Raw genomic sequence first — 144,179 nt, forward strand, 5'->3', positions numbered from 1 at the left:
TTCTTGTGAAACTATAAAACACTTATTATACACGTTTCTCGTAATGTCCTTTTGCTTCCCAATATAGAGTGCTTTCCATCCATTTTCGCGTTTTTTGTAGGTAACAATTTGAAAAACACTCAAAATATACCTTTTTGGTAATATTATTTTATTAATTCATACAGGTTGGTTTGCATCTGATTTAGCGTTTTTCTACGTAAAACACCGAAAAGACACGATTTAGTAATTTTGTTTTGGATTCCCATATAGATTGATTTCCATGTTATTTATCGTGTTGGTTCCTAAGATGCTGAAAAACACTCATAAGACCGTTTTCTGGCAAAGACGTCTAATTTCCCCATATAGGTGGCTTTGCATGCACTTTAGGGGTTTGGTACATAAGTCCGAAAAAAAAGCTAAATTTAACTTTTTTGATAATGTTCTTATTTTACATAATTGCCTGAATTTTGCCCGAATTTTGGCATCTCGGTACCTGTGAAGATGAATAAGAAAGAAAAAAAATATCGTATTTTTCTTTATCTATTTATTGTTTCTCAATAAAGAGTGTTATTTGTGGCTTTTAGCTTTTTGGTAATTAATGAACTTAAAAACACTCATAATACACGTTTCTCGTAATCCCCTTTTCTTTCCCAAAAATAGTGTTCTTTCCATGTATTTAAGCATTTTCATTGGTAACATGATCAAAAACACTCTAAATACATGTTTTCGGTAATATTATTCTGCTTCACCATAAAGACTGTTTTGCATGTGTTTTAGTGTTTTGGTATATAAGGAGCTAAAATACACACTTAAAGGCAAGTTCTTGGTAAAAATTCCTTTTCCTTAAATGTAATGTGATTGCCCTCCTTTTTATTGCTTTATTGCCTATCAACCTCAAAAACACTCAGATTCTGGTAAAGTCATTTTTTTTTTCCCCACAAATCTATTTTCGCATGATATATGGGGTTTTGGTAACTAAGAATGTGAAAAGCACTCAAAATACACGCATTTATTAAGGTTGTTCTGTTTCTCAATTAGGAGTTTTCCATATGTTTTAGCATTTTTATATCTAGGAAACCTCTCCATATACACGAAATTTTGCGTTTTTTGCCTTGTGGTTCTCTTGAACTATAAAACACTCATTATACACTTTTCTTGCAATGTTCTTTTGTTTCACAATATAGAGTGCTTTGCATCAATTTTCGCGTTTTTTGTAAGTAATAAGCTCAAAAACACTCAAAATATACCTTTTTAGTAACGTTTTTCTATTTCTTGATATTGGTTGCTTTGCATCCGTTTTAGCGTTTTTCTACGTAAAACACTGAGAGGACACGTTTTCAGTAAATGTTTTGGATTCCCATATAGGGTTCCTTATTATTTATTGTTTTTGTGCCTAACATGCTAAAAAAAAACATTCTGGTAAGGTCGTTTAATATTCTTATATAGGAGGCTTTGCATGCAATTAAGGGTTTGGTACATAACATTTCGAAAAAAAAGCTGAAATTAACTTTTTTGATAATATTCTTTTGTCATACGATTCCCCTGATTTTCCCAGAATTTTGACATCTCGGTACTATGAAGGTGAATAAAAAAAAATTCTATATTTTTATTTATTTATTTATTTTTTTTATTTTCTAGATAAAGAGTATTATTTGTATGTTTTAGCTTTTTGGTACTTAAGGAACTTAAAAAAAAAACACTCATAATACACGTTTCTCGTAATGTCCTTTTGTTTCCCAAACATAATGTTCTTTGCATGTATTTAAGATAAACATGATCAAAAACACTCAAAATATATGTTTTTGTTAATGTTATTCTGTTTCTCCATAAAGTTTGTTTTGCATGCGTTTTAGCTGTTTGTTATATAAGGAGCTCAAAAACACTTAAAGGCAAGTTTTTGGTATAAATTGGTGTTATTCCAGTGTAATATGATTGCCCTGCTTTTAAGCGCTTTATTGCCTATCATGCTCAAAAACACTTAAAAGACACTTTTCTGGTAATGTCATTTTTTTCTCACATAAAGGTGGTTTCGCATGCAATTTGGGGTTTTGGTAACTAAGGATGTGAAAAGCACTCAAAATACACGCATTTAGTAAGGTTAATCTGTTCCTAAATTAAGAGTATTATTCATGAGTTTCATCATTTTGGTATCTAGGAACCTTCTCCATATTCACAAGTTTTTTGTGTTTTTTGCCTTTTGGTTCGTTTGAACTATAAAAAAAAAAAAACTCATTATACACTTTTCTTGCAAATTCCTTTTGTTTTCTAATATAGAGTGTTTTGCATCAATTTTTTCCGTGTTTTGTCGTAACAAGCTCAAAAACACTATAATATACCTTTTTGGTAATGTTTTTCTATTTCTTGATATTCGTTGGTTTGAATCCGTTTTAGCGTTTTTCTACGTAAAACACTGAAAAGACACGTTTTCAGCAATTTTGTTTTAGATTCTCATATAGAGTGAGTTCCTTATTATTTATCGTTTCTGGCGCCTAACATGCTGAAAAACACTCAAAAAAACAGATTTCTGGTAAGGTCATTTAATTTCCTCATATAGGAGTGTTTGGATGCACTTTAGGGTTTGGTATATAACAGTCCGAAAAAAAGCTAATATTAACTTTTTTCATAATTTTCTTTTATCATATAATAGCCCTGAATTTTCCCAGAATCTTGGCATCTCGGTACCTATGAAGATGAATAACAAAAAAAAATCCTATTTTTTTTATTTTCTTACTTTTTTTCTAAATAAAGAGTGTTATTTGTTGGTTTTAACTTTTTGGTACTTAAGGAACTTAAAAACACTTATAATACACATTTTCGTAATGTCCTTTCGTTTCGCAAACATAAGGTTCTTTGTATGTATTTAAGCGTTTTTATAGATAACATGATCAAAACCCTCAAAATATATGTTTTTTGGTAATTTTATTCTGTTTCTCCATAAAAGGTGTTTTGCATGCGTTTTTGCGTTTTGGTATGTAATGAGCTCAAAAACACTTAAAGGCAAGTTCTTGGTAAAAGTTGTTTTTATTCCCATGTAATGTGATTACCCTGCTTTTTAGTGCTTTATTGCCTAACACGCTCAAAAAATCTCAAAAGACACTTTTCTTGTAATATCACTTTTTTTCCCACATAAAGCTAGTTTTGCATGGAATTTGGTGTTTTGGTAACTAAGAATGTGAAAAAAAAACTCAAAACACAGGCACTTAGTAAGGTTGTTCTATTTCTTAATTAAAAGTGTTATTCATGAGTTCCAGCATTTTGGTATGTAAGAAACTTTTCTAATACACACATTTGGTAAGGTATTTCTGTTTTAAAATTAAAAGTGTTATTCATGAGTTTCAGCTTTTTGGTATGTAAGAAAATTCTTTATGTACACGAGTTTTTGAGTTTTTTACCTTGTGGTTCTTGTCAAACTATAAAACACTCATACACGTTTCTCGTCATGTCCTTTTCTTTGCAATTATAAAGTGCTTTCCATCCATTTTTGCATTTTTTGTAGGTAACAAGCTCAAAAACACATCAAAATATATATTTTTGGTAATGTTATTCTATTTCTTCATATTGGTTGGTTTACATCCGTTTTCACTGAAAACACACGTTTTCAGTAATATCGTTGAAATTGCTGAAAAAACACTGAAAAGACAGGTTTTTGGTGAAGTCGTGTAATATTCCCATATAGGTGGATTTGCATGCACTTCAGGGTTTGTACATAACTCCGGAAAAAGCTAAAATTAATTTTTTTATAGTTTTTTTTACAAAATTTCCATGAATTTTGCCAGAATTTTGGCATCTCGGTACCTATGTAGTTAAATAACAAAAAAAAAAATTTCTCTCTATAAAGTATTATTTTTTTGATTTAGCTTTTTGGTACTTAAGTAACTTAAAAACACTCATAATACACGATTTTTGTAATGTCCTTTTGTTATACAAACATAGGGTTCTTTGAATGTATTTAAGCGTTTTTATAGGTAACATGATCAAAAACACTCAAAATATATGTTTTTGGTAATGTTATTCTGTTTCTCCATAAAGGGTATTTTGCATGCGTTTTAGAGATTTCGTATATAAAGAGTTAAAAAACACTTAAAGGCAAGTTATTCGAAAAAGTTGGTTTTATTCCCATGTAATGTGATTGTTCTGTTTTTTAGTGCTTTGTTGCATATAATGCATGAAAACACTAAAAACAAACTTTTTTGGTAATGTCATTTTTTTTCCCACATGAAGGTAGTTTCGCATATAATTTGGCATTTTCGTAACTAAGAATGTGAAAAAACACTCAAAATACACAATTTGGTAAGGTAGTTCTATTTATCGATTAAAAGTGTTATTCATGCATTTCATCATTTCATTATGTAAGAAATTTCTCTATATACACGAGTTTTTGCGTTTATTGCCTTGTGGTTCTTTTAAAACTAAAAAACACTCATTATACACGTTTCTCGTAATGTCCTTTTGTTTCCTAATATAGAGTACTTTACATCCATTTTTGCATTTTTTTGTTGGTAACAAGCTCAAAAACACTCTAAATATATCTTTTTGGTAATGTTATTCTATTTCATTATATTGGTTGGTTTGCATCCGCTTTAGCGTTTTTCTACGTAAAACACTGAAAAGACACGTTTTCAGTAATTTTGTTTTGGATTCACATATTGACTGACTTCCATATTATTTATCGTTTTGGTGGCTAACATGCTGAAAGACACTGAAAAGACAGGTTTCTGTTAAAATCGTTTAATTTCCCTATATAGGTGTCTTTGCATGCACTTTAGGGTTTGGTACATAACAATCCGAAAAAAAAGCTATAATTAACTTTTTGGTAATTTTCTTTTTTCCACGTAAATTCCCTGAATTTTGGCAGAATTTTGGCATCTCGGTACCTATAAGGATGAATAACAAAAAAAAAATCAAATTTTTTTTATTTTTTTGTTTATTATTATTATTATTATTTTTTTAATAAAGAGTGTTCTTTGTGGGTTTTAGCTTTAAGGTACTGAAGGAACTCAAAAAAAACACACATAATACACGTTTCTCGTAATATCCTTTCGTTTCCCAATTATAAGGTTCTTTTCATGTATTTAAGCGTTTTTATATAGATAATATGATCAAAAACACTCAAAATACATGTATTTGGTAATATTATTCTGTTTCTCCATGAAATGTATTTTGCATACGTTTTAGCGTTTCGGTATGTAAGGAGCTCAAAAACACTTAAAAGCAAGTTCTTGGTAAAATTTGGTTTTATTCCAATGTAATGTGATTGCCCTTTTTTTTTAGTGCTTTATTGCGTAACACGCTCAAAAACACTCAAAAGACATGCAAGGCCTCGCATATGAGGAAATTAGAGACCTTACCAGAAATCTGTTTTTTGAGTGTTTTTCAGCATGTTATACACCAAAACGATAAATAATAAGGAAGTCACTCTCTGTGGGAATCCAAAAGAAAATTACTGAAAACGTGTCTTCTCAGTTTTTTACGTAGAAAAACGCTAAAACTGATGCAAACCAACCAATATCAAGAAGCAGAAAAACATTACCAAAATTGTATATTTTGAGTGTTTTTTAGCTTGTTACCTACAAAAAACGCAAAAATTGATACAAAGCACTCTCTATTGGGAAACAAAGGGACATTGCGAGAAAAGTGTATAATGAATGTTTTATAGTTCAAAAAAATCACAAGGCAAAAAACGCAAAAAACTCGTTTATATGGAGAAGCTTCCTAGATACTAAAATGCTGAAACTCATTAATAACACTCTTAATTAAGAAACAGAAGAACCTTACTAAATGCGTGTCAAAAACACTAAAAGGCAAGTTCTTCGTAAAAGTTGGATTTATTCACATGTAATGTGATTGCTCTGCTTTTCAGTGCTTTATTGCCTAACACGCTCAAAAACAGTCAAAGATACTTTTCTGGTAATGTCATTTTTTTCCGACATAAAGTTAGTTTTGCATGGAATTTGGGGTTTTGGTAACTAAGAATGTAAAAAAAAAACACTCAAAATACACTCATTTAGTAAGGTTGTTCTGTTACTTGATTAAGAGTGTGTTATTCATGAGTTTCAGCATTTTGGTATCTTAGAAACTTCTCCACACAAACGAGTTATTCCGTTGTTTGCCTTGTGATTCTGGTGAAACTATAAAACACTCATTATACACGTTTCTCGTTATGTCTTTTTTTTTTCTTTCCTAATACCCAGTGCTTTGCATCCATTTTTTGCGTTTTTTTTATGTAACAAGCTCAAAAACACACAAAATATACTTTTCTGGTAATAATATTCTATTTTTTCATATTGGTTGGTTTGCATCCGTTTTAGCGTTTTTTCTACGTAAATCTTTTAAAAGGCACGTTTTCAGTAATTTTGTTTTGGATTTCCATATAGAGTGACTTTAATATTATTTATCGTTTTGGTGCCTAACATGCGAAAAAACACTCAAAAGACAGGTTTCTTGTAAAGATGTTAAATTTTCCCAAATATGTGGCTTTGCATACACTTTATGGTTTGGTACATAACTCTAAAAAAGAAAAGGTAAAATTAATTTGTTCGATAATGTTCTTTTTTCCACATAATTTCCCTGAATTTTTGCAGAATTTTGGCATCTTGGTACCTATGAACATGAATAACAAAAAAATAAAAATGCTATTTTTTTATTCATTTATTTATTTTTTCTCTTTAAAGAGTGTTATTTGTAGGTTTTAACGTTTCAGTACTAAAGCAACTTAAAAAACATTCATAATATACATTTCTCGTAATGTCCTTTCGTTTCCCAAATATAGGGATCTTTGCATGTATTTAAGCGTTTATATACGTATCATGATAAAAAAAAAACACTCAAAAACACTTGTTTTTGGTAATGTTATTCTGCTTCTCCATAAAAGAGTGTTTTGCATGCGTTTTAGTGATTTGGTATGTAAGGAGCTGAAAAACACTTCCAAGCAAGTTCTTGGTAAAAGTTGGTTTTATTCCAATGTAATATGATTGTCCTGCTTTTTAAGGCTTTATTGCCTAACACGCTCAAAAACACTCAAAAGACACTTCTGGTAATGTCATTTTTTTCACACATCAAGCTAGTTTCGCATGCTATTTGAGGTTTTCCTAAGAATGTGAAGAAAAACTCAAAATACACGCATTTGGTAATGTTGTTCTATATCTTAATTAAGATTGTTATTCATAAGTTTCAGCATTTTAGTATCTAAGAAACTTCTTTATATACACGACTTTATGCGCTTTTTGCCTTGTGGTTCTTGTGAACCACAAGTTTTTTTTTTCCCGAAAATAATAAGACACTCATTATAGACGTTTCTCGTAATGTCCTTTTCTTCCCCAATAGCGAGTGCTTTGCATTCATTTTCGCGTTTTTTCTAGGTAACAAGGTCAAAAACACTCAAAATATACCTTTTCGGTAATGTTATTCTATTTCTTCATATTGGTTAGTTTGCATCCATTTTAGCGTTTTTCTACGTAAAACACCGAAAAAACACGTTTTCGGTAATTTTGTTTTCGATTCCCAAAAAATATTGCCAGAATTTTGGCATCTTAGTACCTACGAAGATGAATAACAAAAAAAAAAAATATTTTATTTATTTTTTTTCTCTTTAAAGAGTTTTATTTGTGGGTTTTAGCTTTTTTGGTACTTAAAGAACTTAAAAACACTCAGAATACACGTTTCTCGTAATGTCCTTTCGATTCCCAAACATAAGGTTCTTTGCATTTATTTAAGCGTTTTTATAAATAACATGATCAAAAACACTCAAAATACATGTTTTTGGTAATGTTACTCTGTTTCTCCATAAAAGGGTGTTTTTGCATGCGTTTTAGCGTTTTGGTATGTAAGGAGTTAAAAAAAAACCCCTTAAAGGCAAGTTCTTCGTAAAAGTTGGTTTTATTCCAATGTACGAGTAATGTGATTGTTCTGCTTTTTAGTGCTTTGTTGCATATCACGCTCAAAAACACTGAAAAGACACTTTTCTGGTAATATATTTTTTTTCCACATAAAGCTAGTTTTTTGCGTTTTTTGCCTTGTGGTTCGTGTGAAACTATAAAACAATCATTGTACACGTTTCTCGTAATGTTCTTTTGTTTCCCAATATTAAGGGATTTCCATCAATTTTCGCATTTTTTCTAGGTAACAAGCTGAAAAACACTCAAAATATATCTTTTTGATAATGTTATTCTATTTCTTAATTTTGGTTGGTTTGCATCCGTTTTAGCGTTTTTCTTCGTAAAACACTGAAAAGACACGTTTTTAGTAATATTGTTGAAATTGCTGAAAACACACAAAAGACAGATATCTGGTAAAGTCGTGTAATTTCCCCATATAGGTGGCTTTGCATGCACTTCTGGGTTTGGTACATAATTCCGGAAAAAAGCTAAAAAAATTTTTTTACATGTCCTTTCGTTTCACAGACATAGGGTTCTTTGCATGTATTTAAGCGATTTTATAGGTAACATGATCAAAAACTATCAAAATACATGTTTTTGGTAATGTTATTCTGTTTCTCCATAAAGGTTGTTTTGTATGCGTTTAGCGTTTTGGTGTGTAAGGAGTTAAAAAACACTTAAAGGCAAGTTCTTCGTAAAATTTGGTTTTATTCTAATGTAAAGTGATTGTTCTGCTTTTTAGTGTTTTGTTGCATATAACGCTCCAAAACACTCAAAAGACACTTTTCTGGTAATCCCATTTTCTTTCCCACATAAAGCTAGTTTCGCATGTAATTTGGGATTTTCGTAACTAAGAATGTGAAAAAAGTTTTAGCGTTTTGGTATGTAAGAAACTTCTCTATATACACGAGTTTTTGCGTCTTTTGCCTTGTGGTTCTTGCGAAACTATAAAACACTCATTATACACGTTTCTCGTAATGTCCTTTTGCTTCCCAATATAGAGTGCTTTCCATCCATTTGCCTGTTTTTTGTAGGTAAAAAGCTCAAAAACACTTTTTGGTAATGTTATTCTATTTCTTCATATTTGTTGGTTTGCATCCGTTTAAGCGTTTTTCTTCGTAAAACACTGAAAAAAAACGTTTTCAATAATTTTGATTTGGATTCACATATTGACTGACTTCCATATTATTTATCGCTTTGGTGCCTAACATGCTGAAAAACACTGAAAAGACAGGTTTCTGGTAAAGTCATTTAACTTCCTTATATAGGTGGCATGCACTTTAGAGTTTTGTACATAAAAATCGAAAAAGTGCTATAATTAACTTTTTTTATAATATTCTTTTTTCCGCATAAATTCCCTGAATTTTGGCAGAATTTTGGCATCTTGGTATCTATGAAAACCAATATAAAAAAAATGCAATTTTTTTTATTTATTTATATTTTTCTCTATAAATTGTGTTATTTGTGGGATTTAACGTTTTGTTTCTTAAAGAACTTGAAAACGCTCCTAATGCACGTTTCTCGTGATATCCTTTCGTTTCCTAAACAGAGGGTTCTTTGCATGTATTTAAGCGTTTTTATAGGTAACATGATCAAAAGCACTTAAAACACATGTTTTTAGTAATGTTATTCTGCTTCTCCATAAAGGAGTTTTTTGCATGCGTTTTAGCATTTTATTTTGTAAGGAGGTCAAAAACACTTCAAGGCAAGTTCTTGGTAAAAGTTGGTTTTATTCCCATGTAATGTGATTGCCCTGTTTTTTTTGTGATTTATTGTCTAAAACGTTTAAAAACACTCAAAACACACTTCTGGTAATGTCATTTTTTTCCAACATAGTTTCGGTTGTTATTTGGGGTTTTTCTAACTAAGAATGTGAAAAATACTCAAAATACACGCATTTGGTAAGGTTGTTCAGTTTCTCAATTAATATTGTTATTCATGAGTTTCAGCATTTTGGTATCTAAGAAACTTCTTTATATACACGACTTTTTGCGCTTTTTGCCTTGTAGTTCTTGTGAACCACAAGTTCTTTTGCTCAAAAATAATGAGACACTCATTATACACGTTTCTCGTAATGTCCTTTTGTTTCCCAATAGGGAGTGCTTTGCATCCATTTTCGCGTTTGTAGGTAACAAGCTCAAAAACACTCAAAATGTACCTTTTTGGTAATGTTATTTTATTTCTTCTTATTGGTTGGTTTGCATCCGTTTAAGTGTTTTTCTACGTAAAACACCGAAAAGACACGTTTTCGGTAATTTTGTTTTAGATTCCCATATAGAGTGACTTGCATGTTCTTTACCGTTATGGTGCCTAACAAGCTGAAAAACACTCATAAGACAGTTTTTTGGCAAAGACGTTTAATTTTCCCATATAGGTGGCTTTGCATGGACTTTAGGATTTGGTACATAACAGTACGAAAAAAAAAGCTAAAATTAACTTTTTTGATAATTGACTCATAATTTCCTGAATTTTACCCAAATTTTGCGAAAAACATGCAAAATGTATGTTTTTGGTAATGTTATTCTTTTTCTCCATAAAGTGTGTTTGAATGCGTTTTAGAGTTTTGGTATATAAGGAGCTCAAAACACTTAAAGGCAAGTTCTTCGTAAAAATTAATTTTATTGCCATGTAAAGTAATTCCCCTGCTTTTTAATGCTCTATTCTCTATCACGCTCAAAAACACTCAATAGACACTTTTCTGTTAATGTCATTTTTTTCCCACATAAAGCTGGTTTTGCATGCAATTTGAGATTTTGGTAACTAAGAATGTGAAAAGCACTCAAAATACACGCATTTAGTAAAGTTGTTCTATGAGTTTCAGCATTTTGGTATCTAGGAAACTTCTTCATATACACGAGTTTTTGCGTTTTTTTGCCTTGTGGTTCTTTTGAACTATAAAACATTCATTATACACTTTTCAAGCAATGTCCTTTTGTTTCCCAATATAAAGTGCTTTTTTATCAATTTTCGCGTTTTTTTATAGGTAACAAGCTCAAAAACACTCAAAATATACCTTTTTGGTAATGTTTTTCTACTTTTTGATATTGGTTGGTTTGCATCCGTTTTAGCGTTTTTCTACGTAAAACACTGGGAAGACACGTTTTCAGTAATTTTGTTTAGGTTTGCCATATAGAGTGAGTTCCTTATTATTGATCGTTTTGGTGCCTAACATGCTGAAAAACACTCAAAACACAGATTTCTGGTAGGGTCGTTTAATTTCCTCATATTGGAGGCTTTGCATGCACTTTAGTGTTTGGTACATAACAGTCCAAAAAAAAGCTAATATCAACTTTTTTTTTATAATATTCTTATCATATAATTCTTATCATATAATTGCCCTAATTTTTCTCGGAATTTTGGCATCTCGGTACCTATGAAGGTGAAGAACAAAAAAAAAAAAAAAGTCCTTTTATTTATTTATTTTATTTTTTCTAAATAACGAGTGTTATTTGTGGGTTTTAGCTTTTTGGTAGTTAAAGAAATTAAAAACACTCATAATACACGTTTCTCGTAATGTCCTTACGTTTCCCAAACATAAGGTTCTATGCATGTATTTAAGCGTTTTTATAGATAACATTATCAAAAACACTCAAAATACATGTTTTTGGTAATATTATTCTGTTTCTCTATAAAGATTGTTTTCCATGCGATTTAGCGGTTTGGTATGTGAAGAGCTCAAAAACACATATTGGCAAGTTCTTGGTAAAAGTTGGTTTTATTCCTATGTAATGTGATTGCCCTGCTTTTTAGTACTTCATTTTCTAACACGCTCAAAAACAATTAAAAGACACTTCTGGTAATGTCATTTTTTTTTTCCCTCATAAAACTAGTTTCGCATGCTATTTTGGGTATTGCTAACTAGGAATATGAAAAACACTCAAAATACAGGCATTTGCTAAGGTTGTTCTGTTTCTCAATTAAGATTGTTATTCATGAGTTTCAGCATTTTGGTACCTAAGAAACTTCTTTATATACACGAGATTTTTGCGTTTTTCTACGTAAAACACTGAGAAGATACATTTTCAGTAGTTTTGTTTTGGATGACCATATAGAGTGAGTTCCTTATTATTTATCGCTTTGGTGCCTGACATGCTGAAAAACACTCAAAAGACAGATTTCTGGTAAGGTCGTTTAATTTCCTCATATAGGAGGTTTTGCATGCACTTTAGGGTTTGGTACATAACAATCCGAAAAAAAAGTTAAAATTAACTTTTTTGATAATATTCTTTTGTTCATAAAATTTTCCCGAATTTTCCCAGAATTTTGGCACCTCGATACCTATGAAGATGAAAATAAAAAATTCCTATTTTTTTTTTTATAAAGTATTATTTGTGGGTTTTAGCTTTTTGGTACTTAAGGAACTTATAAAAAAAACACTCATAATACACGTTTCTCGTAATGTCCTTTTGTTTCCCAAACATAATGTTCTTTGCATGGATTTAAGCTTTTTTTATAGATAACATGATAAAAAACACCCAAATTACAGTGTTTTTGGTAATGTTATTCTATTTCTCCATCAAGTTTGTTTTGCATGCGTTTTAGCGGTTTTGTATATAAGGAGCTCAAAAACATTTAAAGGGAAGTTCTTGGTAAAAATTAGTTTTATTCCAATGAAAAGTGATTACCCTGCTTTTTAGTGCTTTATTGCCTATCACGCTGAAAAACACTGAAAAGACATTTTTCTAGATATGTCATGTTTTCCCATATAAATCTGGTTTCGCATGAAATTTGCATTTTTGGTAACTAAGAATATGAAAAACACTAAAAAAAACACGAATTTGGTAAGGTTGTTCTGTTTCTATATTAAGTGTATTATTCATGAGTTTCATCATTTTGGTATCTAGGAAACTTCTCCATATACACATGTTTTTGTGTTTTTTGCCTTGTTATTCTCTTGAACTATATTACACTCATTATACACTTTTCTCGCAATGTCCCTCTGTTTCCCAATATAGAGTGCTTTGTATTAATTTTAGATTTTTTTTTGTAGGTAACAAGCTCAAAAACACTCAAAATATACCTTTTGGGTAATGTTTTTTCTATTTCTTGATATTGGTTGGTTTGCATCCATTTTAGCGTTTTTCTACATAAAACACTGGGAAGACACGTTTTCAGTAATTTTGTTTTGGATTCCCATATAAAGTGAGTTCCTTATTTATTTAACTTTTTGGTGCCTAACATTCTGAAAAACACTCAAAAGACAGATTTCTTTTAAGGTCGTTTAATTTCCTCATATAGGAGGCTTTGCATGCACTTTTAGTGTTTGGTACATAACAGTCCGAAAAAAAAGCTAAAATTAAATTTGATAATAACTTTAATAACTTTTGATAATATTCTTTTATCATATAATTGCCCTGAATTTTTACCAGAATTTTGGCATCTCGGTACCTATGAAGGTAAATAAAAAAGAAAAATCCTATTTTTTAAATTTTTTATTTATTTATTGATTTTTTCTCAATGAAGAGTGTTATTTGTGGGATTTACCTTTTTGGTACTTAAAGAACTTAAAAACAATCATAATACACGTTTCTTGTAAAGTCCTTTCGTTTCCCAAACAAAAGGTTCTTTGCATGTTTTTAAGCGTTTTTATAGATAACATGATCAAAAACACTCAAATTGCAAGGTTTTGGTATTGTTATTCTGTTTCTCTATAAAGTGTGTTTTGCATGCGTTTTAGCAGTTTTGTATGTAAGGAGCTCAAAAACACTTATGGCAAGCTCTTGGTAAAAAATGATTTTATTCCAATGTAATGTGATTGTTCTGCTTTTGAGTGGTTTATTACCTATCACGCTGAGAAACACTCAAAAGACACTTTTCTGGTAAATTCATTTTTTTTTTTTTACCCACAAAGCTATTTTCGCATGTAATTTGGGGTTTTTGGTAACTAAGAATGTGAAAAATCCACGCATTTGTTAAGGTTGTTCTGTTTCTCAATTAAGAGCATTATTTATGAGTTTCAGCATTTTGGTATCTAGGAAATATCTCCATATACACGAGTTTTTGCGTTGTTTGCTTTGTAGTTCTTTTGAACTATAAAACACTCATTATACATTTTTCTTGCAATGTTCTCTTGTTTCCCAATATAGTGTACTTTGCATCAATTTTCGCGTTTTTGTAGGTAAAAAGCTCAAAAACACTCAAAATATACCTTTTTGGTAACATTTTTCTATTTCTTGATTTTGGTTGGATTGCATCCGTTTTAACGTTTTACTACGTAAAACACTGAGAAGACACGTTTTCAGTAACTTTGTTTTGGATTCCCATATAGAGTGAGTTCCTTATTATTTATCTTCTCGGTGCCTAACATGCTAAAAAACACACAAAACACAGATATCTGGTAAGGTCGTTTAATTTCCTCATAATGGAGGCTTTGCAAGCACTTTAGGATTTGATACATAAGTCCGAACAAAAAAAGCTGAAATTAACTTTTTTGATAATATTCTTTTATCACATAATTGCCCTGAATTTTCCCAGAAATTTGGCATCACGGTACCTATGAAAATGAATAACAAAAAAAAAAAAAAATCATATTTATTTTATTTTATTTATTTATTTTTTTATTCTCTAAATAAAGAGTGTTATTTGTGGGTTTTAGCTTTTTGGTACTTAAGGAACTTATAAAAACACATAATACACGTTTCTCGTAATGTCCTTTTGTTTCCCAAACATAATGTTCTTTGCATGTACTTAAGCGTTTTTATAGATAACATGATTAAAAACACTCAAAATACATGTTATTGGTAATGTTATTCTGTTTCTCCATAAAGTTTGTTTTGCATGCGTTTTAGCGGTTTGGTATATAAGCGGTTAAAAAACACTTAAAGGCAAATTCTTAGTAAAAGTTGGTTTTATTCCCATGTAATGTGATTGTTCTACTTTTTAGTAATTTGTTGCATATCACGCTCAAAAACACTCAAAAGACACTTTCTGGTAATGTCATATTTTTTCATACGTGAAGCTAGTTTAGCATGTAATTTAGGATTTTCGTAAGTAAGAATGTGAAAAACACTGAAAATACACTCAAAAACGCTCAAAATACACAATTTGATAAGGTGGTTCTGTTTATCGATTAAAAGTGTTATTCATGCATTTCATAATTTTGGTATGTAAAAATTTCTCTATAAACACGAGTTTTTGCGTTTATTGCCTTGTGGTTCTTTTAAAACTATAAAACACTCATTATACACGTTTCTCGTAATGTCCTTTTGTTTCCTAATATATAGTGCTTTACATCCATTTTTGCATTTTTTGTAGGTAACAAGCTCAAAAACACTCAAAATATATCTTTTTGGTAATGTTATTCTATTTCTTCATATAGAATGGTTTCCATCCGCTTTGCGTTTTTCTACGTAAAACACTGAAAAAAACACGTTTTCAGTAATTTTGTTTTGGATTCGCATATTTACTGATTTTCATATTTATCGTATTGGTGCCTAACAAGCTGAAAAACACTGAAAAGATAGGTTTCTCGTAAAGTCGTTTAACTTTCCTATATAGGTGCCTTTGCATGCACTTTAGGTTTTGGTTCATAACAATCAAAAAAAAAAAAAAGCTATAATTGACTTTCATGATAATGTTCTTTTTTCCACATAAATTCCGTGAATTTTGGCAGAATTTTGTTAATTCGGTACCTTTGAAGATGAAAAAAAAAAAATTCCCATATTTTTATTTTTTTATTCATTATTTTTTTTTTTCTAAAAAAGTGTTATTTGTGGGTTTTAGCTTTTTGGTTCTGAAGGAACTTAAAAAAACACTCATAATGCATGTTTCTCGTAATGTCCTTTCGTTTCCTAAATATAAGGTTCTTTGCATGTATTTAAGCGTTTTTATAAATAATATGATCAAAAACACTCAAAATACATATATTTGGTAATGTTTTTCTGTTTCTCCATAAAATGTATTTTGCATGCGTTTTAGCGTTTTGGTATATAAGGAATTTAAAAACACTAAAAGGCAAGTTCTTGGTAAAATTTGGTTTTATTCCCATTTAATGGTTTTTAGTGCTTTATTGCATAACACGCTCAAAAAACACTGAATAGACATGCAAAGCCTCCAATATGAGAAAATTATAGACCTTACCAAAAATCTGTTTTTTTAAGTGTTTTTCAGCTTGCTAGGCACCAAAACGATAAATAATAAGGAACTCACTCTATGTGGGAATCCAAAAGAAAATTACCGAAAATGTGTCTTCTCAGTATTTTACGTAGAAAAACGCTAAAACTGATGCAAAGCAACTAATATCAAGAAGCAGAAAAACATTACCAAAAATGTATATTTTTGGTGGTTTTGAGCTTGTTACCTACAAAAAAAAAACGCAAAAAAATTGATACAAAGCACTCTATATTGGGAAACAAAAAGACATTGCGAGAAAAGAGTCTAATGAATGTTTTATAGTTCAAAAAAACACAAGGCAAAAAACGCAAAAACTCGTGTATATGGAGAAGATTCCTAGATATCAAAATGCTGAAACTCATGAATAACACTAAAAATTGAGAAACAGAACAACCTCACTAAATGCGTGTCAAAAACACTAAAAGGCAAGTTCTTCGTAAAAGTTGGTTTTATTCCCATGTAATATGATTGCCCTGCTTTTTAGTGTTTTATTGCCTAACAAGCTCAAAAACACTCAAAGACACTTTTCTGGTAATTTCATTTTTTTTTCCCACATAAAGCTAGTTTCGCATGGAATTTGGGATTCTGGTAATTAAGAATGTAAAAAAAAAAAAACTCAAAATACACGCATTCAGTAAGGTTGCTTTGTTTTTTATTAAGAAAGTTATTCATGAGTTTCAGCATTTTGGTATCTTGAAAACTTCTCCACACATACGAGTTTTTGCGTTTTTTTTCCTTTTGATTCTGGTGGAACTATAAAACACTCATTATACACGTTTCTCGTTATGTCATTTTTTTTTTTTCCTAATATACATTGCTTTGCATCCATTTTTGCGTTTTTTTTTATGTAACAAGTTCAAAAACACGCAAAATATACTTTTCTGTTAATATTATTCTATTTTTTTCATATTGGTTGGTTTCCATCCGTTTTAGCGTTTTTCTACGTAAATCTTTTAAAAGACACGTTTTCAGTAATTTTGTTTTGAATTTCCATATAGAGTGACTTTCATATTATCTATCGTTTTGGTGCCTAACATGCGAAAAAACACTCAAAAACAGGTTTCTTGTAAAGTCGTTAAATTTTCCCAAATAGGTGGCTTTTCATACACTTTATGGTACATAACTCCGAAAAAAGGTAAAGTCATTTTTTTCGATAATGTTCTTTTTTCCACATAATTTCCTTGAATTTTTGCAGAATTTTGGCATCTTGGTACCTATGAACATCAATAACAAAAAAACAAAAAAGCTATTTTTTATTTATTTATTTTTTCTCTATAAAAAGTGTTATTTGTAGGTTTTAACTTTTGGTACTGAAGGAAATTAAAAACATTCATAATACACATTTCTCGTAATGTCCTTTCCTTTCCCAAATATAGGGATCTTTGCATGTGTTTAAGTGTTTTTATAGGTAACGATAAAAAACACTCAAAAACACTTGTTTTTGGTAATGTTATTCTGCTTCTCCATAAACGAGTGCTTTGCATGCGTTTCAGTGATTTGTTATGTAAGGAGCTGAAAAACACTTCAAGGCAAGTTCTTGGTAAAAGTTGGTTTTATTCCAATGTAATATGATTGCCCTGCTTTTTAGTGCTTTATTGCCTTACACGCTCAATAACACTGAAAATATACTTCGGGTAATGTCATTTTTTTCGCTCATAAAGCTAATTTCGCATGCTATTTGGGGTTTTGCTCAGTTTTTTGTGAGTTTTGTCAGGTTTTGTCACTTTTTTTTCACACATAAAGCTAGTTTCGCATACTACTTTTGGTTTTGCTAAGAATGTGAAAAAACACTCAAAATACACGTATTTTAATGTTGTTTTGTTTCTCAATTAAGATTGTTATTCATGTGTTTCAGCATTTTGTTATCTAAGAAACTTCTTTATATACACGAGTTTTTGCGTTTTTTGCCTTGTGGTTCTTGTGAACCACAAGTTCTTTTGCCGGAAAATAATAAGACACTCATTATACACATTTCTCGTAATCTCCTTTTCTTTCCCAATAGGGAGTGCTCTGCATCCTTTTTCGCGTTTTTTGTAGGTAACAAGGTCAAAAACACTTAAAATATGGCTTTTTGGTAATGTTATTCTATTTCTTCATATTATTTGGTTTGCATCTGTTTTAGCGTTTTTCTACGTAAAACAACGAAAAGACACGTTTTCAGTATTTTTCATCTTTTCATAGTATTTTCATCTTCATACCTATGTACATGAATAACAAATAAAAAAAAATCTATTTTTTTAGTTATTTATTTTTTCTCTATTTGTGGGATTTAGTTTTTTGGTACTTAAGGAACTTAAAAACAATCATAATACACGATTTTCGTAATGTCCTTTCGTTTCACAGACATAGGGTTCTTTGCATGTATTTAAGCGTTTTTATAGGTAACATGATCAAAAACACTCAAAATATATGTTTTGGTTATGTTATTCTGTTTCTTCATAAAGGGTGTTTTGCATGCGTTTTAGCGTTTTGGTACGTAAGGAGTTAAAAACACTTAAAGGCAAGTTCTTCGTAAAACTTGGTTTTATTACTATATAATGTGATTATTCTGCTTTTTAGTGCCTTGTTCCATATCACGCTCAAAAACGCTCAAAATACGCTCAAAAACGCTCAAAAAAAAAAAACACTCAAAATACACTTTTCAGATAATGTCATTTTTTTTCCCACATAAAGCTAGTTTCACAAGTAATTTGGGATTTTCGTAACTAAGAATGTGAAAAACACTCAAAATACACATATTTGGTAAGGTAGTTCTGTTTCTCAATTAAAAGTGTTATTCATGAGCTTTAGCATTTTGGTATGTAAGAAACTTCTCTATATACACGAGTTTTTGCGTTTTTTGAGTTGTGGTTCTTGTGAAACTATAAAACAATCATTATACACGTTTCTCTAAATATCCTTTTGCTTCCCAATATAGAGTACTTTCCATCCATTTGCGCGTTTTTTGTAGGTAAAAAGGTAAAAAACACTTTTTGGTAATGTTATTATATTTCTTCATATTTGTTGGTTTGCATCCGTTTTAGCTTTTATCTACGTAAAACACTGAAAAGACACGTTTTCAGTAATTTTGTTTTGGATTCACATATTGACTGACTTCCATATTATTCATCGTTTTGGTGCCTAACGTGCTGAAAAACACTGAAAAGACAGGTTTCTGGTAAAGTCGTTTAACTTCCTTATATAGGTGGCATGCAGTTTAGAGGTTGGTACATAAAAATCCGAAAAAGAGCTATAATTAACTTTTTTTCATAATGTTCTTTTTTCCACATAAATTCCCTGAATTTTGGCAGAATATTGGCATTTTGGTACCTATGAAAATCAATATAAAAAAAAACTATTTTTATTTATTTATTTTTTTATTTTTTCTTTATAAAGAGTGTTATTCGTAGGTTTTAAGGTTTTGGTACTTAAGCAACTTAAAAACGGTCCTAACACACGTTTCTCGTAATGTCTTTTCGTTTCCCAAACATAGGGCTCTTTGCATGTATTTAAGTGTTTTTCTAGGTAACATGATCAAAAACACTTAAAACACATGTTTTTAGTAATGTTATTCTGCATCTCCATAAAGGAGTTTTTTGCTTGCGTTTTAGTGTTTTCGTTTGTAAGGAGGTCAAAAACACTTCAAGCCAAGTTCTTGGTAAAAGTTGGTTTTATTCCCAGGTAATGTGATATCCCTGTTTTTTTTTTTTTTTATTTATTGTCTAACACGCTCAAAAACACTCAAAAGACACTTCTGGTAATGTCATTTTTTTTCCAACATAGTTTCGCGTGCTCTTTGGGGTTTTGCTAACTATGAATGTTAAAAAAAAAACTCAAAATACACGCATTTGGTAAGGTAGTTCTGTTTCTCAATTAATACTGTTATTCAAGAGTTTCAGCATTTTGCTATCTAAGAAACTTCTTTATATACACGTGTTTTTGCCGTTTTTGCCTTGTGGTTCTTGTGAACCACAAGTTCTTTTGCTCAAAAATAATAAGACACTCATTATACACGTTTCTCGTAATGTCTACTGCTTCCAAGGAGGAGGCAGTAGACACCTGCCGAAACGATAATTACTCCCAGTGAGGTCTAAAGCACTGTTCAGGGGGTGCTGTGAACTTATCATTAAACCCAGCTGTGACCTCACTGAACGTTTCCCTTTGTGTCTCACAACACAAGGGGGTAGTCACAGCCTGCCCTCTAAAGACAACTCTCTTCCTCCACACAAAACTACAAGCACCTAATAACACACACACCCTTCACTCAAAAAATTTTAAAATCATGGCGACTCCTACACCAGCCTCGGAGTCCCCATCTGGGGAGGGGACCATAAATGTCCCCAGGTCAGACTGCCTTTCCGTCGACGACCGTAAGTGTCTTGACACCCCCCTCAACTTTTTCTTCATTAACTTCTGCAACATTCGCGGTCTAAGATCTAATTTTCAATCTGTAGAACACCACCTCTCCTCTTCTAAACCTCATCTTCTTTTCCTCACTGAAACTCAGGTGTCTGAGGCAACTGACAGTAGCCCCTTTTCTGTTCCCTCCTACTTTCTCTATCCTCATTTTCGATCCAAAGCTGGATGCTGCGTTTATGTGCGCAATGACTTAACCTGCTCTCGTGCCCACGCTCTTGAATCTTCCGAGTTTTCCACCATCTGGCTTCGACTACAGAGTCATTCTCATACTAAATTTATCTGTGCTGTATACCTCTCTCCTAACTCCTCTGACTATAAGAAATTCTTTGACTACTTAACTTCCAAAGTGGAGCACATTCTGACCCTCTTCCCTTTTGCAGAGATCTCCATTCTTGGAGACTTCAATGTTCACCACCAGCTTTGGCTTTCCTCTCCCTTCACTGACCATCCTGGTGAACTAGCCTACAACTTTGCTATCCTCCATGACCTAGAGCAATTGGTGCAACACCCTACTCGTATTCCTGACCGTCTTGGAGATACGCCCAACATTCTTGACCTTTTCCTGACCTCTAATCCTTCTGCTTATGCTGTCACCCTTTCTTCTCCGTTGGGCTCCTCCGATCACAATCTCATATCTTTATCTTGTCCTATCACTCCAATCCCTCCTCAGGATCCCCCTAAGCGAAGGTGCCTCTGGCGTTTTGCCTCTGCTAGTTGGGGGGACCTGAGGCGGTATTTTGCTGATTTTCCTTGGAATGACTACTGCTTCCGTGTCAGAGACCCGTCTTTGTGTGCTGAGCGCATAACAGAGGTGATAGTGTCTGGCATGGAGGCGTACATTCCTCACTCTTTTTCTCGTCCTAAACCTTCTAAACCTTGGTTTAACACAGCTTGTTCTCGTGCTATACATGATAGAGAGGTGGCCCACAAAAGGTACTTAAGCCTTCCTTCACCAGAATCTCATGCACTTTATATTTCTGCCCGGAACCATGCCAAGTCTGTTCTCCAACTAGCCAAAAACTCCTTCATTAACAGAAAATGTCAAAACCTTTCAAGATCTAACTCCCCTCGTGATTTCTGGCATCTAGCCAAAAATATCTCCAATAACTTTGCTTCTTCTTCTTTCCCTCCTCTACTTCAACCAGATGGCACCACTGCTATCACATCTATTTCTAAAGCTGAACTCTTTGCTCAAACCTTTGCTAAAAACTCTACCTTGGACGATTCTGGGCTTGTTCCTCCCTCTCCTCCACCCTCTGACTACTTCATGCCTCGTATTAAAATTCTTCGTAATGATGTTTTCCATGCCCTCGCTGGCCTAAACCCTCAGAAGGCTTATGGACCTGATGGGGTCCCTCCTATTGTTCTCCGAAACTGTGCCTCCGTGCTTGCACCTTGCCTAGTCAAACTCTTTCAGCTCTGTCTGTCAACATCTACCTTTCCTTCTTGCTGGAAGTTTGCCTACATTCAACCTGTTCCTAAAAAGGGTGACCGCTCTAATCCCTCAAACTACCGTCCTATTGCTTTAATTTCCTGCTTATCTAAAGTTTTTGAATCTATCCTCAACAGGAAGATTCTTAAACATCTATCACTTCACAACCTTCTATCTGATCGCCAGTATGGGTTCCGTCAAGGACGCTCTACTGGTGATCTTCTGGCTTTCCTTACTGAGTCTTGGTCATCCTCTTTTAGAGACTTTGGTGAAACTTTTGCTGTTGCCTTGGACATATCAAAAGCCTTTGATAGAGTCTGGCACAAAGCTTTGATTTCCAAACTACCCTCCTACGGTTTCTATCCTTCTCTCTGTAACTTCATCTCAAGTTTCCTTTCTGACCGTTCTATTGCTGCTGTGGTAGACGGTCACTGTTCTTCTCCTAAATCTATTAACTGTGGTGTTCCTCAGGGTTCTGTCCTGTCACCCACTCTCTTCTTATTATTCATTAATGATCTTCTAAACCAAACTTCTTGTCCTATCCACTCCTATGCTGATGATACCACCCTGCACTTTTCCACGTCTTTTCATAGACGTCCAACCCTTCAGGAGGTAAACATATCACGCAGGGAAGCCACAGAACGCCTGACTTCTGATCTTTCTAAAATTTCTGATTGGGGCAGAGCAAACATGGTATTGTTCAATGCCTCAAAAACTCAATTCCTCCATCTATCAACTCGACACAATCTTCCAGACAACTATCCCCTCTTCTTCAATGACACTCAACTGTCCCCCTCTTCTACACTGAACATCCTCGGTCTGTCCTTTACTTATAATCTGAACTGGAAACTTCACATCTCATCTCTAGCTAAAACGGCTTCTATGAAGTTAGGTGTTCTGAGACGTCTCCGCCAGTTTTTCTCACCCCCCCAGCTGCTAACTCTGTACAAGGGCCTTATCCGTCCATGTATGGAGTATGCTTCACATATCTGGGGGGGTTCCACTCATACTGCTGTTCTAGACAGGGTGGAATCAAAAGCTTTTCGTCTCATCAACTCCTCTCCTCTAACTGACTGTCTTCAGCCTCTCTCTCACCGCCGCAATGTTGCATCTCTTGCTGTCTTCTACCGCTATTTTCATGCTAACTGCTCTTCTGATCTTGCTAACTGCATGCCTCCCCTCCTTCCGCGGCCTCGCTGCACAAGACTTTCTTCTTTCTCTCACTCCTATTCTGTCCACCTCTCTAACGCAAGAGTTAACCAGTATTCTCAATCATTCATCCCTTTCTCTGGTAAACTCTGGAACTCCTTGCCTGCTTCTGTATTTCCACCTTCCTATGACTTGAATTCCTTCAAGAGGGATGTTTCAAGACACTTATCCACCAATTTTTGACCACTGCTTTGACCCTTTTAGGGACTGGCATTTCAGTGGGCATTTTTTTTATTAGATTTTTGTTGCCCTTGGCCAGTATCCTTCCTACATAAAAAAAAAAAAAAAAAAAAAAAAAAAATGTCCTTTTTTTTCTCAAAAGGGAGTGCTTTGCATCCATTTTCGCGTTTTTTGTAGGTAACAAGCTCAAAAACACTCAAAATGTACCTTTTTTGGTAATGTTATTTTATTTCATCTTATTGGTTGGTTTGCATCCGTTTTAGCGTTTTTCTAGGTAAAACACCAAAAGACACGTTTTCAGTAATTTTGTTTTAGATTCCCATGTAGAGTGACTTGTATGTTATTTACCGTTATGGTGCCTAACAAGTTGAAAAACACTCATAAGATAGTTTTCTGACAAAGACGTTTAATTTCTCCATATAAGTGGCTTTGCATGCACTTTAGGGTTTGGTACATAACAGTATGAAAAAAAAAAGCTAAAATTAAATTTTTTGATAATTGACTCATATTTTCCTGAATTTTGCCCAAATTTTGGCATCTCGGTATCTCTGAAGATGAAAAACAAAAAAAAAAATATCGTATTTTTTTATTTATTTAATTATTTTTTTCTCAATAAAGAGTGTTATTTGTGGCTTTTATCTTTTTGGGAAAGAATGATCTTAAAAACACTCGTAATACACGTTTCTCGCAATGTCCTTTCATTTTCCAAAAAAATAAGGTTCTTTGCATATATTTAAGCGTTTTTATTGGTAACATGATCAAAAACACTCAAAATATATGTTTCTGGTACATAAGAGACCGAAAAAAAAAGCTGAAATTAACTTTTTTGATAATATTCTTTTATCCTACGATTGCCCTGAATTTCCCCAGAATTTTGGCATCTCGGTACTATGAAGATGAATAACAAAAAAAAAAATTATTTTATTTTTATTTTATTTTTTTTTTCTAAATAAAGAGGATTTTAGCTTTTTGGTACTTAAGGAACTTAAAAAAAACACTCATAATACGCGTTTCTCGTAATGTCCTTTTGTTTCCCAAACATAATGTTCTTTGTATGTATTTAAGCGTTTTTATAGAGAATATGATCAAAAACACTCAAAATACATGTTTTTGGTAATGTTATTCTGTTTCTCCATAAAGTTTGTTTTGCATGCGTTTTTGAGCGGTTTGTTATATAAGGAGCTCAAAAACACTTAAAGGCAAGGTTTTGGTATAAATTGGTGTTATTCCAATGTAATATGATTTGCCTGCTTTTTAGAGCTTTATTCCCTATCACGCTCAAAAACACTTAAAAGACACTTTACTGGTAATGTCATTTTTTTCTCACATAAAGGTGGTTTTGCATGCAATTTTGGGTTTTGGTAACTAAGAATGTGAAAAGCACTCAAAATACACGCATTAAGTAACGTTGTTCTGTTTCTCAATTAAGAGTGTTATTCATGAGTTTCAGCATTTTGGTACCTAGGAACCTTCTCCATATACACGAGTTTTTGTGTTTTTTGCCTTTTGGTTCGTTTGAAATATAAAAAAACTCATTATACACTTTTCTTGCAGTCCTTTTCTTTTCTAATATAGAGTGCTTTGCATCAATTTTCCCGTTTTTTGTAGGTAACAAGCTCAAAAACACCTTTTTATATTTATTTTAAAAATATACTTTTTTGGTAATGTTTTTCTCTTTCTTGATATTGGTTGGTTTGCATCCGTTTTAGAGTTTTTCTACGTAAAACACTTAAAAAATACGTTTTCAGCAATTTTGTTTTGGATTCTCATATAGAGTGAGTTCCTTATTATTTATCGTTTTGGTGCCTAACATGCTGATAAACACTCAAAAAACAGATTTCTGGTAATGTCGTTTAATTTCTTTATATAAGAGTCTTTGGATGCTTTTTAGTGTTTTGTATATGAGTCCGAAAAAAAGCTAAAATTAACTTTTTTGATAATTTTCTTTTATCTTATAATAGCCCTGAATTTTCCCAGAATTTTTGAATCTTGGTACCTATGAATATGAATAACAACAAAAAAAAATCCTATTTTTTTTTATTTTCTTACTTTTTTTTTCTAAATAAAGAGTGTTATTTGTGGGTTTTAACTTTTTGGTACTTAAGGAACTTAAAAACACTTATAATACACATCTCTCGTAATGTCCTTTCGTTTCGCAAATATAAAGCTCTTTGTATACTCGTATATTTAAGCGTTTTTATAGATAACAAGATCAAAACCCTCAAAATATATGTTTTTGGTAATTTTATTCTGTTTCTCCATAAAAGGTGTTTTGCATGCGTTTTGGCGTTTTTGTATGTAATGAGCTCAAAAACACTTAAAGGCAAGTTCTTGGTAAAAGTTGTTTTTATTCCCATGTAATGTGATTAACCTGTTTTTTAGTGCTTTTATTGCCAAACACGCTCAAAAACACTGAAAAGACACTTTTCTGATAATATCATTTTTTTCCCACATAAAGCTAGTTTTGCATGGAATTTAGGATTTTGGTAACTAAGAATGTGAAAAAAAAATTCAAAACACAGGCATTTAGTAAGGTTGTTCTATTTCTTAATTAAAAGTGTTATTCATGAGTTCCAGCATTTTGGTATGTAAGAAACTTTTCTAATACACACATTTGGTAAGGTATTTTTGTTTCAAAATTAAAAGTGTTATTTATGAGTTTCAGCTTTTTGGTATGTAAGAAACTTTTTTATGTACACGCGTTTTTGAGTTTTTTACCGCTTTTTACCTTGTGGTTCTTATCAAACTATAAAACACTCATACACGTTTCTCGTAATGTCCTTTTCTTTGCCAATATAAAGTGCTTTCCATCCATTTTTGCATTTTTTGTAGGTAACAAGCTCAAAAACACATCAAAATATATCTTATTGGTAATGTTATTATATTTCTTCATATTGGTTGGTTTACATCCGTTTTAGCGTTTTTCTACGTAAATCACTGAAAAGACGCGTTTTCAGTAATATTTTTGAAATTTCTGAAAAGCACTCAAAAGAGAGGTTTCTGGTGAAGTCGTGTAATTTCCCCATATAGGTGGAATTTAGGGTTTACGTAACTAAGAATGTAAAAAAACACTCAAAATACACGTATTTTCTTCTGGTTGTTCTGTTTCTTAAGAGTGTTATTCATGAGTTTCAGTATTTTGGTATCTTAGAAACTTCTTCATACAGTCGAGTTTTTGCGTTTTTTGTCTTGTGATTCTGGTGAAACTATAAAACACTCATTATACACGTTTCTCGTTATGTCCTTTTTTTCCTTATATAGAGTGCTTTGGATCCATTTTCGCGTTTTTTTTTTTTTTTATGTAACATGATCAAAAACACACAAAATATACTTTTTTGGTAATGTTATTATATTTCTTCACATTTGTTGGTTTGCATCCGTTTTAACGTTTTTCTACGTAAATCTTTTAAAAGACACGTTTCCAGTAATTTTGTTTTGGATTTCCATTTAGAGTGACTTTCATATCGTTTTGGTGCTAACATGCTTTTTGATGCCTTTTGCTTCCCAATATAGAGTGCTTTCCATCCATTTTTGCGTTTTTTGTAGGTAACAATTTCAAAAACACTCAAAATATACCGTTTTGGTAATGTTATTCTATTTCTTCATTTTGGTTGGTTTTCATCCGTTTTAGCGTTTTCTACGTAAAACACCGAAAAGACACGTTTTTAGTAATTTTGTTTTGGATTCCCATATAGATTGACTTCCTTTCGTTTTATCGTGTTGGTTCCTAAAATGCTGAAAAAACACTCATAAAACAGTTTTCTGGCAAAGACGTTTAATTTTCCCATATAGGTGCCTTTGCATGCAATTTAGGGGTTTGGTACATAACAGTCCGAAAAAAAAAGCTAAATTTAACTTTTTTGATAATGTTCTTATTTCATATAATTTCCTGAACTTTGCCCGAATTTTGGCACCTCGTTACCTGTGAAGATAAATAAGAATGAAAAAAAATATATCGTATTTTTTTCTTTCTTTCTTTTTTTTTCGTCAATAAAGAGTGTAATTTGTGGCTTTTAGCTTTTTCGTACTTAATGAACTTAAAAACACTCATAATACACGTTTCTCGTAATGTCCTTTCGTTTCCCAAAAATAGGGTTCTTTGCATGTATTTAAGCGTTTTTATTGGTAACATGATCAAAAACACTCAAAATATATGTTTTTCTTTAATGTTATTCTCTTTCACCATGAAGTGTATTTTGCATGCATTTTAGTGTTTTGGTATATAAGGAGCTCAAAAACATTTAAAGGCAAGTTCTTGTTAAAAATTGGTTTCATTCCAATGTAATGTGATTGCCCTGCTTTTTAGTGCTTTATTGCCTAACACGCTTTGGAAGTTTTTAAATTTATAATGTACCAAAACGATAAAACATGCAAAACTTTTTTCCTGCAGAAATATAAAAACATTACTAAAAACGAGCATTTTGGGTGATTTTTCAGCTTGTCATGTACAAAAGCCTCAAAATGCATATAAAGTACCCTATATAAGAAAACGAAAAGACATTAAGAGAAACCAGTATTATGAGTTTTTTTTCTTTTTTAGCTGATTAGGTACCGAAACGATAAAACGCACGATTTGCCTCCTGTATGGAGAAAACGTGCATTTTTTGTGTATTTAGCTTTGTTAGGTATCAAAACGCCAAAATGCATGCAAAGCACCCGATATGGGGAAAATAAACGACATTTCCAGAGACATTTCTTTTGAGAGTTTATGAGTGTGTTAGGCACAAAAAGCTCTTAAAAAGCATGGAAAGTGTCGTAAATGGGAAAACATTGTTTTGAGGTACTTACATACGAAACCGATAAAAACGGTTGCAAAACACTCTTTATGGAGAAACTCAACAGCTTTACCAAAAACATGCATTTTGAGAGATTTTGCGCCTGTTCCGTACAAACACGATAAAATACATACAAATAACCCTAAAAGGGGAAAAGAAAACATTAAAAGAAACGTATATTTTGAGTGCTATTGAGCTTCATAGGTACCAGAACACTAAAACGTATGAATAATACTCTATAGGGAGAAACGGAACAAGATTAACCAACCCTTGTGTTTTAAGGCTTTTTTTCACGTTATTAGGTACCGCAACGCGAAAATGCATGCAAAACATACTATATGGGGAAAGGAAACATTTCCAGAAACATGTCCTTTCACTGTTTATGAGCATGTTAGGTGCCAAGAAGCTAAAAACCAAGGAAAGCAACATATAGGAGAAAACAAAAGATTACAAAAACTTTTAATTTTAGTGCTTATGAGCTACTTACATACAAAAACACTTAATCGCATTCAAAACGCCTTGGAAAAACTGAATAACATTACCAAAAAAGCTTGTATTTTCAATGTTTTGAGCTTGTTACGCAAAAAAAAAGTAACCAACGACATTATGAGAAACTTATATAAAGAGCGTTTTTGAGCTTCTTAGGTACCAAAACGCGAAAATGCATAAATAATACTCTCTTTAGAGAAACACAACAATATAAGATACCAAAACGCTAAAAACCAACGAAAGCTCCCTATTTGGAAAAGCAAAACATTACCAAAAGCGTGTCTTTTGAGAGTTTTTACAGCTACTTACGTACCAAAACGCTAAAATGCATGCAAAGCACATTTTATGGAGAAACAGAATAACATTTCCAGAAATGTGCATTTTGGGTTTTTTTTTTACCTTACGTATAAAAAAAAGCAAAAATGCATAAAAAGTATCCTAAATGGCGATAAGAAAAGAAATAAAAAGACACTTCATTTATCAGTGTTTTTGAGATTCTTAGGTAGCAAAATGCACAAACGCATGTATATCATTATATATGAAGAAACAGAATATTACCGAAAACGTATATTTTGAGTGTTTTTTCACATTGTTACGTAACAGAAACGCCAAAATGCATGGAAATCACCCAATATGGATAAAATAAAGGACATTACGAGAAAGATGCCATTAGTGTTTTTGAGCGTCTTAGGTACCAAACTCGAAAACTATTTAGTACCACTGTATATGGAGAAACAGAACATTACCAAAAACGTTTTTGTGTTTTTCACAATTTTATGTATCAAAACGTCAAAATGACTCCAGAGCACCATCTATGGGGAGATGAAACGATATTTCCAGAACATGTCTTTTGAGTGTCGATTGTTTTTGTTAGGTACCAAAGCATAGGAAGCTACCTATATGAAAGAACAAGTCAACCAGAAATTTATCTTTTGGGTATTTTCAGCTACTTACGTACCATAACGCTGAGCTATATGTAAAACACCCTTTATTACCATAAACAATTTTTTTTCTTTTTACATATAAAAAGAAACATAAATGCATGCAAAATACTTTGCATGAGGAAACGAAAAGACATTAGAAGAAACTTTTATAATAAGTGTTTATTTTTTTTATTTCTTAGGTACCAAGACCTATTTGACGCATTGAAGAACAGTCTATATGGATAAAAGAACAAGATTACCAAAAATGTGCTTTTTGAGTGTTTTTCACATTGGTAGGTACGAAAACACTCTATAAAGAGTGTTATTTGTGGGTTTTAGCTTTCTCATACTTAACAAACTTAAAAAAAAAACTCATAATACACGTTTCTGGTAACGTCCTTTCATTTTCCAAACATAGGGTTCTTTCCATGTATTTTAGCTTTTTTATAGGTAACATGATGAAAAACACTCAAAATACATGTTTTTTGGTAATATTATTCTGTTTCTTCATAAAGGGTGTTCTGCATGCGTTTTAGCGTTTGGTGTTTTTACCAGGTTTCTGGTAAAAACACTTAAAGGCAAGTTCTTGGTAAAAGTTCGTTTTATTCCCATGTAATGTGATTCCCGTGCTTTTTACTGCTTTATTGCCTATCACGCTCAAAAACTTTTTGGTAATGTGTTTTTTTTTCCCACATAAAGCTAGTTTCGGATGCAATTTGGGGTTTTGGTAACTAAGAATGTGAAAAGCACTCAAAATACACGCATTTGGTAAAGTTGTTCTGTATTCTTAATTAAGAGTGTTATTCCTGAGTTTCAGCATTTTGGTATCTAAGAAAATTCTTTATATACGCAAAAACTCGTACACGAGTTTTTGCGTTTTTTGCCTTATGGTTCTTGTGAAACTATAAAACACTCATTATACACATTTCTCGTAATGTCTTTTTGTATCCAAATATAGAGTGCTTTCCATCCATTTTCGCATTTTTTGAAGGTAAGAAGCTCAAAAACATTAAAAATATACTTTTTGATAATATTATTCTATTTCTTCATATCCGTTGATTTGCATCCTGTTTAGCGTTTTTCTACGTAAAACACTTAAAAGACACTTTTTTTTCAGTAATTTTGTGATGGATTCCCATTTTGAGTGACTTCTATATTATTTATCGTTTTGGTGCCTAACATACTAAAAAACACTCAAAACACAGGTTTCTGGTAAAATCGTTTAATTTCCCAATATAAGAGGCTTTGGATGCACTTTAGGGTTTGGTACATAACAGTCCGAAAAAAAAGATAAAATTAACTTTTTTTCATAATGTTCTTTTTTCACATAATCTCCCTGAATTTTTCCAGAATTTTGGCATCTCGGTATGTATGAAGATGAATAACAAAAAAAAAATCCTATTTTTTTATTTATTTTTTTTTTCTCTATAAAGAGTGTTATTTGTGTGTTTTAGCTTTTTGGTACTTAAGGAACTTAAAAACACTCATTATACACGTTTCTCAAAATGTTCTTTCATTTCTGAAACATAAGGTTCTTTGCATGTACTTAAGCGCTTTTATAGGTAACATGATCAAAAACACTCAAAATACATGTTTTTGGTAATGTTATAATGTTTCTCCATTTAGGGTGTTTTGCATGCTTTTTTTTTTTGCGTTTTGGTATATAAGGAACTCAAAGACACTTGAAGGTAAGTTCTTGCTAAAAGTTAGTTTTATTCCTATGTACGATGTGATTGCCCCTCTTTTTATTGCTTTATTGCTTATCATGCTAAAAAAAAAAAAAACACTTAAAAGACACTTTTCTGGTAATGTCATTTTTTTTCCGACATAAAGCGACTTTCACATGCAATTTGGGATTTTGGTAACTAAGAATGTGAAAATAATTCAAAATACACGCATTTGGTAAGGTTGTTCTGTTATTCAATTAAGAGTGTTATTCAGGAGTTTCAGCATTTTGGTGTCTAAGAAACGAGTTTTTTGCGTTTTTTGCATTGTGGTTCTTCAGAATATAAAAACACTCATTATACACAATTCTCGTAATGTCCTTTTCTTAAACAATATAGAGAGATTTGCATCCATTTTCGCGTTTTTTGTAAGTAAAGAGCTCAAAAACTTTCAAAATGTACCTTTTTGGTAATGTTATTCTATTTCTTCATATATGTTGGTTTGCATCCGTTTTATCGTTTTTCTACGTAAAACACGGAAAAGACACGTTTTTAGTAATTTTGTTTTGGATTCCCACATAGAATGACTTACATATTATTTATTGTTTTGGTGACTAACATGCTGAAAAACACTCACAACACAGGTATCTCGTAAAGTCGTTTAATTTCCTCAGTTATTTAGCTTTGCATGTACTTTAGGGTTTGGTACATAACAGTCCGAAAAAAGCTGAAATTAACTTTTTTGATAATGTTCTTTTTTTCAAATAATTTCCCTGAATTTTTCCAGAATTTTAGCATCTCGGTACCTATGAAGAAGAATAACAAAAAAAAAACCTATTTTTTTATTTATCTATTTTTTTTTCTCTCTCTCTATAAAGAGGTTTTAGCACGAGTTTTTTTTTGCGTTTTTTGCCTTGTGGTTCTTTTGAACTATAAAACATTCATTATACACTTTTCTCGCAATGTTCCTTTCTCTCCCAATATAGAGTGCTTAGCATCAATTTTCGCGTTTTTTTTTTTTGTAGGTAAGAAGCTCAAAAACACCCAAAATATACCTTTTTAGTAATGTTTTGCATTCGTTTTAGCGTTTTTCTACGTAAAACACTGAGAAGACACGTTTTCAGTAATTTTGTTTTGGTTTGCCATATAGAGTGAGCTCCTTATTATTTATCGTTTTGGTGCCTAACATGCTGAAAACACAAAAAACACAGATTTCTGGTAAGGTCGTTTAATTTCCTCATATGGGAGGCTTTGTATGCACTTTAGTGTTTGGTATATAACAGTCCGAAAAAAATCTAATATCAGCCTTTTTGATAATATTCTCTTTTCATATAATTGCCCTAATTTTTCCCAGAATTTTGGCATCTCGGTACCTATGAAGGAGAATAAAAAAAAATAAATAAAAAAATCCTTTTATTTATTTATTTTTTCTAAATAACGAGTGTTATTTGTGGGTTTTAGCTTTTTGGTAGTTAAGGAACTTAAAAACACTCATAATACACGTTTCTCGTATTGTCCTTACGTTTCCTTAAAATAAGGTTCTTTGCATGTATTTAAGCGTTTTTATAGATAACATGATCAAAAACACTCAATATACATGTTTTTGGTTATGTTATTCTGTTTTTCCATGAAGTTTGTTTTCCATGCGTTTTTGGGGTTTGGTATGTAAGGAGCTCAAAAACACATATTGGTAAGTTCTTGGTAAAAATTGGTTTTATTCCCATGTAATGTGATTGCCCTGCTTTTTAGTACTTCATTGCCTAACACGCTCAAAAACAATTATAAGATACTTCTGATAATGTCATTTTTTTTCCCTCATAAAGCTAGTTTCGCATGCTATTTTGGGTATTGCTAACTAGGAATATGAAAAACACTCAAAATAGAGGCATTTGCTAAAGTTGTTCTGTTTCTCAATTAAGATTGTTATTCATGCGTTTCAGCATTTTGGTATCTAAGAAACTTCTTTATATACACGAATTTTTGCGTTTTTCTACGTAAAACACTGAGAAGATACATTTTCAGTAATTTTGTTTTTGATTCCCATATAGAGTGAGTTTCTTGTTATTTATCGTTTTGGTGCCTAACATGCTGAAAACACACAAAAGACAGATTTCTGGTAAGGTCGTTTAATTTCCTCATATAGGAGGCCTTGCTTGCACTTTAGGGTTTGGTACAAAACAGTCCGAAAAATAACTAAAAACAACTTTTTTGATAATACTCTCTTATCATATAATTGCCTTGAATTTTCCCAGAATATTGGCATTTCGGTACCTTTGAGGATGAATAACAAAAAAAAAAAATCCTATTTTTTTATTTTTTTTATTTATTTATTTATTTTTTTCTAAATAAAGAGTGGGTTTTAGGTTTTTGGTAGTTAACAAACTTAAAAACACTCATAATATACGTTTCCCGTAATGTCCTTTTGTTTCCCAAACATAAAATTATTTTCATGTATTTAAGCGTATTTATAGATAACATGATGAAAAACACTCAAAATACACGTTTTTCATAATTTTATTCTGTTTTTCCATAAAGTTTGTTTTACATGCGTTTTAGCGGTTTAGTATATAAGGAACTCAAAAACACTTAAAGGCAAGTTCTTGATAAAAATTGGGTTTATTCAAATGTAATGTGATTGCCCTGCTTTTTAGTGCTTTATTGCCTATCAGGCTCAAAAACACTCAAAAGACATTTTTCTGGTAATGTCATTTTTTTCTCACATAAAGCTGGTTTTGCATGCAATTTGGGGTTTTGGTAACCAAGAATATGAAAAGCTCTCAAAATACACGCATTTAGTAAGGTTGTTCTGTTTCTAAATCAGGAATGTTATTCATGAGTTTCAGCATTTTGGTATCTAGGAAACTTCTCCATATCCACAAGTTTTTGCGTTTTTTGCCTTTTGGTTCTTTTGAAGTATAAAACACTCATTATACACTTTTCTTGTAATGTCCTTTTATTTCCTAATATAGAGTGCTTTGCATCAATTTTCGCGTTTTTATAGGTAACAAGCTCAAAAACACTCAAAATATACCTTTTTGGTAATGTTTTTCTATTTTTTTTTATATTGGTTGGTTTGCATCCGTTTTTGTGTTTTTTTCTACGTAAAACACTGAGAAGACACGTTTTCAGTAGTTTTCCTTTGTATTCCCATATAGAGTGAGTTCCTTATTTATTTATCGTTTTGGTGCCTAACATTCTGAAAAACATTCAAAAGACAGATTTCTTTTAAGGTCGTGTAATTTCCTCATAGACGCTTTGCATGCACTTTAGGGTTTAGTATATAACAGTCCGAAAAAAAAGCTAATATTAACTTTTTTCATAATTTTCTTTTATCATATAATAGCCCGGAATTTTTCCAGAATTTTGGCATCTTGGTACCTATAAAGATGAATAACAAAAAATAAATAAATCGTATTTTTTATTTTCTAATTATTTATTTTTCTAAATAAAGAGTGTTATTTGTGGGTTTTAGCTTTTTGGTACTTAAGGAACTAAAAAACACTTAAAATACATATTTCTCGTAATGTCCTTTTGTTTCCCAAACATAAGGTTCATTGCATGTATTTAAGCGTCTTTATAGATAATATGATCAAAAACACTCAAAATACATGTTTTTGGTAATGTTATTCTGTTTGTCCATAAAAAGTGTTTTGCCTGCGTTTTAGCATTTTGGTATGTAATGAGCTCAAAAACACCTAAAGGAAAGTTCTTGGTAAAAGTTGGTTTTATTCAAATGTAACGTGATTGCCCTGCTTTTTAGTGGTTTATTGCCTAACACGCTCTAAAACACTCGAAAGACATTTTCTGGTAATATTTTTTTTTCCCATATAAAGCTAGTTTCGCATGGAATTTGGGGTTTTGGTATCTAAGAATGTGAAAAACACTCAAAACACAGGCATTTAGTAAGGTTGTTCTGTTTCTTAATTAAAAGTGTGATTCATGAGTTTTAGCATTTTGGTATGTAAGAAACTTCTTTATGTACATGAGCTTTTGAGTTTTTTGCCTTGTGGTTCTTGTAATGTTCTTTTTCTTGTAATGTCCTTTTCTTTCCTAATATAGAGTGCGTTTCATCCATTTTCGCGTTTTTTTGTAGGTAACAAGCTCAAAATCACATCAAAATATATCTTTTTGGTAATGTTATTCCATTTCTTCATATTGGTTAATTTGCATCCGTTTTAGCGTTTTTCTATGTATATCACTGAAAAGACACGTTTTCATTAATATTCTTGAATTTGCCAAAAAACACACTCAAAAGACAGGTTTCTGGTAAAATCGAGTACTTTCTCCATATAGGTGGTTTTGCATGCACTTCAGGGTTTGGTACATAACTCCGGAAAAAGCTAAAATTATTTTTTTATAATGAGTTTTTTTTTTTTTATTTTCCTGAATTTTTCAAGAATATTGGTATCTCGGTACCTATGAAGATGAATAACATTTTTTTTTCTCTATAAGTGTTATTTGTGAGTTTTAGCTTTTTGGTACTTAAGGAACTTAAAAACACTCATAATACACGATTTTCGTAATGTCCTTTTCTTATAGAAACATAGGGTTCTTTACATGTTTTTATAGGTAACATGATCAAAAACACTCAAAATACATATTTTTGGTAATGTTATTGTTTCTCCATAAAGGGTGTTTTACATGCGTTTTAGCGTATTGGTATGTAAGGAGTTAAAAAACACTTAAAGGCAAGTTCTTCGTAAAAGTTGGTTTTATTCGCAAGTAATGTGATTGTTCTGCTTTTTAGTGCTTTGTTTCATATCACGCTCAAAAACACCTAAAAGACATTTTTCTGGTAATGTCAATTTTTTCCCACATAAAGCTAGTTTCGCATGTAATTTGGCAATTTCGTAACTATGAATGAACTCTCATAATACACAATTTTCGTAATATCCTTTCATTTTACAAACATAGGGTTCTTTACATGTATTTAAGCCTTTTTATAGGTAACATGATCAAAAACACTTAAAATTCATGTTTTTCGTGATATTATTTTGTTTCTCCATAAAGGGTGTTTTGTATGCGTTTTACCGTTTTGTTATGTAAGGAGTTAAAAACACTTAAAGGCATGTTTTTGGTAAAAGTTGGTTTTATTCTTATGTGATGTGATTGTTCTGCTTTTTAGTGCTTTGTTGCATATCATGCTCTAAAACACTCAAAAGACACTTTTCTGGTAATGTCATTTTTTCCCACATAAAACTAGTTTTGCTTGTAATTTCGGATTTTCGTAACTAAGAATGTGAAAAACACTCAAAATACTCACATTTGGTAAGATAGTTCTGTTTCTTAATTAAAAGTCTTATTCATGAGTTCATGTAAGAAACTTCTTTATATACACGACTTTTTGCGTTTTTTGCCTTGTTGTTCTTGGGAAACTATAAAACACTCATTATACACGTTTCTCGTAATATCCTTTTGCTTCCCAATATAGAGTGCTTTCCATTCATTTTCGCGTTTATTGTAGGTAACAATTTCAAAAACACTCAAAATATACCTTTTTGGTAATGTTATTCTATTTCTTCATTTTGGTTGGTTTGCATCTGTTTTAGCGTTTTTGTAAGTAAAACACCGAAAAGACACGTTTTCAGTAATTGTGTTTTGGATTCCCATATAGATTGACTTCCTTGGGTTTTATCGTGTTGGTTCCTTACATGCTGAAAAACACTCATAAGCCAGTTTTCTGGCATAGAGGTTTAATTTCCCCATATAGGTGATTTGCATGCACTTTAGGGGTTTCGTACATAACAGTCAGAAAAAAAAGCTAAATTTAAGATTCTTGATAATGTTCTTATTTCATATAATTTTCTGAACTTTGCCCTAATTTTGGCACCTCGTTACCTGTGAAGATAAATAAGAATAAAAAAAATATCGTATTTTTTTTATTTATTTATTTATTTTTTCTCAATAAAGAGTGTAATTTGTGGCTTTTAGCTTTTTCGTACTTAATGAACTTAAAAACACTCATAATACACGTTTCTCGTAATGTCCTTTCGTTTCCCAAAAATAGGGTTCTTTGTATGTATTTAAGCGGTTTTATTGGTAACATGATCAAAAACACTCAATATACATGTTTTTGGTAATGTTCTTCTGTTTCACCATAAAGTGTATTTTGCATGCATTTTAGTGTTTTGGTATATAAGGAGCTCAAAAACATTTAAAGGCAAGTTCTTGTTAAAAATTGGTTTTATTCCAATGTAAAGTGTTTGCCCTGCTTTTTAGTGCTTTACTGCCTAACACGCTCAAAAACACTCAAAAGACATTTTTCTGGTAATGTCATTTTTTCCCACATAAAGCTGGTTTTGCATGCAATTTGGTGTTTTGGTAACTAAGAATGTGAAAAACACTCAAAATACACGCATTTAGTAGGATTGTTCTGTTTCTCAATTAAGAGTGTTGTTTCAGAGTTTCAGCATTTTAGAATGTAAGAAACTTCTCTATATACACGAGTTTTTGTGTTTTTTGGCTTGTAGTTCTTGTGAATCTATAAAACACTCTTTATACACGTTTCTTGTAATGTCCTTTTGCTTCCCAATATAGAGTGCTTTCCATCCATTTTCGCGTTTTTTGTAGGTAACAATTTCAAAAACACTCAAAATATACCTTATTGGTAATGTGATTTTATTTCTTCATATTGATTGGTTTGCATCCGTTTTAGCGTTTTTCTACGTAAAACACCGAAAAGACACGTTTTTTGTAATTTTGTTTTGTATTCCCATATAGATTGACTTATATGTTATTTATCGTGTTGGTTCCTAAGATGCTGAAAAACACTCATAAGACCGTTTTCTGGAAAAGACGTTTAATTTCCCCTTATAGGTGGCTTTGCATGCACTTTAGGGGTTTGGTACATAACAGTCCGAAAAAAAAAGCTAAATTTAATTTTTTTGATAATATTCTTATTTCACATAATTTCTTGAATTTTGCCCGAATTTTGGCATATCGGTATCTGTGAAGATGAATAAGAAAGAAAAAAAATATCGTATTTTTTTATCTATTTATTGTTTCTCAATAAAGAGTGTTATTTGTGGCTTTTATCTTTTTGGTAATTAATGAAGTTAAAAACACTCCTAATAAACGTTTCTCGTAATCTCCTTTCGTTTTCCAAAAATAGTGTCCTTTGCATGTATTTAAGCGTTTTTATTGAAAACATGATCAAAAACATTAAAAATACATGTTTTTGGTAATGTTATTCTGTTTCACCATAAAGTGTGTTTTGCATGCGTTTTAGTGTTTTGGTATATAAGGAGTTCAAAAGCACTTAAAGGCAAGTTATTGGTAAAAATTCGTTTTACTCCAATGTAATGTGATAACAGAAGAGATAACTCCAAGGTAATGTAATAACACTCTTTATAGAGAAAAAAAAAAAACGAATAAAAAAATAATAATTGTTTTTGTTTTTTGTTATTCATCTTCATAGGTATCAAGATGCCAAAAATCTGACAAAATTCAGGGAAATTATGTGGAAAAAAGAAAATTATCAAAAAAATGTTAATTTTAGATTTTTTTCGGACTGTTATGTACCAAACCCTGAAGTGCATGCAAAGCCACCTATATATGGAAATTAAACGACTTTACAAGAAACCTGTCTTTTAAATGTTTTTTTTAGCATGTTAGGTACCAAAACGATAAATACCATTGAAGTCACTCAATATGGGAATCCAAAACAAAATTACTGAAAACATATCTTTTGTGTTTTACGTCTCAGTGTTTTACGTAGAAAAACGCTTAAAACGGATGCAAACCAACCAATACGAAGAAATAGAAAAAAATCATCAAAAAGTTATATTATGAGTGTTTTTGAACTTGTTACTTATAAAAAACGCGAAAATGCATGCCAATCACTCTATATTGGGAAACAAAAGGACATTACCAGAAGTTTCTTAGATGCCAAAATGCTGAAAATTATGAATAACACTCTTAATTGAAAAACAGAACAACCTTACTAAATGCATGTATTTTGAGTGTTTTTTTTCACATTCTTAGTTAAAAAAAAATGAAATTTTATGCGAATATAGCTTTATGTGGGAAAAAAATGACATTACCAGAAAAGTGTCTTTTGAGTGTTTTTGAGAGTGTTAGGCAATAAAGCACTAAAAAACAGGCAATCACATTACATGGAATAAAACCAACGTTTGCCAAGAACTTGCCTTTAAGTGTTTTTCACCTCCTTATATGCGCTAAAACGAATGCAAAACACACTTTATATAGGAACAAAATAACATAACCAACAACAGGTATTTTGAGTGTTTTTTAATCATGTTATCTATAAAAACACTTAAATACATGCAAAGAACCTTATGTTTGGGAAAGGAAAGGATATTAGAGAAACGTTTATTATGAGTGTTTTTAAATTTCTTAAGAACCAAAAAGCTAAAACCCACAAGTAACACTCTTTATTTAGAAAAAAAAAAAATAGGAATTTTTTTTTTATTGATCTTCATAGGTCCCGAAATGCCAAAATTCTGGCAATATTGAGGGCAATTATGTGATAAAAGATTATTATTAAAAAAGTTACTTTAAGTTTTTTTTTTCGGACTGTTATTTACCAAACACTAAAGTGCATACAAAGCCACCTATATGATTAAATTAAACGACTTTACCAGATACCTGTCTTTTGAGTTATTTTCAGCTTATTAGGCATCAAAACGATAAATAATATGGAAGTCACTTTATATGAGAATCCAAAACAAAATACTGAGAACGTGTCTTTTCTGTGTTTTAGGTAGAAAAATGCTAAAACGGATGCAAAGCAACAAATATGAAGAAATAAAATATAACCAAAAAGGTATATTTTGAGTGTTTTTAATCTTGTTACCTACAAAAAACGCGAAAAAGGATGAAAAGCACTCTATATTGGGAAACAAAAGGACATTACGAGAAACGTGAATAATGAGTGTTTTATAGTTTCACAAGAACCACAAGGCAAAAAACGCAAAAACTCGTATATATGGAGAAGTTCTTAGTTACCTAAACGCTGGTACTCATGAATAACACTCTTGAATGAGAAACATAACAACCTTAGGAAATGCGTGTATTTTGAGTGTTTTTTTCACATTCTTATTTACCAAAACCCCAAATTGCATACAAAACTAGCTTTATGTTTGTAAGAAATGACATTACCAGAAAAGTGACTTTGGGTGTTTTTCAGCGTGTTAGGCAATAAAGCACTAAACAGCAGGGCAATAACATTACATGGGAATGAAACTAACTTTTACCAAGAACTTGCCTTTAAGTTTTTTTGAGCTCTTTACATACCAAAACGCTAAAACGAATGCAAAACACCATTTATGGAGAATTAGAAAAACATTACCAAAAACATGTATTTTGAGTATTTTTGATCATGCTGCCTATAAAAACGCGAAAATATATGCAAAGAACCCTATGTTTGGGAAACGAAAGGACATTACGAGAAACGTGTATTATGAGTGTTTTTAAGTTCCTTAAGAACCAAAAAACTAAAACCCACAAATAACACTCTTCATAAAGAAAAAAAAAAAAAATAAATATATATAAAAAAAGGGCAGTTTTTTTTTTTTTTGTTATTCATCTTCATAGGTACCGAGATGCCAAAATTCTTGGAAAATTCTGGGCAATTATGTGATAAAAGAATATTATCAAAAAAGTTAATTTTAGCTTTTTTTTCGGAATATTATGTACCAAACTCTAAAGTGAATGCAAAGCCACCTACATGAGAAAATTATACGACTTTACGAGAAACCTTACTTTTGAGTGTTTTTCAGTATGTTAGGCACCAAAACGATAAAAACAGGGAAGTCACTCAATATGGGAATCCAAAACAAAATTACTGAAAACGTGTCTTTTCAGTGTTTTACGTAGAAAAACGCTAAAAAGTATGCAAATCAACCAATATGAAATAGAATAACATTTCCAAAAATGTATATTTTGAATGTTTTTGAGCTTGTAACCTAAAAAAAAATGCAAAAATGGATGCAAAGTATTGCAAAACAAAAGGACATTATGAGAAACGTGTATAATGAGTGTTTTATAGTTCCACAAGAACCAAAAAGCAAAAAACGCAAAAACTCGTGTACCTAGAGAAGTTTCTTAGATACGAAAATGATGAAACTCATGAATAACACTTTTAATTCAGAAACAGAATTACCTTACAAAATGTGTGTATTTTGAGTGTTTTTCACATTCTTAGTTACGAAAATCCCAAATTACATGCGAAACTAGCTTTATGTGGGAAATAAATGACATTATCAGAAAAGTATCTTTTAAGTGTTTTTTAACGTTATATGCAACAAAGCACTAAAAAGCAGAACAATTACATTACATTTGAATAAACCCAAATTTTACGAAGAATAAAAAAAAGAACTAGCTTACCAAATGACTGTATTTTGGGTGTTTTCACATTATTACTTACCAAAACTCCAAATTGCATGCGAAAAATTATGGGAAAAAAATTACATTAACATAAAAAAGTTTTTTGAGAGTTTTTGAGCGTGTTAGGAAATAAAGCACTTAAAAGCAGGGCAATCACATCACATAGGGATAAAACCAATTTCTACCAGGAACTTCCCTTTAAGATTTTTTGAGCTCCTTACATACAAAAACGCTAAAACGCATGCAAAACACCTTTTATGGAGAAACGGAATAACATAACCAAAAACAAGTATTTTAAGTGTTTTGATTGTTACCTATAAAAACACTTAAATACATGTTTGGGAAAAGAAAAAAACATTACGAGAAACGTGTATTATCAGTGTTTTTAAGTTTATTAAGTACCAAAAAGCTAAAAGCCACAAATAACACTCTTTATAGAGAAAAAATGAAATCAATAAAAAAATAAAAAAATATTTTTTTTTTCCTTTTGTTATTCATATTCATAGGTACTGAGATGCCGAAAGTCTGGCAAAATTCAAGGAAATTATGTGGAAAAAAGAATATCATCAAAAAAGTTAATTTTAGCTTTTTTTTCGGACTGATATGTACCAAACCCTAATGTGCATCCACAGCCACCTATATAGGGGAATTACACGACTTTATCAGAAACCTCTCTTTTGAGTGTTTTCTTTTTTAGCAAGTTAGGCATCAAAAGGATAAATAATATGGAAGTCACTCAATATGGAAATTCAAAACAAAATTACTGAAAACGTGTCTTTTCCGTGTTTTATGTAGAAAAACGCTAAAACGGAAGCAAACCAACCAATATGAAGAAATAGAATAACATTACCAAAAAGGTATATTTTTAGTGTTTTTGAGCCTGTTAACCACAAAAAACGCGAAAAAGGATGCAAAGCACTCTATATTGGGAAACAAAAGGACTTTACGAGAAACGTGTAAAATGAGTGTTTTATGGTTTCACAAGAACCACAAGGCAAAAAACGCAAAAACTCGTATATTTGGATGAGTTTCTTAGATACCAAAATGCTGAAACTCATGAATAACACTCTTAATATAGAAACAGAACAACCTTACTAAATGCGAGTATTTTGAGAGATTTCACATTCTTAGTTACCAAAACCCCAAATTGCATGCGAAACCAGATTAATGTGGGAAAAAATGACATTATCAAAAAAAGTGTTTTTTGAGTGTTTTTGAGCGTGATAGGATATAAAGCACTAAAAAGCAGGGGAATCACATTAAAATTCAAATAAAATCAATTTTTACCAAGAACTTGCCTTTAAGTGTTTTTGAGCTCCTTATATACCAAAAACACTAAAACGCCTGCAAAACGAACTTTATGGAGAAACAGAATAACATTACCAAAAACATGTACTCGTATTTTGAGTGTTTTTGATCATGTTATCTATAAAAAACGCTTAAATTCATAGAAAGAACCTTATGTTTGGGAATCGAAAGGACATTACGAGAAACGTGTATTATGAGTGTTTTTAAGTTCCTTAAGTACCACAAACTAAAACCCACAAATAACACTCTTTATTTAGAAAAATAAATAAATCAATCAAAAAAATAAAAAATTGAATTTTTTTATTTTTATTTATTTATTTATTTATTTTTGTCATTCATTTTCATAGGAACCGAGATGACAAAATTCTGGGAAAATTCAGGGTAATTATATGATAAAAGAATATTATCAAAAAAGTTGATTTTAGCTGTTTTTTTCGGACTGTTATGTACCAAACCCTAAAGAGCATGCAAAGTCTCCTATATGAGAAAATTGAATGATTTTACCAGAAATCTGTCTTTTGAGTGTTTTTCAGCATGTTAGGCACCAAAACGATAAATAATAATGAACTCACTCAATATGGGAATCCAAAACAAAATTACTTAAAACGTGTCTTAGTATTTTACGTAGAAAAACGCTAAAACGGATGCAAACCAACCAGTATCAAGAAATAGAGAAATATTACGAAAAAAGGTACATTTTGAGTGTTTTTGAGCTTGTTACCTACAAAAAAACACGAAAATTGATGCAAAGCACTCTAAATTGGGAAAGAAAGGTACATTGCGAGAAAAGTGTATAATGTCTGTTTTATAGTTGAAAAGAACCACAAGGCAAAAAACGCAAAAACTCGTGTATATAGAGAAGTTTCCTAGATACCAAAATGCTGAAACTCATGAATAACACTCTTAATTGAGAAACAGAACAACCTTACTAAATGCGTGTATTTTGATTGCTTTTCACATTCTTAGTTACCCAAAATCCAAATTGATTGCGAAACCAGGTTTATGTGGTAAAAAAAAATGACATTTTCAGAAAAGTGTCTATTGATTGTTTTTGAGCGTGATAGGCAGTAAAGCACTAAAAAGAAGGGGAATCACATTACATGGGAATAATACCAATGTTTACCAAGAACTTGCCTTTAAGTGTTTTTAACCTCCTTATTTACTAAAACGCATGCAAAACACACTTTATGGAGAAACAGAATAACATTACCAAAAACATGTATTTTGAGCGTTTTTCACATCCTTAGTTACCAAAACCCCAAATTGCATGCGAAACCAGTTTTATGTGGGAAAAAAAATTACATTCAGAGAAAAATGTCTTTTGAGTGTTTTTGAGCGTGTTAAGTAATAAAGCTCTAAAAAGCAGAGCAATCACATTACACTGGAATAAAACCAATTTTTAACAAGAACTTGCCTTTCAGTGTATTTGAGCTCCTTATATACCAAAACAAAAAAATGCATGCAAAATACATTTTATGGTGAAACAGAAAAACATTTCCAAAAACATGTATTTTGAGTGTTTTTGATCATTTTACCAATAAAAACGCTTAAATACATGCAAAGAACCCTATTTTTGGGAAACGAAAGGAGACAAGTGTATTATGAGTGTTTTTAAGTTCATTAAGTACTAAAAAAGCTAAAAGCCAAAAATTACACTCTTTATTGAGATTTATTCTCACTCTTCACAGGTAACGAGGTGACAAAATTCGGGCAAAGTTCAGGAAATTATATGAAATAAGAATATTATCAAAAAAGTTATCAAAAAGATTATCAAAAAATTATCAAAAAGAGTGTTATGTACTAAACCCTTAAAGTGCATGCAAAGCCACCTTTAATTTGGAAATTAAACGTCTTTGCCAAAAAAACTGTTTCATGAGTGTTTTTCAGCATGTTAGTAACCAGCACGATAAAACCCAAGGAAGTCAATCTATTTGGGAATCCAAAACAAAATTACTGAAAACGTGTCTTTTCGGTGTTTTACGTAGAAAACACTAAAACGGATGCAAACCAACCTAAATGAAGAAATAGAATAACATTACCAAAAAGGTATATTTTGAGTGTTTTTGAAATTATTACCTATAAAAAACACGAAAATGGATGGAAAGCACTCTATATTTAGAAGCAAAAGGCATCGAAAAGCATGTTAGGCACCAAAACGATAAATTATATGAAAGTCACTCTATATGGAAATCCAAAACAAAATTACTGGAAACGTGTCTTTTAAAAGATTTACGTAGAAAAACGCTAAAACGGATGCAGACCAACCAATATGAAGAAATAGAATAACATTACCAAAAAAGTATATTATGTGTGTTTTTGAGCTTGTTACATAAAAAAAAAAAAATCGCGAAAATGGATGGAAAGCACTCTATATAAGGAAAAACAAGGACAATACGAGAAACGTGTATAATGAGTGTTTTATAGTTTCACCAGAATCACAAGGCAAAAAACGCAAAAACTCGACTGTATGGAGAAGTTTCTAAGATGCCAAAATACTGAAACTTATGAATAACACTGTTAATCAAGAAACAGAACAACCTCACTAAATGCGTGTATTTTGAGTGTTTTTTTACATTCTTAGTTACCAAAACCCCAAGTTCCATGCGAAACTAGCTTTATGTGGAAAAAAAATGACATTACCAGAAAAGTGTCTTTCAGTGTTTTTGAGCGTGTTAGGCAATAAAGCACTAAAAAGCAGGGCAATCACATTACATGGGAATATAATTAACTTTTACGAAGAACTTGCCTTTTAGTGTTTTTGACACGCATTTATTAAGGTTGCTCTGTTTCTAAATTAAGAGTGTTATTCTTGAGTTTCAGCATATACACGAGTTTTTGCGTCTTTTGCCTTGTGGTTTTTTTTAACTATAAAAAAAACATTATATACTTTTCTCGCAATGTCCCTTTGTATCCCAATATAGAGTGCTTTGTATCCATTTTCGAGTTTTTTTGTAGGTAACAAGCTGAAAAACACTCAAAATATACATTTTTGGTAATGTTTTTCTGCTTCTTGATATTGGTTGGTTTGTATAAGTTTTAGCATTTTTCTACGTAAAACACTGAGAAGACACGTTTTCAGTAATTTTCTTTTGGATTCCTACATAGAGTGAATTCCTTATTATTTATCGTTTTGGTGCCTAACATGCTGAAAAACACTCAAAAGAAAGATTTCTGTTAAGGTCTTTAATTTCCTCATATTGGAGGCTTTGCATGTCTTTTCAGTGTTTTTGAGCGTGTTACGCAACAAAGCCAGGGCAATCACATTACATGAGAATAAAACTAAATTTTACCAAGAACTTCCCTTTAAGTGTTTTTGAGCTCCTTACATACCAAAACGCTAAAACGCATGCAAAATACATTTTATGGAGAAACCGAATAACATTACCAAATACATGTGTTTTGAGTGTTTTTGATCATGTTATCTATAAAAACGCTTAAATACATGCAAAGAACCTTATGTTTGGGAAACGAAAGAACTTTACGAGAAACGTGTATTATGAGTGATTTTTAAGTTCCTTCAGTACCAAAAAGCTAAAACTCAAAAAATAACACTTCATAAAAAAAATAATAAATAAAAAATTTAAAAAATGGGATTTTTTTTTTGTTATTCATCTTCATAGGTACCGAGATGCCAAAATTCTACCAAAATTCAGGGAATTTATGTGGAAAAAAGAACATTATCATAAAAGTTAATTAGAGCTTTTTTTTCGGATTGTTATGTACTAAACCCTAAAGTGCATGCAAAGCCACCTATATAGGGAAGTTAAATGACTTTACCAGAAACCTGTCTTTTCAGTGTTTTTCAGCATGTTAGGCACCAAAACGATAAATAAAAAAATGGAAGTCACTCAATATGTGAATCCAAAAGAAAATTACTGAAAATGTGTCTTTTCAGTGTTTTACGTAGAAAAACGCTGAAGCGGATACAAACCATCCTATATGAAGAAATAAAATAACATTACCAAAAAGATATATTTTGAGTGTTTTTGAGCTTGTTACCTACAAAAAATGCAAAAATGGATGTAAAGCACTCTATATTAGGAAAGAAAATGACATTACGAGAAACGTATATAATGAGTGCTTTATAGTTTTAAAAGAACCTCAAGGCAATAAACGCAAAAAATCGTGTATATTGAGAAATTTTTACATACCAAAATGATGAAATGCATGAATAACACTTTTAATCGATAAACAGAACTACCTTATCTAATTGTGTATTTTGAGTGTTTTTTACATTCTTAGTTACAAAAATGCCAAATTACATGCAAAACTAGCTTTATATCGGGAAAAAAAGACATTACCAGAAAAGTGTCTTTTGGGTGTTTTTGAGCATGATATGCAATAAAGCACTAGAAAGCAGATCAATCACATTACATGGGAATAAAACCAACTTTTACGAAGAATTTGCCTTTAAGTGTTTTTTAACCCCTTATATACCAAACCGCTAAAACGCATGCAAAACAAACTTTATGGAAAAACAGAAAAACATTACCAAAAACATGTATTTTGAGTATTTTTTATCATATTATCTATAAAAACGCTTAAGTACATGCAAAGAACATTATGTTTAGGAAACAAAAGGACATTACGAGAAACGTATACTATGAGTGTTTTTATAAGTACCAAAAAGCTAAAACCCACAAATAACACTCTTTATTTAGAAAATAAAAAATAAAAAATAAAATAAATAGGATTTTTTGTTTTTGTTTTTCATCTTCTTAGGTACCGATATGCCAAAATTCTGGGAAAATTCAGGGCAATAATGTGATAAAAGAATACTATCATAAAAGTTAATTTCAGCTTTTTTTTCCGACTGTTATGTAGCAAACCCTAAAGTGCATGCAAAACCTCCAATATGAGGAAATTAAACGACCTTACCAGAAATCTGTGTTTTGTGTGTGTTTTTTTTAGCATGTTAGGCACTAAAACGATAAATAATAAGGATTTCACTCTATATGGGAATCCAAAACTGAAAACGTGTCTTCTCAGTGTTTTACGTAGAAAAACGTTAAAAGGGATGGAAACCAACCAATAGCAAGAAATAGAAAAACATTACCAAAAAGGTATATTTTGAGTGTTTTTTGAGCTTGTTACCTATAAACAACACGAAAATTGATGCAAAGCACTTTATAATGGGAAAGAAAAGGACATTGCAAGAAAAGTGTATAATGAGTGTTTTATAGTTCAAAAGAACCAAAAAAAGGAAAAAAAATGCAAAAACTATTGTATATGAAGAAGTTTCGTAGATTCCAAAATGCTGAAACTAATGAACAACACTCTTAATTGAGAAACAGAAAAATCTTACTAAATGTGTGTATTTTGAGAGCTTTTCACATTCTTAGTTACCAAAACTCCCAAATTGCATGCGAAACCAGCTTTATGTGGGAAAAAAATAATATTACCAGAAAAATGTCTTTTTAGTGTTTTTGAGCGTGTTAGGCAATACAGCACTGAAGAGCAGGGCAATCACATTACATTGGAATAAAACCAATTTTTAATAAGAACTTGCCTTTAAGTGTTTTTGAGCTCCTTATATACCAAAACACTAAAACGCATGCAAAATACACTTTATGGTGAAACAGAATAACATTACCAAAAACATGTATTTTGAGTGTTTTTGATCATGTTATCTATAAAAACGCTTAAATACATGCAAAGAACCTTATGTTTGGGAAACGAAAGGACATTACGAGTGTTTTATAGTTCCTTAAGTACCAAAAAGCTAAAACCCACAAATAAAACGATAACTAAACTAAACAAAAACTTGTGTTAGAGTGTTTTTGAGCTTGTTAGATAACTAATCGCCAAAATGCATGCAAAGTTTCAGATATGGGGAAAAGAAAAGATATTAACGCTTTTTTTCAGCTTCTTATGTAACGAAACGCTAAAACACGTAAATAGCATTCTATATGAAGAAACAGAACATCATTACGAAAAACGTGTATTATGGGTGATTTTCCCCATGTTAGGGACCAAAACGCCAAAATACATATAAAGCACCCTATGTGAAGAAACAGAACGACATGATCACAAACATGTATTATGAATGTTTTTGAGTTTGTTAGTTATCAAAACGCCAAAAGTACCTGCAAAGCACCCTATAGAAGAAGAAAAATAAATATTACCAAAAAACATATCTTTTGGGTGTTTTTCAGCTTCGTACGTACCGAAACTATAAAAGGGATTGAAAACGCACTTTACTGAGAAATAGAACATTAAAAAAAAAACGTGTGTTTTAAGTGTTTTTAAGTTACGTACCGAAACGACAGAATGCATGTAGAATACCTTGTCTAGAGTAACTAAAAGATAGTACCTGCAACGTGCCATTTGGAAATTTTCGAGCAAATTAGGCAAATGTCCTTTCGTTTCCCAAGCATAAGGTTCTTTCTATGTATTTAAGCGTTTTTATAGATAACATGATCAAAAACACTCAAAATACATGTTTTTGGTAATGTTATTCTGTTTCTCCATAAAGTTCGTTTTGCAGGCGTTCTAGCGTTTTTGGTATATAAGGAGCTCAAAAACACTTAAAGGCAAGTTCTTGGTAAAAATTGATTTTATTCGAATTTAATGTGATTCCCCTGCTTTTTAGTGCTTTATATCCTATCACGCTCAAAAACACTCAAAAAACACTTTTTTTGATAATGTCATTTTTTCCCACATTAATCTGGTTTCGCATGCAATTTGGGGTTTTGGTAACTAAGAATGTGAAATCTCTCAAAATACTCGCATTTAGTAAGGTTGTTCTGTTTCTATATTAAGAGTGTTATTCATGATTTTCAGCATTTTGGTATCTAAGAAACTCATCCAAATATACGAGTTTTTGCGTTTTTTGCCTTGTGGTTCTTGTGAAACCATAAAACACTCATTTTACACGTTTCTCGTAAAGTCCTTTTGTTTCCCAATATAGAGTGCTTTGCATCCATTTTAGCGTTTTTTGTGGTTAACAGGCTCAAAAACACTCAAAATATACCTTTTTGGTAATGTTATTCTATTTCTTCATATTGGTTGGTTTGCTTCCATTTTAGCGTTTTTCTACGTAAAACACGGAAAAGACACGTTTTCAGTAATTTTGTTTTGAATTTCCATATTGAGTGACTTCCATATTATTTATCCTTTTGATGCCTAACCTGGTAAAAAAGAAAACACTCAAAAGAGAGGTTTCTGATAAAGTCGTGTAATTTCCCTATATAGGTGGCTGTGGATGCACATTAGGGTTTGGTACATATCAGTCCCAAAATAAAGCTAAAATTAACTTTTTTGATGATATTCTTTTTTCCACATAATTTTTCTGAATTTTGCCAGACTTTCGGCATCTCAGTACCTATGAATATGAATAACAAAAGGAAAAAAAATTTATATTTTTTTATTTATTTATTGATTTCATTTTTTCTCTATAAAGAGTGTTATTTGTGGCTTTTAGCTTTTTGGTACTTAAGAAACTTAAAAACACTGATAATACACGTTTCTCGTAATGTTTTTTTTTTCTTTTCCCAAACATGTATTTAAGTGTTTTTATAGGTAACAATCAAAACACTTAAAATACTTGTTTTTGGTTATGTTATTCTGTTTCTCCATAAAAGGTGTTTTGCATGCGTTTTAGCGTTTTTGTATGTAAGGAGCTCAAAAAATCTTAAAGTTCCTGGTAGAAATTGGTTTTATCCCTATGTAATGTGATTGCCCTGCTTTTAAGTGCTTTATTTCCTAACACGCTCAAAAACTCTCAAAAAACTTTTTTTATGTTAATGTAATTTTTTTCCAATAATTTATCGCATGCAATTTGGAGTTTTGGTAAGTAATAATGTGAAAACACCCAAAATACAGTCATTTGGTAAGCTAGTTCTTTTTTTTTATTCTTCGTAAAATTTGGGTTTATTCAAATGTAGTGTAATTGTTCTGCTTTTTAGTGCTTTGTTGCATATAACGTTAAAAAATACTTAAAAGATACTTTTCTGATAATGTCATTTATTTCCCACATAAAGCTAGTTTCGCATGTAATTTGGGATTTTCGCAACTAAGAATGTGAAAAACACTCAAAATACACACATTTTGTAAGGTAATTCTGTTTCTGAATTAAAAGTGTTATTCATGAGTTTCATCATTTTCGTATCTAAGAAACTTCTCTAGATACACGAGTTTTTGCGTTTTTTGCTTTTTGGTTCTTGTGGAACTATAAAACACTCATTATACACGTTTCTCATAATGTCCTTTTGTTTTGCAATAATTTGCATCCATTTTTGCATTTTTTTTAGGTTACAAGCTCAAAAACATTCAAAATATACATTTTTGGTAATGTTATTCTATTTCATATTGGTTGATTTGCATACTTTTTAGCGTTTTTCTACGTAAAACACTGAAAAGACACGTTTTCAGTAATTTTGTTTTGGATTCCCATATTGAGTGACTTCCCTGTTTTTATCGTTTTGGTGCCTAACATACTGAAAAACACCCAAAAGTAAGGTTTCTCGTAAAGTCGATCAATTTCCTCATGTAGGTGGCTTTGCATTCACTTTAGAGTTTGGTACATAATATTCCGAAAAAAAAGCTAAAATTAACTTTTTTGATAATATTCTTTTATCACATAATTGCCCAGAATTTTCCCAGAATTTTGGCATCTCGGTACCTATGAAGATAAATAACAAACAAAAAAAAAAAAAAACATTGCCCTTTTTTTATATATTTATTTATTTTTTCTTTATGAAGAGTGTTATTTCTGGGTTTTAGTTTTTTGGTTCTTAAGGAACTTAAAAACACTCATAATACACGTTTCTCGTAATGTCCTTTCGTTTCCCAAACATAGGGTTCTTTGCATGTATTTTCGCGTTTTTATAGGCAGCATGATCAAAAACACTCAAAATACATGTTTTTGGTAGTGTTTTTCTAATTCTCCATAAATGGTGTTTTGCATTCGTTTTAGCGTTTTGGTATGTAACTTAAAGGCAAGTTCTTGGTAAAAGTTAGTTTCATTCCCATGTAATGTTATTGCCCTGCTGTTTAGTGCTTTATTGCCTAACACGCTGAAAAACACCCAAAGTCACTTTTCTGGTAATGTCATTTCTTACAAACATAAAGCTAGTTTTGTATGCAATTTGGGGTTTTGGTAAATAAGAATGTGAGAAACACTCAAAATACACGCATTTCCTAAGGATGTTATGTTTCTCATTCAAGAGTGTTATTCATGAGTACCAGCGTTTTGGTAACTAAGAACTTCTCCATATACACGAGTTTTTGCGTTTTTTGCCTTGTGGTTCTTGTGAAACTATAAAACACTCATTATTCACGTTTCTCGTAATGTCTTTTTGTTTCCCAATATAGAGTGCTTTTCATCCTTTTTCGCGTTTTTTTGTAGGTAACAAGATTAAAAACACTCAAAATATACCTTTTTTGGTAATATTCTATTTCTTCATATTTGTTGGTTTGCATCCGTTTTAGCATTTTTCTACCTAAAACACAAAAAAGACACGTTCTCAGTATTTTGTTTTGGATTCTCATATAGAGTGACTTCCATATTTTTTATCGTTTTGATGCCTAACAAGCTGAAAATCACTGAAAAGACAGGTATCTGGTAAAGTCGTTTTATTTCTTCATATAGGTGGCTTTGTATGCACTTTAGGGTTTGGTAAATAACAGTCCGAAAAAAAAAAAAACTTAAATTAACTTTTTTAATAATAATCTTTTATCACATAATTGTCCTTAATATTGCCAGAATTTTGGCATTTCGGGACCTATGAAGATCAATAAAAAAAAAATTCCTATTTTTCTTTTATTTTTCTAAATAAAGAGTGTTACTTGTGGGTTTTAGCTTTTTGGTTCTTAAGGAACTTAAAAACACTCATAATAAACGTTTCTCTAATATCCTTTCCTTTTCCAAACATAAGGTTCTTTGCATGTATTTAAGCGTTTTTATAGATAACATGATTAAGAAACACTCAAAATACCTGTTGTTGGTTATGTTATTTTGTTCCTATATAAAGTGTGTTTTGCATTCGTTTTAGCGCATATAAGGAGGTGAAAAACTCTTAAAGGCAAGTTCTTGGTAAACGTTGGTTTTATTCCATGTAATGTGATTGCCCTGTTTTTTAGTCCTTTATTGCCTAACACTCTCAAAAACACTCAAAAGACACTTTTCTGGTAATGTCATTTTTTTCCCACATAAAGCTATATTCGCATAAAATTTCATTTTTTTTAACTAAGAATGTGAAAAAAACACTCAAAATACACGCATTTAGTAAGATTGTTCTGTTTTTCAATTAAGAGTGTTATTCATAATTTTCAGCATTTTGGCATCTAAGAAACTTCTGGTAATGTCCTTTTGTTTCCCAATATAGAGTGATTGGCATGCATTTTCGCGTTTTTTATAGGTAACAAGTTCAAAAACACTCAAAATATAACTTTTTGGTGATTTTTTTTTCTATTTCTTCGTATTGGTTGGTTTGCATCCGTTTTAGCGTTTTTCTACGTAAAACACTGAGAAGACATGTTTTCAGTAATTTTGTTTTGGATTCCCATATTGAGTGACTTCAATGGTATTTATCGTTTTGGTGCCTAACATGCTAAAAAAACATTTAAAAGACAGGTTTCTTGTAAAGTCGTTTAATTTCCATATATAGGTGGCTTTGCATGCACTTCAGGGTTTGGTACATAACAGTCCGAAAAAAATCTAAAATTAACATTTTTTTGATAATTTTCTTTTTTTCACATAATTTCCCTGAATTTTGCCAGATTTTTAGCATCTTGGTACCTATGAAGATGAATAACAAAAAACAAAAACAATTATTATTTTTTTATTCGTTTTTTTTTCTCTATAAAGAGTGTTATTACATTACATTGGAGTTATTTCTTCTGTTATCACATTACATTGGAGTAAAACGAATTTTTACCAATAACTTGCCTTTAAGTGCTTTTGAACTCCTTATATACCAAAACACTAAAACGCATGCAAAACACACTTTATGGTGAAACAGAATAACATTACCAAAAACATGTATTTTTAATGTTTTTGATCATGTTTTCAATAAAAACGCTTAAATACATGCAAAGAACACTATTTTTGGAAAACGAAAGTAGATTACGAGAAACGTGTATTAGGAGTGTTTTTAACCAAAAAGATAAAAGCCACAAATAACACTCTTTATTGAGAAACAATAAATAGATAAAAAAAAATACGATATTTTTTTTCTTTCTTATTCATCTTCATAGATACCGATATGCCAAAATTCGGGCAAAATTCAAGAAATTATGTGAAATAAGAATATTATCAAAAAAAATTAAATTTAGCTTTTTTTTCGGACTGTTATGTACCAAACCCCTAAAGTGCATGCAAAGCCACCTATAAGGGGAAATTAAACGTCTTTTCCAGAAAACGGTCTTATGAGTGTTTTTCTGCACCTTAGGAACCAACATGATAAATAACATGGAAGTCAATTTATATGGGAAAACAAAACAAAATTACTAAAAACGTGTCTTTTCGGTGTTTTACGTAGAAAAACGCTAAAACGGATTCAAACCAATCAATATGAAAAAATAAAATCACATTACCAATAAGGTATATTTTGAGTGTTTTTGAAATTGTTACCTACAAAAAACGCGAAAATGGATGGAAAGCACTCTATATTGGGAAGCAAAAGGACATTACAAGAAACGTGTATAAAGAGTGTTTTATAGTTTCACAAGAACTACATGCCAAAAAACACAAAAACTCGTGTATATAGAGAAGTTTCTTACATTTTAAAATGCTGAAACTCTGGAACAACACTCTTAATTGAGAAACAGAACAATCCTACTAAATGCGTGTATTTTGAGTGTTTTTCACATTCTTAGTTACCAAAACACCAAATTGCATGCAAAACCAGCTTTATGTGGGGAAAAATGACATTACCAGAAAAATGTCTTTTGAGTGTTTTTGAGCGTGTTAGGCAGTAAAGCACTAAAAAGCAGGGCAAACACTTTACATTGGAATAAAACCAATTTTTAACAAGAACTTGCCTTTAAGTGTTTTTGAGCTCCTTATATACCAAAACACTAAAATGCATGCAAAATACACTTTATGGTAAAACAGAAGAACATTACCAAAAACATGTATATTGAGTGTTTTGGATCATGTTACTAATAAAACCGCTTAAATACATGCAAAGAACCCTATTTTTAGGAAACGAAAGGACATTACGAGAAACGTGTATTATGAGTGTTTTTAAGTTCATTAAGTACGAAAAAGCTAAAAGCCACAAATTACACTCTTTATTGAGAAAAAAATAAAAAATAAATACGATATTTTTTTTCATTCTTATTTATCTTCACAGGTAACGAGGTGCCAAAATTAGGGCAAAGTTCAGAAAATTATATGAAATAAGAACATTATCAAAAATCTTAAATTTAGCTTTTTTTTCGGACTGTTATGTACGAAACCCCTAAAGTGCATGCAAATCACCTATATGGGGAAATTAAACCTCTTTGCCAGAAAACTTGCTTATGAGTGTTTATCAGCATGTAAGGAACCAACACGATAAAACCCAAGGAAGTCAATCTATATGGGAATCCAAAACACAATTACTGAAAACGTGTCTTTTCGGTGTTTTACTTACAAAAACGCTAAAACAGATGCAAACCAACCAAAATGAAGAAATAGAATAACTACCAAAAAGGTATATTTTGGGTGTTTTTGAAATTGTTACCTACAAAAAACGCGAAAATGAATGGAAAGCACTCTATATTGGGAAGCAAAAGGATATTACGAGAAACGTGTATAATGATTGTTTTATAGTTTCCCAAGAACCACAAGGCAAAAAACGCAAAAAGTCGTGTATATAAAGAAGTTTCTTACATGAACTCATGAATAAGACTTTTAATTAAGAAACAGAACTATCTTACCAAATGTGAGTATTTTGAGTGTTTTTCACATTCTTAGTTACGAAAATCCGAAATTACAAGCAAAACTAGTTTTATGTGGGAAAAAATGACATTACCAGAAAAATGTCTTTTAAGTGTTTTTGAGCGTGATATGCAACAAAGCACTAAAAAGCAGAACAATCACATTACTTGCGAATAAAACCAACTTTTACGAAGAACTTGCCTTTAAGTGTTTTTTAACTCATTACATACCAATACGCTAAAACGCATGTAAAACACCCTTTATGGAGAAACAATAACATTACAAAAAATATGTATTTTGAGTGTTTTTGATCATGTTACCTATAAAAACATGTAAAGAACCCTATGTTTCTATAAGAAAAGGACATTACGAAAATTCATTGCCTAACACGGTCAAAAACAATTATAAGATACTTCTGATAATGTCATTTTTTTCCCTCATAAAGCTAGTTTCGCATGCTATTTTGGGTATTGCTAACTAGGAATATGAAAAACACTCAAAATAGAGGCATTTGCTAAAGTTGTTCTGTTTCTCAATTAAGATTGTTATTCATGCGTTTCAGCATTTTGGTATCTAAGAAACTTCTTTATATACACGAATTTTTGCGTTTTTCTACGTAAAACACTGAGAAGATACATTTTCAGTAATTTTGTTTTTGATTCCCATATAGAGTGAGTTTCTTGTTATTTATCGTTTTGGTGCCTAACATGCTGAAAACACACAAAAGACAGATTTCTGGTAAGGTCGTTTAATTTCCTCATAAAGGAGGCCTTGCTTGCACTTTAGGGTTTGGTACAAAACAGTCCGAAAAAAACTAAAAACAACTTTTTTGATAATACTCTCTTATCATATAATTGCCTTGAATTTTCCCAGAATATTGGCATTTCGGTACCTATGAGGATGAATAACAAAAAAAAAATTATCCTATTTTTTTTATTTTTTTTATTTATTTATTTATTTTTTTCTAAATAAAGAGTGGGTTTTAGGTTTTTGGTAGTTAACAAACTTAAAAACACTCATAATATACGTTTCTCGTAATGTCCTTTTGTTTCCCAAACATAAAATTATTTTCATGTATTTAAGCGTTTTTATAGATAAACATGATCAGAAACACTCAAAATACATGTTTTTCATAATTTTATTCTGTTTTTCCATAAAGTTTGTTTTACATGCGTTTTAGCGGTTTAGTATATAAGGAGCTCAAAAACACTTAAAGGCAAGTTCTTGATAAAAATTGGGTTTATTCAAATGTAATGTGATTGCCCTGCTTTTTAGTGCTTTATTGCCTATCAGGCTCAAAAACACTCAAAAGACATTTTTCTGGTAATGTCATTTTTTTCTCACATAAAGCTGGTTTCGCATGCAATTTGGGGTTTTGGTAACCAAGAATATGAAAAGCTCTCAAAATACACGCATTTAGTAAGGTTGTTCTGTTTCTAAATCAGGAATATTATTCATGAGTTTCAGCATTTTGGTATCTAGGAAACTTCTCCATATCCACAAGTTTTTGCGTTTTTTGCCTTTTGGTTCTTTTGAACTATAAAACACTCATTATACACTTTTCTTGTAATGTCCTTTTATTTCCTAATATAGAGTGCTTTGCATCAATTTTCGCGTTTTTATAGGTAACAAGCTCAAAAACACTCAAAATATACCTTTTTGGTAATGTTTTTCTATTTTTTTTTATATTGGTTGGTTTGCATCCGTTTTTGTGTTTTTTCTACGTAAAACACTGAGAAGACACGTTTTCAGTAGTTTTCCTTTGTATTCCCATATAGAGTGAGTTCCTTATTTATTTATCGTTTTGGTGCCTAACATTCTGAAAAACATTCAAAAGACAGATTTCTTTTAAGGTCGTGTAATTTCCTCATATAAGACGCTTTGCATGCACTTTAGGGTTTAGTATATAACAGTCCGAAAAAAAAGCTAATATTAACTTTTTTCATAATTTTCTTTTATCATATAATAGCCCGGAATTTTTCCAGAATTTTGGCATCTTGGTACCTATAAAGATGAATAACAAAAAATAAATAAATCGTATTTTTTATTTTCTAATTATTTATTTTTCTAAATAAAGAGTGTTATTTGTGGGTTTTAGCTTTTTGGTACTTAAGGAACTAAAAAACACTTAAAATACATATTTCTCGTAATGTCCTTTCGTTTCCCAAACAAACGTGTATTTTGAGTGTTTTTTTTACATTCTTAGTTACCAAAACCACAAATTCCATGCGAAACTAGCTTTATGTGGGAAAAAATGACATTACCAGAAAAGTGTCTTTGAGTGTTTTTGAGCGTCTTAGGCAATAAAGCACTAAAAAGCAGGGCAATCATATTAAATGGGAATAAAACCAACTTTTACAAAAACTTGCCTTTTAGTGTTTTTGACACGCCTTTAAGTGTTTTTGTTGCTCTGTTTCTCAATTAAGAGTGTTATTCATGAGTTTCAGCATATACACGAGCTTTTGCGTTTTTTGCCTTGTTTTTTTTTTTTTAAGTATAAAACATTCATTTTACTTTTTTCTCGCAATGTACCTTTGTTTTTCCAATATAGAGTGCTTTATATCCATTTTCGCGTAATTTTGTAGGTAACAAGCTCAAAAACACTCAAAATATACATTTTTGGTAATATTTTTCTGCTTCTTGATACTGGTTGGTTTGTATCAGTTTTAGCCTTTTTTTACGTAAAACACTGAGAAGTCACGTTTTCAGTAATTTTATTTTGGATTCCCACATAGAGTGAGTTCCTTATTATTTATCGTTTTGGTGCCTAACATGCTGAAAAACACTCAAAAGACAGATTTCTGGTAAGGTCTTTAATTTCCTCACATGGGACGCTTTGCATGTCTTTTCAGTGTTTTTCAGCGTGTTACGCTGAAGTGCATGCAAAAGCGACCTATATGGGGAAATTAAACGTTTTTGCCAGAAAACGGTCTTATGGGTGTTTTCAGCATTTTAGGAACCAACACGATAAATAACATGAAAGTCACTCTATATGGGAATCCAAAACAAATTTACTAAAAACGTGTGATTTCGGTGTTTTACGTAGAAAAACGCTAAAACGTATGCAAACCAACCAATATGAAGAAATAAAATAACATTACCAAACAGGAATTTTCAGTGTTATTGAAATTGTTACCTACAAAAAACGCGAAAATGGATGGAAAGCACTCTATATTGGGAAGCAAAAGGACATTACGAGAAACGTGTATAATGAGTGTTTTATAGTTTCACAAGAACTACAAGGCAAAAAACGCAAAAACTTCTGTATATAGAGAAGTTTTATTACATTCCAAAATGCTGAAACTCTGGAACAACACTCTTACTTGAGAAACAGAACAATCTTACTAAATGCGTGTATTTTGAGTGCTTTTCATATCTTTAGTTACCAAAACCCCATATTGCAAGCGAAACCAGCTTTATGTGGGAAAAAAATGACATTACCAGAAAAATGTCTTTTATGTGTTTTTGAGCGTGTTAGGCAATAAAGCACTAAAAAGCAGGGCAATCACATTACATTGGAATAAAACCAATTTTTAACAAGAACTTGCCTTTAAGTGTATTTGAGCTCCTTATATACCAAAACACTAAAATGCATGCAAAAAACACTTTATGGTGAAACAGAATAACATTACCAAAAACATGTATTTTGAGTGTTTTTGATCATGTTACCAATAAAAACGCTTAAATACATGCAAATAACTCTATTTTTTGGAAACAAAAGGACATTACGAGAAACGTGTATTGTGAGTGTTTTTAAGTTCCTTATGTACCAAAAAAGCTAAGACACACAAACCCACTCTTTATAGAGAGAAAAAAAAATAAATAAAGTATATATATTTTTTTTTTATTTTTGTTATTCATCTTCATAGGTACTAAGATGCCATATTTCTGGCAATATTCTTTGGGAATGGAAAACAAAATTACTGAAAACGTGTCTTTTCTGTGTTTTACGTAGAAGAACGGTAAAACAGATGAAAACCAACCAATTTGAAGAAATAGAATAACATTACCAAAGACGTATATTTTGATTGTTTTTGAGCTTGTTACCTACAAAAAAACGCGAAAATGGATGCAAAGCACTCCTTATTGGGAAAGAAAAGGACATTACGAGAAACATGTATAATGAGTGTCTTGTTATTTTCTGGAAAAAGAACTTGTGGTTCAAAAGAATTACAAGGCAAAAAACGCAAAAAACTCGTGTATATAAAGAAGTTTCTTAGATACCAAAATGCTGAAACTCATGAATAACAATATTAATTGAGAAACAGAACAACATTACCAAATGCATGTATTTTGAGTGTTTTTTTTTTCACATGCTTTGCAAAACCCTAAATAGCATACGAAACTAGCTTCATGTGGGACAAAAATGACATTACCAGAAGTATCTTTTCAGTGTTTATGAGCGTGTTAGGCAATAAAGCACTAAAAAGCATGGCAATCATATAACATTGGAATATAACCAACTTTTACCAAGAACTTGCCTTGAAGTATTTTTCAGCTCCTTACATACTAAATCGCTAAAACGCATGCAAAAAACTCCTTTTTGGAGAAGCAGAATAACATTACCAAAAACAATTGTTTTTTTATCATGTTACTTATAAAAACTCTTAAATACATGCAAAGATCCCTTATATTTGGGAAACGAAAGGACATTACGAGAAATGTGTATTATGAATGTTTTTAAGTTCCTTAAGTACCAAAACATTAAAACCTACAAATAGCACTCTTTATAGAGAAAAAATAAAAAAAAAATAAAAAAATAGCATTTTCATTTTTTTTGTTATTCATGTTCATAGATACCAAGATGCCAAAATTCTGCCAAATTTCAAGGAAATTATGTGGAAAAAACATTATCAAAAAAGTTAATTTTACTTTTTTTTCGGAGTTATGTTTCAAACCATAGAGTGTATGCAAAGCCACCTATCTTATAAAATTTAACGACTTTACAAGGAACCTGTCGTTTGAGTGTTTTTTTCTGCATGTTAGGCACCAAAAAAATAAATAATGTGAAAGTCACTCTATATGGAAATCCAAAACAAAATTACTGAAAACGTGTCTTTAAAAAGATTTACGTACAAAAACGCTAAAACGGATGCAAACAAACCAATATGAAGAAATAGAATAACATTACCAAAAAAGTATATTTTGTGTGTTTTTGAGCTTGTTATATAAAAAAAACACGCGAAAATGGATGCAAAGCACTCTATATAAGGAAAAAAAGGACATAACAAGAAACGTGTATAATGAGTGTTTTATAGCTTCACCAGAATCACAAGGCAAAAAACGTAAAAACACGACTGTATGGAGAAGTTTCTAAAATAGCAAAATACCGAAACTCATGAATAACACTCTTAATCAATAAAGAGAACAACCTTACTAAACGCGTGTATTTTGAGTGTTTTTTTAGTTACCAAAACCCCAAATTCCATGCGAAACTAGCTTTATGAGGGAAAAAATGACATTACCAGAAAAGTGTCTTTGAGTGTTTTTGAGCGTGTTAGGCAATAAAGCACTAAAAAGCAGGGCAATCACATTACATGGGGAATGAAACCAACTTTTACGAAGAACTTGCGTTTTAGTGTTTTTGACACGCATTTAGTAAGGTTGCTCTGTTTCTCAATTATGAGTGTTATTCATGAGTTTCAGCATTTTGGTATATAGGAAACTTCTCCATATACAAGAGTTTTTGTGTTTTTTGCCTTGTGGTTTTTTTTGAACTGTAAAACATTCATTATACACTTTTCTCGCAATGTCCCTTTATTTCCCAATATAGAGACCTTTGTATCCATTTTCGCGTTTTTTTTTTTTTTTTGTAGGTAACAAGCTCAAAAACACTTAAAATATACATTTTTGGTAATGTTTTTCTGCTTCTTGATATTGGTTGGTTTGTATCAGTTTTAGCGTTTTTCTACGTAAAACACTGAGAAGACACGTTTTCAGTAATTTTCTTTTGGATTCCCACATAGAGTCAGTTCCTTATTATTTATCGTTTTGGTGCATAACATGCTGAAAAACACTCAAAAGACAGATTTCTGGTAAGGTCTTTAATTTCCTCATACGGGAGTCTTTGCTTGTCTTTTCAGTGTTTTTGAGAGTGTTACGCAATAAAGCACTAAAAGCCAGAGAAATCACATTACATGGGAATAAAACCAAATTTTACCAAGAACTTGCCTTTAAGTGTTTTTGAGCTCCTTACATACCAAAACGCTAAAACGCATGCAAAATACATTTTATGGAGAAACAGAACAACATTACCAAATACATGTATTTTGAGTGTTTTTGATCATGTTATCTATAAAAACGCTTAAATACATGCAGAGAACCTTATGTTTGGGAAACAAAAGAACATTACGAGAAACGTATTATGAGTGATTTTTAAGTTCCTTCAGTACCAAAAGGCTAAAACCCACAAATAATGCTCTTTAGAAAACTTGCCTTTAAGTGTTTTTTAGCTCCTTATATACAAAAAGCTAAAACCCACAAATAATACTGTTTAGAAAACTTCCCTTTAAGTGTTTTTGAGCTCCTTATATACAAATCTGCTAAAACGCATGGAAAATACACTTTATGGAGAAACAGATTAACATTACCAAAAACATGTATTTTCAGTGTTTTTGATCATGTTATCTATAAAAACGCTTAAATACTTGCAAAGAACATTTTGTTTGAGAAACAAAAGGACATTATGAGAAAGGTGTATTTTGAGTGTTTTTTCAAGTTCATTAAGTACCAAAAAGCTAAAACCCACAAATAACTCTTTATTTAGAAAAAAAAGATTAGGATTTTTTTTCTTTTTTTTTTTTTTGTTATTCATCCTCATAGGTACCGACATGCCAAAATTCTCTTAAAAATTCAGGACAATCATCTGATAAAACAATATCATCAAAAAAGTTAATTTCAGCTTTTTTTTTTCGGACTGTTATGTACCAAACCTTAAAGTGCATGCAAAGCCTCCTATATGAGGAAATTAAATGACCTTACCAGAAATCTGTGTTTTGAGTATTTTTTTTTTTAGCAAGTTAGGCACAAAAACGATAAATAATAATGAAATCACTCTATATGTAAATAAAAAAACAAAAGTTACTGAAAACGTGTCTTCTCAGTGTTTTACGTAGAAAAACGCTAAAACGGATGGAAAGCAACCAATATCAAGAAATAGAAAAATGTTACTAAAAAGGTATATTTTGAGTTTTTTTGAGCTTGGTACTTATAAAAAACGCAAAAAATTGATGCAAAGCACTCTATATTGGGAAACAAAAGAACATTGCAAAAAAAATGTATAATGAGTGTTTCATAGTTCAAAAGAACCACAAGGCAAAAAACGCAAAATCTTGTGTATATGGAGAGGTTTTCTAGATACCAAAATACTAAAACTCATGTATAACACTATTAATTGAGAAACAGAACAACCTTTCTAAATTTTCAGAAAAGTGTCTATTGAGTGTTTTTAAGCGTGATAGGCAGTAAAGCACTAAAAAGAAGGGCAATCACATTAAATGGGAATAAAACCAATGTTTACCAAGAACTTGCCTTTAAGTGTTTTTGAGCTCCTTATATACCAAAACACTAAAACGCATGCAAAACACACTTTATGGAGAAAAAGAATAACATTACCAAAAAAACATGTATTTTTAGTGTTTTTGATCATTTTACCAATAAAACGCTTAAATACATGCTAAGAACCCTATTTGTGGGAAACAAAAAACATTACGAGAAACGTGTATCATGAGTGTTTTTAAATTCATTAAGAACCAAAAAGCTAAAACCCAAAAATAACTCTCTATTGAGAAAAAAATAAATAAATAAAAAAATACGATATTTTTTTTCTTTCTTATTGATATTCACAGATACCGAGATGCCAAAATTCGGGCAAAATTCATGAAATTTTGTGAAATAAGAACATTATCAAAAAAATTAATTTTAGCTTTTTTTTTTCGACTATAGGGTAGCAAACCCTATAGTGCATGCAAAACCACCTATATTAGGAAATCAAACGTCCTTGCCAGAAAACTGTCCTATGTGTGTTTTTCAGCATGGTAGGCACCAAAACGATAAATAACATGGAAGTCACTTTATATGGGAATCTAAAACAAAATTACTGAAAACGTGTCTTTTCGGTGTTTTACGTAGAAAAACGCTAGATCGGATGCAAACCAACCAATATGAAAAAAAAATAGAATAACATTATAAAAAAGGTATATTTTGAGTGTTTTTGAGCTTGTTACCTACAAAAAAGGTGAAAATGGATGCAAACCACTCCCTATTGGGAAACAAAAGCACATTACGAGAAACGTCTATAATGAGTGTCTTATAATTTTTGAGCAAAAGAACTTGTGGTTCACAAGAACCACAAGGCAAAAAACGCAAAAACTAGTGTATATAAAGAAGTTTTTTAGATACCAAAATCCTGAAACTCATGAATAACAATCTTTATTGAAAAAAAGAAAAACCTTACTAAAAGCGTGTATTTTTTGTTTTTTTTTTTTCACATTCTTAGCAAAATCCCAAATAGCATGCGAAACTAGCTTGATGTGGGAAAAAAATAACATTACCAGAAGTGTCTTTTGAGTGTTTTTGAGCGTGTTAGGCAATAAAACACTAAAAAGCAGGGGAATCACATTACATGGGAATAAAACCAACTTTGACCATGAACTTGACATTATGTGTTTTTGAGCTCCTTACATACCAAAACGCTAAAACGCATGCAAAACACTCATTTATGTAGAAGCAGAAAAATATTACAAAAAAACATGTGTTTTAAGTGTTTTTGATCATCTTACCTATAAAAACGCTTAAATACATGCAAAGAAAGTAATGCAATACATGTAAAGAAAGTAATGTCCTTTCGTTTTCTTTTGAAAACGAAAGGACATTACGAGAAACGTGTATTATGACTGTTTTTAAGTTTCTTAAGTACCAAAACGTTAAAACACAGAAATAACACTCTTTAAAGAGAAAAAAATAAATAAATATTTGCATTGATTTTCATAAGTACCGAAATGCCAAAATTTTGCCAAAATTCAGGGAATTTATGTGGAAAAAAAAACATTATCAAAAAAGTTAATTATAGCTTTTTATCGGATTGTTATTTACTAAACCCTAAAGTACATGCAAAACCACCTATATGAGGAAATTAAACGAGTTAACCAGAAACCTGTCTTTTCAGTGTTTTTTTCATCTTGTTAGCCACCAAACCGATAAATAATATGGAAATCAGTGAATATGTGAATCCAAAACAAAATTACTGAAAACGTGTATTTTCAGTGTTTCACGTAGAAAAAAGCTAAAAGGGATGCAAAGCAACAAATATGAAGAAATAGAATAACATAACCAAAAAGTGTTTTTGAGCTTTTCACCTACGAAAAACGCGAAAATGGATGTAAAAGCACTCAATATTGGGAAGCAAAAGGACATTTAGAGAAACGTGTATAATGATTCTTTTATAGTTTCACAAGAACCACAAGACCAAAAACGCAAAAACTCGTGTAAATAGAGAAGTTTCTTACATACCAAAATGCTCAAACTCATGAATAACACTTTTAATTGAGAAACAGAACTACCTTACCAAATGTGTGTATTTTGAGTGTTTTTCACATTCTTAGTTACGAAAATCCCAAAATACATGCCAACTAGCTTTTTGTGGAAAAAAAAATGACATTATCAGAAAAGTGTCTTTTGAGTGTTTTTGAGCGTGATATGCAACAAAGCACTAAAAAACAGAATAATCACATTATATAAGAATAAAACTAACTTTTACGAAGAAATTGCCTTTAAGTGTGTTAAACTCCTTACATACCAAAACGCTAAAACGCATGCAAAACACCCTCTATGGAGAAACAGAATAACATTACCAAAAACATGTATTTTCAATGTTTTTTATCATGTTACCTATAAAAACGCTTAAATACATGCAAAAAACCCTATGTCTGTGAAAAGAAATGACATATAAAAAAATTTTTTTAGCTTTTTTCCGGAATTATGTACCAAACTCAGAAGTGCATGCAAAGCCACCTATATGGGGAAATTACAAGACTTTACCAGAAATCTGTCTTTTGAGTGTTTTTCAGAAATTTCAACAATATTACTAAAAACGTGTCCTTTCAGTTATTTACGAAGAAAAACGCTAAAACGGATGCAAACCAACCAATATGAAGAAATAGAATAACATTACCAAAAAGATATATTTTGAGTGTTTTTCAGCTTGTTACCTAGAAAAAAATGCGAAAATGGATGGAAAGCACTCTATATTGGGAAACAAAAGAACGTTACAACAAACGTGTATAATGAGTGTTTTATAGTTTCACACGAAACACAAGGCAAAAAACGCAAAAATTCGTGTATATAGAGAAGTTTCTTACATACCAAAATGCTGAAATGCATGAATAACACTTTTAATTGAGAAACAGAACTATCTTACCAAATGTGTGTATTTTGAGTGTTTTCACATTCTTAGTTACGAAAATCCCAAATTACATGCGAAACTAGCTTTATGTGGGAAAAAAAAAAAGATTTTACCAGAAAAGTATCTTTTGAGTGTTTTTGAGCGTGAAATGCAACAAAGCACTCAAAAGCAGAACAATCACATTACATGAGAATAAAACCAACTTTTACGAAGAACTTGCCTTTAAGTGTTTTTTTTTAACTCCTTACATACCAAAACGCTAAAACGCATGCAAAAACACCCTTTTTTGGAGAAACAGAGTAACACTACCAAAAACATGTATTCTGACTGTTTTTGATCATGTTATTTATAAAAACGCTTAAATTCATGCAAAGAACCTTATATTTGGGAATCGAAAGGACATTACAAGAAACGTGTATTATGAGTGCTTTTAAGTTCCTTAAGTACCAAAAAAGCTAAAACCCACAAATAAAACTTTGTAGAGAAAAATAAAATAAAATACATTTTTTTTGTTATTCATCTTAATAGGTACTAAGATGCCAAAATTCTAGCAATATTCTTTGTGAATCGAAAACAAAATTAGTGAAAGCATGTTTTTCTGTGTTTTACGTAGAAAAACGCTAAATCGGACGGAAACCAACCAATATGAAGAAATAGAATAACATTACTAGAAAGGTATATTTTGAGTGTTTTTGAGCTTGTTACCTAGAAAAAACGCGAAAATTAATGCAAAGCACCCCTATTAGGAAAGAAAAGGACATTACGAGAAACATCTATAATGAGTCTTATTATTTTCGGGCAAACGAACTTTTGGTTTACAAGAACCACAAGGCAAAAAACGCAAAGTCGTGTATATAAAGAAGTTTCTTAGATACCAAAATGCTGAAACTTATGAATAACAATCTTAATTAAGAAACGGAACATTACCAAATGCGTGTATTTTGAGTGATTTTTTTTTCACATTCTTAGCAAAACCTCAAATAGCATGCGAAACTAGCTTTATGTGGGAAAAAAATGACATTACCAGAAGTGTTTTTTGAGTGTTTTTGAGCGGGTTAGGCAATAAAGCACTAAATAGCAGGGCAATCATATTACATTGGAATAAAACCAACTTTTACCAAGAACTTGCCTTGAAATGTTTTTCAGCTCCTTATATAACAAATCGCTAAAAAACGCATGCAAAACACTCCTCTATGGAGAAGAAGAATAACATCACCAAAAACAAAAGTTTTTGAGTGTTTTTTATCATGTTACCTATAAAAACGCTTAAATACATGCAAAGATCCCTATATTTGGGAAAGGAAAGGACATTACGAGAAACGTGTATTATGGATGTTTTTTTTTTTAAGTTTCTTTGGTACCTAAAAGCTAAAACCCACAAATAACACTATTTATTTAGAAAAAAATAAACAAAAAAAAAATTTTTTTTTTTTTTTGTTATTCATCCTTATAGGTAGGTAACAGAAACCTGTCTTTTTAGTGTTTTTCAGCATGTTAGGCACCAAAACGATAAATAATATGGAAGTCAGTTAATATGTGAATCCAAAACAAAATTACTGAAAACGTGTCTTTTCAGTGTTTTACGTAGAAAAACGCTAAAGCGGATGCAAACCAACCTATATGATGAAATAGAATAACATTACCAAAAAGATATACTTTGAGTGTTTTTGAGCTTGTTACCAACAAAAAATGCAAAAATGGATATAAAGTACTCTATATTAGGAAACAAAAGGATATTACGAGAAACGTGTATAATGAGTGTTTTATAGTTTTAAAAGAACCACAAGGCAATAAACGCAAAAACTCGTGTATATAGAGAAATTTCTTACATACTGAAATGATGAAATGCATGAATAACACTTTTAATCGATAAACAGAACTACATTATCAAATTGTGTATTTTGAGCATTTTTCACATTCTTAGTTACGAAAATGCCAAATTACATGCGAAACTACCTTCATGTGGGGAAAAAAAATGACATTACCAAAAAAGTGTCTTTTTAGTGTTTTTGAGCGTGATATGCAACAAAGCATTAAAAAGCAGAACAATCACATTACATGGGAATAAAACCAACTTTTAAGAAGAACTTGCCTTTAAGTGTTTTTTAACTGCTTACATACCAAATCGCTAAAACGCATGCAAAACACCCTATATGGAGAAACAGAATAACATTACCAAAAACATGTATTTTGAGTGTTTTTGATCTTGTAACCTATAAAAACGCTTAAATACATGTAAAGAACCCTATGTTTGTATAAGAAAAGGACATTACGAAAATCGTGTATTATGAGTGTTTTTAAGTTACTCAAGTACCAAAAAGCTAAAACCCACAAATAACACTCTTTATAGAGAGAATTTTTTTTTTTTTTTGTTATTCATCTTCATAGGTACCGATATGCCAAAATTCTGGCAAAATTAATGGAAATAAAAAAAAAACATTGTAAAAAATAATATTTTTAGCTTTTTTCCGGAATTACGAGTATGTACATACCGTGAAGTGTATGCAAATCCACTTATATGGGGAAATTACACGACTTTACCAGAAACCTCTCTATTGAGTGTTTTTCAGAAATTTCAAGAATATTACTGAAAACGCGTCTTTTCAGTGATTTACGTAGAAAAACGCTAAAACGGATGTAAACCAACCAATATGAAGAAATATTATAACATTACCAATAAGATATATTTTGATGTGTTTTTGAGCTTGTTACCTACAAAAAATGCAAAAATGGATGGAAAGCACTTTATATTGGCAAAGAAAAGGACATTACGAAAAACGTGTATGAGTGTTTTATAGTTTGATAAGAACCACAAGGTAAAAAGCGGTAAAAAACTCAAAAACTCGTGTACATAAAAAAGTTTCTTACATACCAAAAAGCTAAAACTCATGAATAACACTTTTAATTTTGAAACAAAAATACCTTACCAAATGTGTGTATTAGAAAAGTTTCTTACATACCAAAATGCTGGAACTCATGAATAACACTTTTAACTAAGAAATAGAACAACCTTACTAAATGCCTGTGTTTTGAGTTTTTTTTCACATTCTTAGTTACCAAAATCCCAAATTCCATGCAAAACTAGCTTTATGTGGGAAAAAAAATGATATTATCAGAAAAGTGTCTTTTCAGTGTTTTTGAGCGTGTTTGGCAATAAAGCACTAAAAAACAGATTAATCACATTACATGGGAATAAAAACAACTTTTACCAAGAACTTGCCTTTAAGTGTTTTTGAGCTCATTACATACCAAAACGCTAAAACGCATGCAAAACACCTTTTAATGAGAAACAGAATAAAATTACCAAAAACATATATTTTGAGGGTTTTGATCTTGTTATCTATAAAAACGCTTAAATATATACAAAGAGCCTTATGTTTGCGAAACGAAAGGACATTACGAGAGATGTGTATTATAAGTGTTTTTAAGTTCCTTAAGTACCGAAAAGTTAAACCCACAAATTTATTTAGAAAAAAAGTAAGAAAATAAAAAAAAAATAGGATTTTTTTTTTTTTGTTATTCATCTTCATAGGTACCGAGATTCCAAAATTCTGGGAAAATTCAGGGCTATTATAAGATAAAAGAAAATTATCAAAAAAGTTAATTTTAGCTTTTTTTTCGGACTCTTATATACCAAACACTAAAAAGCATCCAAAGACTCTTATATAAGGAAATTAAACGACATTACCAGAAATCTGTTTTTTGAGTGTTTATCAGCATGTTAGGCACCAAAACGATAAATAATAAGGAACTCACTCTATATGAGAATCCAAAACAAAATTGCTGAAAACGTGTTTTTTTAAGTGTTTTACGTAGAAAAACTCTAAAACAGATGCAAACCAACCAATATCAAGAAAGAGAAAAACTTTACCAAAAAGGTATATTTTTAAAATAAATATAAAAAGGTGTTTTTGAGCTTGTTACCTACAAAAAACGGGAAAATTGATGCAAAGCATTCTATATTAGAAAAGGAAAGGACTTTGCAAGAAAAGTGTATAATGAGTTTTTTTTATAGTTCAAACGAACCAAAAGGCAAAAAACACAAAAACTCGTGTATATGGAGAAGGTTTCTAGATACCAAAATGCTGAAACTCATGAATAACACTCTTAATTGAGAAACAGCTTTTCACATTCTTAGTTACCAAAACCCAAAATTGCATGCAAAACCACCTTTATGTGAGAAAAAAATGACATTACCAGTAAAGTGTCTTTTAAGTGTTTTTGAGCGTGATAGGCAATAAAGCACTAAAAAGCAGGCAAATCATATTACATTGGAATAACACCAATTTATACCTAAACCTTGCCTTTAAGTGTTTTTGAGCTCCTTATATAACAAACCGCAAAAACGCATGCAAAACAAACTTTATGGAGAAACAGAATAACATTACCAAAAACATGTATTTTGAGTGTTTTTGATCATGTTATCTATAAAAACGCTTAAATACATACAAAGAACATTATGTTTGGGAAACAAAAGGACATTACGAGAAACGCGTATTATGAGTGTTTTTTTTAAGTTCCTTAAGTACCAAAAAGCTAAAATCCTCTTTATTTAGAAAATAAAAAAAATAAAATAAAAAAAAAAATATTTTTTTTTTGTTATTCATCTTCATAGTACCGAGATGCCAAAATTCTGGGGAAATTCAGGGCAATTGTAGGATAAAAGAATATTATCAAAAAAGTTAATTTCAGCTTTTTTTCGGTCTCTTATGTACCAAACCCTAAAGTGCATGCAAAGCCTCCTATACGAGTATGAGGAAATTAAACGACTTTACCAGAAATCTGTTTTGAGTGTTTTGTTTTAGCATGTTAGCCACCAAAACGATAAATAATAAAGAACTCACTCTATATGGGAATCCAAAACAAAGTCACTGAAAACTTGTCTTCTCAGTGTATTACGTAGAAAAACGCTGAAACGGATGCAAAGCAACTAATATCAAGAAATAGAAAAACGTTACTAAAAAGGTATATTTTGAGTATTTTTGAGCTTGTTACCTACAAAAAACGCGAAAATTGATGCAAAACACTCTATATCGAGAAACAAAAGGACATTGCAAGAAAAGTGTATAATGAATGTTTTATAGTTCAAAAGAACCATAAGGCAAAAAACGCAAAATCTTGTGTATATTTAGAGGTTTCCTCAATACAAAAATGCTAAAACTCATGTACAACACTCCTAATTGAGAAACAGAACAACCTTAATAAATGCGTGTATTTTGAGTGCTTTTCACATTCTTAGTTACTAAAACTCCAAACTGCATGCGAAAATAGATTTGTGGGAAAAAAAAGACTTTACCAGAAAAGTGTCTTTTGAGTGCTTTTGAGCGTGATAGGCAATAAAGCACTAAAAAGAAGGGCAATTACATTACATTGGAATAAAACCAATTTTTAACAAGAACTTGCCTTTAAGTGTATTTGAGCTCCTTATATACCAAAACATTAAAATGCATGCAAAATACACTTGAGGTGAAACAGAATAACATTACCAAAACATGTATTTTGAGAGTTTTTGATCATGTTACCAATAAAAACGCTTAAATACATGCAAAGAACCCTTTTTTTTTGGGGGGGGAAACGAAAGGACATTACGAGAAACGTGTATTAAGAGTGTTTTTAAGTTCATTAAGTACGATAAAGGTAAAAGCCACAAATTACAACTCTTTATTGAGAAAAAAAAATAAATAAATACGATATATTTTTTTTCATTTCTATTTATCTTCACAGGTAAGGAGGAGCCAAAATTCGGACTAAGTTCTGGAAATTATATGAAATAACATTATTTTAGGTTTTTCTTTCGGTCTGTTATGTACCAAACCCCTAAATTGCACGCAAAGCCACCTATATAGGGAAATTAAACGTCTTTGCCAGAAAACTGTCTTATGAGTGTTTTTCAGTATGTTAGAAACCAACACCATAAAACCCAAGGAAGTCAATCTATATGGGAATCCAAAACAAAATTACTGAAAACGTGTCCTTTCGGTGTTTTACGTAGAAAACGCTAAAACGGATGCAAACCATTCAAAAAAAAGAAAAAGAATAACATTACCAAAAAGGTATATTTTGAGTGTTTTTGAAATTGTTACCTAGAAAAAACGTGAAAATGGATGGAAAGCACTCCATATTGGGAAGCAAAAGGCACCAAAAAGTTTGTTAGGCACCAAAATGATAAATAATATGAGTCACTTTATATGGAAATCCAAAACAAAATTACTGGAAACGTGTCTTTTAAAAGATTTACGTAGAAAAACGCTAAAACGGATGCAAACCAAACAATATGAAGAAATAGAATAACATTACCATAAAACTATATTTTGTGTGTTCTTGAGCTTGTTACATAAAAAAAAAAACGCGAATATGGATGCGAAGCACTCTATATAAGGAAAAAAAAAGGGACATAACGAGAAACAAGTATCATGAGTGTTTTATAGTTTCACCACAATCACAAGGTAAAAAAAGCAAAAACACGACTATATGGAGTTTCTAAGATACCAAAATACTGAAACTCATGAATAACAAGATACAGAACAACATTACTAAATGCGTGTATTTTGAGTGTTTTTTTTTTACATTTTTTTTACATTTTTTTTTAACATTTTTTTACATTTTTTTTTTTTACATTTTTTACATGTCCCTTTGTTTTCCAATATAGAGTGCTTTGTATCCATTTTCGTGTTTTTTTGTAGGTAGCAAGCTCAAAGAAACTCAAAATATACATTTTTGGTAATGTTTTTTTCTGCTTCTTGATATTGGTTGGTTTGTATCAGTTTTAGCGTTTTTCTACGTAAAACACTGAGAAGACACGTTTTTAGTAATTTTCTTTTGGATTCCCAAATAGAGTGAGTTCCTTATTATTTATTGTTTTGGTGCCTAACATGCTGAAAAACACTCAAAAGACAGATTTCTGGTAAGATCTTTAATTTCCTCATATAGGACGCTTTTGCATGTCTTTTTAGTGTGTATGAGCGTGGTACGCAATAAAGCACTAAAAGCCAGGGTAATCACATTACATGGAAATAAAACCAAATTTTACCAAGAACTTGCCTTTAAGTGTTTTTGAGCTCCTTACGTACCAAAACACTAACACGCATGCAAAATACTTTTATGGAGAAACAGAATTACATTACCAAATACATGTATTTTGACTGTTTTTGACTGTATTTTGAGTGTTTTTGATCATATTATCTATAAAAACGCTTAAATACATGCAAAGAATCTTATGTTTGGGAAAGAAAAGAACATTACGAGAAACGTGTATTATGAGTGATTTTTAAGTTCCTTTAGTACCAAAAAGCTAAAACCCACAAATAACACTATTTAGAAAAAAATAATAATAAATAAAAAAATAAGAAAATGAAATTTTTTTTTTTTTGTTATTCATCTTCATAGGTACCGAGATGCTAAAATTCTAAAAAAAATTCAGGGAATTTATTTGGAAAAAAGAACATTATCATAAAACTTTATTATAGCTTTTTTTTCGAATTGTTATGTACCAAACCCTAAAGTGCATGCAAAGCCACCAATATAGGGAAGTTAAACGACTTTACCAGAAACCTGTCTTTTCAGTGTTTTCAGCATGTTAGGCACCAAAAACGGTAAATAATTTGGAAGTCAGTCAATATGTGAATCCAAAAGAAAATTACTGAAAACGTGTCTTTTCAGTGTTTTACGTAGAAAAACGCTAAAGCGGATACAAACCATCCTATATGAAGAAATAGAATAACATTACCAAAAAGATATATTTTTAGTGTTTTTGAGCTTGTTACCTACAAAAAAATGCAAAAATGGATGTAAAGCACTCTATATTAGGAAACAAAAGGACATTACGAGAAACGTGTATAATGAGTGTTTTATAGTTTTAAAAGAACCACAGGGCAATAAACGTAAAAATTGGTGTATATAGAGAAATTTCTTACATACCAAAATGAATAAATGCATGAATAACACTTTTAATCGATAAACAGAACTACCTTACCAAATTGTGTATTTTGAGTGTTTTTCACATTATTAGTTATGAATATGCCAAATTACATGCGAAACTAGCTTCATTTCGGAAAAAAAAATGACATTACCAGAAAAGTGTCTTCTGAGTAATTTTCAGCGTGATATGCAACAAAGCACTAAAAATCAGAATGATCACATTACATGTGAATAAAACTAACTTTTACGAAGAAGTATTTTTTAACCTCTTATATACCAAACCGCTAAAACGCATGCAAAATAAACTTTATGGAGAAACAGAATAACATTACCAAAAACATATATTTTGAGTGTTTTTGATCATGTTATCTATAAAAACGCTTAAGTACATGCAAACAACATTAACTTTTGGAAACAAAAGGACATTACGACAAACGTGTATTATGAATGTTTCTTAAGTTCCTTAAGTACAAAAAACCTAAAATACACAAATAACACTCTTTATATAATAAATAAAAACAAAATAAATAGGATTTTTTTTTTATTCATCTTCATAGGTACCGAGATGCCAAAGTTCTGGGAAAATTTAGGGCAATTATGTGATAAAAGAATATTATCAAAAAAGTTTCAGGTGTTTTTTTTTTCGGACTGTTATGTACCACACCCTTTAGTACATGCAAAGCCTTCAATATGAGGAAATTAAACGACCTTACCAGAAATCTGTGTTTTAAGTATTTTTTTTGGGGATGTTACGCACCAAAACGATAAATATTAAGGATCTCACTCTATATGGGAATTCAGAACAAACTTACTGGAAACGTGTCTTCTCAGTGTTTTACGTAGAAAAACGTTAAACCGGATGGAAACCAACCAATATCAAGAAATAGAAAAACGTTACCAAAAAGGTATATTTTGAGTGTTTTTGAGCTTTTTACCTACAAAAAAACGCGAAAATTAATGCAAAACACTGTATATTGAGAAACAAAAGGACATTGCAAAGAAAGTGTATAATGAGTGTTTTATAGTTCAAAAGAACCACAAAGCAAAAAACGCAAATGCTCGTGTATATGGAGAGATTTCCTAGATTCCAAAATGCTGAAACTCATGAATAAAACTCAATTGAGAAACAGAACAACCTTACTAAATGCGTGTATTTTGAGAGCTTTTCACATTCTTAGTCACCAAAAACCCAAAATTGCATGCGAAACCACCTTTATGTGAGAAAAAAAATGACATTACCAGAAAAGTGTCTTTTAAGTGTTTTTAAACGTGATAGGCAATAAAGCACTAAAAAGCAGGTCAATCATATTACATTGGAATAACACCAATTTATACCAAAAACTTGCCTTTAAGTGTTTTTGAGCTCCTTATATACAAAACTGTTAAAACTTTATTGAGAAACACACTTTATGGAAAAACATTTTTTTTTTTTGTAGGTAAGAAGCTCAAAAACACTGAAAATATACATTTTTGGTAATGTTTTTCTGCTTCTTGATATTGGTTAGTTTGCATCAGTTTTAGTGTTTTTCTACGTAAAACACTGAGAACGTAAAACACACGTTTTCAGTCATTTTCTTTTGTATTTCCACATAGAGTGAGTTCCTTATTATTTATCGTTCTGGTGCCTAACATGCTGAAAAACATTCAAAAGACAGATTTCTGGTAGGGTCTCTAATTTCCTCATATGCGAGGCGTTGCATGTCTTTTGAGTGTTTTTGAGCGTGTTACGCAATAAAGTACTAAAAAGGAAGGGCAATTATATTATATGTGAATAAAACCAAATTTTACCTAGAACTTGCCTTTAAGTGTTTTTGAGCTCCTTACATACCAAAACGCTAAAACACCTGCAAAATACATTTTATGGAGAAATAGAATAATATTACCAAATACATGTATTTTGAGTGTTTTTGATTATATTATCTATAAAAACGCTTAAATACATGCAAAGAATCTTATGATTCGGAAACGAAAGGACATTACGAGAAACGTGTATTATTAGTGTTTTTAAGTTCCTTCAATACCTAAAAGCTAAAACCCACAAATAACACTTTTTTTAGATAAAAAAAAAAATAAATAAAAAAATATAAAAAATGGGATTTTTTTTTATTCATCCTAATAGGTACCGAGATGCCAAAATTCTGCCAAAATTCAGGAAATTTATGTGGAAAAAAGAACATTACCAAAAAAAGTTAATTATACCTTTTTTTCAGATTGTTATGTACCAAACGCTAAAGTGCATGCAAAGATACCTATATATGGAAGTTTAACGACTTTATCAGAAACCTGTCTTTTCAGTGTTTTTCAGCATGTTAGGCACCAAGTCAGTCAATATGTGAATCCAAAACAAAATTACTGAAAACGTGTCTTTTCAGTGTTTTACGTAGAAAAACACTTAAGCGGATGCAAACCAACCAATATGAAGAAATAGAATAACATTACCAAAAAGATATATTTTGAGTGTTTTGAGGTTGTTACCTACAAAAAATGCAAAAATGTAAAGCACTCTATATTAGGAAAGAAAAGGACTTTACGAGAAACGTGTATAATGAGTGTTTTATAGTTTTAAAACAACCACAAGGGAATAAGCGCAAAAACACGTGTATATAGAGAAATTTCTTACATACCGAAATAATGAAATGCATGAATAACAAATACTTTTAATCGCTATAACACACAAACATCACTCTTTATAGAGAGAAATTTTTTTTTATTGTTATTCATCTTCATACGTACGGAGATGCCAAAATTCTGGCAAAATTCATGAAAATTTTGTAAAAAAAAAAACATTATACAAAAATAATTTTAGCTTTTTTCCGGAGTTATGTACAAATCCTGAAGTGTATGCAAATCCACCTATATGGGGAAATTACACGACTTTACTAGAAACCTGTCTTTTGAGTGTTTTTCAGCAATATCAACAATATTATTGAAAACGTGTCTTTTCAGTGATTTACGTAGAAAAACGTTAAAACGGATGTAAACCAAACAATATGAAGAAATAAAATAACATTACAAAAAATATATATTTTTTATGTTTTTTTGAGCTTGTTACCTACAAAAAATGCAAAAAATGGATGGAAAGCACTTTATATTTATGTCTTTATATCTTGTAAAATAAAGAAGTTTCTTACACACCAAAAAGCTGAAACTCATTTAATTTTCAAACAGAAATACCTTACCAAATCTGTGTATTAGAAAAGTTTCTTACATACCAAAATCTTGGAACTCATGAATAATATTTTTAATTAAGAAATAGAACAACCTTACTAAATGCCTGTGTTTTGATTTTTTTTTTAACATTCTTATTTACCAAAACCCCAAATTCCATGTAAAACTAGCTTTATGTGGGAAAAAAAATGATATTATAAGAAAAGTGCCTTTTGAGAGTTTTTGAGCGTGTTAGGCAATATAAAGCACTAAAAAGCAGGGTAATAACATTATATTTGAATAAAAACAATTTTTACGAAGAACTTGCCTTTAAGTGTTTTTGAGCTCATTACATACCAAAACGCTAAAACGCTTGCAAAACACCTTTTATGGAGAAACAGAATAAAATTACCAAAAACATATATTTTGAGGGTTTTGATCATGTTATCTATAAAAACGCTTAAATACATAAAAGAACCTTATGTTTGCGAAACGAAAAAAACATTACGAGAAATGTGTATTATAAGTGTTTTTAAATTCCTTAAGTACCAAAAAGTTAAAACCCAAAAATAACATTCTTTATTTAGAAAAAAAAGTAAGAAAAAAAAAATGATTTTTTTTTTTTTTGTTATTCATCTTCATAGGTACCGAGATTCCAAAATTCTGGGAAAATTTAGGGCTATTATATGATAAAAAAAAATTATCATAAAATTTAATTTTAGCTTTTTTTCGGACTTATATATACCAAACCCTAAAGTGCATGCAAAGACACCTATATGAGGAAATTAAACGACCTTACAAGAAATCTGTTTTTTGAGTGTTTTTCAGCAAGTTAGGCACCAAAACGATAAATAATAAGGAACTCACTCTATATGAGAATCCAAAACAAAATGGCTGAAAACGTGTTTCTTCAGTGTTTTACGTAGAAAAACCCAAAAACGCATGCAAACCAACCAATATCAAGAAATAGAAAAACATTACCAAAAACGTATATTTTGAGTGTTTTTCAGCTTATTACATACAAAAAAACGGGAAAATTGATGCAAAGCACTCTATATAAGAAAACAAAAGGACTTTGCAAGAAAAGTGTATAATGAGTTTTTTTTATAGTTCAAACGAACGAAAAAACAAAACTCCAAAAGACAAAAACTCGTGTATATGGAGAACGTTCCTAGATACCAAAATGCTGAAACTCGTGAATAACACTCTTAATTGAGAAACAGAACAACCTTAATAAATATGTGTGTTTTGAGTGCTTTTCACATTCTTAGTTACCGAAACCCGAAATTGCATGCGAAACCACATTTATGTGAGAAAAAAATGACATTACCAGATAAGTGTGTTTTAAGTGTTTTTGAGCGTGATAGGCAATAAAGCACTAAAAAGCAGGGCAGTCATATTACATTGGAATAACACCAATTTATACCAAAAACTTGCCTTTAAGTGTTTTTCAGCTCCTTATATAACAAACCGCTAAAACGCATGCAAAACAAACTTTATGCACAAACAGAATAACATTACCAAAAACATATATTTTGAGCGTTTTTTGATCATGTTATCTATAAAAACGCTTAAATACATTCAAAGAACATTATGTTTCGGAAACAAAAGGACATTACGAGAAACGTGTATTATGAGTGTTTTTTAAGTTCCTTAAGTACCAAAAAGCTAAAACCCACAAATAACACTCTTTATTTAGAAAATAAAAAAATAAAAATATAAACAATAGGAATTTTTTTTTTGTTATTCATCTTCATAGTACCGAGATGCTAAAATTCTTGGAAAATTCAGGTCAATCGTATGATAAAAGAATATTATCAAAAAGTGCATGCAAAGCCTCCTATATAAGGAAATTAAACGGCCTTACCAGAAATCTGTGTTTTGAGTGTTTTTTAGCATGTTAGGTACCAAAACGATAAATAAAAAGGAACTCACTCTATATGGGAATCCAAAACAAAGTTACTGAAAACGTGTCTTCTCAGTGTTTTACGTAGAAAAACGCTAAAACGGATGCAAAGCAACCAATATCAAGAAATAGAAAAACGTTACTAAAAATATGTATTTTGAGTGTTTTTGAGCTTATTACCTACAAAAAACGCGAAAATTGATGCAAAGCACTCTATATTGGGAAACAAAAGGACATTGCAAGAAAAGTGTATAATGAGTGTTTTATAGTTGAAGAGAACCACAAGGCAAAAAACGCAAAATCTCGTATATATGGAGAGGTATCCTAGATACAAAGATGCTAAAACTCATATATAACACTCCTAATTGAGAAACAGAACAACCTCAATAAATGCGTGTATTTTAAGTGCTTTTCACATTCTTAGTTACCAAAACCCCCAAATTGCATGCGAAAATAGATTTGTGGGAAAGAAAAAGACTTTACCAGGAAAATGCCTTTTGAGTGTTTTTGAGCGTGATAGGCAATAAAGCACTAAAAAGGATTGGATGAAAACGAGATTTTTTTTTATGTTTTTGAGATCCTTATATACCAAAACACTAAAACGCATCCAAACACTCTTTATGGTGAAACAGAATAATATTACCAAAAAACATATATTTTCAGTGTTTTTGATCATGTTACCAATGAAAACGCTTAAATACATCCAAAGAACACTATTTTTTGGGAAACGAAAGGAGATTACGAGAAACGCGTATTAAGTTCATTAATTACCAAAAAGCTAAAAGCCACAAATAACACTCTTTATTGAGAAACAATAAATAAATTTTAAAAAATACGATATTTTTTTTTCTTTCTTATTCATCTTCACAGGTACCGAGATGCCAAAATTCGGGCAAAATTCAGGAAATTATGGGAAATAAGAACATTATCAAAAAAGTTAAATTTAGCTTTTTTTCGGACTATTATGTACCAAACCCCTAAAGTGCATGCAACGCCACCTATATGGGGAAATTAAACGTCTTAGCCAGAAAACGGTCTTATGAGTGTTTTTCAGCATCTTAGGAACCAACACGATAAATAACATGGAAGTCAATCTAGATGGGAATCCAAAACAATATTACTAAAAACGTATCTTTTCGGTGTTTTACGATGAAAATTGCTAAAACGGATGCAAACCAACCAATATGACGGAATAAAATAACATTACCAAAAAGGTATATTTTGAGTGTTTTTGTAATTGTTACCTACAAAAAAAGCTAAAATAGATGGAAAGCTCTCTATATTGGGAAGCAAAAGGGCATTAGGAGAAACGTGTATAATGAGTGTTTTATAGTTTCACAAGAACTACAAGGCAAAAAACCCAAAACTCGTGTATATAGAGAAGTTTCTTACATTCCAAAATGCTGAAACTCTGGAACAACACTCTTAATTGAGAAACAGAACAATCTCACTAAATGCGTGTATTTTGAGTTCACATCCTTAGTTACCAAATTCCCAAATTGCATGCGAAACCAGCTTTATGTGGGAAAAAAAAGACATTACCAGAAAAATTACTTTTGAGTGTTTTTGAGCGTGTTAGGCAATAAAGCACTAAAAAGAAGGGCAATCACATTACATTGATATAAAACTAATTTTTAACAAGAACTTGCCTTTAAGTGTATTTGAGCTCCTTATATACCAAAACACTAAAATGCATGCAAAATACACTTTATGGTGGAACACAATAATATTACCAAAAACATGTATTTTGAGTTTTTTTGATCATGTTACCAATAAAAACGCTTAAATACATGCAAACAACCCTATTTTTGGGAAAAGAAAGGACATTACGAGAAACGTGTATTAAGAGTGTTTTTAATTTCATTAAGTACGAAAAAGCTAAAAGCCAAAAATTACACTTTTATTGAGAAAAAATTAATAAATAAATGAAAAAATACGATATTTTTTTTTTCATTCATATTCATCTTCACAGGTAAAGAGGTGCCAAAATTCGGGCAAAGTTCAGGAAATTATATGAAATAGAAACATTATCAAAAAAGTTAAATTTAGCTTTTTTTTCGGACTGTTATATAGCAAACCCCTAAATTGTATGCAAAGCCATCTATATGGGGAAATTGAACGTCTTTGCCAGAAAACTGTCTTATGAGGGATTTTCAGCATGTTAGGAACCAAGACGATAAAACCCAAGGAAGTCAATCTATATGGGAATCCAAAACGTAATTACTGAAAACGTGTCTTTTCGGTGTTTTACGTAGAAAACGCTAAAACGGATGCAAACCAACCGAAATGAAGAAATAGAATAACATTACCAAAAATGAATATTTTGAGTGTTTTTGAAATTGTTACCTACAAAAAAGGCGAAAATGGATGGAAAGCACTCTATATTGGGAAGCAAAAGGCACCAAAACGCATGTTAGGTACCAAAACGATAAATAATATGAAAGTCACTCTATATGGTAATCAAAAACAAAATTACTGGGAACGTGTCTTTTCAAAGATTTACGTAAAAAACGCTAAAACGGATACAAACCAATATGAAGAAATAGAATAACATTACCAAAAAACTATATTTTTGAGTTCTTGAGCTTGTTACATAAAAAAAAACGCGAAAATGGTTGTAAAGCACTCTATATAAGGGAAAAAAAAAGGACATAACGAGAAACGTGTATAACCAGTGTTTTATAGTTTCACCTGAATCACAAGGCAAAAAACGCAAAAACTCGACTGTATGGAGAAGTTTCTAAGATACCAAAATACTGAAACTCATGAATAACACTCTTAATCAAGAAACAGAACAACAGAACGTGTATTTTGAGTGTTTTTTTTAATTCTTAGTTACCAAAACCACAAATTCCATGCGAAACTAGCTTTATGTGGGAAAAAATGACATTACCAGAAAAGTGTCTTTGAGTGTTTTTGAGCGTGGTAGGCAATAAAGCACTAAAAAGCAGGGCAATCACATTACATGGGAATAAAACCAACTTTTACAAAAACTTGCCTTTTAGTGTTTTTGACACGCCTTTAAGTGTTTTTGTTGCTCTGTTTCTCAATTAAGAGTGTTATTCATGAGTTTCAGCATATACACGAGCTTTTGCGTTTTTTGCCTTGTTTTTTTTTTTTTTAACTATAAAACATTCATTTTACTTTTTTCTCGCAATGTACCTTTGTTTTTCCAATATAGAGTGCTTTATATCCATTTTCGCGTAATTTTATAGGTAACAAGCTCAAAAACACTCAAAATATACATTTTTGGTAATATTTTTCTGCTTCTTGATACTGGTTGGTTTGTATCAGTTTTAGCCTTTTTTTACGTAAAACACTGAGAAGTCACGTTTTCAGTAATTTTATTTTGGATTCCCACATAGAGTGAGTTCCTTATTATTTATCGTTTTGGTGCCTAACATGCTGAAAAACACTCAAAAGACAGATTTCTGGTAAGGTCTTTTATTTCCTCACATGGGACGCTTTGCATGTCTTTTCAGTGTTTTTCAGCGTGTTACGGAATAAAGCACTAAAAGTAAGGGCAATCACATTACATGGGAATAAAACCAAATTTTACCAAGAACTTGCCTTTAAGTTTTTTTGAGCTCCTTATGTACCAAAACGCTAAAACGCATGCAAAATACATTTTATGGAGAAACAGAATAACATTATCAAATGTTATCTATAAAAACGCTTAAATACATGCAAAGAACCTTATGTTTGGGAAACGAAAGAACATTACGAGAAACGTGTATTATGAGTGATTTTTAAGTTACTTTAGTACCAAAAAGCTAAAACCAACAAATAACACTCTTTAGAAAAAAATAAATAAAAAATATGGGATTTTTTATTTATTTTTCTTTATTTATTCATCTTCATAGGTACCGAGATGCTAAAATTCTGCCAATATTCACGGAATTTATGTGGAAAAAAGAATATTATCATAGAAGTTAATTATAGGTTCTTTTTCGGATTGTTATGTACCAAACCCTAAAGTGCATGCAAACCACCTATATAAGGTAGTTACAGGATTTTACCAGAAACCTGTCTTTTCAGTGTTTTTCAGCATGTTAGGCACTAAAACGATAAATAATATCGAAGTCAGTCAATATGTGAATCCAAAAGAAAATTACTGAAAACGTGTCTTTTCAGTGTTTTACGTAGAAAAACGATAAAGCGGATACAAACCATACTATATGAAAAAATAGAATAACATTACCAAAAAGATATATTTTGAATTTTTTTTAGCTTGTTACCTACAAAAAAATGCAAAAATGGATGTAAAGCACTCTATATTAGGAAACAAAAGGACATTACGAGAAACGTGTAAAATGAGTGTTTTATACTTTTAAAAGAACCACAAGACAATAAACGCAAAAACTCGTGTATATAGAGAAATTTTTTATATACCAAAATTAATCAATGCATGAATAACACTTTTAATCGATAAACAGAATTACCTTACCAAATTGTGTATTTTGAGTGTTTTCACATTCTTAGTAACGAAAATGCCAAATTACATGCGAAACTACCATCATTTGGGAAAAAAAAATGACATTACCAGGAAAGTGTCTTTTGAGTGTTTTTCAGCGTGATATGCAACAAAGCACTAAAAAGCAGAACGATCACATTACATGGGAATAAAACCAACTTTTACGAAGAGTTTGCCTTTAAGTGTTTTTAACCCCTTATATACCAAACCGATAAAACGCATGCAAAACAAACTTTATGGAGAAACAGAATAACAATACCAAAAACATATATTTTAAGTGTTTTTGATCATGTTATCTATAAAAACGCTAAAGTACATGCAAAGAACATTATGTTTGGGAACCAATAGGACATTACGAGAAACGTGTATTATGAGTGATTTTTTAAGTTCATTAAGTATCAAAAAGCTAAAACCCACAAATAACACTCTTTATTTAGAAAAAAAATAAATAAATAAAAAAAAATAAAATAAATAGGATTTTTTTTCTTTTTTGTAATTCATATTCATAGGTACCGAGATGCCAAAATTCTGGGAAAATCTATGGCAATTAATTGATAAAAGAATATTATCAAAAAAGTTAATTTCAGCTTTTTTCTTTCAAACTGTTATGTACCAAACCCTAAAGTGCATGCAAAGCCTCCTATATGAGGAAATTAAACGACCTTAAGAGAAATCTGTCTTTTAAGTGTTTTTCAGAATGATAGGCACCAAAACCATAAATAAATAAGTAACTCACTTTATATGGGAATCCAAAACAAAACTACTGAAAACGTGTCTTCTCAGTGTTTTACGTAGAAAAACGCTAAAACGGATGCAAACCAACGAATATAAATAAAATAGAAAAACATTACCAAAAACGTATATTTTGAGTGTTTTTGAGCTTGTTACCTACAAAAAAACGCGAAAAATGATGCAAAGCACTCTATATTAGGAGATAAAAGGACATTGCAAGAAAAGTATATAATGAGTGTTTTATAGTTCAAAAGAACCAAAAGGCAAAAAACGCAAAAACTTGTGGATATGGAGAAGTTTCCTAGATATCAAAATCCTGAAACTCATAAATAACATTCCTAATTGAGAAACAGAACAACCTTACTAAATTCGTGTATTTTGAGAGCTTTTTACATTCTTAGTTACCAAAACCCCAAATTGCATGCGAAACCAGGTTTATGTGAGAAAAAAAATGACATTACCAGAAAAATGTCTTTTGAGTGTTATTGAGCCTGATAGGCAATAAAGCACTAAAAAGCAGGGCAATCACATTACAAATAAATAAATAAATCAATAAATAAAATTAGTTTTTATCAAGAACTTGCCTTTAAGTGTTTTTGAGCTCCTTATATACTAAACCGCTAAAACGCATGTAAACCAAACTTTATGGATATAAAGAATGATATTACCAAAAACATGTATTTTGAGTGTTTTTCATCATGTTATTTATAAAAACACTTAAATACATGAAAAGAACCTTATGTTTGGGAAACAAAAGGACATTACGAGAAACGTATAATATGAGTTTTTTTTTAAGTTTGTTAAGTACCAAAAACCTAAAACCCACTCTTTATTTAGAAAAATAAATGAATAAAAAAAAATAGGATTTTTTTTCTTATTCATCTTAATAGGTACCGAAATGCCAAAATTATGGGAAAATTCAAGACAATTATATGATAAGAGAATATTATCAAAAAAGTTGATTTTAGCTTTTTTTTCGGACTGTTATGTACCAAACCCTAAACTGCATGCAAAGCCTTTTATATAAGGAAATTAAACGACCTTACCAGACATCTGCCTTTTGAGTGTTTTTCAGCATGTTAGGCACCAAAATGGTAAATAATAAGGAACTCACTTTATATGGGAATCCAAAACAAAATTATTGAAAACGTGTCTTCCCAGTGTTTTTCGTAGAAAAACGCTAAAATGGGTGCAAACCAACCAATATCAAGATATTGAAAAAAAAACATTAACAAAAAGGTATATTTGGTGTTTTTTGAGCTAGTTACCTATAAAAAAAAAACGCTAAAATTGATACAAAGCACTCTATATTGGGAAACAAAGGGACATTGCAAGAAAAAAACGCAAAAACTCGTGAATATGGAGAAATTTCCTAGATACCAAAATGCTGAAACTCATGAATAACACTCTTAATTGAGAAACAGAACAACCTTACCAAATTCGTGTATTTTCAGTGTTTTCATATTCTTAGTTACCAAAAACCCAAATTTCATACGAAACCAGATTTATGTGGGAAAACATGACATTTCCAGAAAAAAATGTCTTTTGAGTGTTTTTGAGCGTGATAGGCAATAAAGCACTAAAAAGCAGGGCAATCACTTTTCATTGGAATAAAACCGATGTTTACCAAGAACTTGCCTTTAAATATTTTTTAGGTCCTTATATACCAAACCGCTAAAACGCATGCAAAACAAACTTTATGGAGAAACAGAATAACATTACCAAAAACATTTAATTTGGTTGATTTTTATCATGTCATCTATAAAAATGCTTAAAAACATGGAAAGAACATTATGTTTTTGAAACAAATGGACATTACGAGAAACGTGTATTATGAGTGTTTCTTTAAGTTCCTTAAGTACCAAAAAGCTAAAACCTACAAATAACAATCTTTATTTAGAAAAAAAAAATAGGATTTTTTTTTTTTCCATCTTCATAGGTATCGAGATGCCAAAATTCTGGGAAAATTCAGGAAAATTATATGAACAAAAGAATATTATGAAAATGTTAATTTTAGCTTTTTTTTCGGACTGTTATGTACCAAACCCTAAAGAGCATGGAAAACCTCCTATATGAGGAAATTAAACGACCTTACCAGATATCTGTCTTTTAAGTGTTTTTCAGCATGTTAGGCACCAAAACGATAAATAATAAGTAACTCACTCTATATGGGAATCCAAAACAAAACTTACTGAAAATGTATCTTCTTAGTGTTTTACGTAGAAAAACGCAAAAACTCGTGTATATCAAGAAGTTTCTTAGATACCAAAATGCTGAAACTCATGAATAACAATCTTAATTGAGAAACAGAACAACCTTAGTAAATGCCAGTATTTTGAGTGTTTTTTTCATATTCCTAGTTAGCAATACCCAAAATAGCATGCGAAACTAGCTTAATGAGGAAAAAAATGACATTACCAGAAGTGTCTTTTAATTGTTTTTGACCGTGTTAGGCAATGAAGTACTAAAAAGCAGGCCAATCACATTACATTACCAAGATTTTGCCAATATGTGTTTTTGAGTTCCTTACATACCAAACCGCTAAAACGCATGGAAAACAAACTTTATGGAGAAACAAAATAACATTACCAAAAACATGTATTTTACGTGTTTTTGATAATGTTATCGATAAAAACGCTTAAATACATGCAAAGAACCTTATGTTTGGGAAACAAGAACATTAAGAGAAACGTGAATTATGAGTGTTTTTAAGTTCCTTGACTACCAAAAAGCTAAAATCCACAAATAACACTCGTTATTTAGAAAAAAAAATAAAATAAAAAATAAATAAAAGGATTTCCTTTCCTTTTTTTTTTTTTCTTATTCACCTTCATAGGTACCGAGATGACAGAATTCTGGGAAAAATTAGGGCAATTATATGATAAGAGAATATTATCAAAAAAAGTTGATATTAGCTTTTTTTCGGACTGTTATGTACCAAACACTAAAGTGCATGCAAAGCCTCCCATATGAGGAAATTAAACGACCTTACCAGAAATCTGTGTTTTGAATGTTTTTCAGCATCTTAGGCACCAAAACGATAAATAATAAGGAACTCACTCTATATGGCAAACCAAAACAAAATTACTGAAAACGTGTCTTCTCAGTGTTTTACATAGAAAAACGCTAAAACAGATGCAAACCAATCAATATCAAGAAGTAGAAAAACATTACCAAAAAGGTATATTTTGAGTGTTTTTGAGCTTGTTGCCTACAAAAAAAACGTGAAAATTGATACAAAGCACTCTATATTAGGAAACAAAGGGACATTGCAAGAAAAGTGTAAAATGAATGTTTTATAGTTCAAAAGAACAACAAGGCAAAAAACGCAAAAACTCGAGAAGTTTCCTAGATACCAAAATGCTGAAACTCATGAATAACACTCTTATTTGAGAAACAGAACAACTTTACTAAATGCGTGTATTTTGACTGCTTTTCACATTCTTAGTTACCAAAATCCCAAATTGCATGCGAATAAAGCTTTATGTGGGAAAAATATGACATTACTAGAAAAGTGTCTTTTGAGTGTTTTTGAGCGTGATAGGCAATAAAGCACTAAAAAGCAGGGGAATCACTTTACATGGCAATAAAATCAAATTTTATCAATAACTTGCCTTTAAGTGTTTTGAGCTCCTTATATACCAAAACGCTAAAACGTATGCAAAACACACTTTAAAGGGAAAGAGAATAGCATTACCAAAACCATATATTTTGAGTGTTTTTGATCATGTTACCAATAAAAACGCTTAAATACATGCAAAGAACCCTATTTTTGAGAAATGAAAAGACATTGCGAGAAACGGGTATTACGAGTGTTTATAAGATCATTTTTCAAAAAGCTAAAAGCCACACAGGTACCGAGATCTTCACAGGTACCGAGATGCCAAAATTTGGGCAAAATTCAGGAAATTATGATTCAATAATCAAAAAAGTTAATTTAAGCTTTTTTTTTCGTACTGTTATGTACCAAACCCTTAAGTGCATGCAAAGCTACCTATATGGCGAAATTAAACGTGTTTCCCAAAAAACTATCTTATGAGTGTTTTTCAGCTTGTTAGGCACCATAACGGTAAATAACATGCAATTCACTATATGGGAATCTAAAACAAAATTACTGAAAACGTGTCTTTTCGGTGTTTTACGTAGAAAAACGCTAAAACGGATGCAAACCAACCAATAAGAAGAAATAAAATAACATTACAAAAGGGTACATTTTGAGTGTTTTTGAGCTTGTTACCTACAAAAAACGCGAAAATGGATGCAAAGCACTCCCTATTGGGAAACAAAAGGACATTTCGAGAAACGTGTATAATGAGTGTCTTATTATTTTTCAGCAAAAGAACTTGTGGTTAACAAGAACCACAAGGCAAAAAACGTAAAAACTATAAAGAAGTTTCTTAGATACCAAAATACTAAAACTCTTGAATAACAATATTAATTGAGAAACAGAACAATCTTACCAAATGCGTGTATTTTGTGTGTTTTTCTCATTCATAGTTAGCAAAAACCCAAATAACACGCAAAACTATGTTGGAAAAAAAATGACATTACCAGAAGTTTCTTTTGAGTGTTTTTGACCGTGTTAGACAATAAATCACAAAAAAAAAACAGGGCAATCACATTACATGGGAATAAAACCAACTTTTTACCAAGAACTTGCCTTAAAGTGTTTTTGACCTCCTTAGAAACCAAAACGCTAAAATGCATGCAAAAAATCTTTTATGGAGATGCAGAATAACATTACTAAAAACATGTGTTTTAAGTGTTTTTGATCATGTTACCTACAAAAACGCGTAAATACATGCAAAGAACCCTATGTTTAAGAAACGAAAGGACATTACGAGAAACGTGTATTAGGACCGTTCCTTAAGTACGAAAACGTTAAAACCAACAAATAACACTCTTTATAGAAAAAAAAAAATAGCTTTTTTTTTTATCTTGATTTTCATAGGTACCAAGACGCCAAAATTCTGCCAAAATTCAGGGAATTTATGTGGAAACAAGAACTTTATCAAAAAAGTTAAATATAGCTCTTTTTCGGAATTTTATGTACCAAACTTTAAAGTGCATGCCACCTATATAAGGAAGTTAAACGACTTTACCAGAAAGCTGTCTTTTCAGTGTTTTTCAGCATGTTAGGCACCAAAACGATAAATAATATGGAAGTCAGTCAATATGTGAATCCAAAACAAAATTACTGAAAACGTGTCTTTTCAGTGTTTTACGTAGAAAAACGCTAAAACGGATGTAATCAAACAAATATGAAGAAATAGAATAACATTACCAAAAATTCTTTTTAAGCTTTTTACCTACAAAAAATCGAGCAAATGGATGGAAACAACTCTATATTGGGAAGCAAATGGACATTTAGAGAAAGTGTATAATGATAGTTTTATAATTTCACAAGAACCACAAGACAAAAAACTCAAAAACTCGTGTATATAGAGAAGTTTCTTACATACCAAAATGCTAAAACTTATGAATAACACTTTTAATTGAGAAACAGAACTACTTTACCAAATGTGTGTATTTTGAGTGTTTTTCACATTCTTAGTTACGAAAATCCCAAACTACATGCGAAACTAGCTTTATGTGGGAAAAAAATGACATTATCTGAAAAGTGTCTTTTGAGTGTTTTTGAGCGTGATATGCAAGAAAGCACTAAAAAGCAGAATAATCACATTATATAGGAATAAAACCAACTTTTACGAAGAATTTGCCTTTAATTGTTTTTAACTCCTCACATACCAAAACGCTAAAACGCATGCAAAACACCCTTTATGAAGAAACAGAATAACATTACCAAAAACATTTTTTTTGAGTGTTTTTGATCATGTTACATATAAAAACGCTTAAATACATGCAAAGAACCCTATGTCTGTCAAACGAAAGGACATTAAGAAAATCGTGTATTTTGATTGTTTTTAAGTTCCTTAAGTACCAAAAAAATAAAACCCAAAAATAGAGAATAAATAAACAACTAAAAAAATAGATTTTTTTTTCGTTATTCATCTACATAGCTATGAAGATGCCAGTATTCAGGCAAAATTCAGCGAAATTATGTAAAAAAATAATATTATAAAAAAAATTTAGCTTTTTTCCGGAATTATGTACCAAACCAAGAAGTGCATGCAAAGCCACCTATATGGGGAAATTACACGACTTTACCAGAAGTCTGTCTTTTGTGTGTTTTTCAGCAATTTCAACAATATTACTGAAAACGTGTTGTTTTCAGTGATTTACGAAGAAAAACGTTAAAACGGATGCAAACCAACCAATATGAAGAAGTGGAATATTACCAAAAAGATATATTTTGAGTGTTTTTCAGCTTGTTACCTACAAAAAATGCGAAAATGGATGGAAAGCACTCTATATTGGGAAACAAAAGAACATTACGAGAAACGTGTATAATGAGTGTTTTATAGTTTCACAGGAACCACAAGGCAAAAAACGCAAAAACTCGTGTATATAGAGAAGTTTCTTACATACCAAAATGGTAAAACCAAAATGCTGAAATGCATGAATAACACTTTTAATTGAGAAACAGGACTACCTTACCAAATGTGTGTATTTTGAATATTTTTCACATTCTTAGTTACGAAAATCCCAAACTACATTCAAAACTAGCTTTATGTGGGGAAAAAAAATGATATTACCAGAAAAGGGTCTTTTGAGTGTTTTTGTGCGTTATGTGCAACAAAGCACTAAAAAGCATAACAATCACATTACATGGGAATAAAACCAACCTTTACGAAGAACTTGCCTTTAAGTGTTTTTTTTAACTCCTTACATACGAAAAAGCTAAAACGCATGCAAAACACCCTTTCTGGAGAAACATTACCAAAAACATGTATTTTGAGTGTTTTTGATCATGGTATTTATAAAAAAGCTTAAATACATGCAAAGAACGTTTTGTTTGGAAACGGAAGGACATTACGAGAAACGTGTATTATGAGTGTTTTTATGTTCCTTAAGTTCCAAAAAAGCTAAAACCCACAAATAACACTCTTTATAGAGAAAAAAAAAATAATAAAATATTTTTTTGTTTTCTTTTCTTATTCATCTTCATAGGTACTAAGATGCCAAAATTCTGGCAATATTCTTTGGGAATCGCAAACAGAATTATTGAAAACGTGTTTTTTCGGTGTTTTACGTAGAAAAACGCTAAAACGAATGGAAACCAACCAATATGAAGAAATAGAATAACATTACCAAAAAAGGTATATTTTGAGTGTTTTTGAGCTTGTTACCTACAAAAAACGGGAAAATGGATGCAAAGCACTCCATATTGGGAAAGAAAAGGACATTACGAGAAACATGTATAATGAGTGTCTTATTATTTTCCGGGAAAACAACTTGTGGTTAACAAGAACCACAAGGCAAAACACGCAAAAATTCGTGTATGTAAAGAAGTTCCTTAGATACCAAAATGCTGAAACTCATGAATAACAATCTTAATTGAGAAACAGAACATTACCAAATGCGTGTATTTTCAGTGCTTTTTCACATTCTTAGGAAAACCCCAAATAGCATGCGAAACTAGCTTTATGTGGGAAAAAAAAAAATGACATTACCAAAAGTGTCTTTTGAGTGTTTTTGAACGTGTTATGCAATAAAGCACTAAAAAGCAGTGCAATCATATTACATTGGAATAAAACCAACTTTTACCAAGAACTTGCTTTGAAGTGTTTTTCATCTCCTTACATAACAAATCGCTAAAACGCATGCAAAACACTCCTTTATGAAGATGCAGAATAACATTACCAAAAACAAGTATTTTTGAGTGTTTTCTATCATGTTATCTATAAAAACACTTAAATACATGCAAAGATCCCTATATTTGGGAAGCGAAAGGACATTACGAGAAATGTGTACTATGAATGTTTTTAAGTTCCTTAAGTACGAAAACGTTAAAACCTACAAATAACACTCTTTATCAATAAAAAAAATAATAAATAATATAAATATAAATATAAATATAAATAATATAAATAAAAAAATAACTAAAAAAATAGCATTTTTATTGTTTTGTTATTGATGTTCATAGGTACCAAGATGCCAAAATTCTACCAAAACTCAGGGAAATTATGTGGAAAAAAAAACATTATCGAAAAAGTTAATTTCATCTTTTTTCGGAGTTATGTACCAAACCATAAAGTGTATGCAAAGCCACCTATTTGGGAAAATTTAACGACTTTACAGGAAACCTGTCTTTTAATTGTTTTTTTTCGCATGTTGGGCACCAAAACGATAGAAAATATGAAAGTCATTCTATATGGAAATCCAAAACAAAATTACTGAAAACGTGTCTTTTAAAAGATTTACGTAGAAAAACGCTAAAACGGATGCAAACCAACCAATATGAAAAAATAGAATAATGTTACCAGAAAAGTATATTTTGTGTGTTTTTGAGCTTGTTACATAAAAAAAAAACGCAAAAATGGATGCAAAGCACTGTATATTAGGGAAAAAAAGGACATAACGAGAAACGTGTATAATGAGTGTTTTATAGTTTCACCAGAATCACAAGGCAAAAAAAAGCAAAAACTTGTATGTGTGGAGAATTTCCAAGATACCAAAATGCTGAAACTCATGAATAACTTTCTTAATCAAGAAACAGAGCAACCTTACTAAATCCGTGTATTTTGAGTGTTTATTTTTTTTTACATTCTTAGTTACAAGAACCCGAAATTTCATGCGAAACTACCTTTACGTGGGAAAAAAATGACATTACCAGAAAAGTGTCTTTGATTGTTTTTGAGCGTGTTAGGCAATAAAGCACTAAAAACCAGGGCAGTCACATTACATGGGAATAAAACCAACTTTTACGAAGAACTTGCCTTTTAGAGTTTTTGACACGCATTTAGTAAGGTTGTTCTGTTTCTAAATTAAGAGTGTTATTCATGAGTTTCAGCATTTTAGTATCTAGGAAACTTTTCCATATACACGAGTTTTTGCATTTTTTGCCTTGTGTTTTTTTTAAACTATACAACATTTATTATACACTTTTCTCGCAATGTCCCTTTGTTTCCCAATAGAGAATGCTTTGCATCATTTTTTTGCGTTTTTTTTTTTTTTTGTAGGTAACAAGCTCAAAAACACTGAAAATATACATTTTTGATAATGTTTTTCTGCTTCTTGATTTTGGTTGGTTTGCATCAGTTTTAGCGTTTTTCTACGTAAAACACTGAGAAGACACATTTTCAGTAATTTTCTTTTGGATTCCCACATAGAGTGAGTTCCTTATTATTTATCGTTTTGGTGCCTAACAAGCTGAAAAACACTCAAAAGACAGACTTCTTGTAAGGTCTTTAATTTCCTCATATGAGGAAATATACTCATATGAGGTAATGGGTTAAAAAACACTTAAAGGCAAGTTCTTCGTAAAAGTTGGTTTTATTCCCATGTAATGTGATTGTTCTGCTTTTTAGTGATTTGTTGCATATCACGCTTAAAATCAATCAAAAGACACTTTTCTGGTAATGTCATTTTTTTTTCCCACATGAAGCTAGTTTCGCATGTAATTTGGCATTTTCGTAACTAAGAATGTGAAAAACACTCAAAATACACAATTTGGTAAAATAGTTCTGTTTATCGATTAAAAGTGTTATTCATGCATTTCCTCATTTTGGTATGTAAAAATTACTCTATATACACGAGTTTTTGCGTTTATTGCCTTGTGGTTCTTTTAAAACTATAAAACACTCATTATACACGTTTCTCGTAATGTCCTTTTGTTTCCTAATATAGACTGGTTTACATCCATTTTTGCATTTTTTGTAGGTAACAAGCTCAAAAACACTTAAAATATATCTTTTTTGTAATGTTTTTCTATTTCTTCATATATGATGGTTTCTATGCGCTTTAGCGTTTTTCTACGTAAAACACTGAAAAGACACGTTTTCAGTAATTTTGTTTTGGATTCGGATATTGACTGATTTTTATATTATCTATCGTATTGGTGCCTAATATGCTGAAAAACATTGAAAAGACAGGTTTCTGGTAAAGTCGTTTAACTTTCCTATATAAGTGGCTTTGCATGCACTTTAGGTTTTGGTACATAACAATTCGAAAAAAAAAAATTTAATTAACTTTCATTATAATGTTCTTTTTTCCACATAAATTCCCTGAATTTTGGCAGAATTTTGGCATTTCGGTACCTATGAAGATGAAAAAAAAATTCCCATTTTTTTATTTATTAGTTTTTTTTTTCTAAAAAGTGTTATTTGTGGGTTTTAGCTTTTTGGTACTGAAAGAACTTAAAAAACACTCATAATACACGTTTCTCGTAATGTCCTTTTGTTTCCCAAATATAAGGTTCTTAGCATGTATTTAAGCGTTTTTATAAATAACATAATTAAAAACCTCAAAATACATGTATTTGGTAATGTTATTCTGTTTCTCCATAAAATGTATTTTGCATGCGTTTTAGCGTTTTGGTATGTAAGGAGCTCAAAAACACTTAAAGGTAAGTTCTTGGTAAAATTTGGTTTTATTCCCATGTAATGTGATTGCCCTGGCTTTTAGTGCTTTATTGTGTAACACGCTCAAAAAACACTGAAAAGACATGCAAAGCCTCTCATATGAGGAAATTAAAGACCTTACCAGAAATCTGTCTTTTGGGTGTTTTTCTGCTTGTTAGGCACCAAAACGATAAATAATAAGGAACTGACTCTATGTGGGAATCCAAAAGAAAATTACTGAAAATGTGTCTTCTCAGTTTTACGTAGAAAAACGCTAAAACTGATGCAAACCAATCAAAATCAAGAAGCAGAAAAACATTATCAAAAATGTATATTTTCAGTGTTTTTGAGCTTGTTAACTCCGAAAAACTCCGAAAAAAGATGAAATTAACTTTTTCGATAACGTTTTTTTTTCCACATAATTTCCCTGAGTTTTGGTAGAATTTTGGCATCTTGGTACCTATGAACATTAATAACAAAACTATAAAAATGCTATTTTTTTATTTATTTTTTTTTATTATATTATTTATATTTATATTTATATTTATATTATTTATTATTTTTTTTATTTATAAAGAGTGTTATTTGTAGGTTTTAACGTTTTCGTACTTAAGGAACTTAAAAACATTCATAGTACACATTTCTCGTAATGTCCTTTCGCTTCCCAAATATAGGGATCTTTGCATGTATTTAAGTGTTTTTATAGATAACATGATAAAAAACACTCAAAAATACTTGTTTTTGGTAATGTTATTCTGCATCTTCATAAAGGAGTGTTTTGCATGCGTTTTAGCGATTTGTTATGTAAGGAGATGAAAAACACTTCAAAGCAAGTTCTTGGTAAAAGTTGGTTTTATTCCAATGTAATATGATTGCACTGCTTTTTAGTGCTTTATTGCATAACACGTTCAAAAACACTCAAAAGACACTTTTGGTAATGTCATTTTTTTTTTCTCACATAAAGCTAGTTTCGCATGCTATTTGGGGTTTTCCTAAGAATATAAAAAAGCGCTGAAAATACACGCATTTGGTAATGTTCTGTTTCTCAATTAAGATTGTTATTCATGAGTTTCAGCATTTTGGTATCTAAGGAACTTCTTTACATACACGACTTTTTGCATTTTTTGCCTTGTGGTTCTTGTTAACCACAAGTTGTTTTCCCGGAAAATAATAAGACACTCATTATACATGTTTCTCGTAATGTCCTTTTCTTTCCAATCTGTAGTGCTTTGCATCCATTTTCCCGTTTTTTGTAGGTAATAAGCTCAAAAACACTCAAAATATACCTTTTTGGTAATTTGGTATTTGGTAATTTTTTGTATTCTATTTCTTCATATTGGTTGGTTTCCATTCGTTTTAGCGTTTTTCTACGTAAAACACCGAAAAGACACGTTTTCAATAATTTTGTTTGCGATTCCCAAAGAATATTGCCAGAATTTTGGAATCTTAGTACCTATGAAGATGAATAACAAAAGAAAACAAAAAAATATTTTATTATTTTTTTTCTCTGTAAAGAGTGTTATTTGTGGGTTTCAGCTTTTTTGGTACTTAAGGAACATAAAAACACTCATAATACACGTTTCTCGTAATGTCCTTTCGTTTCCCAAACAAAAGGTTCTTTGCATGTATTTAAGCTTTTTTATAAATACCATGATCAAAAACACTCAAAATACATGTTTTTGGTAATGTTTCTCCAGAAAGGGTGTTTTGCATGCGTTTTAGCTTTTTCGTATGTAAGGAGTTAAAAAAAAACACTTAAAGGCAAGTTCTTCGTAAAAGTTGGTTTTATTCCCATGTAATGTGATTGTTCTGCTTTTTAGTGCTTTGTTGCACATAACGCTCAAAAACACTCAAAAGACCCTTTTCTGGTAATATCATTTTTTTCCCCACATAAAGCTAGTTTTGAATGTAATTTGGGATTTTCGTAACTAAGAATGTGAAAAACATTCAAAATACACACATTTGGTAAGGTAGTCCTGTTTCTCAATTAAAAGTGTTATTCATGCATTTCAGCATTTTGGTATGTAAGAAACTTCTCTATATACACAAGTTTTTGCGTTTTTTGCCTTGTGGTTCCTGTGAAACTATAAAACACACATTATACACGTTTCTCGTAATGTTCTTTTGTTTCCCAATATAGAGTGCTTTCCATGCATTTTCGCATTTTTTGTAGGTAACAAGCTGAAAAACACTCAAAATATATCTTTTTTGGTAATATTCTACTTCTTCATATTGGTTGGTTTGCATCCGTTTTAACGTTTTTCTTCCTAAATCACTGAAAAAAACACGTTTTCAGTAATATTGTTGAAATTGCTGAAAAACACACAAAAGACAGATTTCTGGTAAAGTCGTGTAATTTCCCCATATAGGTGGCTTTGCATGCACTTCTTGGTTTGGTACATAATTCCGGAAAAAAGCTAAATTTTTTTATAATGTTATTTTTTTACATAATTTCGCTGAATTTTGCCTGAATATTGGCATCTTCATACCTATGTAGATGAATAACAAAAAAATCTATTTTTTTAGTTGCTTATTTATTCTCTATTTGTGGGTTTTATTTTTTTAGTACTTAAGGAACTTAAAAACAATTAAAATACACAATTTTCATAATGTCCTTTCGTTTCACAGACATAGGGTTCTTTGCATGTATTTAAGCGTTTTTATAGGTAACATGATCAAAAACACTCAAAATAAATGTTTTTGGTAATGTTATTCTGTTTCTTCATAAAGGGTGTTTTGCATGCGTTTTAGCGTTTTGGTATGTGAGGAGTTAAAAACAATTAAAGGCAAATTCTTCGTAAAAGTTGGTTTTATTCCTATATAATGTGATTATTCTGCTTTTTAGTGCTTTCTTGCATATCACGCTCAAAAACACTCAAAAGACACTTTTCAGATAATGTCATTTTTTTCCCACATAAAGCTAGTTTCGCATGTAGTTTGGGATTTTCGTAACTAAGAATGTGAAAAACACTCAAAATACACACATTTGGTAAAGTAGTTCTGTTTCTCAATTAAAAGTGTTATTCATAAGTTTTAGCATTTTGGTATGTAAGAAACTTCTCTATATACACGAGTTTTTGAGTTTTTTGTCTTGTGGTTCTTGTGAAATTATAAAACTATCATTATACACTTTCTCTAAATGTCCATTTGCTTCCCAATATAGAGTGGTTTCCATCCATTTGCTCGATTTTTTGTAGGTAAAAAGCTTAAAAAGAATTTTTGGTAATGTTATTCTATTTCTTCATATTTGTTTGATTACATCCGTTTTAGCGTTTTTCTACGTAAAACACTGAAAAGACACGTTTTCAGTAATTTTGTTTTGGATTCACATATTGACTGACTTCCATATTATTTATCGTTTTGGTGCCTAACATGCTGAAAAACACTGAAAAGACAGCTTTCTGGTAAAGTCGTTTAACTTCCTTATATAGGTGGCATGCACTTTAGAGTTTGGTACATAAAAATCCGAAAAAGAGCTATATTTAACTTTTTTGATAATGTTCTTGTTTCCACATAAATTCCCTGAATTTTGGCAGAATTTTGGCGTCTTGGTACCTATTAAAACCAAGACAAAAAAAAGCTATTTTTATTTTTTTTTTCTCTATAAAGAGTGTTATTTGTTGGTTTTAACGTTTTCGTACTTAAGGTACGGTCCTAATACACGTTACTCGTAATGTCCTTTCGTTTCTTAAACATAGGGTTCTTTGCATGTATTTACGCGTTTTTGTAGGTAACATGATCAAAAACAGTTAAAACACATATTTTTAGCAATGTTATTCTGCATCTCCATAAAGGATTTTTTGCATGCGTTTTAGCGTTTTGGTTTCTAAGGAGGTCAAAAGCACTTCAAGGCAAGTTCTTGGTAAAAAGTTGGTTTTATTCCCATGTAATGTGATTGCCCTGTTTTTTTTTTTTTTTTTTGTGATTTATTGTCTAACACTCAAAAGAAACTTCTGGTAATGTCATTTTTTTTCCAACATAGTTTTGCGTGTTATTTGGGGTTTTGCTAACTATGAATGTGAAAAACACACAAAATACACGCATTTGGTAAGATTGTTCTGTTTCTCAATTAATATTGTTATTCAAGAGTTTTAGCATTTTGGTATCTAAGAAACTTCTCTATAGTTTTTACTTTTTTTGCCTTGTGGTTCTTGTGAACCACAAGTTCTTTTGCTCAAAAATAATAAGACAGTCATTATACACGTTTCTCGAAATGTCCTTTTATTTCCCAATAAGGAGTGCTTTGCATCCATTTTCGCGTTTTTTGTAGGTAACAAGCTCAAAAATGTACCTTTTTGGTAATGTTATTTTATTTCTTCTTATTGGTTGGTTTGCATCCGTTTTAGCGTTTTTCTACGTAAAACACCGAAAAGACACGTTTTTAGTAATTTTGTTTTAGATTCCCATATAGTGAATTGCATGTTATTTACCGTTATGGTGCCTAAAAAGCTGAAAAACACTCATAAGATAGTTTTTTGGGAAACACGTTTAATTTCCCCATATAGGTGGCTTTGCATGCACTTTAGGGTTAGGTACATAACAATACGAGAAAAAAAGCTTAAATTAACTTTTTTGATTATTGAATCATAATTTCCTGAATTTTGCCCAAATTTTGGCATCTCGGTACCTGTGAAGATGAAAAAGAAAAAAAAATATCGTATTATATTTATTCATTTATTGATTTTTTTTATCAATAAAGAATGTTATTTGTGGCTTTTAGCTTTTTGAAAAATGATCTTATAAACACTCGTAATACCCGTTTCTCGCAATGTCCTTTCATTTCTCAAAAATAGGGTTCTTTGCATGTATTTAAGCATTTTTATTGGTAACATGATCAAAAACACTCAAAATATATGGTTTTGGTAATAGTATTTTCTTTCCCTTTAAAGTGTGTTTTGCATACGTTTTAGCGTTTTGGTATAAAAGGAACTCAAAACACTTAAAGGCAAATTCTTGGTAAAAATTGATTTTATTGCCATGTAAAGTGATTCCCCTGCTTTTTAGTGCTTTATTGCCTATCACGCTCAAAAACACTCAAAAGACACTTTTCTGGTAATGTCATATTTTTCCCACATAAAGCTTTATTCGCATGCAATTTGGGATTTTGGTAACTAAGAATGTGAAAAGCAGTCAAAATACACGCATTTAGTAAAGTTGTTCTGTTTCTCAAATAAGAGTGTTATTCATGAGTTTCAGCATTTTGGTATCTGGGAAACTTATCAGTATACACGATTTTTGGCATTTTTTGCCTTGTGGTTCTTTTGAACTATAAAACATTAATTTTACACTTTTCTCGCAATGTCCCTTTGTTTCCTAATATAGAGTGCTTTGTATCAATTTTCACGTTTTTTTTTTTGTAGGTAACAAGCTCAAAAACACTCAAAATATACCTTTTTGGTAATGTTTTTCTAATTCAAGAACTATTGATTGGTTTGCATCTGTTTTAGCGTTTTTCTACGTAAAACACTGAGAAGACACGTTTTCATTAATATTGTTTTGGTTTGCAATATAGAGTGAGTTCCTTATTATTTATCGTTTTGGTGCGTAAGATGCTGAAAAACACTCAAAACACAGATTTCTGGTAAGGTCGTTTAATTTCCTCATATGGGAGGCTTTGCATGCACTTTAGTGTTTGGTACATAAGAGTCCGAAAAAAACCTAATATCAACTTTTTTTATAATATTCTCTTATCATATAATTGCCCTAATTTTTCCCAGAATTCTGTCATCTCGGTACCTATGAAGGTGAATAAGAAAAAAAAAAAAGAAAAGGAAATCCTTTTATTTATTTTTTATTTTATTTTTTTTTCTAAATAACGAGTGTTATTTGTGGATTTTAGCTTTTTGGTAGTCAAGGAACTTAAAAACACTCATAATTCACGTTTCTCTTAATGTTCTTGTTTCCCAAACATAAGGTTCTTTGCATGTATTTAAACGTTTTTATCGATAACATTATCAAAAACACGTGAAATACATGTTTTTGGTAATGTTATTTTGTTTCTCCATAAAGTTTGTTTTCCATGCGTTTTAGCGGTTTGGTATGTAAGGAACTCAAAAACACATCTTGGTAAAAGTTGGTTTTATTCTCATGTAATGTGATTGGCCTGCTTTTTAGTACTTCATTGCCTAATACGCTCAAAAACAATTAAAAGACACTTCTGGTAATGTCATTTTTTTCTTCATAAAGCTAGTTTCGCATGCTATTTTGGGTATTGCTAACTAGGAATATGAAAAACATTCAAAATACAGGCATTTGCTTAGGTTGTTCTGTTTCTCATTTAAGATTGTTATTCATGAGTTTCAGCATTTTGGTATCTAAGAAACTTCTTTATATACACGAGTTTTTGCGTTTTTCTACGTAAAACACTAAGAAGATACATTTTCAGTAATTTTGTTTTGGATTCCCATATTGAGTGAGTTCCTTATTATTTATCGTTTTGGTGCCTAACATGCTGAAAAACACTTAAAAGACAGATATCTGGTAAGGTCGTTTAATTTCCTCATATAGGAGGTTTTCCATGCTCTTTAGGGTTTGGTACATAACAGTCCGAAAAAAAAAACTAAAATTAACATTTTGATAATATTCTTTTGTTCAGATAATTTTCCTGAATTTTCCCAGAATTTTGGCATCTCGATACCTATAAAGATGGAAAAAAAAAATTCCTATTTTTTTTTCTTTTTTTTTTTAATAAAGAGTGTTATTTGTAGGTTTTAGCTTTTCGGTACTTAAGGAACATAAAGAAACACTCATAATACACGTTTTTCGTAATGTCCATTAGTTTCCCAAACATAATGTTCTTTCCATGTATTTAAGCATCTTTATAGATAACATGATAAAAATCAACCAAATTACATGTTTTTGGTAATGTTATTCTGTTTCTCCATAAAGTTTCTTTTACATGCGTTTTAGCGGTTTGGTATATAAGGACCTAAAAAACATTTAAAGGCAAGTTCTTGGTAAATATCGGTTTTATTCCAATGAAAAGTGATTGCCCTGCTTTTTAGTGCTTTATTGATTATCACGCTCAAAAACACTTAAAAGACATTTTTTCTGGAAATGTCATGTTTTCCCACATAAATCTGGTTTCGTATGAAATTTGGGTTTTTGGTAACTAAGAATATGAAAAACACTGAAAATACACGAATTTGGTAAGGTTGTTCTGTGTCTCAATTAAGAGTGTTATTCATGAGTTTCAGCATTTTGGTATCTAGGAAATTTCTCCATATACACGAGTTTTTGCGTTTTTTTCTCGCAATGTCCCTTTGTTTCCCAATATAGAGTGCTTTGTATCAATTTTAGCGTTTTTTTTATAGGTAACAAGCTCAAAAAACACTCAAAATATACTTTTTTGTTAATGTTTTTTTTTTTTTTCAATTTCTTGATATTGGTTGGTTTGCACCCATTTTAGCGTTTTTCTACGTAAAACACTGGGAAGACACGTTTTCAATAATTTTGTTTTGGATTCCCATATAAAGTGAGTTCCTTATTATTTACCATTTTGGTGCCTAACATGCTGAAAAACACTCAAAAGACAGATTTCTGGAAAGGTCGTTTAATTTCCTTATATAAAAGGCTTTGCATGCAGTTTAGGGTTTGGTACATAACAGTCCGAAAAAAAAGCTAAAATCAACTTTTTTGATAATATTCTCTTATCATATAATTTTCTTTAATTTTCCCCTTAATTTTGGCATTTCGGTACCTATGAAGATGAATAAGAAAAAAAAATCCTATTTTTTTTATTTATTTATTTTTCTAAATAAAGAGTGGGGTTTAGGTTTTTGGTACTTAACAAACTTAAAAAAAAACTCATATTATACGTTTCTCGTAATGTCCTTTTCTTTCCCAAACATAAGGTTCTTTTCAAATATTTAAGCTTTTTTATAGATAACATGATGAAAAACACTCAAAATACATGTTTTTGGTAATTTCATTCCTTATCTCCATAAAGTTTGGTTTACATGCGTTTTAGCGGTTTAGTATATAAGGAGCTCAAAAACACTTAAAGGCAAGTTCTTGATAAAAACTAATTTTATTTATTGATTGATTTATTTATTTGTAATGTGAATGCCCTGCTTTTTAGTGCTTTATTGCCTATCAGGCTCAAAAACACTCAAAAGACATTTTTCCGGTAATGTCATTTTTTTTTTCTCACATAAAGCTGGTTTCGCATGCAATTTGGGGTTTTGGTAACTAAGAATGTAAAAAGCTCTCAAAATACACGCATTTAGTAAGGTTGTTCTGTTTCGCAATTAGGAATGTTATTCATGAGTTTCAGGATTTTGATATCTAGGAAACTTCTCCATATCCACAAGTTTTTGCGTTTTTTGCCTTTTGTTTCTTTTGAACTATAAAACACTTATTATATACTTTTCTTGCAATGTCCTTTTATTTATTAATATAGAGTGCTTTGCATCAATTTTCGCGTTTTTTTTTTGTAGGTAACAAGCTCAAAAACACTCAAAATATACGTTTTTGGTAATGTTTTTCTATTTTTATATATTCGTTGGTTTGTATCCGTTTTAGCGTTTTTCTACGTAAAACACTGAGAAGACACGTTTTCAGTAGTTTTGTTTTGGATTCCCATATAAAGTGAGTTACTTATTTATTTATCGTTTTGGTGCCTAACATTCTGAAAAACACTTAAAAGACAGATTTCTCTTAAGGTCGTTTAATTTCCTCATATAGGAGGCTTTGCATGCACTTTAGGGTTTGGTATATAACAGTTTGAAAGAAAAAGGCTGAAATTAACTTTTTTGATAATATTCTTTTATCACATAATTGCCTTGGATTTTCCGAGAATTTTGGCATCTCGTTACCTATGAATATGAATTACAAAAAAAAAAAATCCTATTTATTTTATTTATTTTATTTTATTTTTTATTTTCTAAATAAAGAGTGTTATTTGTGGGTTTTAGCTTTTTGATTCTTAAGGAACTTAAAAAATCACTCATAATACACGTTTCTCGTAATGTCCTCTTGGTTCCCAAACATAATGTTCTTTGCATGTACTTTAGCGTTTTTATAGATAACATGATCAAAAACACTCAAAATATATGTTTTTGGTAATGTTATTCTGTTTCTCCATAAAGTTTGTTTTGCATGCGTTTTATCGGTTTGGTATATAAGGGGTTAAAAAACACTTAAAGGCAAATTCTTCGTAAAAGTTGGTTTTATTCCCATGTAATGTAATCGTTCTGCTTTTTAGTGCTTTGTTGCATATCACGCTGAAAAACACTCAAAAGACAATTTTCTGGTAATGTCATTTTTTTTCCCCAAATAATGGTAGTTTCGCATGTAATTTGGCATTTTCGTAACTAAGAATGTGGAAACACTCAAAATACACAATTTGGTAAAAAAGTTCTGTTTATCGATTAAAAGTGTTATTCATGCATGTATTCATTTTGGTATGTAAAAAATTTCTCTATATACACGAGTTTTTGCGTTTATTGCCTTTTGGTTTTTACTAAGAATGTGAAAACACTCAATATACAGAATTTGGTAAGGTAATTCTGTTTATCGATTAAAAGTGTTATTCATGCATTGATTCATTTTGGTATGTAAAAAATTTCTCTATATACACGAGTTTTTGCGTTTATTGTCTTGTGGTTCTTTTAAAAGTATAAAACACTCATTATACACGTTTCTCGTAATGTCCTTTTGTTTCCTAATATAGAGTGCTTTACATCCATTTTTGCATTTTTTTGTAGGTAACAAGCTAAAAAAAATTCAAAATATATCTTTTTGGTAATGTTATTCTATTTTTTCATATAGGATGGTTTGTATCCGCTTTAGCGTTTTTCTACGTAAAACACTGAAAAGACACGTTTTCAGTAATTTTCTTTTGGATTCACATATTGACTGACTTCCATATTATTTATCGTTTTGGTGCCTAACATGCTGAAAAACACTGAAAAGACAGGTTTCTGGTAAAGTCCTGTAGCTTCCTTATATAGGTGGCTTTGCATGCACTTTAGGGTTTGGTACATAACATTCCGAAAAAAAAAGCTATAATTAATTTCTATGATAATATTCTTTTTTCCAAATAAATTCCCTGAATTTTGGCAGAATTTTAGAATCTCGGTACCTATGAACATGAATAAATAAAGAAAAATAAATAAAAAATCCCATTTTTTTTATTTGTTTTTCTAAAGTGTGTTATTTGTGGGTTTTAGCTTTTTGGTACTAAAGGAACATAAAAATCACTCATAATACACGTTTCTCGTAATGTTCTTTCGTTTCCCAAATATAAGGTTTTTTTTGCATGTATTTAAGCGTTTTTATAGATAACATTTGGTAATGTTATTCTGTTTCTCCATAAAATGTATTTTGCATGCGTTTTAGCGTTTTGGTACATAAGGAGCTCAAAAGCACTTAAAGGCAAGTTCTTGGTAAAATTTGGTTTTATTCCCATGTAATGTGATTGCCCTTACTTTTAGTGCTTTATTCCGTAACACGCTGTAAAACACTGAAAAGACATGCAAAGCGTCCCATATGAGGAAATTAAAGACCTTACCAGAAATCTGTCTTTTGAGTGTTTTTCAGCATGTTAGGCACCAAAACGATAAATAATAAGGAACTCACTCTATGTAGGAATCCAAAATAAAATTACTGAAAACGTGTCTTCTCAGTGTTTTACGTAAAAAAAAGGCTAAAACTGATACAAACCAACCAGTATCAAGAAGCAGAAAAACATTACCAAAAATTTATATTTTGAGTGTTTTTGAGCTTGTTACCTACAAAAATACGCGAAAATGGATATAAAGCACTCTATATTGGGAAAGAAAGGGACATTGCGAGAAAAGTGTTAAATGAATGTTTTATAGTTAAAAAAAAAAAAAAAAACACAAGGCAAAAAACGCAAAAGCTCGTGTATATGCTGAAACTAATGAATAACACTCTTAATTGAGAAACAGAGCAACAAAAACACTTAAAGGCGTGTCAAAAACACTAAAAGGCAAGTTTTTCTAAAAGTTGGTTTTATTCCCATGTAATGTGATTGCCCTGCTTTTTAGTGCTTTATTGCCTAACACGCTCAAAAACACTCAAAGACACTTTTCTGGTAATGTCATTTTTTTTCCACATAAAGCTAGTTTCGCATGGAATTTGTGGTTTTGGTAACTAAGAATGTAAAAAAACACTCAAAATACACGTTCTGTTGTTCTGTTTCTTGATTAAGAGTGTTATTCATGAGTTTCATTATTTTGGTATCTTAGAAACTTCTCCATACAGTCGAGTTTTTGCGTTTTTGCCTTGTGATTCTGGTGAAACTATAAAACACTGGTTATACACGTTTCTCGTTATGTCCTTTTTTTCCCTTATATAGAGTGCTTTGCATCCATTTTCGCGTTTTTTTATGTAACAAGCTCAAGAACACACAAAATATAGTTTTTTGGTAATGTTATTTTATATCTTCATATTGGTTTGTTTGCATCCATTTTAACGTTTTTTACGTAAATCTTTGAAAATACACGTTCCCAGTAATTTTGTTTTTGATTACCATATAGAGTGACTTTCATATTATTTATCGTTTTGGTACCTAACATGCGTTTTGGTGCCTTTTGCTTCCCAATATAGAGTGCTTTCCATCCATTTTCACGTTTTTTGTAGGTAACAATTTCAAAAACACTCAAAATATACATTTTTGGTAATGTTATTCTATTTCTTCATTTCGGTTGGTTTGCATCCGTTTTAGCGTTTTCTACGTAAAACACCGAAAAGACACGTTTTCAGTAATTACGTTTTGGATTCCCATATACATTGACTTCCTTGGGTTTTATCGTCTTGGTTCCTAACATGCTGAAAATCCCTCATAAGACAGTTTTCTAGCAAAGACGTTTAATTTCCCCATATAGATGGCTTTGCATACAATTTAGGGGTTTGGTATATAACAGTCCGAAAAAAAAAAACCTAAATTTAACTTTTTTGATAATGTTCCTATTTCATATAATTTCCTGAACTTTGCCCGAATTTTGGCACCTCTTTACCTGTGAAGATGAATATGAATGAAAAAGAAAATATCGTATTTTTTTCATTTATTTATTTATTTTTTCTCAATAAAAGTGTCATTTGTGGCTTTTAGCTTTTTCGTATTTAATGAAATTAAAAACACTCTTAATACACGTTTCTCGTAATGTCCTTTCTTTTCCCAAAAATAGGGTTGTTTGCATGTATTTAAGCGTTTTTATTGGTAACATGATCAAAAAAACTCAAAATACGAGTACATGTTTTTGGTAATGTTATTCTGTTTCACCATTAAGTGTATTTTGCATGCATTTTAGTGTTTTGGTATATAAGGAGCTCAAATACACTTAAAGGCAAGTTCTTGTTAAAAATTGGTTTTATTTCAACGTAATGTGATTGCCCTTCTTATTAGTGCTTTATTGCCTAACACGCTCAAAAACACTCAAAAGTCATTTTTCTGGTAATGTCATTTTTTTCCCACATAAAGCTGGTTTCGCATGCAATTTGGGAATTTGGTAACTAAGGATGTGAAAAGCATTCAAAATGCACGCATTTAGTGAGATTGTTCTGTTTCTCAATTAAGAATGTTGTTCCAGAGTTTCAGCATTTTGGAATGTAAGAAACTTCTCTATATACACGAGTTTTGGGTTTTTTGCCTTGTAGTTCTTGTGAAACTATAAAACACTCATTATACACATTTCTCCTAATGTCCTTTTGCTTCCCAATATAGAGAGCTTTCCATCTATTTTAGCTTTTTTTGTAGGTAACAATTACAAAAACACTCAAAATATACCTTTTTGGTAATGTTATTTTATTCCTTCATATTGGTTGGTTTGCATCCGTTTTAGCAATTTTCTTCGTAAAACACCGAAAAGATACGTTTTTAGTAATTTTGTTTTTTGGATTCCCATCTAGATTGACTTCCATATTATTTATCGTGTTGGTTCCTAAGATGCTGAAAAACACTCATAAGACCGTTTTCTGGCTAAGACGTTTAATTTCCCCATATAGGTGGCGTTGCCTGCACTTTAGGGGTTTGGTACATAATAGTCCGAAAAAAAAAGATAATTTAACTTTTTTGATAATGTTCTTATTTCACATAATTTCCTGAATTTTGCCCGAATTTTGGCATCTCGGTACCTGTGAAGATGAATAAGAAAGAAAAAAAAATACCGTATTTTTTTTTTTATTTATTTATTGTTTCTCAATAAAGAGTGTTATTTGTGGCTTTTAGCTTTTTGGTAATTAATGAACTTAATACGCGTTTCTCGTAATCTCCTTTCGTTTCCCAAAAATTGTGTTCTTTGGATGTATTTAAGCGTTTTCATTGGTAACATGATCAAAAACACTCAAAATATATGTTTTTGGTAATATTATTCTGTTTAACCATAAAGAGTGTTTGGATGTGTTTTAGTGTTTTGATATATAAGAATCTCAAAAACATAAAAAAAAATCTCGTTTTCATCCAATGTAATGTGATTGACCTCCTTTTTAGTGCTTTATATCCTATCACGCTAAAAAAAAAAAAACACTCAAAAGACATTTTTCTGGTAGTCTTTTTCTTTCCCTCAAATCTATTTTCGCATGCAATTTGGGGTTTTGGTAACTAAGAATGTGAAAAGCACTTAAAATACACGCATTTATTGAAGTTGTTCTGTTTCTCAATTAGGAGTGTTATACATGAGTTTTAGCATTTTTGTATCTAGGATACCTCTCCATATATACGAGATTTTGCGTTTTTTGCCTTGTAGTTCTCTTCAACTATAAAACACTCATTATACACTTTTCTTGCAATGTCCTTTTGTTTCCCAATATAGAGTGCTTTGCATCAATTTTCGCGTTTTTTGTAGGTAATAAGCTCAAAAACACTCAAAATATACATTTTTAGTAACGTTTTTCTATTTCTTGATATTGGTTGCTTTGCATCCTTTTTAGCGTTTTTCTATGTAAAACACAAATAAGACACGTTTTCAGTAACTTTGTTTTGGATTCCCATATAGAGGTGAGTTCCTTATTATTTATCGTTTTGTTACCTTACATGCTAAAAAAAAACACTCAAAACACAGATTTCTGGTAAGGTCGTTTAATTTCCTTATATAGGAGGCTTTGCATGCACTTTTTGATAATATTCTTTTATCATACGATTGCCCTGAATTTTCCAAGAATTTTAGCATCTCGGTACTATGAAGATGAATAACAAAAAAAAAAAAAATCCCATTGTTTATATTTTTTATTTTTTTTATTTTCTAAATAAAGAATGTTATTTGTGGGTTTTAGGTTTTTGGTACTTAAGGAACTTAAAAAACACTCATAATACACGTTTCTCGTAATGTCCTTTTGTTTCCAAAACATAATGTTCTTTGAATGTATTTAAGCGTTTTTATAGTTAACATAAAACAAAAAACGCTCAAAATATATGTTTTTGGTAATGTTATTCTGTTTGTGCATAAAGTTTGTTTTGCATGCGTTTTAGCGGTTTGTTATATAAGGAGCTGAAAAACACTTAAAGGCAAGTTTTTGGTATAAATTGGTGTTATTCCAATGTAATATGACTGCCCTGATTTTTAGTGCTTTATTGCTTATCACGTTCAAAAAACACTAATAAAACATGCAAAGCCTCCCATGTGAGGAAATTAAAGACCTTACCAGAAATCTGTCTTTTGAGTGTTTTTCAGCTTGTTAGGCACCAAAAATATAAATAATAAGGAACTCACTCTATGTGGGAATCCAAAAAAAAATTACTGAAAATGTGTCTTCTCAGTCTTTTACGTAGAAAAACGCTAAAATTGATGCAAACCAACCAATATCAAGAAGCAGAAAAACATTACCAAAAATGTATATTTTGACTGTTTTTGAGCTTGTTACCTACAAAAAAAAAAAACGCAAAAAATTGATACAAAGCACTCTATATTGGGAAACAAAGGGACATTGCGAGAAAAGTGTATAATGAATGTTTTATAGTTAAAAAAAACACAAGGCAAAAAACGCAAAAACTCGTGTATATGGAGAAGTTTCCTAGATACCAAAATGCTGAAACTCATGAATAACACTCTTAATTCAGGAACAGAACATCCTTACTAAATGCGTGTGAAAAACACTAAAAGGCAAGTTCTTCGTAAAAGTTGGTTTTATTCCCATGTAATGTAATTGCTCTGATTTTTAGTGCTTTATTGCCTAATAGTCTCAAAAACACTCAAAGACACTTTTCTGGTAATGTCATTTTCCCATATAAAGCTAGTTTCGCATGGAATTTGGGATTCTGGTAACTAAGAATGTAAAAAAAACACTCAAAATACACGCATTCAGTAAGGTTGCTCTGTTTCTTGATTAAGAAAGTTATTCATGATTTTCAGCATTTTGGTATCTTGGAAACTTCTCCACACATACGAGTTTTTGCGTTTTTTGCCTTGTGATTCTGGTGAAACTATAAAACAATCATTATACACGTTTTTCGTTATGTCCTTTTTTTTCTAAATATACAGTGCTTTCCATCCATTTTTGTGTTTTTTTTTTTTATGTAACAAGATCAAAAACACACAAAATATACTTTTCTGGTAATATTATTCTATTTTTTTTCATATTGGTTGGTTTGTTATTCATGTATTTTAGCATTTTATTGCATAAGAAGTTGAAAAGATATAACATTTCTGTTAAAATCGTTTCTTTTCCCAATATCTGGTAATTTGCATGCATCTTGGTGTTTTGGTACCTAACAAGCTCAAAAACACTCAAAAGAAATATTTTTTGCTGATGTTTTTGTTTCTCCATAAACGATGTTTTGGATGCGTTTTAGCAGTTTGGTGCGTAAGAAGCACTCAAATGACACGTTTTTAATCAAGCATTTTTATTTTTCCATATAGAGTGTTTTCCACGATTTTTTTTTCTTTTTTGCATTTGATGCCTTATATAATAATAATAAAAAGCACGTTTCTGGTAATGTTATTTCCTTACCCCAAATAAGGTGATTTGCATGCATTTTCGGGTTTTCCTTCTTAACTTTGTGGAAAAAATTAAAAACTCATGATTTTGTTAATGTTGTTCTGTTTTTCCATAAGTGGTGTTTTCCACGCGTTGTAACGTTTTGGTACATAAGAAACAGAAAATACACAAAAGAAGTTTTTTTTTTATAATGTTGTTTGATTGTCCCAAATACGGTTCCTTGCATGCACTTTAGTGTTTTGTTAAGTAACAAGCACAAAAATAATATCTTTTCATTTCTCAATATCATTTAATTTGCATGTATTTTGGCGTTTTAGTACCTAACAAGTTCAAAAAAAACTCAAAATACCAGTTTTTGGTAATGATGTTCTGTTTTCCCATTGAGTTTTTGAGCGTTTTAGCGATTTGGTACGTAATAAGCTCAAAACACTCAAAAGACACGTTTTTGATAATGTTGGTTTCTTTTCTTTTCCGGTAATTTAAGTTTTATGTTCTTTTTACCCTTTTGGTGCTTAATATGCAAAAAAAAAAAAAAAACTCAAATGGGGCGTTTCAGGTAATGTCGTTTCATTACACAAAGTAGGGTGTTTTGCATGTATTTTGCCGTTTTGATACCTAATAAGCTGAAAAACACTCAAAACACACGTTATTTGTCAATAATGACGTTTTGCCTGCGTTTTAGAGTTTTCGTACGTAAGAAAATGAGTAAAAAAAAAACATTCATGAGTTTTCTGTAAAGTTCTTTTCTTTTTCAATACAGATTCTTTTGCATGCAGTTTGGCGTTTTAGTAACTGACAACCTTAAAAGAATACATGTTTTTTCGTAATATTTTTTTTTGTTTTTTGGTAAGATTCTTCTTGTTTCTTCATATAAGGTACTTTGTATGTATTTTGGAGTTTTAATATTTTAACATCGGGAAAAAAAAAATCTCATAATAAACGTTTTTGGTAATGTTGTGTTTCTCGATATTGACTGCTGTTCATATATTTTAGGATTTTGGTTAAAAAAGAAGCTTAAAAAAACAACAATAATAATACACTTTTCTGTTAATATCTTTTCGTTTCCCGAAGTTGGGTAGTGTTTTCTTTTTCCATATAGAGTGTTTTTCCATACTTTCTAGCGCTTAGATTAAAAATATATTGAAAAACACCCAAATGACACGTTTGTGGTGATGTTCCGTGATCCCAAACAGGGTGGTTTGCATGCATTTTTTGGTTTTGCTATATAACAAGATGAAAAACACTTAAAACACACGTTTTCAATAATGTCGTCCTGTTTCTTCATATATGCTTTATATGCGTTTTGCCCATTTGGTATGTAACATAGGGATAAACACTCATAATACACATTTATGGCAATGTTGTTCTGTTTCTCAATGCAGACTGGTATTCACAAGTTTTAGCCTTTTGGCACACAAGAAGCTGAAAAAAGCTGATAATACTTGTTTTCGTTAATATCGTTTAATTTCTAAATATCATGTGATTTGCATGCATTTTTGCATGCATACTCAAAACACCCGTCATTGGTTATGCTATTCTGTTTCTCCATAAAGGGTATTTTGCAAACGTTTTAGGGTTTTGGTGCATCAGAAGCTCAAAAAAAAGAAAAAAATCAAGGCACATTTTGATAATGTTTTGTTTTCCCATGTATAGTGTTTTCTATGCTTTTTTAGCGTTTTTGTGTCTAATATGGTCAAAAACACCCATATGACACGTTTTTGGTAATATCGTCTCGTTGTCCAAATTACCGTACTTTCGAAGCATTTTAGCGTTTTGATCCTAACAAGCTGGGAAACACTCGAAACATACGTTTTTGGTAAGGCTGTTCTGTTTCTCCATGATGGATGTTTTACATACGTTTTTGTACCTAAGAAGCTGAAAGCAATAAAAACACACGTTTTAGGTAATGTTTTATTTCTTTTCCCATATAGGATGCTAATTCTTTTTATAGGGTGCATTGTTTGCATTTTGGCGTTTTGGAATAACTGGAAAAACTCTCATAATACACGTTTTATGTAATGCTGCTTCTCCATATAGAGTGTTTTGGGGTTTTGGTATCATAATACACATTTCTGTTAGAATCGTTTCGTTTCCCCATATCGGACCCTTTGCATGGATTTTGGCGTTTTGTTATCTAAGAACCTCAAAACAATTAAAACACTTTTTTTGCTAATGTTGCATTAATGCATTTTAGCGTTTGATGGTTAATACGCTCAAAAACACCTCAATTACACGTTGTTACCCCAAATAGAGTGGTTTGCATGCATATTAACGTTTTGTTATTTAATAAGCTGAAAAATCTCAAAGTACACGCTTTTCTAAAAAAATAAAAAAAAATTCCTCATAAAGGATGTTTTGAATGCCTTTTAGCGCTTTAGTACGTAAGATAAAAACAAATAAAAAAAAAACACTCAAAAACATGTTTTTATTTATTTTTTTCACATATAAGGTGCTTTGCATATAAAAAACACTGAAAAGACACCTTTTTAGTAATGCTGTTCTCTTTTCCCATATAAAATGCCTTGCATGAACAGTTGCGTTTTCGTACCTAAGAAAATAACACGTTTTTCGTAGTGTTTTTCTGTTTCTCCCTATAGATTACTATTCATATGTTTTATCGGTTTGTTACCTAAGAAGGTGGAAAATACTCATAAAACAAAATTCTGTTAATATCGTTTCGTTTCCCCATATCGGGACATTTGCATGCATTTTTGCGTTTTGGTACCTATTAAGCTGGAAAACACTTATGTTATGGGTAAAGTTTCCTCATAAAGGATATTTTGCCCGCGTTTTATTGTTTTGGTACGTACTCGTAAGAAGCTGAAAAATACTCAAAAGTCACGTTTATTTTAATGTTTTCTTTTTCCCAAATAGTGTTTTATATACTATTTTGCGTTTTGTTGCCTAATACGCTCAAAAACACCAAAATGACACGTTTCTGGTAAAGCCCTTTCGTTACCCCAAATAGGGTGTTTTGCAAGCATTTTGGAGTTTTGCTAAATACCAAGCAAGAAAAAACTCGAAACACATGTTTTTGGTCATGTTGTTCTGATTCTCCATAAAGGGTGTTTTCCATGCGTTTTAACGTTTTGGTACGTAAGAAGCTAATGAATCCAAAAGAAAATTACTAAAAACGCGTCTTTTCAGTGTTTTACGTAGAAAAACGCTAAAGCAGATGCAAACCAACCTATATGAAGAAATAGAATAACATTAATCAATAAACAGAACTACCTTACCACATTGTGTATTTTGAGTGTTTTTCACATTCTTAGTTACGAAAATGCCAAATTACATGCGAAACTACCTTCATGTGGGAAAAAAAATGACATTACCAAAAAAGTGTCTTTTTAGTGTTTTTGAGCGTGATATGCAACAAAGCACTAAAAAGCAGAACAATCACATTACATGGGAATAAAACCAACTTTTACGAAGAACTTGCCTTTAAGTGTTTTTTAACTCCTTACATACCAAATCGCTAAAACGCATGCAAAACACCCTTTATGGAGAAACAGAATAACATTACCAAAAACATGTATTTTGAGTGTTTTTGATCATGTAACCTATAAAAACGTCAAGCGTTTTTATAGGTTACATGATCAAAAACACATGCATGTTTGGGTAATAAATGGACATTACGAGAAACGTGTATTATGAGTGTTTTTTTAAGTTCCTTAAGTACCAAAAAGCTAAAACCCACAAATAACTCTCTTTATTTAGAAAAATAAAATAAAATAAAATAAATAGGATTTTTTTTTTTTTTGCTATCCATCTTCATAGGTACCGAGATGCCAAAATTCTGGGAAATTTCAGGGCAATTATGTGATAAATGAATATTATCAAAAAAGTTAATTTCACCTTTTTTTTTTCGGACTGTTATGTACCAAACCCTAAAGTGCCAAACCAAAGCCTCCAATATGAGGAAATAAAACGATCTTACCAGAAATCTGTGTTTTGTGTGTTTTTTAGCATGTTAGGCACCAGAACGATAAATAATAAGCAACTCACTCTATATGGGAATCCAAAACAAATTTACTGAAAACATGTCTTCTCATTGTTTTACGTAGAAAAACATTAAAACAGATGCAAGGCAACCAATATAAAGAAATAGAAAAACGTTACTAAAAAGATATATTTTGAGTGTTTTTGAGCTTGTTACCTACAAAAAACGCGAAAATTGATGCAAAGCACTCTATATTGGGAAACAAAAGGACATTGCAAGAAAAGTGTATAATGAGTGTTTTATAGTTCAAAAGAACCAAAAGGCAAAAAACGCAAAATCTCGTATATATGGAGAGGTTTCCTAGATACAAAAATGCTAAAACTCATGTATAACACTCTTAATTGAGAAACAGAACAACCTTACTAAATGCGTGTATTTTGAGTGCTTTTAACATTCTTAGTTACCAAAACCCCAAATTGCATGCAAAAATAGATTTGTGGAAAAAAAAGACTTTACCATAAAAGTGTCTTTTGAGTGTTTTTGAGCGTGATAGGCAATAAAGCACTAAAAAGGAGGGCAATCACATAACATTGGAATGAAACAAATTTTTACCAAGAACTTGCCTTTGAGTGTTTTTGACCTCCTTATATACCAAAACACTAAAACGCATGGAAAACACACTTTATGGTGAAACAGAATAACATTACCAAAAACATGTATTTTGAGTTACCAATAAAAACGCTTAAATACATGCAAAAAACACTATTTTTGAGAAGCGAAAGGAGATTACGAAAAACGTGTATTATGAGTGTTTTTAACTTCATTCATTACCAAAAAGCTAAAAGCCACAAATAACACTCTTTATTGAGAAACAATAAATAGATAAAAAAAAAAATACGATATTTTTTCTTCTTTCTTATTCATCTTCACAGGTACCGATATGCCAAAATTCTGGCAAAATTCAGGCAATTATGTGAAATAAGAACATTATCAAAAAAATTAAATTTAGCTTTTTTTTCGGACTCTTATGTACCAACCCCTTAAAGTGCATGCAAAGCTACCTATAAGGGGAAATTAAACGTCTTTGCCAGAAAACGGTCTTATGAGTGTTTTTCAGCATCTTAGGAACCAACACGATAAATAACATGGAAGTCAATCTATATGGGAATCCAAAACAAAATTACTAAGAACGTGTCTTTTCGATGTTTTACGTAGAAAAACGCTAAAACGGATGCAAACCAACCAATATGAAAAAATAAAATAACATTACCAATAAGGTATATTTTGAGTGTTTTTAAAATTGTTACCTACAAAAAACGCGAAAATGGATGGAAAGCACTCTATATTGGGAAGGAAAAGGACATTACGAGAAACGTGTATAATGAGTGTTTTATAGTTTCACAAGAACTACAAGGCAAAAAAAGCAAAAACTCGTGTATATTGAGAAGTTTCTTACATTCTAAAATGCTGAAACTCTGAAACAACACTCTTAATTGAGAAACAGAACAATCTTACTAAATGCGTGTATTTTGAGTGCTTTTTACATTCTTAGTTACCAAAACCCCAAATTGCATGCGAAACCAGCTTTATGTGGGAAAAAAATGACATTACTAGAAAAATGTCTTTTGAGTGTTTTTGAGCGTTTTAGGCAGTAAAGCACTAAAAAGCAGAGCAAACACTTTACATTGCAATAAAACCAATTTTTAACAAGAACTTGCCTTTAAGTGTTTTTGAGCTCCTTATATACCAAAACACTAAAACGCATGCAAAATACACTTTATGGTGAAACAGAAGAACATTACGAAAAACATGTATTTTGAGTGTTTTTGATCATGTTACCAATAAAACCGCTTAAATACATGCAAAGAACCCTATTTTTGGGAAACGAAAGGACATTACGAGAAATGTGTATTATGAGTGTTTTTTAGTTCATTAAGTACGAAAAAGCTAAAAGCCACAAATTAAACTTATTATTAAGAAAAAAATATATAAATAAATAAAAAAATACGATATTTTTTTTCATTCTTATTCATATTCACAGGTAACGAGGTGCCAAAATTCAGGCAAAGTTCAGGAAATTATATGAAATAAGAACATTATCAAAAAAGTTGAATTTAGCTTTTTTTTTTTCGGACTGTTATGTACCAAACCACTAAAGTGCATACAAAGCCACCTATATGGGGAAATTAAACCTCTTTGCCAGAAAACTGGCTTGTGAGTGTTTTTCAGCATGTTAGGAACCAACACGATAAAACCCAAGGAAGTCAATCTATATGGGAATCCAAAACAAAATTATTGAAAACGTGTCTTTTCGGTGTTTTACGTAGAAAACGCTAAAACGGATGCAAACCAACCAAAATGAAGTAATAGAATAACATTACCAAAAAGGTATATTTTTAGTGTTTTTGAAATTGTTACCTAGAAAAAACGCGAAAATGGATGGAAAGCACTCTATATTGGGAAGCAAAAGGACATTATGAGAAACGTGTATAATGAGTGTTTTATAGTTTCCCAAGAACCACAAGGCAAAAAACGCAAAAACTCGTATATATGGAGAAGTTTCTTAGATACCAAAATGCTAATACTCCTGAATAACTCTCTTAATTGAAAAACAGAACAACCTTACCAAATGCGTGTATTTTGAGTGTTTTTCACATTCTTAGTTACCAAAACCCCAAATTGCATGTGAAAGTAGTTTTATGTGGGAAAAAAATGACATTACCAGAAAAGTGTCTTTTAAGTGTTTTTTTTTTTTTTAGGATGATAGGCAATAAAGCAATAAAAAGCATTACATAGGAATAAAACCAACTTTTAGCAAGAACTTGCCTTTAAGTGTTTTTGAGCTCCTTATATACCAAAACGCTAAAAAAATAAGCATGCAAAACAACCTATATGGAGAAACATCATAAATTACCAAAAACAGGTATTTTGAGTGTTTTTGATCATGTTACCTATAAAAGCGCTTAAGTACATGCAAAGAACCTTATGTTTGAGAAACGAAAGAATATTTCGAGAAACGTGTATTATGAGTGTTTTTAAGTTCCTTAAGTACCAAAAAGCTAAAACCCACAAATAACACTATTAAGAAAAAAATAAAAAAATAAAAAATTAGGAATTTATTTATTTTTTGTTATTCATCTTCATAGGTACCGAGATGCCAAAATTCTGGAAAAATTCAGTGAAATTATGTGAAAAAAGTACATTATGAAAAAAAGTTAATTTTATCTTTTTTTTCGGACTATTATGTACCAAACCCTAAAGTGCATCCAAAGCCTCCTATATTGGAAAATTAAACGATTTTACCAGAAACCTGTCTTTTGAGTGTTTTTTAGCATGTTAGGCACCAAAACGATATGGAAGTCACTCAAAATGGGAATCCATCACAAAATTACTGAAAAAAAGTGTCTTTTAAGTGTTTTACGTAGAAAAACGCTAAACAGGATGCAAACCAACGAATATGAAGAAATAGGATAATATTACCAAAAAGGTATATTTTTAATGTTTTTGAGCTTCTTACCTTCAAAAAATGCGAAAATGGATGAAAAGCACTCTATATTGGGATACGAAAGGACATTACGAGAAATGTGTATAGTTTCACAAGAACCACAAGGCAAAAAACGCAAAAACTCGTGTATATAAAAAATTTTCTTAGATACCAAAATGCTGAAACTCAGGAATAACACTCTCAATTAAGAATACAGAACAACTTTACCAAATGCGTGTATTTTGAGTACTTTTCACATTCTTAGTTACCAAAACCCCAAATTGCATGCGAAACTAATTTTATGTGGGAAAAAAAATGACATTACCAAAAAGTTTTTGAGAGTGATAGGCAATAAAGCAGAAAAAGCACGGGAATCACATTACATGGGAATAAAACGAACTTTTACCAAGAACTTGCCTTTAAGTGTTTTTGAGCTCCTTACATACCAAAACGCTAAAACGCATGCAAAACATCCTTTATGGAAAAACAGAATAATATTACCAAAAAACATGTATTTTGAGTGCTTTTCATCATGTTACCTATAAAAAAAGCTAAAATACATGGAAAGAACCCTATGTTTGGAACATGAAAGGACGTTACGAGAAACGTGTATTATGAGTTTGTTTTAAGTTCGTTAAGTATGAGAAAGCTAAAACCCACAAATCTTTATAGAGTGTTTTCGTACCTAACAATGTGAAAAAACACTCAAAAAGCACATTTTTGGTAATCTTGTTCTTTTCTCCATATAGACTGTTCTTCAATACGTCAAATAGGTCTTGGTACCTAAGAAATAAAAAAAAAACTTATTATAAAAGTTTCTTCTAATGTCTTTTCGTTTCCTGATGCAAAGTATTTTGCATGCATTTATGTTTCTTTTTATATGTAAAAAGGAAAAAAAATTGTTTATGGTAATAAAGGGTGTTTTGCATACATCTCTGCGTTATGGTACATAAGTAGCTGAAAATACCCAAAAGATAAATTTTTGGTTGACTTGTTCTTTCATATAGGTAGCTTTCCATGCTCTTTATAACTTTGGTACCTAACAACAACAATCGACTCTCAAAACACATGTTTCTGGAAATATCGTTTCATCCCCCCATAGATGGTGCTCTGGAGTCATTTTGACGTTTTGGTACATAAAATTGTGAAAAACACAAAATAAACGTTTTTGGTAATGTTCTGTTTCTCCATATACAGTGGTACTAAATAGTTTTCGCGTTTGGTACTTAAGACGCTCAAAAACACTACTGGCATCTTTCTCGTAATGTCCTTTATTTTATCCATATTGGTTGATTTCCATGCATTTTGGCGTTTTTGTTACTTAATGCTTGCTCGCTATACGAGAAAATTAAAGAACAATGTAAGAAATGTGTTTTTATGTGTTTTTCAGCGTGTTAGGCACGAAAACGCTAAATAGCATTTTGCCAGAATTTTGCCAGAATTTTGGCATCTCGGTACCTATGAAGAAGACTAACAAAAAAAAAAAAGAAAATTACTTTTTTTTTTTTTTCTCTATAAAGAGTGTTATTTGTGGGTTTTAGCTTTTTGGTACTTAAGGAACTTAACAACACTCATAATACACGTTTCTCGTAATGTCCTTTCGTTTCCCAAACATAGAGTTCTTTGCATGTATTTAAGCTTTTTAATAGGTAACATGATCAAAAAAACTCAAAATACATGTAATCTCGTGTCATCCGCAAATTTACTAACAACACTACTAATTCCACTATCCAAGTCATTAACATATATAACAAACAACATCGGCCCTAATACTAATAATTCCTTTGTCACCCCACTAATTCCTTGACCCCACTCGGATTTAGAGCCGTTTATTACAACACTCTGTCGCCTGCCGCTTAGCCATGACCTTATCCAATCTAAACACCTCATCTTTCTCGTGCGCCCTAATCTTTCTCAGTAGCCTCTGATTGGGTACCTTGTCAAATGCTTTACTAAAGTCCTGATATAGGATGCCATAATTATCATCATTATCTGCCTCCACATTACCGATACCTCACATGACTAAAGTGATTTCCTAAGGACAGAAACTAACAGATTACTTATAACCTTTTTCCATTCCTTAAATACTCTGGAATATATTTCATCTGGTCCTGGTGACTTGAACTTTTCAGCTTATCTATCTCCTGTTCCACTATCTCTTTAGTTATAGTAATATCTGTCAGCTTCTCATTCTCTTCTATTCTAAATATCTTCTCACTATTCGGCAAATCCTGCATGTTTTCCTGGGCAAAGACAGTTAAAAAATATTGGTTCACAATTTTACTAATCTCCTCCCAACAACTAATCAGGTCCCATTCTGCTGTCTTTAAGGAACTATTGTTTCTCTATTCTTCGTCTTATATGCCTGATAAAATCCCTTGGGGTCCATCTTCGCTTGGCTGGCTACCTTTAATTCATAACTATTTTTAGCTTTCCTTGTTAAACTCCTGACTTTTCAAATTTATTATATTATGGCCTTAAAACCACTTCCCCTGTCTTTAATCTCATATATACTTCTCTTTCGCCCTATGTAGTGTTTTATCCTCAGTCATACATTTAGGACCATTCTTCTGCGATCTTACTCTTCTGTAAGGGATGTTCCTTAATTGTCCTGAATGTAATTTATCAACGAAATATTTATTTCACTTCTCCATAAAGGGTGTTTTGCTTGGGTTTTAGCGTTTCTGTACATAAGAGCCTATAAAACACGTTTTTAGTAATGTTGTTTTGTATTCCTTTTTTTGTTTTTTTGGTAAATAAAAAGCTCAAAAATACTCATAATACACTTTTCTCGTAATGTCTTTTTGTTTTCATATAGGGTAATTTCATGATCTTGGCATTTTTTTACGTATGAAACTCAAAGACACTCAATATAAACGATTTTTTTAAGGGGGTAAATTTACATATTTTTTTTATTACATACGTTTTAGCGTTTTAGTACGTAACTTTATAAACATTGAAAAGACACGTTTTTATTAATGTTGTTTTGTTTCCAACACTAAACACTAAAAAGACGTTTCTTAAGATATCGTTACCTTTGCCAAATATAGGGTGCTTTAAATGCATTTTGGTGTTTTGTCACTTCAAAATATGAAATGCACTTAAAATACACGTTTTTGATAATGTTGTTCTGTTTCTCTCTATATAGAGTCCTACTCATGCAAATCTGAAAAAAAAAAAAACACTCAATACAAGTTTCTCGTTATGCCTTTTCCATTCCCTATTGCATTGTACATTGCATGCATATTGACCTAATATGCTGAAAAAGACACTAGAATTTATTTATTTTTTTTTTTTTGGTAATGGTAATCTGTTTCTAGTTTTTTTTTTTTCATGCGTTTTATCGTTTTGTTACCTAAATAGCTGAAAAGAGACTCAAAATGTACAATATTAGTAATGTTGTTTCGTTTTCCCATATAAGGTGTATTCCATTCTTTTTAGCATTTTCTTGCCTAACATGGACAAAAAACACAAAAAAATACATTTCTTGTAATGTTGCTTCGCTCCTGAACATAAAGAGTTTTGCATCCATTTTGTCGTTTTGATATCTTACAGTACGAAAAACACTTAAAATGCACTTTTTTAGTAATGTTGTTGTGTTTCTGAATAGGAAGTGTTATTGTTGCTTTTTATCATTTTTGGTACCTAAAAACCTGAAAACATCCATTATACATGTTTTTCGTAATGCATTTTTCTTTCCCCATATAGAATACTTTGTATGCGTTTCTGAGTTTTCCAGGTAACAAGCCGAAAACACTCAGAACACTTTTTTTTTATGTTATTCTGTTTCTCCATAAAAGGTGTTTTACATGAATTTTAGCGTAAAATGTAAAAACAAAACTCTCAAAAGACTCGTTTTTCGTAACGTTTTGTATTCCGCTATAAGGTAATTTTCTATGCTTTTTAGCGTTTTGTTGCCTAACGTGCTGAAAGACACATAAATACACGTTTCTCGTTTCTTGTAATCACGTTTCATTTTCGTATATAAAGGCGTTTCAGGTATTTTGGTAATGTAAAAAGCACTCAAAATGCGTGTTTTTGGTAATGTCGTTGTTTCTCCATATATAGTTGTATTATCGCATTTTTCCGTTTTGTTACCTAAGAAGCTTAAAAACACTTTCTCGTAATGTCTTTTCGTTTCATCATAGGGAGTACCTTGCACGGTTTTTTTTCTTTTTTGTACGTAACAAACTCAGAAAACAATTGAAATACAAGTTTAAATAAAGTTATTGTGTTTCTGAATAAAGCATATTTATATGCGTTTTAGCTTTTGGAAACGTAAGTAGCTCACAAACACTGAAACGAGACATTTTTTGCAATGTTGTTTTGTTTTCCCAGATATAGTGGACACACAAAGCGTTTTCGCTTTTATCGTTTTGGTGCCTAGCACGCTCATCAACACTGGAAAGACACTTCTGGAAAACTCGTTTCGCCATTCAGGGTGCATTACATAGACAATGGCGTTTTGGTACCTAACAATGTTAAATATACTTAAAATACACGTTTTTGGTAATGTTGGTTTGTTTCTCCAAAGAGATCGCTAGTCATGCGATTTGTCGTTTTTTGTACCTAAGAAGCCCCCCAAAAAAACACTCTTAAGAAATGGTTCTCGCAATGCCCTTTCGTCTAAACATATAAGGAACTTTGGATGCATTTTGCCGGTTTTGTACGTACGAAACCTGAAAACAGTCAAAATACTTGTTTTTGGTAAAATTATTCTGTTTCACCATGAACTGTGTTTTATATGGGTTTTATCTTCTCGTAATTTCTCGTTTCCCCGTATAGAGTAAATTGCATTCATTTTTACTTTTCAACGTAACAAGCTCAAAACATTTAAAACACATATTTTTTGATAAAGTTATTGTGTTTATGAAGGGTGTTTTTGCATATAATTTAGAGTTTTGGTACGTAAGAAGCTGAAAAACACTCATAAGATACGTTTTTTTTGTAATGTTTTGAATTTTCATACATAGTGATTTTAAGCACCTTGGTGCCTTACATGCTCAGAAACCCTCAAAGAGCTATTTTCTTCTTCTTTTCTGAAAAATGCCGTTTCCTTTCCTATTATAAGGGGCTTTGCATGCATTTTGGCGTTTTGGCGGGTAACAATGTGAAACACACTCAAAATACATGATTTCTTTATTTCGTAAAACAAAACAACATTACATTAATCGTGCCTTTTGAGTCTTTTCATTTATTTACGTACCGAAACGCTAAAACGCATGCAAAAAACTTTAATGTAGAAACAGAATAATATAATCAAAATCATAAATAAAAAAAAAATATATATATATATATATATATATATATATATATATATATATATATATATATATATATATATATATATATATATATATATATATATATATATATATATATATATATATATATATATATATATATATATATATATATATATATATATATATATATATATATATATATATATATATATAGCTTGTTACGTAGAAAAAGCGAAAATGCATGCAAAGTACCCTATATAGGGAAACAAAAAGACTTCATGAGAAACTTGTATTATGAGTATTTTGAGGTTCTTAGGTACCAAAATGTTAAAGTGCATGAATAACACTCTATATGGAGAAACAGAAAAGCATTATCGAAAACATGTATCTCGACTGTATTTCATATTATTAGGCAACAAATCACCAAAAGCATGCAAAGCGATATTTCCAGAAACGTGTCTTTTTGAGTGTTTATGAGCGTGTTAAGCAGCAAAACCCAAAATGTATGGAAAGCATCCTGTATGAGTAAACAAAATAATATAACTACATATATCTCTTTTCAATGTTTTTTTGAGATATGTACCAAAATGCCAAAATGCATGCAAAAAAAAAAAAAAAGAAAAGTATGGAGGAATAGTAAACAATTACAAAAGAAACGTGTTTTTAGTGCTTTTCGAGTTGAAAAGCACTACGTAGAAAACGCCGAAATGTATGTAAATTACCCTATATTTCGTACGAAAAGATATTACAAGAAACGTGTATTTTTTTTGTGTTTTTGAGCTTCTTTGGTACCAAAACGAGAAAAAGTATGCATAGCACCCTATATAGAGAAACATAATAACATAACCAAAAATTGGTATTTTTAATGATTTTTCACATTGTTAGATACCAAAACGCCAAAATGTATGGAATATCGGGATAGGAATATCGGGATAGGAAACGAGATTTCAAGAAATGGATCTTTTTTGTGTGTTTGTGAGCGTGCTAGGCAAAAAAATGCTAAAAAAAAAAAAAACGTAAAACAAATATTAATAAAACATCTTCTGAGAGTTTTTGAGCTACTTACGTCGTAGAATGATAAAATGCATGCATATGCTTTATGGAAAAACAAAATATCTTTAGTAAAAATCGTGTATTTCTTTCAGCTTTTTTACGTACAAAAACGCTGAATGGCATGGAAAATAGTTTATAAGGGGAAACGAAAGAACTTTACGAAAAACGTGTATTATGATTGTTTTTGAGGTTTTTAGGTACTAAACCAGAAAAAAAATGTATGAATATCACACTATATAAAAGAAACATAAATTATTATCAAAAAACTTGTATTTTGAATGTTTTTGACATTGTTAAGTATCAAAACGGCGAAGTGCATGGAAATATCCCTATAGGAGGAAACAGAACTACGTTTCCAGAATGATATATTTTCGGTATTTTTAACGTAATAGCAAGGAAAACGGTAAAAAAAAAAAAAAAACACATGAAAGAAAATGCTGATGGAAAATAAGTATCGAGTGTTTTTGAGTTTTTTTTTACGTCGAAAACACCAAAATGCATACAAACTATCCTATATGGGTAACCGAAACGACATTACAAGAAACGTTTATTATCATTATTTTTTTTTTAGCTTCCTAGGTACCAAAACGTTAAAACGCATGAATAGCGCTTTATTTTGAGAAAAAGAAGATTAATACCAAAAACGTGTATTTCACATTATTAGGAGATATAAGAGCGAAATGCATGCAAAGCACTCGATATGGAGAAAAGAAAAGTCTTTACGAGAAATCTGTTTTTTGAGCTTCTTAAGTACCAAAACTCTAAAACGCATGAATAGCATTCTATATGAAAAGAAAAAAAACAGAACAACAGTACCAAAAAAACGTGTCTTTTGAGTGTTTTTTCAGTATCTTACGTACCAAAAACGCAAAAAAAAAAAACGCATGCAAAACACAATTTATGGAGAAAAAGCCTAATATTACCAAAAACAAGTTTTTTGAGTGTTTTGTGAGCTTAGGTGGAAAAACGCCAAAATACATCCTTCTTAGATACGAAAATTTTATATTTAGAAACGAAAAGGCATTACAAGAAACGTGTGTTATGAATATTTTTGAGCTTCTTAGGTACCAAAACGCAATAAACCATGAATAACATTCTATATGAAGATACAAAACAACATTACCAAATACGTGTGTTTTGAGTGTTTTTTTTTTTTTTTTTCACATTCATAGATACCAAAACACCAAAATGCATCCAACGATCCCTATATAGGGAAAAAAAAATTAAATTTCTAAGCATTACCTGAAACGTGTATTTTTAGTGCTTTTGAGCTTCTTAGGTACCAAAATGTTAAAAGGCATTAATAGCACTCTCTATGGAAAAAAAAAAAATATATTACCAAAAACTTGTGTTTTATGTGTATTACACATTATTAGGTGCCAAAAAGCAAAAAAAAAAAAAAAAAAAACAGGAAAAATAGGCTATAGTTGGGAAAGAAAATGATATTTCGTGAAACGTGTCTGTTGAGTGTTTATGATCGTGTTACGCACCAAAATGTTTTTGAGCTACTTACGTACCAAAATGCTAAAACGCACGTGATACATGATTTATGGAGAAACACAATAAAATTACGAAAAACAAGTATTTTAAGGGTTTTCAGTTTGTTACCTACGAAAACGCCAAAATGTATGCAAAGTACCTAATATTAGGAAACGAAGAGACATTAGAAGAAAAGTGTATTATCAGTGTTTTTAAGCTTTTTGGTACCAAAACGTTAAAACACATAAATAGTATTACTCTATATGGAAAAAAAATAAAATTAAAAACATTTACCAAAAAACGTGATTTTTGAGTTTTTTTTTCACATTGTAAGATAGCGAAAACGCCAAAATACATGCAAAGTGCCCTCTCTAGGGAAATGAAACGACATTTCCAGAAACATGTATTTTTTTTTTTTAAGTGTTTATGAGCGTGTTAGGCACAAAAACGCTAAAAGGCATGGAAAAGTTCCTCTATGAGGAAAGCAAAACAACATTTCTAAAAACGTGTGTTTGGTGTGTTTTTGAGCTATTTATGTACAAAAACCATAAAACGAATGGAAAACACCCTTTAAATAGAAAAGAATAACCTTAACAAAAACAAGTATTTAAATGCTTTTGAGTTTGTTACGTACAAAATCGCCAAAATGCATGCAAAGAATGAGGAAATGAAAAGACATTGCGAGAAACGTGTGTTATGAGTGTTTTTGAGTTTCCTGTCTACGAAAACGCTTAAACCCTGTAATAAAACTCTAAATTGAGAAACAGAACAACATCAAAAGAAAAAACAAACGTTTTTTGTGTATTCTTTTACACTGTTAAGTAATTAAATGCATAAATACATGTAAGGTACCCTATATTAGGAAAAAAAAAAAAAAAAAAGACATTTCCAGGAACATGTTTTTTGAGTGATTATGATCTTGTTAGGTACCAAAACGCAAAAATGTATGCAAACACTCTTCATGTAGAAAACATGATAATATTACTGAAACCAAGTATTTCGAGAGTTTTTGAGCTTATTACGTAGAAAAATGCCAAAATGCTTGATTACGCGATCTGGGGAAACAAAAACACATTACGAGAAACTTGTGTTATGAGTGTTTTTTTCCATTTTCTTAGGTACTAAAACGCTAAAACGCCTAAATATATGGAGACAATTAACATTATAAAAAACTTGCATTTTGAGTGTATTTCACATGGTTAGGTACCAAAACACCAAATTGTACGCAAAGCACACTTTATAGGAAAAGGAAACGATATTTCCAGAAATGTGTTTTTTGAGTGTTTATGAGCGTGTTAGGCACCAAAACGGTTAAAAAAGCATGAAAAGTACCCAATATGGAAAAAAAAAAGAAACATCATTACCAAGAACGTTTCTCTTTGTTTTTTTTTGAACGACTTATGAAAACGCTAAGAAGCATGCAAAACAAATTTTATGGAGAAACAGTATATGTAATAAAATCGTGTGTTTTGAGTGCATTTTCAGCTTGTTTCGTAGAAAAATGCCAAAATTCATGCAAAAACGAAAAGACATCACGAAAACGCTAAAACGGGTGTAAATAATCTTTATATAGGAACACAACATTAACAAAAGCGAGTATTTTTATTGCTTTTCACATGGTTAGGTAACAAAAAAGCCTAACAATTTGAAATAGACTCAAAATATATGTTATTAATAATGTTATGTGTCTTCATATAAAGTGCTATTCATGCGTTTTAGCGTTTTTGTACCTAAGAACAAAAAACATTCATAATAAACGTTTCTCGTAAAGTCTTTTCGTTTCAAAAGATGTTTTCTTGTAACAATTTCATTTTCCCATATCAAGGGCTTTCCATGCATTTTGGCGTTTCGGTACCTAATAATGTGAAATATGCTCAAAACACACGTTTTTGTTAATGTAGTTCTGTTTCTTCATAGAGTGCTGTTTATAGGTTTAGCGTTTTAATACCTAAAATGTAAAAAAAAATAATTATAATACAGTTTTTCGTAATGTCATTACGTCTCCCTATTAAGAGTATTTTGCATCCATTTTAATGTTTTTGTATGCAACAAACTAAAAAAAAGTTTGTTTTCTATTCCCATTTATGGTGTTTACCATTCCATTTTAGCGTTTTGGTGACAAACATACAAATAAACACTAAAAAAAAAACACATTTTATCGTTTCCAAATATATTGGTACTTATCAATGTGGAAAAAAAGAACCCCACAAATTACGCTGTTTTTGGTAATGTTGTTCTGTTTCTTCGTATAAGGTGGTATTAACGCGTTTTCGCATTTCTGTACCTGGGAAGCTCAAAAACACTTATAATACACTTTTCTTCTAATGTCTTTTTTGTTTCCCCACATAGTAAACTTTTCATATATTTTGGTGTTATTCTGTGTAACAAGCTCAAAAACACTCAAAATACTTGTTTTTGGTAATGTTATTATGTTTCTGCATAAAGGGTGTTTTGCATGCATTTAACTTTTTTGGTACATAAGAAGTTCAAAAACACTCAAAAAGTCATGTTTTTCGTTAAGTCGTTTTGTATTCCCAAATAAGGTGATTTCCATGCTTTTTAGCGTATTGGTGCTTAACACGCTCAAAAACATTTAAAAGATACGTTTCTGGAAATTTCGTTTTTACCCATATAGAGGATTTTCAATGCATTTTTGGTGATTTGCTATTTATTAATGTGAAAACACTCGAAATACACGTTTTTTTGGTCACGATATCGAGTACTATTCTTGAGTTTCAGCATTTTGTTACCTAAGATGTTCAAAAACACTTATAATAGGTTTTCTTCGTAATGTCCTTTCGTTTCCCATATAATGTTATTTTCATGCATTTTTGCATTTTTGTACGTAACACGCTAAAAACACTCGAAATAGTTATTTTTTGTAATATTATTCTTTTTCTCCATAAAGTGTTTTGTATTCGTTATAGCGTTTTGTACGTAGGAAACTCTATAACATTCAAAAGACACGTTTTTTCGTAATGATGTTTTATATTGCCATATACGTTGCTTTGCATGCATTTTGCCGTTTTGTTAAATACACTCAAAATATACGTTTTAGGTAATGTTTTTTTTTTCATATTAAGCTCTGTCAATGCGTTTTAGCGTCTTTGTACCTAAAAAGGTAAAAAAAAAAAAAAAGATTATAATAGATCTCTCATAATGTCCTTTCGTTTCCCAAAATAGAGGATTTTGCATATATTTTGGCGTTTCTTTACGTAACAATCTCAAAAACACTCAAAATACTTGTTTTTCGTAAGGTTATTCTCTTTTTTTTTTTTTTTTATAAAGTGTGTTTTGCATGTTTTAGAGTTTTAGTGCTAAAGAAATTCTAAAACCCTGAAAAGACACTTGTTCGTAATGTTGTTTTACATGTATATTCCCATATAGGGTGATTTCCATGTTTTTTACCGTTATGATGCCTAATACGAAAAAAAAGAATAAATAAATAAAAAAAACCCTCAAAAGACATTTTTCTAGTAATGTAGTTTTGTTTCCTTATATAGGTGACTGTGAATACATTATGGCATTTTGGTACATAATAATAAAAAAAAAAAACACTCAAAATACAAATTATTGGTAATGTTATTCTGATTTGTCGATATGAAGTGCACTATAAAATTCATGTGTTTTAGTATTTTGCTACCTAAGAAGCTCTAAAACTCTCATAATACACGTTTTTCCTAATGTCTTCTCGTTTAACATTACAGTCTTTTGCTTGCATTTTGGCATTTTCCACGTAATAAGCTCAAAAACAAACAAAAACACGTTTTTGATACTTATACTGTTTCTTCATGTTTTTTTTTTTTTTTGCAAGCGTTTCAGCGTTTTTAGTACGTAAGTAGCTCAAAAACACTATAAAGAGACGTTTTGGTAATGTCTTGTTCTCCCATATAGGGTACTTTCCCTCCTTTTTTTTATCATTTCGGTGTTTGCACGCACATAAATAAAAAAAAAAAACGTTTCTGGAAATCTCGCTTCCTTTCTCCATATAGGGTGCTTTCCACGGATTTTAAAACCTAACAATATGATATACATTCAAAATAACACGTAATGTAATTCTATTTCTCTCTATAGAGTGTTATTCATACTCATTCATAGCGTTTTGGTACTTATGAAACTAATAAAATACTCATAATAACACGAATAAAATACCAATATTACATTGCATTTTGGAATTTTGGTAGCTAGCAAGGTGAAAAACACTCAAAATACACGTTTTTGGAAATGTTCTGTTTCTCCATGTAAATGTCCTTTCGTTATCGTTTTCTTACCTAAGAAACTAAAAAAAACACTCATTATACACGTTTCTTGTAATGTTCATTTGTTTTCTCATATAGAGTGGTTTGCATGCCCTTTGGCATTTTTTTTTCTATGTAATAAGCTTAAAAACACTCAAAATACACGTTTATGGTAATGTTATTCTGTTTCTCTGTTAAGGCTGTATTGTACGTGTTTTAGCGTTTTAGTTCGTAAGGACGTCAAAAACACTCTAAATTCCCATATAGGCTGTTTTCCATGCCTTTTCAATATTTTGGTACATACCACGATGGCATATTTTTATATTGTCTTTTCGTTTAACCGTATTTGCATTCATTTCTGCGTTTGGAACCTGACAATGTGAAAAAAAAATAAAAAATTCAAATTTTAAGTAATGTTGTTCAGTTTCTCCAAATATAATGCTATTTAAGCGTTTTAGAGTTTTCATACCTGGAAAAAAAAAGAAAAACATTTAGACGTATCTCGTAATGTTCTTTCCTTTACCCATGTGTGCTTTGCATACATTTTTTGTGGTTTTGTACTTAATGAGCTCAAAAAGTTAAAATACACGATTTTTGTTATATTGATATTTATTTTCCATAAAGAATGTTTTATATGTGTTTTATATTTACTGTACGTAAAAAGGTCAAAACACACAAAAGACACTTTTTTCGTAATAATATTTTTATTCCCATATATGGTGATTTCCCTGCTTTTTGGCGCTATGGTGCATAATACTCCTTAAAAACCTAAAAGACACGTTTCTGGTAATGTCGAAAGCCATTTAGGTGTCTTTCGATACATTCTAGCGTTTTCGTAAATAATAATGTGAAAAACACTCAAAATACACATTTTTGGTAAAGTTGTTTTGTTTATCCATATATAGAGCTATTCATTCTCATAATACATGTTTCTCGTAATGTCATTTTGTTTAACCATATAGGATCTTTGGTATTTTTTGTCGTTTCTGTACCTAACAAGGTGAGAAAAAAAAATAAAATATACGTTTTTTGATATGTTCTTTTCTCTATAAAAGAGTGCTATTCATGCGTTTTAGCGTTTTAGTACTTAAGAAAATAAAAAATACTCATAATACACGTTTTTTTTTGTAATGGTCTTCCCTTTCATTATATAACTTTGCATGCATTTAAGCGTTTTGCTACATAAAAATGTGAAAATATTCAAATTACACGTTATTTGGCAAGGTTTTTTTTTTCTGTTTCTCCATATATACGAGTTTTTTGTGTTTTTTGCCTTGTGGTTCTTAGGAAACTATAAAACACTCATTATACACGTTTCTCGTAATGTCCTTTTGTTTCCCAATATAGAGTGCTTTGCATCCATTTTCGCGTTTTTTGTAGGTAACAAGTTCAAAAACACTCAAAATATACCTTTTTGGTAATGTTATTCTATTTCTTCATATTGCTTGGTTTGCATCCGTTTTAGCGTTTTTCTACGTAAAACACTGAAAAGTTACGTTCCCAGTAATTTTGTTTTTGGATTCCCATAGAGAGTGACTTCCATACTACTCGTATTTATTGTTTTGGTGCCTAACATGCTGAAAAAATACTCAAAAGACAGGTTTCTGGTAAAGTCGTTTAATTTCCCCATATAGGTGGCTTTGCATGCACTTTAGGAATTTGGTACATAACAGTCTGAAAAAAAGCTAAAATTAACTTTTTAATATTTTTTTACCACAATTTTCCTGAATTTTACCAGAAATTTGGCATCTCGGTACCTATGAAGATGAATAATACGAAAAAAAAAATAAATTACTAAATTTTTTTTTCTCTATAAAGAGTGTTATTTGTGGGTTTTAGCATTTTGGTACTTGAGGAACTTAAAAACACTCATAATACAAGTTTCTCGTAATGTCCTTTCATTTCCCTAACATAGGGTTCTTTGCATGTATTTAAACGTTTTTATAGGTAACATGCTCAAAAACACTCAAAATACATGTTTTGGGTAATGTTATTCTGTTTCTCCATAAAGGGTGTTTTGCATGCGTTTCAGCGTTTTGGTTTGTACGGAGCTCAAAAACACTTAAAGGCAAGTTCTTGGTAAAAGTTGGTTTTATTCCCATGTAATGTGATTGCCCTGCTTTTTAGTGCTTTATTGCCTAACGCGCTCAAAATCACTCAAAAGACACTTTCCTGGATATGTCAGTTTTTTCCCACATAAAGCTAATTTCGCATGCAGTTTTGGTAACTAAGAATGTGAAAAACACTCAAAATACACGCATTTGGTAAGGTTGTTCTGTTTCTCAATTAAGAGTGTTATTCATGAGTTTCATCGTTTTGGTATCTAAGAATCTCAAAAACACTCATAATGCACGTTTCCCGTAATGTCCCTTCTTTTCCTCATATAAGGTGCTTTGCATGCATTTTGGCTTTTTTTTTCACGTAATAGCGGAAAAACACTAAAAATACACGCTTTTGATAATAAGAATACAAGAACATAAGAAATAAGTAAATCTGTAAGAAGGCATCAGGCCTACACGTGGCAGTACTTGTATGAAATATGCCTACCTATTTCCACCTATCATCCCAATCCATAAATGTGTAATTTTCTCTTACAGTTCCCAAATGCCTCAGCACTAACAGCTTGATTACTACGTCCGTTCCAATCATCTACTACTGTATTTGAGAACCAATTCCTTCCTGTCTCCTTTTTGAACATCAAGTTTTCAGGCTTGAACCCGTTTTTCTTGTCCTATCATGGTTACTGATTCTAAGAATTTCCCTTATGTTCCCCTTGTTATAACCCATATACCACTTAAAGACTTCTATCAGGTCCACTCTTAACCTACGTCTCTTTAAAGAATGTAAATTTAACAGCTTGAATCTCGCTTCGTAAGGAATACTCCTCACCCCCTGTATCCTTTTAGTCATTCTCCTTTGTCCTGATTCTAATAGACCTTTATCCTTCCTGTGATGTGGTGACCAGAATTGGCCAGCGTAGGTCTGACTAGCGCCAAATGTAACTTTAATATTACTTAGGGAGTTCTACTTTTAGCACTCCTGAAAATGAATCATAATACACTATTTGCTTTGTTTCTGGCCTCTTTTCATTGCTTTCTTAGACGGAGTTCAGAGCTAACTTTTAACTCCCAAATCTTTTTATTACCCTGAACCTATCAGAACTTCGTTGTTCATTGTGTAACTACTGTGTGAGTTTCTTCTACTTACGCTAAGTGCTTTGCATTTGTTGATATTAAACTGCATTTGCCATCTGTCTGTCCATTCGTTCATCATATCCAAATCTGCCTGCAAGGTGATGGTATGCGATTCTGACCTAATTAATCTACATATTCTCGTGTCATCCGCAAATTTACTAACAACACTACTAATTCCACTATCCAAGTCATTGACATATATTACAAACAACATCGGTGCTAATACTGATCCCTTTGGCTTTAATTACTTGACCCCACCCGGATTTCGAGCCGTTTATTACAACACTCTGTCGCCTGCCGCTTAGCCATGACTTTATCCAATCTAAACACCTTCTCATCTCTCTCGTGCGCCCTAACTTTTCTCAGTAGCCTCTGATAGGGTACCTTGTCAAACGCTTTACTAAAGTCCTGATATAGGATGCCATACTATCACCATTATCTGCCGCCTTGTAAACCTTACTGTATAAACTTACCAAGTTTGTCAGGTAAGACTCCCACTTCGTGAAGCCATGCTGTGACTGATTTATCAAATTATGTTTGTCTAAATGCTCTTAAATGTTCTTCGAATGACTCCATTATTTTACATTCAACAGAAGTTAAGCTGACAGGTCTATAATTAGACGTTAAATTTTTATCTCCTTTCTATATTCACCTGCCTCCACATTACCGATACCTCATATGACTAAAGTGATTTCCTAAGGACAGAAACTAACAGATTACTTATAACCTTTTTTCCATTCCTTAAATACTCTGGAATATATTTCATCTGGTCCTGGTGACTTGAACTTTTCAGCTTATCTATCTCCTGTTCCACTATCTCTTTAGTTATGGTAATATCTGTCACCTTCTCATTCTCTTCAACTCTAAATATCTTATCACTATTCGGCAAATGTTTTCCTGGGCAAAGACAGTTAAAAAATACTCGTTCACAATTTTACTAATCTCCTCCCAACAACTAAGCAGGTCCCATTCTTCCGTCTTAAAGGAACTATTGTTTCTCTATTCTTCGTCTTATATGCCTGATAAAATCCCTTGGGGTCCATCTTCGCTTGGCTGGCTACCTTTAATTCATAACTATTTTTAGCTTTCCTTGTTAAACTCCTGACTTTTCTAACTAATTCATTATATTATGGCCTTAAAACCACTTTCTCTGTCTTTAATCTCATATATACTTCTCTTTCGCCCTATGTAGTGTTTTATCCTCAGTCATCCATTTAGGATCATTCTTCTGCGATCTTATTCTTCTGTAAGGGATGTTCCCTAACTGTCCTGAATGTAATTTATCAACGAAATATTTATTTCGCTTCTCCATAAAAGGTGTTTTGCTTGGGTTTTAGCGTTTCTATACATAAGAACCTATAAAACATGTTTTTAGTAATGTTGTTTTGTATTCCTTTATAGAGCGCTTTCCATGCTTTTTAGAGTTTTGGTATCTAACACGATTAAAAACACTCAAAAGACACGTTGATGATAATATCGTTTTGTTTCCCGATAAAGGGGGCTTCCAATGCATTTTGTCTTTTGGTACTTAACAATATGAAAAAAGTTTAAGTAAGAGTTTTCGGTAGAGTTGCTTTTCCATATAAAGTGCTAATCACGTGTTTTTGCGTCTTAGTACCTAAAAAGCTAAAAATCTCTCATAATACACTTTTCTCGTAATGTCCTTTCTTTTCTCCATGTAGGATGCTTTGCGTGTATTTTGGCTTTTTTATACTTAACAAGCACAAAAAAATCAAAATAAAAGTTTTTGGTAATGTTATTCTGTTTCTCCGTAAAGGTTGTTTTGCATACATACACGTTTTTGGTAAGGTTCTTCTGTTTGGTAAGGTTATTCGTGTTTGTTGCACGTGTTGTAGCGTTTTGGAACGTAAAAAGTTTAAAACACTTAAAAGACATGCTTTTAGTAACGTTATTTTGTATTTCTATATAAGGTGCTTTCCATGCTATTTAGCGTTTTCGTGCCTAACACGCTGAAAAACACAAAAACACATTTCTTACATTGTTTAATTTTCTCGTATAGCGAGCAAGCATTATGGTGTTTTTGCTGCCTAACAATGTGAAAATCATTCAAATTACACGATTTTGGTAATGTTTTTCTCTTTCTCTAACAAGCTCAAAAAAACACTCAAAAGACACATTTCTGGTAATGTCATTTCGTTTCACGATATAGAGTGCTTTGGGGACATTTTATTGTTTCGGTGCCTAACAATGTGAAAATAAATAAATGAATAAACGTTTTTGGTGATGTTATATTTCTCCATATAAAGTGCTATTCATGCGTTTTAGAGCTTTGATACTGAACAAGCTCAAAAGCACTTATAATACATATTCCTTGTAATGTCTTTCTGTTTCCCTATATAGAGATCATCAAAAGCATTTTAGTGCTTTGTTACCTTAAAAAAAAAAAACACGTTCATCATAATGTTGTTCTGTTTCTTTAAATAACTTTTTTTGTAAGCATTTTACCGTTTTGGTACCTAACAAAACACACCTTTTTGGTAATGTTAAGTTTTTTTCATATAGAATACTTTTCAAGCGTTTTAGTGTTTTGGTACCTAAGAAGCTCACAAACACGTTCCTGTTAATATCGTTTCCTTACTCATTATGGGGTACTTTGCTTGCATTTTGGCTTTTATGTACATAAGAAGTTAAAAAACAAATACTCCATCCATGAAGGGTGTTTTCCACGCGTTTGAGCGTGTTGGTATGGAAGCTTTAAAACATACAAAAGACAAGTTTTTGGTAATGTTGATTTGTATTCCCATATATGATACTTTCCATGTTTTTTTTTTTTTTTTTTTAGAGTTTCGGTATTTAACACTCCCAAAGGCACTCAAAAGTCAAGTGTCTGGTAATGGCATTTCGTTACACCATTTAGAGTCCTCTGCATGCATTTTGTTATTCTGGTACCTAACAATGTAAAAAACACGTTTTTCTTAATGTATTTATATTCCCTAATATTGAATGTTATTCACACGTTTTAGCATCTTAGTATAAAAAAAAAAACATTCAATACACGTTTCTGATAATATCGTTTTGTTTCATAATATAGGGTACTTTGCAGGCATCTTTATTTTTTTCTGTTCATAACAATATAAAAAGAAATATCTAAAATAAGCATTTTTGGCAATGTTATTCTTTACCTCAATAAAAAAAAAGAAGTTTTGTATGCGTTTTATCATTTTGGTACGTAAAAAACTCATAAACACTCCAAAGACACGTTTTTGGTAATATTATTTTGTATTCTCATATAAATTGCTTTTCATGCTTTGTAACGTCTTCGTGCCAAACACAATCAAAAACACTCAAACTACATGTTTCTGGTCTTGTCATTTCTTTTCCTCATATAAAATTCTTTGCATGCATTTTTGCGTTTTGTTACATAACAATGGAAATAGCATTTAAAAGAAAGAGTTTTTTGGTAACGTTATTCTTTTTCTCCATATAAAGTGCTATTAACGCATTTTATTGTTTGGTACTTAAGAAGCTCAGGAACACTTATAATACCTGTTTCTTGTAATATGGTATCATTTCCGAAATAGGGTACTTTCATGAATTTTGGTATTTTTCTACATTACAAGCTCAAAACATTGAAAATACACACTTTTGATGATATTATTGTGTTTTTTTTTCATGAACGGCTTGCCTTTTAACGCTTTGGTACGTAATAAGTTGAAAACAAAACATTTTTCGTAATGTTTTCGTTTCCAATATAGTGAGTTATATATATATATATATATATATATATATATATATATATATATATATATATATATATATATATATATATATATATATATATATATATATATATATATATATATATATATATATATATATATATATATATATATATATATATATATATGTGTGTGTGTGTGTGTGTGTGTGTGTGTGTGTGTGTGTGTGTGTGTGTGTGTGTGTGTGTGTATGTGTGTATTCGTCTCCCATATAAAGTTCTTTATAAATATTTTGGCGTTTTGGTACCTAACACTGTGAGAAATAATCGAAACACTTTTTTGGTAATATTATTCAGTTTCTACATATGGAGTGCTATTCACGCGTTTTAGGATTTATGTTACATAAGAAGATCAAAAACACATGAAATGCACCTTTAAGTTAATAAAGTTTTGTTTCACCATATGAAGTACTTTGCATACATTTTCCCGTTTCTGTAGCTAACAAGCTTAAAAGCACCCAAAAAACACATTTTTTGTAATGTTATTCTACACAAAGAATGTTTTGCATAAGTTTTAACGTCTTGGTACGTAAGATGAAAAACACTCAAAAGGTACGCTTTTTCTAATGTGTATTGTATTGCAATATAGAGTGCTTTCAATGCATTTTAGCGTTTTGTTGCCTTAACTGGCTCAAAAATACTCAAAAGACATGTTTTTGGCAATGTCGTTTCGTTTCCCCATATAGAGTGTTTTCATACTTTTTGGTACATAACAATGTGAAAAAAACACTCAAAAGAAGTGTTTTTGGTAACGTTGTTTTGTTACTCTATATAGACTGCTATGAAGGCATTTTAAAGTTTCGGTACTTAAAAAGACTAAAACACCAGGCACGTTTCACGTCATATCTTTTCGTTTTCTTGTAAATGGTGCTTTGCATGCATTTTGGCGTTTTGGTACGTAATATTGTAAAAAACACTCAAAATAGACGTTTTTGGGAATGTTGTTCTGTTTCTTCATAGGAAGTGCTCTTGACGCGTTTTAACATTTACAGTTATACTTAAGTTCAGAAACACTTGTAATACACATTTCTTGTAATGTCATTTCGTTTCCCATAAAGGGTACTTTGTATGCATTTTGGTGTTTTCTACTTAGGAAGCTGAAAACAGAATTCACACGTTTTTGATAATGTTATTATGTTTCTCCATAAAGGATGCTTTGCATAGATAAATCAATAAAAAAAGACGTTTTTAGTATTTTTTTTTTTCAATATAGTGTGCTTTCCATGCTTTTTAGATTTTTGGTTCCTAAAACGTTGAAAACACTGTAAAGACACAATGTTGATTAATTTCCTCATATAAACTGCGTTTCATGTATTTTCAAGTTTTCGTACTAACAAAGTGAAAACACTGAAAACACACCTTTTTGGTGTTTCTACACATACAGTGCTATTCACGCGTGTTTGCTTTTTGTTTCCTAGGAAGGTCAATAATATTCATAATACACGTTTCTGGTAATACCGTTTTGTTTTGTAATATTGTTGTCGTTTCTCTACCTAACAAGCTGAAAAACACTCGAACTTCACATTTTTGGTAATATTATTTGGTTTCTCCATAAAGGGTGTTTTGAATCCATTTCAGCGTTTTGATATGTAAGAAGCTTAAAACAGTCAAAAGACACGCTTTTGATAATGATGTTTTCTGTTCCTATATATGGTGATTTAATTTTTTTTTTTTTTTTTTTTTTTGCGTTTGGTGCCTAACACGCTCAAAAACACTCAAAAGACACGTTTCTAGTAATGTCATTTCCTTTCACATATATAGTTCCTTGCGTGCATTTTCGCGTTTTGGTACCCCCCCAAAAAAAAAAAAAATAAATAAAAATAAACGTTTATATTTATTTTTTTTAATAAATATTGCTCTTCACGAATTTTTGAGATTTGTTAACTAAGAAGCTCAAATTTACTCATAAAAGGCGTTTCTCCTGATGTCCTTGTATTTACCCATATAAGGTGCTTTGGATCCATTTTGGCGTTTTGTTAACAATGTAAAATGTAATAGTCTTTTTTTGGTAATTTTGTTCTGTTTCTCCATTTAAAGTGCCAAAGATGCGTTTTAGCGTTCTGGTACGTAAGAGGCTCAGAAACACTCATAATACAGATTTTTCTAATATCACTTAGTTTCCCATATAGGGAAATTTGCATGCATTTTGTTACCACCAAAAACATTAAAAATACAGTTTTTTCGTAATGTTATTTATTTTATAATTATTTTCTTATAAATAGAGTTGGCATGCTTTTTAGCGTTTTCATACGTAAAAAGCTCAAAAAACAATAAAAAAGCACGTTTTTGGTAATTTTTTTTTTAATCCTTACATTTTCGAATTTTGGTGGCTGAAAACTTTGAAAAAGCACGTATCTGCTAATGTCGTTTTGTTTCTTCATATAAAGTGTTTTGCATGCATTTTGGAAAGCACCTTATATAGAAATGCAAAATAATAAGCATGTCTTTTAACTGTTTTAAACTTTTTACGTACCAAAACGCTAAAACACGTGCAACAAACACGAATAACCTTACCAAATAGAAAAACCTTACCAAAAACGTATTTTGAGTCTTTTTGAATCTGTTACGTACATCATATTAAAAATGCATGTAAAGCACCCTGTATGGGGAAACGATAGAACATTAAGAGAAACGTGCATTGTCAGTATTTTGAGTCTCTTAGATACCAAACACTAAACCGCTTGAATGAAAATTGAATATATCCTACATCTCTTAATAGAGAAACAGAACATCACTAAAAACGTGTTTTTATTTTTATTTATTTTTTTTTTTACCTTGTTATGTACCAAAACGTCAAAATACATACGAAGCATCCTATATGGGGAAATAGAAAGACATTAGGAGAAACAAGTTTTATTAGTGTTTTTGAGCTTCCTAAGTACCAAAACGCTAAAACGCATGAATAGCACCCTATATACAGAAAAAGAACAACATTACCTGAAACCTTCATTTTTACAGTTTTTCATATTATGTAGCAAGACATCATAATGCATGCAGATCCCTATATGAAGAAGCAAAACTATATTACAGGAAACGTGTCTTTTGAGTGCTTACTTGAGTGTTAGGAATCAAAATGCTAAAAAGCACTGAAAGCACCCTATTTGGCAATATAAAATAACATTACCAAGAAAGTGTCTTTAGAGTGTTTTTGACCCTCTTACGTCCGAAATCGCTGAAACGCATGCAAAACAACCTTTACGGAGAAACAGATTAACATTACCAAAAACTTGTATTTTGATTGTTTTTGTGCTTGTTAAGTACAAAAATTACAAATTACACGCAAAGCATCCTACATGGAGAAAAGAAAGGACATTACGAGAAAAGTGTATTATGAGAGATTTTGTGCTTTTTAGGTACCCAGACTGAAAAACACATGATTAGCACTTTATATGGAAAAACAACTCTACCGAAAACTTTTACTTAAACTTTTTTTTCATATTGTTAAGTACCAAAAGACAAAATGCATTGGAAGCCCCCTTTATCGGGAAACAAAACGACATTATCATCAACGTGTCTTTTCAGTGTTTTTGAACGTGTTAGACACCAGAACGCTAAAAAAAGCATGGAAAGCGCTCTATAAAGGAATACAAAACAACATTACTAAAAACGTGTTTTATAGGTTCTTATGTACAGAAACGCTAAAACCCAAGCAAAACACCCTTTATGGAGAAGCGAAATAAATATTTCGTTGATAAATTACATTCAGGACAGTTAGGGAACATCCCTTACAGAAGAATAAGATCGCAGAAGAATAGTTCTTAATGGATGACTGAGGTTAAAACACTACATAGGGCGAAAGAGAAGTATAAATGAGATTAAAGACAGGGGAAGTGGTTTTAAGGCCATAATATAATGAATTAGAAAAGTCAGGAGTTTAACAAGGAAAGCTAAAAAAATTTTAAATTTGCGGATGACACGAGAATATGTACATTAATTAGGTCAAAATCGCATACCATCGCCTTGCAGGCAGATTTGGATAGGATGAACGAATGGACAGACAGATGGCAAATGCAGTTTTATATCAAGAAATGCAAAGCTCTTAGCGTAAGTAGAAGAAACCCACACAGTAGTTACACAATGAACAACCAAGTTCTGGTAGGTTCAGGGTAAGAAAAAGATTTGAGATTTAAAGTTAGCTCTGAACTCCGTCTGAGAAAGCAATGCAAAGAGGCCAGAAACAAAGCAAATAGTGTATTATGATTAATTTCAGGAGTGCTAAAAGTAAAACTCCCGAAGAAATATTAAAGTTACATTTGGCGGTGGTCAGTCTTCATCTAGACTACGCTGTCCAATTCTGGTCACCACATCACAGGAAGGATAAAGGTCTATTAGAATCAGGACAAAGGAGAATGACTAAAAGGATACAGGGGATGAGGAGTATTCCTTACGAAGCGAGATTCAAGCTGTTAAATTTATATTCTTTAGAGAGACGTAGGTTAAGAGTGGACATGAGAGAAGTCTTTAAGTGGTATATGGGTTATACCAAGGGGAACATAAGAAAAATTCTTAGAATCAGTAACCATGATCGAACAAGAAAAATGGAACCTCAAGTTTTCAGGCTTAAGCATGAAAACTTGATGTTCAAAAAAGAGACAGGAAGGAATTGGTTCTCAAATACAGTAGTAGATGATTGGAACGGACGTAGTAATCAAGCTGTTAGTGCTGAGGCATTTGGAAACTGTAAGAGAAAATTACACATTTATGGATGGATATGATAGGTGGAAATAGGTAGGCATATTTCATACAAGTGTAGGCCTGATGCCTTCTTGCATATTTACTTATTTATTATGTTCTTATGTTCTTATTACCAAAAGCGTGTATTTTCAGTGTTTTTTAGCTATTCCGTGAAAAAAAGCCAAAATGCATTGAAAGCACCCTAAATGAGGAAAAAAAGGGACATTACAAGAAACGTGCATTATTAGTGTTTTTGAGATTCTTAGATACCAAAACGCTGAAACTCATGAATAACACTCTTTATTGAGAAACAGAACAACCCTACCAAATGCGTGTATTTTGAGTGTTTTTCACATTCTTGGCTACCAAAACCCCAAATTCCATGCGAAACTAGGTTTATGTGGAAAAAAAAAAAAAAAGACATTTCCAGAAAAGTGTCTTTTGAGTGTTTTTGAGCGTGTTAGGCAATAAAGCACTAAAACGCAGGGTAATCACATTACATGGGAATAAAACCAACTTTTTCCAAGAACTTGCGTTTAAGTGTTTTTGAGCTCCTTACATACCAAAACGCTAAAACGCATGCAAAACACCCTTTATGAAGAAACAATAACATTACCAAAAACATGTATTTTGAGTGTTTTACATCATGTTACCTATAAAAACGCTTAAATACATGTAAAGAACACTATGTTTGGGAAACGAAAGGACATTACGAGAAACGTGTATTATGAATGTTATTAAGTTCCTTAAGCACCAAAAAGCTAAAAATCCACAAATAACACTCTTTATAGAGAAACAATAAAAAAGGTATTTTTTTTTCTTATTCTTCTTCATAGGTACCGAGATGCCAAAATTCTGGAAGAATTCAGGAAAATTATGTGGAAAAGAGAACATTATCAAAAAAGTTAATTTTAGCTTTTTTCGAACAGTTATGTACCAAAACCTAAATTGCATGCAAAGCCACCTCTTTGGGGAAATTAAACGACTTTACCAGAAACCTGTCTTTTGAGTGTTTTTCAGCATGTTAGGCACCAAAACAATAAATAACATGGAAGTCACTCTATATGGGAATCCAAAACAAAATTACTGAAAACTTGTCTTTTCAGTGTTTTACGTAGAAAAGCGCTAAAACGGATGCAAACAAACCAATATGAAGAAATAGAATAACATTGCCAAAAAGGTATATTTTTAGTGTTTTTGAGCCTGTTACCTACAAAAAAAACGCGAAAATGGATGCAAAGCACTCTATATTAGGAAACAAAAGGACACTACGAGAAACGTGTATAATGAGTGTTTTATAGTTTCACAAGAACCACAAGGCAAAAGTTTCTTAGGTACCAAAATGCTGAAACTCATGAATAACACTCTTGATTACGATACAGAATAACCTTACGAAATGCGTGTATTTTGAGTGTTTTTTTACATTCTTAGTTACCAAAACCCGAAATTGCATGCGAAACTATGTTAATGTGGGGAAAAAATTATATTACCAGAAAATTGTCTTTTGAGTGTTTTTGAGCGTGTTAGGCAATAAAGGGCAATCACATTACATGTGAATAAAACAAACTTTTACCAAGAACTTGCCGTTAAATATTTTTGAGCTTCTTACATACCAAAACGCTAAAACGAATGCAAAACACACTTTATGGAGAAACACAATAACATTACCAAAAACATGTATTTTTGAGTGTTTTTTATCATATTACCTATAAAAACAGTTAAATACATGGAAAGAACCCTATGTTTGGGAAACGAAAGGACATTACGAGAAACTTGTATTATAAGTGTTTTTAAGTTACTTAAATACCAGAAAGCTAAAACCCACAAATAACACTCTTTATAAAGAAACCAAAAAATAAATAAATAAATAAATAAAAATAAATCAAATAAATGAAAATAATAATTTTTTTTTTTTTTTGTTATTCATCTTCATAGGTACCAAGATGCCAAAATTCTGTTAAAATTCAAGGAAATTATGTGGATAAAAGAACATTATCGAAAAACTTAATTTTAGTTTTTTTTTTCGGACTGTTATGTACCAAACCTAAAGTGCATCCAAAGCCATCTATATGAGGAAATTAAACGATTTTACAAGAAAACTGTCTTTTGAGTGTTTTTCAGCATGTTAGGCACCAAAAAGATAAATAATATGGAAGTCACTCTATATGGGAATCCAAAACAAAATTACTGAAAACGTGTCTTCAGTGTTTTACGTAGAAAAACGCTAAAACGGATGCAAACCAACCAATATGAAGAAATAGAATAATATTACCAAAAATGTATATTTTAAGTGTTTTGAGCTTGTAACGAACAAAACAAAAAAAAACGCGAAAATGGATGCAAAGCACTCTATATTGGGAAACAAAAAAGACATTACGAGAAACGTGTATAATTAGTGTTTTGTAGTTTCACAATAACCACGAGGCAAAAAACGCAAAAACTAGTGTATATGGAGAAGTTTCTTAGATACCAAAATGCTGAAACTTCTTAATAACACTCTTAATTAAGAAACAGAATAACCTTACTAAATGCATGTATTTTGAGTGTTTTTCACATTCTTAGTTACTAGAACCCCAAATTGCATGCGAAACTACCTTTACGTGGGAAAAAAAAATAACATTAACATAAAAGTG

This window comes from Scylla paramamosain, chromosome 46 (assembly GCF_035594125.1).
Source record: "Scylla paramamosain isolate STU-SP2022 chromosome 46, ASM3559412v1, whole genome shotgun sequence".
Lineage (NCBI taxonomy): Eukaryota > Metazoa > Arthropoda > Malacostraca > Decapoda > Portunidae > Scylla > Scylla paramamosain.